This window comes from Mizuhopecten yessoensis, unplaced genomic scaffold, assembly GCF_002113885.1.
Source record: "Mizuhopecten yessoensis strain PY_sf001 unplaced genomic scaffold, ASM211388v2 scaffold8131, whole genome shotgun sequence".
NCBI classification, from domain to species: Eukaryota; Metazoa; Mollusca; class Bivalvia; order Pectinida; family Pectinidae; genus Mizuhopecten; species Mizuhopecten yessoensis.
The window spans coordinates 1,275,542-1,405,596 of record NW_018407394.1 but is presented as its reverse complement, the minus strand read 5'-3'; the positions used below and the strand labels follow the sequence as shown (position 1 = coordinate 1,405,596).

At 35.9% G+C, this 130,055-nt stretch overlaps 5 protein-coding genes across 8 annotated transcripts; 1 reads left to right on the top strand and 4 right to left on the bottom strand.

The window, feature by feature from the left end:
* Positions 1 to 8,857: 8,857 nt before the first annotated feature.
* On the top strand, positions 8,858 to 20,579 carry LOC110455076. 3 transcript variants are annotated; one of them, XM_021505001.1, is made up of 3 exons: positions 8,858 to 9,335; positions 16,386 to 16,475; positions 18,449 to 20,579. In XM_021505001.1, exon 3 carries the CDS (start codon positions 18,458 to 18,460, stop codon positions 20,489 to 20,491), a length of 2,034 nt encoding a protein of 677 aa, XP_021360676.1. In that variant the 5' UTR covers positions 8,858 to 9,335; positions 16,386 to 16,475; positions 18,449 to 18,457; the 3' UTR covers positions 20,492 to 20,579. The 3 variants fall into 3 exon arrangements, with proteins under 3 accessions (XP_021360676.1, XP_021360677.1, XP_021360678.1); XM_021505002.1 differs by having other exon boundaries at positions 16,386 to 16,479; XM_021505003.1 differs by lacking the exon at positions 8,858 to 9,335 and adding an exon at positions 11,528 to 11,683.
* Positions 20,580 to 30,408: 9,829 nt separating this feature from the next.
* Positions 30,409 to 33,398, bottom strand: LOC110455106. The gene is made up of 3 exons (XM_021505050.1): positions 33,196 to 33,398; positions 31,991 to 32,075; positions 30,409 to 31,043 (listed from the first exon to the last, which is right to left on the bottom strand). The coding sequence occupies exons 1-3, from the start codon at positions 33,291 to 33,293 to the stop codon at positions 30,921 to 30,923; spliced, it is 306 nt and encodes a 101-aa protein (XP_021360725.1). The 5' UTR covers positions 33,294 to 33,398; the 3' UTR covers positions 30,409 to 30,920.
* Positions 33,399 to 35,149: 1,751 nt separating this feature from the next.
* LOC110455121 lies at positions 35,150 to 44,848 on the bottom strand. Its single transcript, XM_021505070.1, has 6 exons — positions 44,705 to 44,848; positions 43,352 to 43,435; positions 38,966 to 39,097; positions 37,870 to 38,020; positions 36,384 to 37,327; positions 35,150 to 35,670 (listed from the first exon to the last, which is right to left on the bottom strand). Exons 1-6 carry the CDS (start codon positions 44,795 to 44,797, stop codon positions 35,416 to 35,418), a joined length of 1,659 nt encoding a protein of 552 aa, XP_021360745.1. The 5' UTR covers positions 44,798 to 44,848; the 3' UTR covers positions 35,150 to 35,415.
* A 3,678-nt stretch (positions 44,849 to 48,526) lies between these two features.
* LOC110455116 (globin C, coelomic-like) lies at positions 48,527 to 110,218 on the bottom strand. 2 transcript variants are annotated; one of them, XM_021505064.1, is made up of 3 exons: positions 109,756 to 110,218; positions 59,127 to 59,372; positions 48,527 to 49,728 (listed from the first exon to the last, which is right to left on the bottom strand). In XM_021505064.1, the coding sequence occupies exons 2-3, from the start codon at positions 59,330 to 59,332 to the stop codon at positions 49,359 to 49,361; spliced, it is 576 nt and encodes a 191-aa protein (XP_021360739.1). In that variant the 5' UTR covers positions 59,333 to 59,372; positions 109,756 to 110,218; the 3' UTR covers positions 48,527 to 49,358. The 2 variants fall into 2 exon arrangements, with proteins under 2 accessions (XP_021360739.1, XP_021360740.1); XM_021505065.1 differs by lacking the exon at positions 109,756 to 110,218 and adding an exon at positions 90,645 to 90,726.
* Positions 110,219 to 120,441: 10,223 nt separating this feature from the next.
* Positions 120,442 to 125,077, bottom strand: LOC110455086 (mitochondrial import inner membrane translocase subunit Tim13-B-like). Its single transcript, XM_021505026.1, has 3 exons — positions 124,910 to 125,077; positions 122,790 to 122,858; positions 120,442 to 121,512 (listed from the first exon to the last, which is right to left on the bottom strand). Exons 1-3 carry the CDS (start codon positions 124,988 to 124,990, stop codon positions 121,420 to 121,422), a joined length of 243 nt encoding a protein of 80 aa, XP_021360701.1. The 5' UTR covers positions 124,991 to 125,077; the 3' UTR covers positions 120,442 to 121,419.
* Between the last annotated feature and the right edge of the window lie 4,978 nt (positions 125,078 to 130,055).

The following is a 130,055-nucleotide window of genomic DNA, read 5'->3' as shown; positions in this document are numbered from 1 at the left end:
GTCAAATGTCCGGATAGCGGCTGGCATGTCATATAACTGTCAGTCAAATCTCTGGATAGCGGCTGGCATGTCATATAACTGTCAGTCAAATGTCTGGATAGAGGCTGGCATGTCATATAACTTTCAGTCAAATCTCCGGATAGCGGCTGGCATGTCATATAACTGTCGGTCAAATGTCCTGATAGCGGCTGGCATGTCATATAACTGTCAGTCAAAAGTCCAAATAGAGGCTGAAATGTAATATAACGTCTGGATAGAGGCTGGCATGTCATATAACTGTCAGTCAAATGTTCGGATAGAGGCGTGCATGTCATATAAATGTTGGTCAATTGTCCTGCTCGAGTCTAAAAAAGGCTGGCATGTCATATAACTGTCAGTCAAATGTTCAAATAGAGGCTACAATGTAATATAAGGCTGGCATGTCATATAACTGTCGGTCAAATGTCCTGATAGAGGCTGGCATGTCATATTACTGTCGGTCAAATGTCCTGATAGCGGCTGGCATGTCATATAACTGTCGGTCAAATCTCCGGATAGAGGCTGACATGGCATATAACTGTCAGTCAAATGTCTGGATAGAGGCTGACATGTAATATAACGTCCGGATAAAGGCTGGTATGTCATAAAACTGTCAGTCAAATCTCCGGATAGAGGCTGACATGTCATATAACTGTCAGTCAAATCTCCGGAAAGAGGCTGCCATCTAATATAACTGATGGTCAAATGTCTGGATAGAGGCTGACATGCAATATAACGTCCGGATAGAGGCTGGCATGTCATATAACTGTCAATCAAATCTCCGGATAGAGGCTGGCATGTCATATAACTGTCAGTTAAATCTCCGGATAGAGGCTGCCATGTAATATAACTGTCGGTCAAATGTCTGGATAGAGGCTGGCATGTCATATAACTGTCAGTCAAATGTCCAAATAGAGGCTACAATGTATTATAACGTCTGGATAGAGGCTGGCATGTCATATAACTGTCAGTCAAATGTCCTGATATGGGCTGGCATGTCATATAAATGTCAGTCAAATCTCCGGATAGCGGCTGGCATGTCATATAACTGTCAGTCAAATGTTCGGATAGAGGCTGGCATGTCATATAAATGTTGGTCAATTGTCCTGCTAGAGGCTAAAATGTAACATAACGTCCAGATCGAGGCTTGCAAGTTATATTACTGTCGGTCAAATGTCTGGATAGAGGCTGGCATGTAATATAACTGTCGGTCAAATGTCTGAATAGAGGCTGGCAAGTCATATAACTGTCGGTCAAATGTCCTGATAGAGGCTGACATATCATATAACTGTCAGTCAAATGTCCGGATAAAGGCTGGCATGTCATATAACTGTCAGTCAAATGTCCTGATATGGGCTGGCATGTCATATAAATGTCAGTCAAATCTCCGGATAGCGGCTGGCATGTCATATAACTGTCAGTCAAATGTTCAAATAGAGGCTACCATGTAATATAACGTCCGGATAGAGGCTGGCATGTCATGTAACTGTCAATCAAATCTCCGGATAGAGGCTGGCATGTCATATAACTGTCGGTAAAATGTCCTGATAGAGGCTGGCATGTCATATAACTGTCAGTCAAATGTCCAAATAGAGGCTACAATGTATTATAACGTCTGGATAGAGGCTGGCATGTCATATAACTGTCAGTCAAATCTCCGGATAGAGGCTGCCTTGAAATATAACTGTCGGTCAAATGTCTGGATAGAGGCTGACATGTAATATAACGTCCGGATAAAGGCTGGTATGTCATAAAACTGTCAGTCAAATCTCCGGATGGAGGCTGGCATGTCATATAACTGTCAGTCAAATGTCCAAATAGAGGCTACAATGTAACATAACGTCCGGATAGAGGCTGGCATTTCATATTACTATCAGTCAAATGTCTGGATAGAGGCTGACATGTAATATAACTGTCGGTCAAATGTCTGAATAGAGGCTGGCAAGTCATATAACTGTCGGTCAAATGTCCTGATAGAGGCTACAATGTCATATAACTGTCGGTAAAATGTCCTGATAGAGGCTACAATGTCATATTACTATCAGTCAAATGTCCTGATAGAGGTTGACATGTCATATAACTGTCGGTCAAATGTCCTGATAGAGGCTGTCATGTCATATAACTGTCGGTCAAATGTCCTGATAGAGGCTGGAATGTATAACTGTCAGTCAAATGTCAAAATAGAGGCTACAATGTATTATAACGTCTGGATAGAGGCTGGCATGTTATATAACTGTCTGTCAAATGTACCGATAGAGACTGACATGTAATATAACGTCTGTCGGTCAAATGTCCTGATATGGGCTGGCATGTCATACCTGATAGAGGCTGGCATGTCAAATAACTGTCAGTCAAATGTCGGGATAGAGGCTGGCATGTAAATTAAATGTCAGTCAAATCTCCCGATAGAGGCTGGCATTTAATATAACTGTCAGTAAAATATCCGGATAGAGGCTGGCATGTAATATAACTGTCAGTCAAATCTCCAAATAGAGGTTACAATGAAATATAACAACCAGATAAAAGCTGGCATGTCATATAAATGTCGGTCAAATGTCCTGATATGGGCTGGCATGTCATATAAATGTCGGTCAAATGTCCTGATATGGGCTGGCATGTCATATAAATGTCGGTCAAATGTCCTGATAGAGGCTACAATGTCATATTACTATCAGTCAAATGTCTGGATAGAGTCTGGCATGTCATATAACATTCAGTCAAATCTCCGGATAGCGGCTTTCATGTCATATTGTCCTGATAGAGGCTGTCATGTCATATTACTGTCAGCCAAATGTCTGGATAAGGCTGAAATGTAATATAACGTCCGGATGGAGGCTGGCATGTCATATTACTGTCAGTCAAATGTCCGAATAGAGGCTACAATGTATTATAACGTCTGGATAGAGGCTGGCATGTCATCTAACTGTCAGTCAAATGTTCAAATACAGGCTACAATGAAATATAACGTCCGGATAGAGGCTGTCATGTCATATTACTGTCAGCCAAATGTCTGGATAAGGCTGAAATGTAATATAACGTCCGGATTGAGGCTGGCATGTAATAATACTATCAGTCAAATGTCCTGATAAAAGCTGGCATGTCATATAAGTTTCAGTCAAATATCCGGATAGAGGTTGGCATGTTATATAACTGTCTGGCATGTCATATTACTGTCAGTCAAATGTCCGAATAGAGGCTGAAATGTAATATAATGTCTGGATAGAGGCTGGCATGTCGTATAACTGTCAGTCAAATGTCTGGAGAGAGGCTGGCATGTCATATAATGGTCAGTCAAATGTCTGGATAGAGTCTGACATGGAATATAACTGTCGGTCAAATTTCTGTATAGAGGTTTGCATGTCATATAACTGTCGGTAAAATGTCCTGATAGAGGCTACAATGTCATATAACTGTAGGTAAAATGTCCTGATTGAGGCTGGCATGTCATATTACTATCAGTCAAATGTCCGGCTAGAGGCTGGCATGTCATATACCGGTCAGTCAAATGACGGATAGAGACTGGCATGTCATATAACTGTCGGTAAAATGTCCTGATAGAGGCTACAATGTCATATAACTGTCGGTAAAATGTCCAAATAGAGGCTACATTCATGTCATATAACTGTCAATCAAATGTCCAAATAGAGGCTGAAATATAATATAACGTCCGGATAGAGGCTGGCAGGTCATATAACTGTCAGTCAAATGTGTCATATAACTGTCAGTCAAATCTCCAAATAGAGGTTACAATGTACTCTAACGTCCGGATAGAGGCTGGCAGGTCATATAACTGTCAGTCAAAAGTCCAAATAGAGGCTGAAATGTAATAAAACGATCGGATAGAGGCTGGCAAGTCATATAACTGTCGGTCAAATGTCCGGATAGAGACTGACATGTAATATAACGTCTGGATGGAGACTGGCATGTCATATAACTTTCAGTCCAATCTCCGGATAGCGCCTGGCATGTCATATAACTGTCCGTCAAATGTCCTGATAGAGGCTGACATTTCATATAACTGTCAGTCAAATATCCGGATAGAGGTTGGCATGTTATATAACTGTCTGGCATGTCATATTACTGTCAGTCAAATGTCTGGAGAGAGGCTGGCATGTCATATAATTGTCAGTCAAATGTCCAAATAAAGGCTGAAATTTAATATAACGATTGGATAGAGGCTGGCATGTCATGAAACTGTCAGTCAAATGTCCAAAAAGAGGCTACAATGTAATATAACGTCCGGATTGAGGCTGGCATGTAATAATACTATCAGTCAAATGTCCGGCTAGAGGCTGGCATGTAATATAACTGTCAGGCAAATCTCCGGATAGAGGCTGACATGTAATATATCGTCCGGATAAAGGCTGGTATGTCATAAAACTGTCAGCCAAATCTCCGGATAGAGGCTGCCATGTTATATAGCTGTCGGTCAAATGTCTGGATAGGGGCTGACATGGAAAATTACTGGCGGTAAATGTCTGGATAGAGGCTGGCATGTCATAAACCGGTCAGTCAAATGTCCAAACAGAGGCTGAAATGTAATATAATGTCTGGATAGAGGCTGGCATGTCCTATAACTGTCAGTCAAATGTTCAAATAGAGTCTACAATGTAATATAACGTCCGGGTAGAGGCTGGCATGTCATATTGCCATCAGTCAAATGTCCTGATAAAAGCTGGCATGTCATATAAATGTCGGTCAAAAGTCCTGATAGAGGCTGTCATGTCATATTACTGTCAGCCAAATGTCTAGATAGAGGCTGACATGTAAAATAAAATATTGCTATCAGTCAAATGTCCTGATGGCTTGCATGTCATATAACTGTCAGTTAAATGTCTGGATAGAGGCTGAAATGTAATATAATGTCTGGATAGAGGCTGGCATGTCACATAACTGTCAGTCAAATCTCCAAATAGAGGTTACAATGAAATATAACAACCAGATAAAAGCTGGCATGTCATATAAATGTCGGTCAAATGTCCTGATAGAGGCTACAATGTCATATAACTGTAGGTAAAATGTCCTGATTGAGGCTGGCATGTCATAATACTATCAGTCAAATGTCCGGCTAGAGGCTGGCATGTCATATACCGGTCAGTCAAATGACGGATAGAGACTGGCTTGTCATATAACTATCGGTGAAATGTCCCGATAGAGGCTGACATTTCATATAACTGTCAGTCAAATGTACAAATAGAGGCTGAAATGTAACATAACGATCGGATAGAGGCTGTCATGTCATATTACTGTCAGCCAAATGTCTGGATAGAGGCTGGCATGTTATATAACTGTCTGGCATGTCATATTACTGTCAGCCAAATTTCTGGATAGAGGCTGACATGTCATATTACTGTCAGTCAAATGTCCGAATAGAGGCTGAAATGTAATAAAACGATCGGATAGAGGCTGGCATGGCATATTACTGTCAGCCAAATGTCTGGGTAGGGGGTGGCAGGTAAAATAACTGTCGGTAAATGTCTGGATAGAGGCTAGCATGTCATATAACTGTCGGTTAAATGTCCTGTTAGAGGCTGGCATGTCATATTGCTATCAGTCAAATGTCCTGATAAAAGCTGGCATGTCATATAAGTTCCAGTCAAATATCCGGATAGAGGTTGGCATGTTATATAACTGTCTGTCAAATGTTCCGATAGAGACTCACATGTAATATAACGTGCGGATAGAGGCTGGCATGTCATATTACTGTCAGCCAAATGTCTGGATAGAGGCTGACATGTAAAATAACTGTCGGTAAATGTCTGGATAGAGGCTGGCATGTCATATAACTGTCGGTCAAATGTCCTGATAGAGGCTGACATGTCATATAACTGTCGGTCAAATGTCCTGATAGAGTCTGGCATGTCATATAACGGTCAGTCAAATGTCCGGATAGCGGCTGGCATGTCATATAACTGTCAGTCAAATGTCTGGATAGAGACTGGCATGTCATATAACTTTCAGGCAAATCTCCGGATAGCGGCTGGCATGTCATATAACTGTCGGTCAAATGTCCTGATATGGGCTGGCATGTCATATAAATGTCAGTCAATTCTCCGGATAGCGGCTGGCATGTCCTATAACTGTCAGTCAAATGTCTGGATAGAGGCTGGCATGTCATATAACTGTCAGTCAAAAGTCCAAATAGAGGCTGAAATGTAATATAACGTCTGGATAGCGGCTGGCATGTTATATAACTGTCGGTCAAATGTCCTGATAGCGGCTGGCATGTCATATAACTGTCAGTCAAATGTCTGGATAGAGGCTGGCATGTCATATAACTTTCAGTCTATTCTCCGGATAGCGGCTGGCATGTCATATAACTGTCGGTCAAATGTCCTGATAGAGGCTGGAATGTCATATAACTGTCAGTCAAATGTTCGGATAGAGGCTGGCACGTCATATAAATGTTGGCCAATTGTCCTGCTAGAGGCTAAAATGTAACATAACGTCCAGATCGAGGCTTTCAAGTTATATTACTGTCGGTCAAATGTCTGGATAGAGGCTGGCATATCTTATAACTGTCAGTCAAATGTCCTGATAAAAGCTGGCATGTCATATAAGTTTCAGTCAAATATCCGGATAGAGGTTGGCATGTTATATAACTGTCGGTCAAATGTCCGGATAGAGACTGACATGTAATATAACGTCTGGATGGAGACTGGCATGTCATATAACTATCGGTGAAATGTCCCGATAGAGGCTGACATACCATATACCGGTCAGTCAAATGACGGATAGAGACTGGCATGTCATATAACTATCGGTGAAATGTTCCGATAGAGGCTGGCATACCATATACCGGTCAGTCAAATGTCCTGATAGAAGCTGGCATGTCTTATAGGTTTCAGTCAAATGTCCGGATAGAGGCTGGCATGTTATATAACTGTCAGTCAAATGTCTGGATAGAGGCTGGCATGTTATATAACTGTCTGTCAAATGATCGGATAGAGACTGACATGTAATATAACGTCCGGATAGAGGCTTGCATGTGATACAGTGTATAACTTTTAGTCACATGTTCGGATAGAGGCTGGCATGTTATATAACTGTCTGTCAAATGTTCCGATAGAGACTGACATGTAATATAACGTCCGGATAGGAGCTTGCATGTGATATAAATGTCAGTCAAATGTCCGGATAGAGGCTGACATTTCATATAACTGTCAGTCAAAAGTCCGTTTAGAGGCTGACATTTCATATAACTGTCAGTCAAATGTCCGGATAGAGGCTGGCATGTCATATAACTGTCGATCAAATGTCCCGATAGAGGCTGACATTTCATATAACTGTCGGTCAATGTCCCGATAGAGGCTGGCATGTCATAAAACTCAAATCTCTCGATAGTGGTTGGCCGGTCGTCATACAGCAACTGTATTAGTACAGACGACCGGGCCGTGATTAGTGGACTATTGTGGAATGGTCGAAAATCGAACTTTCTTTGTATGATATGTCCCGAATTCTTATAAATGGACTTTGATGAGGCTAAATTGTATCGTTTTAGTTAATATTTACTTGGTTTTCGAGTCGTGATTTTGCCACGTAACGTATTTAATGGGGTACAATTATTGTAACAATACCTGTGTATTTGTCAGTGTAAACGTTAGTAAATAGCAACGCTTTATTGACCCCTGATAGATAGAATGTTTATCTAACTACTTTGTCCTAAGGATAGGGAATAGATCGCTAATGGTATAGGTTACAATCCGTTAAATCGTGTCGGATTGCCAAGAAGAAGTAGCTGAACACTGTAAAATGCATGAAAATACTTTCATTCGAAATTTTAAGATCGCTGTAAAATTAAATATATTACAACCAAGTCATGTGCTACTATGTTTTTGTTTGTTTAAGTTTGATGTATTTTGTCTTAAGGTCCTTATGACTGAAACTGATGATGGGCCGTAAAATAAAAATACGAACAAATCCCTAATAATAGTGGATACATCAGGTGCATGGTGTTTCAGTGTGCATAAGGTATTTAATTAGTCTACAATAGAAACTTTCATCTTTGTTGAGTGACGGTCTGCTACCTTTTTTCTTTATCATCATGTTTCCTTCATAAAAGAGCTATGTAAGCGATATGAATTAATATTTTAATAACACTTCATCCAAGCCCGTCATCATTTGCCTAAAAAAACTCGAAAGTAAGAAGTTTAATTCATCATTGCAAAATTGAATAGAAGTGAAAAACTTGAGTGTTTTGCGGTTTAAAGAGAAAGGTAAACCTTGCACTAAATGTGTATATGTTAAACTTTTCACGCAGGCATGTTTATAAAAAATCAACACATGATAATAATGCGTTGTATATTCCGGCAAAGTAGGGACAGTACGTTTTAATGTCGGTTTATATTTTGTTTTGATGCCTAGAGTGTCACTTTTTGTTAATAATTGAACATTGTATGTTCAGTGTTACACCTTTGTATTAAAAGAATGTGATGAATACAAAGGACCAGAGGTTTGTGTATTGGATGGGAAGGTTACGTACCGCTAGATAGCTCTCCAACAATATCAAGTTCGAATGGACATGAAAAGGAAACATTGTAGTTTCTAATGGCTTGTCGGCATTTTTGCCAACAATCAATTCTTGCTGTCTTTAAAAATATTTGATCGAATATTAGGGCATTTGTAATCTCAACGGCGTACAAATATTGACCAAGTATATAGACCGGGAGCTTTCGGCATGTACCCTCTAACGAGTAGCCAACACTTCGTAAGCTTATTGGTCCACGGACGGGGAGAAATGCAAACATTCTGGAACAATTACACTTCGATCAGGAGCAGAGCTGACTATAACTAACTGGTTGGTAGTGAGTTGTTTAAGTATGTGATCACGTCTCTGTGAACGTTATACGTATAACGCGCCGTGACTACCACAGAATACACAACCAATTAAAAACATTACATACCAAAGCCCACCGACAGAAGAAGGTTTTTAAATACATTGAAGATCAATGAGCGACATATCATAGTCACACTGGGCCGTGTGTTACCCGTAGTATGTAAACGTTCGCTGTCATGGTGGACGATTTGTAATCAATATGGAACATTAAAGGAATTTAAATGGACTATATCAAGTGAAAAAATTAAAACTACTACTGCTTTAGGGAATAACGGTCACACAAAAGTGTTATCTTAAGGAATAACGGGAAGACATGTGTATGCAAGCTTAACTTATGAGTGTACTAATGTTTCATGCTGTCAAAGCGAAATGCTTTTGTTAAAGAGGAGACCTGACTCGTTTGCAGCTGTCTTACAAAACTAGAGTCTGTCACATCGAGATGACGTAAGGATTACCTCCATTTCTAGCTGTATCTTAGAAAGTAAGTATACTATTTCAAAACGAATACACAGCGTTTCAGTTATAACACATTCAAACGATAAAATCTCATTTTAATTTGACAAGAAGTATATTCTAGCGGTAGTACGCTATGTATTTATCTGTGCCTTTTGTCGTCACACAACCGAGGTATTTCAAATTTATATGTTTTTATCTATGAATCAAGTTTTATGGAAAATAGCATTCAGATTGAGTCGAATTTTTGTTTTCTTTCATGTGTTATTTAAACATTTGAAAAATACGTTTTGTTACCAATTAGTAAGAAAAAATATAGCTTGTTGTTTTGTCTTTGATTAGCAATGTCATATGACATGACATTAACATAGATGTATTTTTGATAATGATAAATACCAAAAGGAATACTTTTTGCTACTGTTCTTCATATTTGCATTTCACATACCAACATAAGTTCACATACGGACAAGAGATAACTTAACCAAAAGCACAGATCCCTGCCCCCTTCTCTAATCTTCATCTGTCTTCAGCCCAGGGGACCAGGGGACATACAATAAACCAAACGTGTTCTGCTGTCCCTAATACAACACTTGGAAGACTTGTTTGTATATATTTGTTTCTTTTCACTTCTCTATTCTCCCTTTTCGGTGTTTTTCTCCTACGCGTTCATTTTCTTTTGTCCTTTACTTTTGCAAGGCTATTAAATTCCAAATTAAAACTTAACAATAGGTTAGTGAGCATGGGTATACGGGGATCCTGATAGACTACACGTCTATAAAGATCGACCTCTATAAGTACCACGTAAGGATACTCAAAAATGTGTTTTCTCTTAAGCCTACCCATGTGTTTGTTTCTCTCCTATAGGCAGCATTTATAGACGATTTTGACTATATCATAGCATGAGTTATCTTTAGATATATAATTACATTATAAACTCGCGAGATTGGAAATAATAACAACATAGACTTTTATGACAAAATATATAAAGTTACTCTTATAACATCCTATAACATATTCTGATTTACACCTACTACCCTCCACTGCACATTAAACATACAAAACTCTATCTCCCCACCAAACATTTATATTTACACCTGCTACCCTCCACTACACATTAAACATACAAACCTATATCTCCCCACCAAACATTTATATGTATACCTACTACCCTCCACTACACATTAAACATACAAACCTATATCTCCCCAAGAAACATTTATATGTACACCTACTACCCTCCACTACACAAATATGTACACACAAAATACCCTCTTCTACACATTTACAGAAACACATCCTTCCCTCAAGTACACGCGTATAAAAACTTTTTTTCTCTCTCCATATTACACAATTATGGATACATTTACTACCCTCTTACATATACATATAGACACACCTATTATATGTACCATCTGGTATACATTTATAGAAACAGATCCTAACCTCAAGTATGCGCAAAACATAAAATTCTCCCCGTCATAGCCTTATAGATACATCTACAACTAACATAAACATATTTCCTACTTTTCTCTAGCATTTTTTTGATCTGATCATTATATCGTGAAAAAAACATCATATGTGCCTTACAAGATAGTTACAGGCATAGCAAATTAATATCTTCACATTAATTCTCCTGTTGATGTGTGTTGGTTAAAATGAAAATGAGCATGACATCATCAAGACTATAACATCGTTTCTGAAATGTGCCAGCATGTGTGCATATGAATTCACCTCACGACAGTAAGACCTTAGCTGTCATGTTACCCCATATACACAAATAAACAAACAAACAACTTATCACAGTCATTACAAACCGAAGGCGTGTGTAACTTCTATAAGGTAATGGTTGATAACATAATATATCTGTTTAAATCTTAAGTTAATTAATACTAATACAAATAAAAATAGGATTACATGATCGATACCATCCGAGTCTAATGTTAATGTTCTACTGTAGAAATTTAAAATGTGATCTAATGATAGCTATTACATGTTTAAATGGTTCCATGACAAATACTCTATATATGTGTCCTTCGTATGGGTCCAATTTCAAGACTTCCTTTTCGTGTAACTGGAGTTAAACACTCAAGGTGTTCTTAGTGATAAAAAATAAGCATATTGCAAATTTAACCCTGCATGATTGGAACATAGATATGATCATTGCTGGCTATATAAGGAAGTTATTGAATCAGTTTAAGTTCAATCGCTGCGTAACAAACGTAATGCTGACTGTTTAAACATAAGGAGCACGCACCTGCATATTACTTTATGAGCGATAGGAATGAACTGAATAATTTTTCAAGCGATATGCATTAAATAGTATTTGGTGAGCTAATTCTAAACACAACCACATTTCACCGGATGAAGCGATATCAGGTACGTAGTACATATATAGCTTCCTACTTGATGCATGTAGAGAAATGAATTTAAAATCTTGTTTTAAATCTATTCCTACTCCGGGCAATTATTTTCGAAGGTGTTCCACTTCATAGAAGTATTGTGTGTAAATATGAATATTGACCCTGGGCAAATTGAACAGGCAATTAAAAAACTCACCATAAAGCTTTTCTTCAGAAACTTTTTGATTATCACCCGTTCAAATAGTCCCAATGAGTTTTTTTACGTTCAACGAAACTCTTCAATAATACTGCGATATAAAAAAAACGATGTTTCAAATTATATACTACCTTGAAATGTGATCAAGGAATCATTTTGATAGGGAGCTGAAGATGGGTTTCCTTACACTAAAGAATAGGAGTATGAATAGTTTGGAATAATTATCAGTTAATTTATAGTAGTTTTCAGATCAAATGTGATCGAAAGATAGATTACATGTTGATGAAAGTGACATCCCAGCATGATCTCGTTAGCAAGTAAAATATACCCAGATGAAATAGACATAGAACAGTCCCATCCAATGCCATAACTAAAAAAATAAAAATAAAAAATTGTATCTTAATAGAATTAAAAAAGGAAGACTGAATGTTTCTATAAAGTTTGAATATTTTGAGTCATGCATAATATGTACTACTGCAGCTTAATTACATACACAGATTTGATGACGTGTATATTTGATCCTTTTCCCAGTCATGATAATTGTATCAATCAGGTAAAATTCATAATGCTCAATAATACGAAACGAACCAATATCAAATATTGAATGTCTCCATTGGAAAGGTTCTACATTGAGTTACTGTAATATATGGGGTTTTCTCTGCATCTAGTACAGACATGACCTACTTCCAGTCGTACCGGGAAGCGAAGTGGTCAAGTTTTTATCTGATTTCATTGTCCCCTTCAACAATACTTTTTACGTTAGGTCAGAATCGCCTTACCCAGTTCAATGAACAAGTATTGATCAAAGATTTGAATAACTATAACAAAAAACTGCGTTTAAGTACGTTTGTGTTTGGGTACTAATGATACCGTATGGGTTATGCTATATCATAACTATATGTAGAGGCCATATTCTGATTTAAGTGTACATGTTTATGCATTGACTCTTTTAAATCATTATAGATGCTTCCATACTTTGCATTCTGGTAGTAACTTTACATCACACAAATGGTGGACAATATGTTTCTGGTAAGCTGCTAACATATAGCTGAAAATTAATGAAGATTGGGGACATTAATAAGATTGATCAGTTTGGAATACATGTAATAGCAAAGTAATATCCAACGCGAAACATACAATTTCGTCACATTTCTGTACAGGTTAACCATAAAAATTGCTTGCAAAGTTATAGCTTGCCAAAGGGACAAGTCGGTTTTGAAACGTTGCCACACATTTAATACGTACATTGTTTGTGTATAAAGCAAAACTTTGATATTATTTTGGCACTGTGTGCGTAAACTATAATTTAACAACGAAATAATCATTCTTAGCCAAAAGTTGTCAATTTGTAATGTTGTAAAGGGATTTATAGTCTCATTCCGCCTTAAGCTGTATTTCTGTGAATATATTTCAGAACACTTGAGACATGAATTTCATACTTTTAATATTTATTACTTACAGATGAGTCCTTAATTGCCTTATGGTGCTGTAAATAATTGGTTAATAAAACATTCTATATTGACTTGTTACACTTTGAAATACTATGTATTCCCAGTGATAATTATCATTGTGATATTTTACCCTATTTTTGTACGTGTAATAGTAAAACATCTTTCAGTCAGTGTTAGTCAGTGTAACATCAACAGTGTTAATCAGGGTAAGATTATACACTCGTTTGATCAATGTTATAGTATACCCTCTGGTCCTCTACGGAGAGGACATGGGGGATTTGTTTAGCTACGTTAAGTTGTCGGCACTGTCTTCCTAGCCACCCGTCCTCATATGACCCTGGTTGTTGTGATGACGTCAAACTACAAACAAACAAACAAAATTCCCCTTTTTCAGCATGAATTACATGTTTATTTTACTCGGTATTACTTACAGTAATAGTATACCCTTTCTTAGTCAGTGGTATATCATACTTTCATTCTCATTCTGAATTGTACAGATGTGAAATGGTGGTTTCAGATTTCAATTCTCTAATACAGTTCAACATTAAATATATATATATATAAATTGTCACAATGCTTCCAGTAGATCATACTAGACAATGGTTTCTATAAAAATATCTCCGTATGTTTTGACACTGTTTTGTTTTTGTTTCCAACAATACTACATACATGATTATATGATATGATTACAGAAATATTTGCAATGCTCGTAAATAGCTATCGTACATCTGCTCATTTCGGACATTGTAGTCGATTTGGTATTTATTTCTCATATTGATTGTGGTTTTGTTTTATGTGTTTATCCCACAATTCTGTCGATACCAATTTTGCTAGAAACAGACTTTTACATTATTCCAATTAAAAGTAGAACATGTGATATGAATGCGAATAGATTTTTCTTAAAGCAAATATCTATTCAAATCGTATTTGTCTTTAGGTCCGCCCTGTTATATATGTGAGAGTAACAAACATGTCAGTATTGAACACGAAATATTAACATGTTTCTAGATTATTTTAACAAACGGAAATGTACTCTTAATTTAGCCATAATACGGCACTATGTAGACGTATTTGTTTTAACCCATTTGCCTTTTAAAATCTATGATGTTTTCTGATGAGATATTGATTACAATAATTGTCATAAAGTAGGCAAATATTCGAAGACAATACATAGCTTCCGGTGTAATGGTCATGATTTGGTCCATTATTGTGATCGACAAAGCTCCGTCTGGAGGGCTTTTGAAAAATAGTATTCCCTGTCACACAGTGTCTGGAGCACAAAAAAACAGACATGGACAGTTTCACGAATGTAATTAGTGCAAAAACGAGTATCATGTCGGATGTCAAAATCATTGCAATATACATGGGTTTCAAATACGTTATTCATATATACAACGATCGCCGACCTTGTTTTATCTTCCATTTCAATTTGGTATTGAGTGTCTATAACAATAACTGAAACTTGGCGGTCAATAAAACAATGGTCAGATCAAAAAGGCAGTCATTTATTACTATAATTTAATTTTAACTATCACTTACATTGCTTTGTTTAACGGTTACATATTAGCTACACGTGGTAACCTCATTATTAATACTACATACACCAGAGAAAATCCTGCTTCAATCTGTATGCAATCCATAGACTATCAATCGAGATAAGCTCATGTAGAGTCCAACTGTAATATGTTTAGCTGTTGTCTTGATATCATAGTATACAGTCGAAAGTCTATGACGCCGAAATCATATGAAACGTAGGAATAAAATGTAATTTGGTCTAACTACATATTCATCTGACGTTTCGAAAATGTATAATCTAAGTTCGAGATTTAATCTGGTTTAACTAAAATTCTTCAGTCCATTTAATTAATTGACATTTACTTGCAAATATGTTTGGACATTACTCGTTACAAAGTGGCTCTACCTAATATAGTATCATACCTGTTGTATGTACTAAGGATTTACCTTAACACAGGTACGCAAACAAATGTACAGGTTTCATAGAGCATTGCTAATGTATCGTCGAAACAGTTCAGGGACATCGACACAACAATAATAGACAGATTCTTCCAACATTTCCAACATAATGTAAGATATTATCACGAAATTAAAGGGGAATTTAAATGTCCTTACTCGGGTCGAGTTAATACTGTCCTTGTATTAATATGCTATACACAGTAAGCTCCTTACTGTGTCCGACTTTTCTTTCTCCTGTAATGGTATTACTCAAAGGATATCCAATGCGTATGAATAGGACATTTAAATGTTTAGAATGACTTGTACTATAACACTTTATCAGATGGTGTAACTAGTTATACATAATTGAATGCAATATATTGTAGGGCAATTCTTTTAAGTTAATAGTGTTTTTGGTTTGATACTCTAGATTTAACGATTTTCGTTTTTCACCTGCACTCAGGTTCTAAAAAGTTATTCACATTTAACTACTTAACTTACTTTTTTATTTATAGATTTATGGATAAAATTGAATATGTGTATGTCGCTTTCAAAGAATCATGGCACTCGGTACACGTTGTAATTGATATCAATGTTATGACGGGCCATGTTTTAACTATAAAACCCATATATATCTCAATTTTTGTATTATAAATGTTTCTTTGGTCTCAGATGGAAAGTTGTCAAAAATCCGTTTAATTATTATCATGTGTAAAACAACAATAATCTCGTCAAGGATCGATGATCAAATTATGCTTACCAAGAATGCATATATTTCCATACTTAAAAAATGGTGGAGGCCAATATTCTCTAAAACAAATTCAGTTTTAATATCGCCCCCACCCCCCCAAAAAATCCCAGACAAACCCAAACAAAGAAAAACAAACATAAAAACTGTACCATGGGAATGAAATGATCACAAATTCAAGTCAAGTTCCACGTAATGTTAAATATATGTACTAGTATATATTTTTTTAGGCTGCAAATACTGATACATTTCTAACTGAGGTCAAATAATCTATTTTCATTTGTATGAAGGCCAGACTATGTATTTTACGAAAAGCAAGGCCATGGTATTCATTTACAAAGTATGACATTCTCTTATTTGTCGCTTCCAGGTGGTCCGGATGTATTGAACGACACCCTTGTTAATTGGGATGGAAATGTGAATTATGACGTATACAACATAGCGACACATCACGTGCTTGGTAGGTGAGGCTTATAACCTACTTCAATAAACCATGATTTGTCAACTTAATGAAGATTGATAAAAAGTGATAGAAAGTTACCATTTGAAAAAAAGTACTCAAACCAGTTTACACGTACAAAATACCATTCAGGTAAAAATCGAAAAATACAAATGACATCAGTTATATAAATGTGTTATATGATGATTATTTAAAATTCTCACTAAGTAATTTAAACAAAAAAGGCTTTCTTCCTGATAGATAACAGGTGAAACATTATCAATTAAATAACTCCTGATGAAGACTTAATCAATTAATTTATGAGCTGTGAAAGAACAGTTCTGTGATAATTCTAAAAATAGGCACACACTTTAGGTGCAATATTGATCACCGACATTAACGGAGTCGTTGTGGTAGTGGGAATACTTAACAATGCAGCTAATCATCCCATTCGGAACGACAACAACAAATGATTAATCAATGTGTGTATGAGCTGTTGAGATAGGATGACGGTTTGGTAAGGAGGTTTATCTCTCTATACCATGCTTTCCTACAGTACAATGAAGGTAGGTGTAAATTTATAAGACAATGGCGTGTTAGTGATATATTGTTTTTCTTGTTTCCTATAATCTGCCTTATTTACCTGAGTTTATACAAAACATTTCTGCATTTAAGGTGGCTCCACACATCGTCATCAGCGTCCATTTTCGTGACTTACTTCCGGAAAAAGTACAGCTCGGACTCAATTATCTTGATCTAAATGTGCATGTGCACCGTGACGTCTTTTCCGTATTGCGTATCGGGCATTCAATATCGTAGTGCAAATTATAGTAACACCTGGCCCTTTTTTTTTTATATATTTTTTTATTTTTGGGGGGTTGGGTTGGATTTGCTCGGAACTGTATTATGCAGGCGCAAGTATATATACTTTATATATAAATTGGCATAAGCAAAATACTGTTTTATCATCCTGAAATGTTATTATCTGAGGGTGAAGTCCGTGGTATGGTTTATTTTGAGAGAACAATACAATAACTAATTCACTGTGTCGACTTTAAATCGCTTCTATTCTAACTATGCAACCATAAGGTATAAAGTATTGGTGTTATTGACGTTCTCTGCTGTTTGTAAAAACAAATCCTGTTTGCCTCGGACAATAGACATGATCAATAATAACAAGCATATAGGGTAATAGCAACAAATGGTTAACCCGTTGTTGGTATAATGTGACCGGGTGGAATGCTGTGCTGGGTGCCTTCGTCATGGTATTTCAGTGAGGTAGCGCTATAAAGTCGGCATCAGATCCGCGTTTTCACAATGAGGCATTTACACATACATAGCATGCCTCCAGCACACGTTCCCATATACACACAGATACAACATACATGGAGTTATGTCCTTAAATGACCTGAGCTGTTTATACTGTCGTAATGTTAAGCATAGTACAGATATCAATGTAATGCAGAGTGGGAAATTAGTGTACAGGTCGATTGAACTGATTCGTTTGTACATAAGTGTCAAATGTGAATGAAGTGTTGAAGTTAACAGTAATTTGGTATTCGAGTGGGGTAACCAACACACATTTTCTATTCTATGAATATATATATTATTTTTCAATTATTTAAAAAACATATACATTATGAATGTAAAAAATCCTTTACTTGATAATTCCTTGCACGGTTGGAGTTCAACCTAGTTTAATATCGACTAGAAAGTAAACATTTAAACTACACTATTACAAAATAATACCCTTCCTATATTTGTGTGTGGCGTGTTTTGTAAAGGCGTGGCTTTTTTTTAAATCTGAAAACTATGATCTGATCTTTTCGATAGTAACGCCATTTTTCAATATCTAATAAGCATCCCAAAAATTACCAGAACAGGAGGGTTTATCGCTGACACGTTTGATAACTCAATTATAATTTGCTTAATTCTTCTTTCGCTGTATCTAGTAAACAAGTTGATACCTCTGAGTTTGAACCTCTTTGTTTTAGATTACAATTATGCCGTCCTCTTCATCCAACGAGAAGCTTTTCTGGGCGGACCGGAAGAACCGGATGGAGAAAAGTCGTTTAGATCTCATACTCAAAAACATGGAAAAGGAACAAATGTACCTAACACATGATATAGACCGTGAAAAAAGAGCCGTTGTCAAGAATTTTACATTGGTGCGTCGAACTTCTGGTGTGAGCGATCAGGGGGTTCCGCCGCGTAACGAAAAGGACACCGATTATCAAAGTGCGCCGAATTACAGGATGGGGCTCCGATTGAGTGAGCGGCGTCTGTTAGAATGGCGCGAAAATGAAAAACAGGTAGAAAAGTTCATGCACCAGTCAGCATGGGAAATGGCTAAAGTCAGTGGAAAATATCGACGTCATTCTTCTCCAGAAGGTATTAGACTTCCCAAAAGAGCACAAAGTGCAAAAAGTTACAACCGATCAACATCATCAGTTGGAGGTTACACAGAGGTCAAAGTCCTTGATGACGACGTATTCACAAACGGTACCGGATTTCCTACAACTTTAACACATCAATCCGACAGTGTGGTTGACCTCAATCCCAAGGAACTAGAAAAACAAATCTTTCAAGACTATAAAGAGTCTATCCACAAAACGCGCATACCATCTACCTCGGACGTATTAAAACTGAAGAAGACGCGACAGGTACGATCTGACAGTGATCTGGGCAGAGACGAAGAGAAACGATTACGGTTTAGGCCGCATACAGCTTCAGTTACGTCGCATACTAAGAGAAAGTCATTGCGGGGATTTCCTGCAAGACCTGCGACTGCCTGGTCTAAAATACAGGATAACGAAAAGAAGGGAAACCTAGTTAAGAATTGTTTCGAAAGAGATGATATTGAGGACAATACTAGAGAAATACTCGTAGATTACTTTATGACAAAACCTTCGGCTGATCAGGAACATTTATCGGACGCTAGCGCATCGACAGTTTCCGAGGAAACAGCTGGAGGAAGGCAAACCGACGAGATATCTGAATGCGGAAGTGACTTTGGAAGCTCTGTTTCGAATCCTAGTCCAAGAACTATATCAGATCGGATGAGAGCTCTAATGCCAGAAGTAGAAGATAAGTTAAAAGAAACCTATATAAATTCGTCCATAACTATCATCTATGGCGAAGGAGATGAGTCGAATAATAATAATGAGGATGTGTCAGAAAATCACGTCGATGATGTCCTACAGGGAACGGATGTTAGCGATAGAGAAACTTGGATGGAACTCCAGGGCAGTACAGAATTGGAAACTATTAAAAATAACGTTGAAGATGAACCAGATTCAATCTCGAATCAAAAACCAAACCGCTTCGATACAGAGGGGGATCAATATGTGACTCCGCTGAATGGAATTATGAAAACTGACAATAGTTCTAAACTAGATTTTGCAAGTAGTCATCCAAAACTAGATGACCAATTGCCTATACAAGCTGACCTTGGTGACATGGTTGACGGTCGATATCCCAGGTCACGACGAAAGGTAAATCGTGTCCTGACAGGAATCGCAGAGGACAAGGTACTTACCATAGTTGATGGAACTTCTCAGGAAGGTAACGATGCAAATCGTAGTCATGGTGATGACATGCTCTCTACAACATCACCTAGTTCCTCGTCGCGTCTGACGTCACGACAACGACGGACAAGCACTACCAGCACCCTGACTCAGTCAGATCGTCTGTCTGGTATGTACAGTAGTATGAGTGACATTTATTCTATCGGGTCGGACGGACAAAGACGTCCGAGTAAATGGCGTCAGTACGTGGCGGCGGATACTGCACCTGTGCCACAGAAAAAAATTGTGACTGTTACAGCTGTTGTTCGAGCTGCGCTTGCATTCTCGAAAATGGCACGAAAACGCGCGCTCAACAAACTTGTGGAGGAACAAAGCACAGATCCTGTAGAACTGATCCGACAAGAACGACTGCGCCGTTTGCATTCAAGGAACAACATACTGCAAACAATTACAAACTCTTGGTCTTTGAACGGGGACAACAGTATCCCCGAGCTACAAGAACAAGTTTGAGATGTACTGGTTGAGAATAATGTACTCAGACCATGTTCTGTCTTCAATAACGCAATACCGATTGTTTCTCCATAACGGAGTAAAAAAACCCAAAAAACCCAGACATTATACAGACATATCGTTTGTACAGAAAAGCCTAAATGAATTCGATTTAGCTTGCTTTACAGTGAAGTGTTGGTGACCAGTAACATCAGACCAGTGACTTCATTTTTGTGTGAATAGTTAATACCACCTTCTTGTTCGAACGTCGATACTGTCTCTCGTGTTGGAGATTCGCTGCATGAATGCGTGCAGAAGATACAATCGGTCACACTGAGAATTGGGGAGGATATTCGAAGGACATCTGTGTTGATTGCATGAAATCACATTTGGATCAACTAGTCTTGTGTATTTTGTTAAGACAATCATGATCAAAACCATTCATACATTTTTACATTGATATAGACGTGGTGTTAATGTCGCAATGTTGTCGATGTATTATGTACTAATGTGTTACACTGAATAGCAATATGCCATATCATTAAATATCATTTGAAAAAGAGTCCTTTTTTCCGGTATATTGTATTTAGGCAGCGATATATATCAACATGTTATTCACTTAGCAAATTGTAATTTATGTCGAGTTTGTAAAGGGATTTCTGAAAGCGCATGATGTTGTGAAGGGGTTTGACTAACTCTTTGATATCGATTCTATCCCACCTACACGTTTTGTTTGTGTTTAAAACTAGTTAACGGTTGTCATATAAAATACACACATGTTGGTGATGAACTACATTAACAGATGTGTTGCCGTTCAAAAGTTATTGATCTTGCAAAATAAAGAGATTATAAACGAAAATAAATGTGAAAATACAAAGGAAATAGCTGCAGAGCAAAACGTGAACTGTACTGCATAAACAATTGCGTTGAAAATACTGAACGTATAAGTATTAAATGTGTTTATGTCCTTACTTTAGGTTCTTCTTGTAAACGCTTTTATCAATCTAATCAATTTAAGTACCATTTAATGTTTAGACATGTTTGATGAATAAATTCTTGGTTACAGAGTCACTAATTATGTACTTCAGCCGAACAGTTTTCCTGGTAAATTTATTTGATTTATAGGTACATGAAAGGCAGATAAAGGCAGTTTACCTGGTCATATTGACCTCGTACGTACTCTGTCAGGGTCAATATTTTATTGCTAAGTATAAATACAATACCCCACACTTCATTCCTAAGATGAAGTACCGTTTGTCGATGTCTGTAGTGACGAATGTGTATTACTTGTACACACCCCTGTATACAGATGTGTTAGCCTAGTAAACCCCAAATATCAATACACTTTGATATTGATCTCCACGGGTCAATATGAGCGCCAAATGTCCGTTCGTTTTGTCAATATATTTGTTTAAGTTCTTAACCCTGAGATAAGCTTTACCTAATATTTTGTTATTTTCCTGATCAATTCAAGCACTCCCCTACTCATATCCACAAAGTGACGTGTCACATAAACGCTGCTGATGATATATACAGACAAACAGTTTAAATGTATTTTATTTCTCTACACAAACAACGAGATGGTCTGGTGACGCTTAAATACCATTGTGACTGACAACTCAAAGAAGGCGAGATGTCTCAAGAATTGAACAAACATGTATCTGTTTGCATTTTGTAGTATAACATGTCTTTTTCAGATGAAGTTGTTCCAATTCTGAAAAACGGTCAATTGTGTAACTCACAAGAGACTCGTCTAAAGTACTTAATGACGCGTATTCTGCGGTGTTTAGTGTTTCATCTACTATAAAAAGGTGGTGACATACCCGAAAGAAAGAGCCTGAGACGAAGCAGGCTTTGGTGACAAAATAGTTTGCGAAAGCTTTGGCTAAACGTCCATTTCATAGAAAGTGTTCTTCTCAATTCAAAGAATAGAACAGTGGAATAAACACAGAAAAAGAAAGCAATAGGGAACAGTCACACCATACAATGGATAATATAAATGACGACAAAACTGGAAATATGTTTATATGCTTAATTTTCCTTTACGCCAAAAACATGTTTTTCTTTTCATAAAAAAGCGGGGATTAATCAAAACTCAAAAAGGAGAATAGTTTTGATGCTATACTAATGTTTAAGTATAATTTTAATTGAAAGTTTATACTTTTTCAATAAATGGTACATTTTTTTTTTTTTTTTTTTAATCATGTGATATCCCGTATTAGGCTGTCAGGAAACGAACGTCTTACACATCCCCTATCAGGATTTATTGTAAAACTCTATGCTGTCATCGTTTCAAATATTTGAAAAGAGGTATTTTGACAAATTGATGTTTATGGAGTTCCTATTGTGCTACAAGGTAACTGTTTATTCTTTTTTTTATGAGACATATTTGATTCGCGAAGGATACTCGTTCAAAATATTGTAATGAATTCAAAATTAAAATTGAAACTTTAGATATACCAGTTTAACTTTCAGTGTGAAGCGGTGACCGAGTACCTTGTCATTCGTTTACGAGATTGTATTCTCCGCCTCAGAGTGAATGGAAAATATAAATCGAAAACATCTAAACCAATGTCGTCTTTAATGTTGATGCTGCCATGGTCTCTTTATGACGTCATTCCGATCGACGTGTTAAAGTTATACATACAATTGTATTTGATAGACATATTAACATGACTCCATCAAGTTATATGAGAAATTCAATATATCGATAGGTCTTTGTACCTACAAACATGTCTATGCTCATTATCATATTTATATAACATGTTTTACATTAATAAAAAAAAATCAATAATAGCCGTTACAGGGATGGGACATACATTGTACACCTATCACCATTCGCACTCAGTAAAAAGCGAATATACTTGCTTATATATATGAGTTTGTTATTACATGTAACAGCTAACTTCTAAACTTGTTGTCAATACGTCATTCAGTGTTATTGATCATTTCAAACTGATACATTCGGTAAGTATACAGTTATGACGTCAATAAACACAAGGTGACAGTGACCCAGTTAGTAGGTTTAATTTCTAGTGTTTTTGTTTGATCGCAACAGTTAATGGATACTTAACATACATTTACAAACATTATAATTTTCAGTTTATAAGAAATTTCACGGTGAAGGTTATCATAATAAAAAAGCCCATTTAAGACACTGCAACTCTACCTTAAATACCACTTAAATATGCAGTATATGACTAGCGAGGACCATGGTATGTTTCGTGAACGTTAGATATAACGTTGATGCTTTTTCAATATTATGGTTTTGAATTATCTGCATATTTAAGGAAACTTTATCATCGCCATGTCAAAAAAATAAAACACCTTTATATCTTGTGTGGCTCAATACCTTTGCTAAACGGAAACAAAATGTGTTTAAATGAACACACAGAGGGAGTTGTTTGCTGAAATCATACCAGGACAACCGTCTTGAAATCCAGAACTTAGTTTAATTTGTGCCACGTGAATCTGTGTGGAATATGATTTAAACAAGCATTAGCCAGTTAATATAGGCATGAAATTCCATATCACGATTTTCTCTCATATATTATTATCATTAAAAAAAAATCCTCAAAAAGGAATAACATAAACCGCTTAGCAGTAATATATAGAGGATCTGACACGAGTGTTCAGGTAATATTGAATTTATTGAACGAGTTTATTAATTGCATATCAAACTAATAAACGAGTTTAATAAATTCAATATTACATGAACACGAGTGTTATATTCTATTTATTATATAATTCGAGAAACACTCTTTTTTCTTGACACGTCTCTTATATAAACTGTACCGATGGCTGACGAAAGGACGCATTACATGCATTTTGTTTGGAGTTCACTGCGCCACAACAAATAGTTTCAGAAACTTTTCCCCGAGAACCTTTTCAATGAAAAACCAATCATTTAGGTTTTCTTCATCAACTAATGTTTTAATAATTATCATAACAACATTAATAATCATTTTTTATACGAAAACCATTCAACGAATTGGCGTTTACGAAAAGAGCAATGACGTCACATATTTGGCACAACGGCGCGTGCACTGTCAAGGTAAAGGTTATCACAATACACACCGAAGTCTGCACTTTTTGAAAGTTTACAGGGACTGGGGTGATTGTCACTCTCTATAACACAAGCGCATTTCTTTGGAGAGGGTTGTTGGTGAATGTGAACCTTGAGGTTTCCGCCTGTCACTGTGAATGAGCCAGAAAATATACTGTGGAATCCGCCATGAAACTGGAACACTGATGAAGTTGACCGGTTACATGTGTTCGCCATTGATTGTGTGCATGTCGGAGAAGTTCAAGTGGAATTTGAACACGTATGTGTTGACTTTGTGTGAAGCTAACACTCGTGTTTATATAATATTGAATTTATTAAACTCGGTCGTTATTTTATTCTCCCAGTGCCCCTTGTCTCTGCTATCAATGCAAACAGTTATTCGGTCAGCCATTTTGTTAACAAACGTAGAAGTTGTAATGCGTAGGAATATGACCTGTTTCCCACGACTCATTTGCATGTTTATTGTACGTGTGCTATATCGTTTTTATTGAACGGTAATATTGCACGGAAAAAGCCCGTATTATATAATAAAACGTTTTATTGATTATAAACAGTGGGGTAGGTAAATTAACAAAATCAGATCGACTGAAAATTGTACACAATTGGCCCTATTGGAGTACAAGTACCACTCATCTGTTGAAATTTTCTGATCTTTGTGTTTAACTAGGCAGGGAGTTAGACATAGGAGACTTCAATCTATGTTGAAAAATAACCATTATAGTCATTATGCCCTCATTGCCTTCACTGTACGATTTCAGTGTCTATTTACTGCTCATGGTTTGTTAAAATGTTGGTGATGTGCATAATGAAAAAGCTTATTTAAGACACTGCAACTCTACCTTAAATACCACTTACATATACAGCTACAGCATACGACTAGCGAGGACCTATGCTATGTTTCGTGAACGTTAGATATAACGTTGATGCTTTTTCAATATTATGGTTTTAAATTATCTGCATATTTAAGGAAACTTTATCATCGCCATGTCAAAAAAATAAAACACCTTTATATCTTGTGTGGCTCAATACCTTTGCTAAACGGAAACAAAATGTGTTTAAATGAACACACAGAGGGAGTTGTTTGCTGAAATCATACCAGGACAACCGTCTTGAAATCCAGAACTTAGTTTAATTTGTGCCACGTGAATCTGTGTGGAATATGATTTAAACAAGCATTAGCCAGTTAATATAGGCATGAAATTCCATATCACGATTTTCTCTCATATATTATTATCATTAACAAAAAACTCCTCAAAAAGGAATAACATAAACCGCTTAGCAGTAATATATAGAGGATCTGACACGAGTGTTCAGGTAATATTGAATTTATTGAACGAGTTTATTAATTTCATATCAAACTAATAAACGAGTTTAATAAATTCAATATTACATGAACACGAGTGTTAGATTCTATTTATTATATAATTCGAGAAAACGCTCTTTTTCTTGACACGTATATAAATTGTACCGATGGCTGACGAAAGGACGCATTACATGCATTTTGTTTGGAGTTCACTGCGCCACAACAAATAGTTTCGGAAACTTTTCCCCGGGAACCTTTTCAATGAACAAACAATCATTTAGGTTTTCTTCATCAACTAATGTTTTAATAATTATCATAACAACATTAATAATCATTTTTTATACGAAAACCATTCAACGAATTGGCGTTTACGAAAAGAGCAATGACGTCACATATTTGGCACAACGGCGCGTGCACTGTCAAGGTAAAGGTTATCACAATACACATCGAAGTCTGCACTTTTTGAAAGTTTACAGGGACTGGGGTGATTGTCACTCTCTATAACACAAGCGCATTTCTTTGGAGAGGGTTGTTGGTGAATGTGAACCTTGAGGTTTCCGCCTGTCACTGTGCATGAGCCAGAAAATATACTGTGGAATCCGCCATGAAACTGGAACACTGATGAAGTTGACCGGTTACATGTGTTCGCCATTGATTGTGTGAATGTCGGAGAAGTTCAAGTGGAATTTAATGAGGCATGTATTGACTTTGTATGAAGCCAATACTCGTGTTTATATAATATTGAATTTATTAAACTCGTTTGTTATTTTATTCTCCTAGTATACAATTTTTGTATGGCTATTTGGGGAACAATCAATGCAAACAGGACGCATTTCAGCCATTTTGTTTACAAACGTAGAAGTTGTAATGCGTAGGAATATGACCTGTTTCCCACGACTCATTTGCATGTTTATTGTACGTGTGCTATATCGTTTTTATTGAACGGTAATATTGCACGGAAATAGCCCGTATTATATAATAAAACGTTTTATTGATTATAAACAGTGGGGTAGGTGAATTAACAAAATCAGATCGACTGAAAATTGTACACAATTGGCCCTATTGGAGTACATGTACCACTCATCTGTTGTAATTTTCTGATCTTTGTGTTTAACTAGGCAGGGAGTTAGACATAGGAGACTTCAATCTATGTTGAAAAATAACCATTATAGTCATTATGCCCTCATTGCCTTCACTGTACGATTTCAGTGTCTATTTTCTGCTCATGGTTTGTTAAAATGTTGGTGATGTGCCGTGATTCTTCTTTATTTAACGGTGGACATCATGATTGAAGCAGAAACGTTCACCCTTAAGGAACACCTGGATTCCCCCCACTTGTATTTGAACTTAAATTCATGTCTGTTTTTGTTGTGTTGTTGACCCCTTTTAAATATCTTAAGGATTCTGTTCGTCGCTGTAGTATTTTTGGGTGATGTGCTTAAAATTATACTAATCTTTCTTACTTTTCTACGCAGCTTTTTTGAGATTTTCACCAGGGACGAAAACGCTTTCAAATAAGCATGATGCACAAGACGTTATTTGCTTAGAGAGTCCAAATTTGACGTGTATCGAGCAGGGTGTTTCGACCTGTTGGCGATGCAAGTGTCCCCAGACATGGCACATGTCCACGCATTAGGGAAAATGGACCGTAGAATCCGGTTAAGGTTGAGATAAACAAGTAGCCACTGAGCTAAACAATAAATTGGACCAGCATATTGCATGTCATTGATGTGTTTTGTACAGATATGGCTGTAAAAGGGAACCTTTACGTGTGGTAGCTTATCAATAGTTATAGTAGGCCGTTACGATTACGGACAATTAGTGGCAATCAAAGTTAGGGGATATTTTTAAATCTTATCAATAATAACGAACGCTGAAGGTATTTATATCATTGATTTTTTTGGTCAAGTCAAAGAACTACTGTGATCGTTACAAGGATTTTAAACTCCATATAATTACACCTAAAGGTGTTTTTTGTTTGTGTTGAATAGTTTGCATTGCATGTCTTCTATTCTAAACAATTTACAAACGTGGCCTGTTTTCCCAAACAGTAAACAAGGTTGTGAATGTTTTATTTTCAATAGTTTCTTAAAATAATCTTAACAGACATAGCCGATCGAGTACTGCAATATTAAAAATGACATCAGCCGGGTTCATCAGTCCATGGACTTGTCTAAAAATGTCTTCATGGTGGCGGGTCAGCAGTGGCAATCAACGAAAATTCCGCTCTCCCTCCGATAACCTTGACATCTTTGCTGTAAACAAAATTTCGTAAGCTTTGTGTACTAGACGCCTTTCTCCCGTTCGCCTGGTCTCACCTCCCTTTCGAATGGAGTGTCAACTCGTTGGCCTAATTTACCAGGATTCGGTAGACTATATGTACACCACCACAGGACATAGCGTTATCTGGACCGCGTCTGGGTACAACTGTGTCTTTTCCAGGTCTATCATCATCTCACATACACACATGCACGAATACATTACACATTGAGGCACGTCCTCACATGACCTTTGCTGGTACCCATTGAGGCACGTCCTCACATGACCTTTGCTGGTACACATTGAGGCACGTCCTCACATGACCTTCGCTGATACACATTGAGGCACGTCCTCACATGACCTTCGCTGGTACACATTGAGGCACGTCCTCATATGACCTTCGCTGGTACACATTAAGGCACGTCCTCAAATGACCTTCGCTGGTGTTAAGACGTTAAAACGCTATAACAAACTAGCTTGGGTGAAGTTGCAAACAATAAAATAAATCTAATCTGCTTCTATTAGAAATTAGAACTTTAACAGTCTCGTTTAAACGTTACTCATCATATTAATTGGATTTTAGTGTCATGGCGTATGATTTTAATTCGGCTATCTGGTCATGTCGGAATAACTGGAAATGATAAAGAGTAGAATACCTACAACCGTAATATATTAAACTGCATGACCCTGAAGTTTGACCTTTTATAGCATTTTTTTAAACGAATGGTCCGACTTCAGAAGCAAACAATACGTTAATTGCAATTCAACCTGATGCGAGTTCATGTACAACACGAAGAGCAGACCGAAGAGAGAAGGTTGTCACACATACATTACATTACACACGCTTACAATTTAAGAGAAGAATGCAAACGTTATTGTCATGCTGTTGCTCAACACATTTACAATCAAACATTTTATGAATAAATGCACTGATTTCAAACAAATGGATGACAAATTTAGATATATGTCGCCAATAAACCTTTGTTTTAACCACTCTCTGTGCCATTAATATAGGATTTTCAAATTCAGTTTATCCTCACAATAAGATCTAACAGCCAAATATTTTGCTGTTCAGGTTTTACCACACCTTTTGACCAATTTTTACAGTGGTTTTTTTTTGTCATTAAATTACTGAAAAAAACCAACAAATAACAAGCAAACCATTATTTGTCATGTCTCAGCGCACTCAACGGTGCGTCAGTCCTACTTTTAGAACTGGAAGGAGGATGGTTTTATGTTTGTGGTTGGGACATTTTCTTACGCCATTCAACATAGAGAGTACAGGTCCTCGAAGCACCTTGTCGCGACTGCAACGGTGTCACTGACAGGATATTGTAGTGAATATCCTATGGCTCTTGGTTACTTACCAAACTGACAGTTTAGATATACGTTTAACGCTGCCCCCAACCCCCTAACTAGTACCAACGGGGTATGCTATGTGTCTAACACAATTATCGCAATAATTAAAGGCATCCGTTTGACGTTCCAACATCGAGATGACAAGCATCGAGTTTAGACTGGTTCAAGTTTTTTGTGATGTTTTGTTGAGGTTTTAATGTCTTCTAAACAGCTGACGTCATACAGAAAAACATGTTATAGGTATACGGTAGCACAGCCAGTGAGAACGAAAACAGTGAGGCAGCGCTAACCTTGTACATATACTGATATAGAAATAAGTCTAAATTATCCAGTCTGTCCCGGGTACGTATATATTATTATAACTTTTTAATGTATTTCACAAAAATACTGCTTTGTATTTGGTGGTGAAAATAATGAAACAAAGGAAATATTAGTAAAATGAGAAACACAGATAAAGATGATGACTTTCTTAAGACATCGCAGAAACAAGAACAGGGAATATTTCATCTGCATCGAACATGCTGTGTCCATCATTTAATTGTCACCTTAGTTATAAGTTATATAATCAAAGCAAATTATGTACAAATAGGTGTTCTGTCGCGACGTCTTCTACAATATACCATAGACGTACACAAAACATTGGTTCAGTTAAAGATGTTTCTTCCATTTAAATTAACAAGGTATTTAAAAATCATAGTAATATTTTCCCTCTCTTATGATATTTTAATGCTTTATCATACACGAAATGCAAAGTTACTGAAACAATTACTTATGATAAAATTATGCTATTGTGATATAGAAGTTACAAAAATCTCTAAACAGATACGAACGCCATAGCAATACCTTTACGATTCTACGAGTAGGCTCCCCTTACAAGTACATTTTTACTACTTTTCATATAACTTTGCTTTACTTGGTTCAATTTCAATAAGAATAAAACCACAAAAAGGATGTGCCTATCATTCGTTTTTAATTGTGCATATTAGTACAAACATTAATATTGTTTATTTAAGACTGATCAAATTGAATCACAAGATATACTAGTTACTTATTTCCCGCCCAACGAATCTACTGGCTTTGCCACTGATCGGAGTTACTTCCCCTACTCCAAGTGTTACGTTGTAAGAAACTACACTATTCACATTGTAAAATAGATATAACTTTAAATTAATTTTTAAGTCAAAAACAATAATAAAAATGGTGAAGGAGACATCGAAGAAGCCAAAATGTATCTGCTGCCCCTTTTTCAACACCTGGGTTCTTTATCTTTCTTTTCTCACTCATCTACTCTTTCCTTACGGCGGTATCTCCTACGTACATGTCTTTACTTGGCCTCAACTGTTGGGAGGTCGTCAAAGCCCTAACACACAAACAGGATTAGAACCAACAACTATGTTTCTGCGACAAATTCTTATATATTTTTTGCTAAAGTTTTTCACACCCAAAGTATCCATGCTTGGTTGTCAGCCCAATGTAGAACTCTTCCTTTTAATTCGTCTTACTGAAGCCTTAAGCCGAGAAATATCTTGTTGAATGGAAGATATTGATTGTTCAAGTCCACTCATTGACATCTCGATGTTCTGAATCTGTAGCAGAAGAAAATCAACTTAAATCAATGGTGAACTTAGTTTCTTAACGAAAGATGTTTCAACGTTTTAAGTATACTTCCTAACGATAAATACAACTACCTTCAAATATTATTTCCTCAATATTGCTCAGAGCTGTGTTTTGGAAACTACTGCATTCACATTCTATAAATATATCGCTAAATATATATATTCATTTGCATTTTGTAGCCTTTGTACCCGTGATTAACTGCCTGAGGTGGGCGTGGGAACTGCGGGTCATAGATGATATCCAGGGATTACACTCACATTTGCTTCCAGCACTCCTGGAAAATGTCATAACAAAACTAAAGGCATGTTGGCTAGCTATTTGATCGATCTCGGGTAAAAATATCTGACCAATTGATGTCCTTTGAAAATTACAGGTGGGTGACAGCCTACTTTAAAGAAAGTCAATTTTACCGTTACGTGACCGCGAGATTATTTTGATGTACATCGAAGGATCAAACTAGCCTTGCCTCATCAACAGGGTGGCGCACACAGAGCCTTCGATTTTGCTATGACACTTTTCAGCGAAACCCCTGGACTAACGAGGATGGCAAAGGTCTGCCGTAAAACAGCTTTATTTCATGATAAACATACACAGTATCACAATATGTCGTTATCTGTTTAAGCGAGGATACAAACGAAATTAATCTTCCTATAATATCACAAGTTAAAGTAAATCGTTATACCAAGTTTATATCACGAGTAAACTTTTTCAATATACTAAGATATTTTATGTCACAAGTCATTTGTTATAACGAGGTATACAATGTCACGCGATAAAAACATCAGTTATAACGACCTACAAATTGCCCTGGTATTGGTTATAACTAAGTATGTGGCCATATATCGAAACAAACAGCTATTATTAGAGGAGTTCAAGATCTGTTTCATTGATTGGTTGACAATGTAAGGAAGTTAACCTGCGTCTTCCTTGGTGTCACCTGCGTCTGTAAAGCGTCCAATCCGGCCTTGACCTCTCCGTACTTGGTCCATATGTCGTTGACCGTGTAAACAATACCGACAATGACAGCACGATGCGTTGAACATTTAAAACATAAATATAATATGGCAAGTCAAATTAATATTCACGAAGGAGCAATAATGTCGATCCTTGGTTAAATAAATTGAAACAATATTCTAATAGAAGATATATATGTATTATATGAGAAATCGTAAATAAAAATATGGAAGATATGTTAATATACATTACATGACATCTTACATGTACATGTTCATAAGAAACATTATTGTTAAATAAACTCTATGAAATATCACAACGTATAATATTATAAATGTAAATAAGGTATATGAGTAATTATACCTCTGATGTATCATTTTCCTTATGACGTATTTTATAAAAGATACCTTTTGAAGTTTGCTTTACCGGTACACTAAAGAAGATATATGATATATGTAATATACTTTATATTATATCATTACATTAGAGAAATAAAATATCTCATAACAACTTCTTTATCATATATATTATTTGTTATAAAAGATATTTTATACATTATATTATAGAATTAGTTATTTTAGATAAATTATAAGATATCTCATATGATCATTTCTGGTTGACAGGGATGGTATTTCAGTGCGCTAGCACTCTGAAGTCGGCATCAGATCCGCGCTATCACAAGGAGGCAAGTACACCAACATACCCTGTCTTTAGCACTCATACAAACATCTACGCATGCATTACACACATGGAGGCACGTCCTTAAATAACACTGGTTGTTTAAAGTACGTTTAACAAAATCAAACAAACCGAAATCTTATTAAGATTTGTATCCGATATAGGATGTATATTAATTCGGCTAACCTCGGTCGATTCCGGTACCCTTCATTTTGATGTAGGTACGGAATCTGCCGAGATGTGACGAGTGGATATATATTATGTACAATTTATCGAATAAGACATCATAAAAAATATCATATCTTTTTACAGCCTGTCTAAATATTTCATATTATGTACATCATAAAGATAATTTCATGAGAAAATAAGATATTCTTTAATACATTATAAGTTGTCTTTGCCATATCATTAAATGACTGAGTGTTGTTCCTCACATATAACAAATAAAATACAGGCGAATTAAGATGTAGGCTAAATATATAACCTACCTCGCTGTGAATGGCGGCCGACTTACTGGACGAAAGAGGGGATACTTTAAGTACGACGACCAACAGACAGATCAGTAACGTCTTGTTGATCATGTTCATATCACCACACGCCAGGAGTTAAGAATCAGTCCTCCTGTTTAACTCATATCACGGAAACAAAATCTTCACCAGTCAAACAGCGACGTAAACAACATATGTTCATCGTCCATGACATTTGAAAATAATTCACAAATTGAAGTGCTGACATTTTGTTGGGAAATGAAATGCTTTCGAGGGGAAATCGTTTTAGTAAAATTAACGTGTTTTTTTTAACAATTTATCATTGTTTACTGACTGACATTTATGGTATTAAGCTTGGTGGTGGAACACTCGGTATTGTAATAATTTCAAAGGCAGGGCTCTATATTAATCTGGGTTGGGACCAAATGAGTATTGTGTAAGTTGCTAATTAGATGTGATAATAGTTTTCATTATTTTTTATCGATGATTTATGACAATTGTAAACTGAAGGTATTTCTCTCGGCTAATAACACATTTCATGACATGGTCGGTTTTTTCCGGGATCTCAGATTTCCTGTCACATTAAGATCCTCGCGCACTAATTTCCGGACCAACAAGAGTGATTAATATAAGTGGTAATGACTAGTTTAATAACTGTTTTTAAATAAATAAAGTTTATATATTTATACAGGAATAGTTTTAAAGGATTTATCCCGATGGTATGAATGCCCTTTTAGTTACCTCAAATCAGAAATCGATTTTGCTTCATTTGCTCTACTGAAATGAAGTAATAAAAGGAGGCGTATGCACGTTTGTGGATATATAACAAGGTATATTTGAAGACAAAAGAGTCCTATGAACAGGAACAAATTGTGACGTCATCAATTCTTCCTTTTTTCAGCTCTTTCCTATGTTCGAAGAACATCCCCTTTCTTAATGTGTTAGTCAATCTAACAGTGTATTGAAGCGAGCATAGGAATCATAAACATAGTACGAGTTACTTCCCTTGACGAAGAAAATAGTAGTTCTACGCTTACCAGCACATGTGATGTATACTGGCCTTTTGATGGTAAATTATTTTCCAGCACTGCCTAAAATGCGGATTATTATCACGATCTGGTGTACTAGAAAGCAAATTCTTAATAAAACCGGAATCATTGAAACTTTCAATGAGGAAAAACATCCTACTAAAAATGTGCAGTCGATTATTTCTAGAAAATATAACCAAACTGCGACATTTTATGATTTAATTTAATATTTTTTCTTCATGATCTCAATATTCGTTTTCTTCACAGGTGGACGTTCTTGCGTTGAGGATAAATCAGATGAACAAGGGATGCTTGTAGTTTTTCCATATCAAGTAGAGTGATTGAGGGCATAGTCATTAATTCAGAATAAAAGCAGTTGGTCATATCGGAGGTTGTTGATGGAACGTATCAATAAACATAAACATTTTGATTTCATATTGGTCACGTGGTTTATAACTACACGTGTATTGTCATGTTTTACTTCCTCCTCAGTCAAGGAAAGGTTTAGATGAAATGTTAGAATACATTGGTGTTCATTGCATGTCGCTGTTGTGATATGCAACAACGACCCCCTGCTTGCAACATTTTATTTATATTCGGTCACATTTTGTCTTACTTGCAGGCAGATTAACACGTAACCATATAACTGCACTCTGAAACGGGAACGAAATATTGTTTCTAAATTAATTCACAATGAGAGGGATCGCAGTTCGGTAGTTTTACTCTAAGGTGTAAAAAGGGAGTGATGTGCTTCGCTGGGTGTGCTAACACTGGTTAGGAAAAATTCAATGAAATACACTGAACATTTATAAATTGCTCTTGGCATCCACAAATATATGTTTAATGGACTTGGAGGCACATACCTCTGTTCAGTCTGCTCGTGAACAATACAATACAATAAAATACAAAATACTACAATGTTATTGCATAACTAATTTGTTTAATTGCTACAGATGTTTCATGAACGTATTAAGTAATACAAGGATCAAATGTGTCAATCTTGTATTCAGCACTGGGCCGTGAAATCGATTCCAGTAAACGTTCAGGATTTGAATACATTGATGGACGGGTAAGAAATAATATTTTCCATTCTAAAATATATGAGATATCTGCTAGCTTCGATAAGATACCACTTCATGTCTGTCAGAGTAACATATGATTCATGGTACATCACAGATTTAAACTGTGGTTAATTACAGATGGATCGGTACAATAATTCTGTCATGTCCATTGACGCTGAAAACCTCGCACACAAATCTGGTTGGCGGAGTGGTAGTTGCCGCCATGTTGACGTTGAAGGTGACGATATATCCGGTTGTCGTTGAAGTCTCGTTGGCCGTATACATAGGACTCTTCCCCCAGATAAAGTCCCCCCAGTCGTCATTCTCTCGACAGCTGACCGAAGGTTTCGGAGGATCTGAACGTTCCACAAAGAGCTGCACAATAACCTGTAAAAACCGAAAAAACAGATCAATATGAAAATGTTTCATACCAAAAAATTAAGGTATACAAGTAAATGTTATAGAAAACGGTATGATCGGTTTAATCCTGTCTTGAATGTTTAGGATTTTGTTAACAGTTCAAGAAATGGCTCGTGAGATATATCATGTTTCTAGTTCCCCGAGACCCTGATGTTTACTAATTAGGTTATAAAACTACTATATTTCTGTGGATATACTTATTAAATGTAAATGCCATGCATGTATATATTTATTTTCCCAATAAAAGACCCTGAAAATAATATCCAAATATGTCTTAATTTATCTCCTTTCAGAAAATATAACAAAGCAAAAATGACAAATATCTATATACATTCACATTCTCATAACAATATCCACAAATTTTATTTTTAAGGATTTTCAAAATATTTTTCTCAACGTGTATCAATCCTACGAACAGCGTGCCAATTTTATAAGCATCGTGTATAGTATACAGTTGTGTGACCGCACTACGAACTAAAAATAGCGTGCATACATGTAGTACACACGCCACCCGCACATCGTGCACACATGGTGCGCACACCGAGAGCACATCATGCGAACACCGTACGTCGTGTAACGTTGTGCTATCCCACAACTGTTACTAAAGCTCGTATCATTTTCAAACAAATATCTAAATCAATTAATGATTTTCGTGATAACTTCCAGCAAAGTAGACTTACATTTTCTTCCAATCCTCGGTAAACCTCATATTTGAGGAATCTTGGCGGAACAACAATTTTCGTCGGTAACGATAATCTGCGTTCTCTTCCATCTGAAGTTGCTGCACATACGAAACTGATGTTTGCTACTTCCGGTACCGTCGGTTTGACCACGAGCATAACGGTTGTGATGTATTTCCTTTTCATCACAACCGACGAATACCCTGTAGTAGTCTCGTGACCGTCTCGCTTCAATTTAAGAATGGCCATTCTTGGTTTTGGATTGCCCATCGCCGAACAGTGTAACAAGCTACTATCTCCAACACCAAGTTTGAATTCTCTTGGAAACAAATCTCTGAGGAAAACCATAGACCCCTCGGGTAATGTAGCAACATCATGTCTCAATGTTTCCGGGTCGTGCATGACGTACTTCACACTTCTGAACACGTCATCAAACCTTGGGATGGTAACAATGTAAGAGAAGATCCCGCCGTTATCATAAACCATCTCAAGAATGTCGAACGTAAACTTGTACGTACCTCGCTCTTTTGAACCATTCGTTATGTTGAGTATCTTTCCTGGTCCCTGTGGTACCCCGTCCGAACCCAACCAACTTCTGGCAGTTACCGACTTGTAAGGAAACTGACTTCCGTTGAGTCCGAAAAAATTCACGGACGGGGTAATTTCTCTGTTTCGAAGTACTTCCGATCGCAATTCAAAGCTACCGGATGTAACATTAGTTTGTGGATGAAGCGGTCCGACTCTGTACGTCAGTGGATAATCATATACACGAACAAAACTGTGTTTAACGCTGTTAAACCGGAAAATTATGCCATCGATTTTATTTTCGATTTCGAGGGAGATTTCTTTTTGTCCGTCCCGGATAGCGGAGGACTGAATACCACGGAGTTCCAAAGTGTGTATATTTTCTCCTGAGAAATCGACACGGGTAAACAAATCATCATCTAGAAGACATAAATGCATGTACATAAATACATTTCTTCTATACACGTGTCATTGCATATGTGACGTGTAACCTTAGATCACGTTTTAGATTTTAGAAAGGGGCAGGTCAAAATAGTCTCACTTAGATATAAAATGTGGTTGAAATATGAAAAATACCATTTTGGTAAATAGGAATGCTTTTCACAAGCTAATAAAAAATGTGTAGACATATTCAAAAGATCCAAGTTACCCTAAATTATTTAAATCCTGAAGTTTCATATAAAAATCGTGATCGATAACTTTCATTTAGGGGAAAAGCCGCTAAATCAAAAATATATTAAACTGAAAATAAATAACGTGTCTACAAACTATATTAATGTATTCTAGCCTTTTGATATGGTCCTATTATTAGCACGATCCAACCGGAGAAAGACCATTTCTTATAGCAAATTATAAAATTATTATATTTTTCATTACATATCTTTGTTTCAAGATAACTGAGTACTATGATGATATCTTAGGATGAGATAAAACACAACGTAAAATAAAAAATGATTATTACCTAGAATAGGAATGTGGTTGTCGTACCAAATATGTGAAAATGGACCGTCGGTTTCTATGTCAACAGTGTGGACGATATAGGACGCGTTCATCTGAACAGAGCCTCGTTTCAATATAAATGAAAAATCTTTCCAGACTGGATTATCTGTATGCTGTAAAATTGAAAACAAATTAAATTAATTTTTAAGAAGACAGTACAGATTCGGAAATCTGTATTAGCGAAACCAGGTTTTAGGGTTTGCTGTATTAACGTATTTGATGCACGAGTAGAGTGTTCCTGCATGCTCTCTGTGTTACAATTTTATATTTCCAAGAAGAGTTAAAATTTGTTCGGCATGACTTAGTGATGGAGTTTCTTGCCTATTGAAAAAAGCAAACAAAAAAGAAAGAGAGGATAAATAAGTATTGTAATTCGCTTTTAACAAAATATCTTGGCCCCACTTCGAAGCAGGGAGCATTATCACTGCGCCATTGTTCGTTATAATTGTTTTAAAACTTTTTCTGCAACATTACTCGGAATGAATTTATCTCCCTAAAATGACTCGCAATCTAAATTAGACTAAATCTAAGTTACGGGTAACACGCGCGTACGGCATCAAATATAATCGCGATAAAGAGTTCCACTTTTTTTATTTTTTTATTTTGACTCGTTTTCTCTCTTCGATAGAGACAAAAGCAAAAAATGATCCCTGGTTAACAACATTGGTTATACAAATGTATTTAGGTTTTGCAGTGAATAGGGCGCGAGCTAAGTCTCTGTATATGTGTAGTCTTCGTTTGCTGTTTTGTTTTCAAATACATACATGTTAAACAACCTCGATTCTGTAATTTCATGGCGAATATTGATGTATATTGACAACATCTTCAAAAAAAAGACAAAATATTTAATGATTTTGACAATGGTAATTGAAATGATATATTTTAACTTAATGGCACGGTACATTAAGCCTTAACAATGTAACATTTTAAGGAATATATACAGTAGTAAAATGTTGTTACACTCTTCTTCAGAATGAGCATATCTGGTGTTTGTGGTTTCCGTAGAAATGGTGAATTATTTCAATATTCGTGAATTCGTTTTTTTTCTAGAAACCTACATTTGTTTCGTCGTCCTGTGCTGTACCCAATGAAAGAATAACCTTTAGATCAGCCGCTATCTGCGTTACCTCCCCTTCAATGTCAGTGATAGTGTCTTGTAGTGCGGTCAGCTGTTGCTGAAAAGACTCGATCTGAAAAACAAAAGACGTTTTCCCCGATATGGCGGAATTATGTGGACATTGTTCCACTCATAAATTTGTCCAAGTTTTTCGAATATCTGCATGAAATTAGTTTGTATTATAACATTTGAAATTTCTAAATTCTTCGTATGATAATATCCGATCATCTTCACAATGTACTTCTGTCTACAGTTTATTTTTTTTACTGTTCAGGGTCTTTTTGGTATATTAAGTTTTGTTGGTGTCCCTTATCATTGTAGGCCCGATTATCTGATATAACTTCACCGTTGTATGGTGTTATACTAACTAAGAATGGGCGGATTGGTGGAGTGGTTAACACTCCGGCCTTCCACGCAGGCGGCCGGGGTTCGATCCCGAAGTCGTCGTACGCATGGGATATTCAGAGAAAGTGTTTTCTCCTGCCCACACCACTCCAACAACCCAGGTGGAGTATACAATGGTCTGGGGTTGGTGTTGCGGTATCTGTGCTGTAGCATTCAAGTGAGGTGGCACTATAAATGATGCCGTTGGAAGCACGGTCCCAATACAAACAGAATACAATACATCTCCTGCACACACGCAGGCATACACACATATGGAGATATTAGCAATGTGGCATATGACTAGTAGTTAGCGCCTGATAAGGCAGCCCATGCGAATTCCTCAAAATTGTATAGATTGATGTTTATGCTAATTATATTGATTGTCTATGTACTGTTAAGCGCTTTAGAGTGGCTTATGTTAGCTAGATAGGGCGTTGTATCAAATGTTGTATGCTAACTAACTAACGATCCCGGACAGGTGTAAGGTCCGACTGCTGTAGTCACAGTAAACTCAGTACAGTAAGGTATGAACTCATTCTCGGTTTTATTCTTAATTAGCATTTGTGATTCATATATATTTATATTTTTATCGTCACATGGACATTTAAAACTATTTATCGCTATCTATATAACTATAAGTTCAAGTTCTTTTCAAGTTCTTTATTAACTTTGAGTCTTGCGACTCATCAGTGTAACACATATACATGATATATATATATATATATATATATATATATACTTTCTCATAACATTGACAAATATCGAAAATACTAATAAATACACAGACGAGACAAAACACTCGGAGAGCATAACTACTTATGTTAATAAAGCTCTTCTTGAATTTGCAGCTTTAATGTATTTGGCCAATTTTGCTAATTCATTTGTGTTTTGTCCGTTAAATAACTGAATTAATTTAAACATGCTCGGTTTTTTACAATAGTACTTTTTTAAAAATTTCTCACGTAAATCAGAATAACAGGGGCATTTAAGAATAAAATGAAATTCATCTTCGACATCATCTATATCACAAGCGGTACAGATTCTTAAAAGTCGCGGAATATTTTGATAACGACCTTTCTCTACATTTAAATTATGGGCTGAAAGCCGAATTTTTGTTATTTCTTTTAAGTAACCTTTCATAAACGATTTTCTTAAATAACCCTGTATACCAACTTCTTTGTTAAGACATGTATAAAAAAATCCTTTTGATGATGTTCTAATTTGTTCTATACAATCTTGTCTATAAATATCTAAAAGTCTTTCTTTAATTATAATCAAACAGCTATTATCAATGTTATCTGTTTGCCATATGTAACCTAGACCTATTCTATATAATTCATTCTTGATATTAATTACCCATTTGTCGTTACGCACTAACATGTCTTCATAACATGATTTTAAAATGCAATTATCGGTATTTATAATCTTTATCCAATACTTAAAAATTCTGAATTTCCTCAGCAGTGATAATGGATATCTACCAAGCTCTAAATAAACCATAGCATTACAAGTATTTTTACGCACACCGAGTAATTTTTTACAAAACATAATATGTATTTTTTCAACATCCGGGGCTTTATGAAAACCCCATATTTCTGAACCGTAACACAAAATACTGTTTACATATGTATCAAATACTGATAGTTGGGTTTCAATATTAAAATAATTATTACGACATACATTCATAACTGAAAATAAAGCTTTCCTTCCTTGATCTGCTATTTTTTGCTGTGTTTTTCTGAAAGTGCCGTTGTAATTTAACAACATACCTAGATAATTAAATTCATTTACGATTTCCAAAGGACATCCGTTATATGTCCAATTTCCATTGTTTCTTAAAATACCACCATTTCTAAAAACCAGCACTTTTGTTTTATCTGTATTGACCGTTAGATCCCACTTTTTTGTAAATGCTTCTAAAGAATTTAACATGTCTTGCAAGCCTTCTGGTGTTTCCGAAAAAATTACCATGTCATCTGCGTACATCAGCAGGAACAGATTTAAAGTTTGAATTTCTATCGATGGACAGTTGTCAATTAAAAATTGCATCTCACAGTCATTTACATATAATGAAAACAATAATGGAGACAAAATTTCCCCTTGAAACAATCCGTTTACACAATTGAAGAAGTCAGATAATGAACCATTATACTTAACACAACATTTTACGTTATTATACAAAGACCTTATTAACACTAATAACTTTCCATCAATTCCTTCCCTTATTAATTTGAACCACATATTTTGTCGATTAATAAAATCAAATGCTTTTGTATAATCAATAAAACAACAATACAATCGTTTCTTATGTTTAAGACTCCGATTAATTATGGCCTGTAATGCAAATATAGCGTCTATAGTTGAAAGATTTTTTCTAAATCCAAATTGAGCGTCAGTTATCTTACTGTATTTCTTATCAAATGACATCAGTCTATTATTAATGATTGACGTAAAAAGTTTTCCCAAACAGCTAACTAGAGTAATACCTCTGTAATTATTAGTATTATTTGCATCTCCCTTCTTAAAGACAGGCACAATATTACCTTTAGACCATGTTTCCGGAAAGTGCCCGGATGTGAGTATATTGTTGAATAGAATAACTAAGCATGGCAATAAAACAGTCTTAAATTTAATCATGTATTCGTTTAAAATGCCATCAGGACCACATGCCTTATTTGTATTTAATTTCTTTATTGCACACAATATCTCAGACTCTGTTATATTAACGTCTAACTCTTCAAATGTAACATTTGGACCGTTAGTGTCATGTTCAAGCAAAAAATCGTTAACGTCATCGTTATTGGTTGGGCTGGATATAGCTAACTTTTGGAAATGATCGAAAAAATCGGTTGCATTCAGTTCACTTTTTACATTCTTTTTTCGATTTTTAAAGTGTTTATAGAATGCCCTAGGATTATGTTTTCTCATATAGTTTAACATGTTACCTTGATGGCATTTGTATTCTTTTTTAAGTTTATATTCCAACTTTTTATACATTTTTTTCTTATTAGTAAGACTAATACGATTTTCATCGTTTTTACAATTATTAAACGTGTAAAGGGCGTTTTTATACTCTCTATATAATCGTTTACAATGTACGTTAAACCATGGTTTATCATCAACTCTGTCTGAGTTTCTCACATTATTACGTATAACATTATTACTACTAGTACAAAAAGGTAAAATAAGATTATTAAAGCCCCCAAACTGGTGATTTTTAACATTTAATTGGCAAAATATGACAGTTCATAGTTCAGTACATAAAGTACAGTGTAACAGGATTTCTGACTGCCGTAAGAAATAGTAAAAGCGTTTTATTCTTTAAGTGAAAAAAACACTACCTTGCGTGAACATTCTACATTCTTAAGAGTGTGTAATTGATCGGTGTTTATCAGAAGGTTTATTTGGAAAATTAGTCCACCATTAAAAATACCCAATCCTGTGCGCTGTTCTTTGATAATAATATATATTTTAAAGGCTAGGAATCCACATTCTAAGAACCGCTAATTAAACAGTCAGCAGCTGGTTCATTTTGAGTTCTGATGTGTATAAAGAAGAGGAAATATTGTAATGATTTTCAAATAGATGTTTTGCAGAAAACTCATTTGCTATTTAATTTGTGACTAATACATGTACTTTCACCGCCACATCATTGCTACTTGTGTGCTTGGGTGCTTCTTATATATTTTCCATTAAGGTGTCGTTTGCCTTTTGCACTTTCAACATATATCTAAACAATTATGTTAATTTTTTGAAGATTATTGCACAATATCTGTTCAGAATTACCGCCTAACTGGACGAAGTTCATGACCGGAAATATAACAAGAATCATTATACATGTAAAATAGAAATCTATAGATAAAAATGTTTAGGATTTCAAAATCATGCTACGCATTTCGCAGTTAAGGTAGAAATATATAGCTACCACTTCGTAAATAAATACCTTGTTCCTATCTAATGATGTTTCGGATTCCAAAATTGCCAATTGACCTCTGACCTCTCCGTATTTGTTCCATAATAAGTCAAGCTGAAAATTAATGTTTATACCACATTACATAAGCTGACCTTTCCAATCTTACTTTCCATCATACTTGACGACAGGGAAATTGTACGGTCGCCTTTATCGTGTTCGTTAAAAAGATATATTTATGATCGAGGATCTAGTGAGATTGTGTAAATTTTCGATAACCATAAAATTGTTGCACACATGCTTTCATTGTTGGTATAAGCCACTTAGTTGGGACAATTTTCAGGTGCAAGTTTAGTGAGCTTCATACAGGGGCGTATCAGAGCTTGTGTTAAAATATCACTGATTTATGTGAACGATTTACGAATCATTATTATTATTATTATGAGAAGTTCGTTTTACACAACCAAGAATTTCTATATGACGTTTCGATATCACTGTCACCTTCATCAGACAAATTACCAGTAAAGCGTATGCACACAAAGGTGTAAAATGTGTAAGAAATGTCCACAAAATCGAATCGATTCGGCTACGCTGTAAGCGTTTGTACAATAGTTGTTAAGTTAAGTGGTTTCGGATATACCCTCTATGTACGGGTGACCTTTGGGTATTTTCTTATCCCTGATTGGCCTTTTCTTGTTCTTCTCCTTACTTTAACACTGCCTTTTTACCCGTTTTAGGGCCCATTTCGGATAAGCACATGTTCTCATTGCCCTGGCGATGTGATTCTGCTCTTGTGTTTTGTCCTGTTGATATGTGACTATTGTATCACATTTGTTTGGGTCTCAAAGACTCTTGCACATCTATGACCAAGTGTGAAACAAAGCGATGCCGAATTGAGTCATTCGGTACATATATAACAACTACTGTACAAACGCTTACAGCGTAGCCGAATCGACTCGATTTTGTGATATAACCCGTACACATTTTACACCTTTGTCTGATGAAGGTGACAGTGTACATATCGTACTAGTCATCGAAACGTCACATAGAAAATCTTATTGGTTGTGTAAAAACTTCTCATAATCCATACTTACCAACCTGCAGAAAATGTTTGGAAAAAAAGATTTACGAATCAATATGACTAACTGGTTTGACAACCTCGGAATTTCTTTTTCGTATATTCTTTAATATTCGTGTTTCTATGCCGCCGCTGATTTCATCTTTATGCAACTTCACAATATTTTAAAGAATTTCAAGATTTCATCTCGGAATTTGGCGCGGAACAATTCTTTTGTGTCTTACACAAAAGCTTAAAGAATATAAAATAATCTAGAGGCAATCCGATAGGTATAAAACGTCATCTTTGAATCTTGAACAAATACTTACTTCTGAGGCTAATGAAGCCTTCCTTGTGAACACCACTTGCACATAAGAAAGATAAGTCGCCATGGAGATCAGATGAAGTATGGCAGCCATCATTATTTGGACATGTATGAAACTGTTTTCGTATGAATAAAATGCCAGCTGTTTAGCCTCGTTTTACGGTGCTGATATAAATCGGTCACAAATAAAATTGTAGCTCGTGACATTTAGCAATAATCATGATGGGGACATTTGCAATTATTATGTGTACTCATCCCATCGAAATAATTTCAACTCAATACTACGAAACCCATGAGGTGACATGTAGAATTTCAGTTTTGACGGCGAGGTAATATGTAACCGCATCTCTTTTGTTATCACATTTCAAATACAAATGTACAATACTTTTGTGAACTTCTCTCTTTTGACGGGAAACAAGTATGATCATATGACCTGATCTTAAACTGTGAATAAAACGTGTATCCTGCAATGCAAAAATAATAATAATGTTTTTCGATTTCTTTAGAAGTAATTGCATTCAATAATATATCAAACGTGCCAAATTAGCCCATGATTAAGTACGTATCTATAAATGAGACAGTTCCAACTTGTTTTTAAGAACCAACTAAGTGTCGGACAGAGTACCGTATTTATGTGTTCTATTTGTACATATGTATCATTGGATGTATGTCCTCCAAAATCGTCTTATAGTGCATTTGTTTTCATGTGACCGCTCTTGATCCGATTCCAGAGTTGTCATAGTCTATTCTAATGATTACATGTTTGCAGTTCTGGTATAGTTAACCATAATCCGAACCTTAAATCATCCATCAATCTCAGGCAAAATACGAACAAATGTAAGTTTTATATGGAGATATATGAAAAAAGGACAGAAGAATAAGACCAGCTGTTCCGGAAGGATAAGCGTCTACTGATTCATCGACGACACCCACCATGTAAATTTCGGTGAAATCCATGCAACGCCACGTCCTTATTGACAACAACATTTCAAAATTAAGTTCGGAAGTTACATCATGTGAGTAACCGTATATGCATACATATAACTAATGTATGCAAACCCTATCCCGCTTTGTTTTTCGTCCGTCTGCAAACCATCTTTGTATTGTTTATGCTGACATATTTCATGTCGACGAAAAAAGGTAACTTCAAATGTACCCCAAACACAGAATCTTCTGATGTAGGAACTTATTACTACCGCAGATGGTTTGGTATGCAGATTTGTTTTGGTTCTTTTTCTTTCGTTGTCATTGTTTTTATAGTCTGGCCTCATCGTTTTTCAATATGTTAAATCGCGATGATATGTATCAGATGTCTGTGTCCTTTCAAGATATGAACATAAAGGTCTGTCTGAAAATAACGAGTCGGCGTGGCCTTTAAAATATTATATATATAACATTATTGTATAACTCACTGATACCACGTACGAAGTTAACCCTATGTAACGAATCTAATGGCGGTTCGTAAGGATACGGTTAGTTTTTATAGTTTGAAACGGTGGACAGATCAGGTCGGTGATGTTATTTTTATTAGGGAAAAAGACTGCATACAATCTTAAACAGTTCCCTAATGTCAATTTCTTCTTCTGTATGGGATACTGGATCCCTATGGATTCGATCTTGTCTTGTCACGTGACTGAGTATAATTAAACGATATCATTGTTTACATTTGGGTTTGCGGATCCGGTGCTCTTCTGTGCTGCAACACTACACTACTTTAAAATAAGGATCTTGAAATGTATAAAATGCGTTATGCTAAAATCGTTATTATCTATGATAATTGAGTAAGTGTGTTATGTTTGGCTTCATTTGTCAATCAGGGTCCGACATAATTGAATATATACTATTGGATATCAGACTAAGTTTTCTTTTAATCTGTACACAACTTTTTATACAAAACACTGCATATTGCCATCGTATCATGATATAAGCGGTTACTTAATAGTTACTTCACTTTCAATGGGGAAGTTGTGAAAATGTACAGCCTGTTATTTACTAATATCAAATAAACTAGCGTAAACTTTGGTGTTCGGGTACTTTTGGGAATAGTGACGATAAGTTATGAACTGTACGATATCTTTGTGAATATTTACTAACACTCGGGACAGTTTGGCATCTCAAAGCACTTACATGTATTTTGTTAATGAAAATCCTGTATTATCAAATAGTTTACGATTGGAACACAATGTAAAATGATATAACTGTAAATACAATATTTTATATTGACGTCACAATGACATGAGAACTCTATTTCTTGTAAAATAAGTCAAGTTTTCATATTTTAACCACGTAACATAAACCGTTGATCAAAATCACTCCCAATATTACCAATACGTTGAAATATCTCTGTAAGTCCCCCCAAAAACAAAAAACAAAAACAAAAACAAAAGTTCTGTCATTAAGAATTTAAGGTTGACTCATGGCCTATGCAAAATTAAATATTACGCAAGCCCACGCTCCGAGTTTTTCACCGCTGTTTAAACTAGTGTATCACATTTTAAATGATAACTTAAATCCTAAAATCGCATTTTATATTAAAGTAAACTTCCCCGAAGACGCCTTCGGTTAAGATTTGAGGATTATATAGTCACGATCTTGTCACTTCGTACATGATTGAAATTCTGTTTTAAATCCTTTTTATACCCGATATACTTGTTTTATACGACATTAAATATTGTTAAGCTAGTTGTGTGTTTCATCTGTAATTTGAAACCTGACAGAAGACTTAAAATGTATTGCTGATTAATATGTTTTGTGAGCCGCTTCGAGACGACCTACGAACCAAGTTGTGATAAAGCGGTATATAAGAACCTCGAATTCTATTATTATTGTTGATACTTTCTCCATTAAAAATGTTCTATGAGGTTTGATTGTCTTAAACATTGCATTTTACTCAAAATCTGCTACTGTATTATCTGAGCATGAAATTATTTGGAAATTTTTAACTTGCTTAAACACTTTTTACGTGTAGACTAAACAATATATATATATAAATATCATCAATGAAAGAGACTTCATACGGTATTCTTTTATTAATTCATAAGCTTATCAAAAGGTTCAAGCCTAATATGACATCAGTTTTGATAAAATACAGGATAACTTTAGTCATATTTGAATAGTAACAGGTAGGAAATTTGAAATTTGTGTCTTGACTGCAAAATTTGATAACAAAATATAGAACTTATTTTAATGAAACATTATGACAATTGTGGTGACTCATATTTTGTAAGCAAAATATGTTAACAACTGGTGGCAATATTGATTGACACCACATGCACATGTTGTCTACTATAACCTCATTTTCAATTTTTTGTCGAACCTTTTGTTTGAGTTAATTTAGAAATAAGACGGCTTGTACCATTTCATTTAAGTTCATACAGGTCAGATCGTTGATGGCGTCAACTTTGTTGAATGAAAAAAACAATATACCAGCATGTGATAATAAAATATAACTAAATATATACCACTTAATATATAAAATAAATATCATGATTATTAATTCATTGATATAGTTGATTAATTTGTTTACAATCCTGTTTATAATAATAGGACTATAACTCTAAACAGAAAACACTTAAATGCTTAAAGATGTTTTTTTATTTTTTATCTCAATGGTTTATTGTCTGAACTAATGCACCCGTTGTCAGTATAATGTGAACAGGCGGAATGGTGTGCTTGGGACCTTCGGCACGCATTTCAGTGAGATAGCACTATAAAGTCGGCTTCAGATCCGCGCTATCACAAGGAGGCAAGAACACCAACATGGCCTGTCTCCTGCATACACACACGCCAGCACGCATACACTACACACATGGAGGCACGTCCTAATATGCCCTTAGCTGTTAATAGGACGTTAAACAAAATTAAACCAAACCTAATTTACTGTCTGTATCACGATATAAAAATGATATCAGGGATGTCACAAAACCTGACAAATACCCGTGACGTCTTTAATCATATATGTGGAAGCTGAAACGCTAATTGACGTTTTTGCAGGTTGATAAAAGTTGTTGTAAATGTTTATGGTGTCATTATGGTCCTATTTGGAAATGTTTCTTTTGTTTGCGCTAACTGGAGATCGATGTTATTGTTATACTGTTCTGTGTGCTTTTGTGGTTTCGATGTTACTAACCAGGTTTTCCCTTGGATGACTTGACAATACACGGAGTTCACATAGACTTACTTTAGCTTCACCGATTACGAGTTCGAATTACAGTTTGGTTTACATGAGTAATATCAATTAATATAGAAAAATCAGAATGAAAAAAACGGATCTAGTTGGTAAAAGAAACTTTATACAATTTCACTACGTACCTGTAAACGAATAGTTCAACACAAATAAATATCATCCAGTCAAAAACCACATTCCTAAATTATGGATATCGATCCATATGCTTAAACCCTGACAACCTCAACGCCAAATTAACACAAATAACTCATCTCGTATATTTTCAAAAATATTAAAATTCAGAATTAAACCTGCATGTACTGGGATTAATAATGCTCGCGCATAGACAGCAGATACAAAAATATTTGTAAATTTTCAGATATTTTCTCAAAAATAATACTTTGAATATCTGTGTTAACGACTCGTTGAGCGAGTCTGGTTTTGAAACATCTCATCGAAGCTTTTTGAAAATTATAACCATAGATATATAGTGTTACGTTACGCTTGAATTGCCATTACACGGTTTATCAAGTTCAGTCTCCAGGATAAAAAGTTCGTAACCTTGACAGAGATATCGGACAATGTACGTAAACACTATATTCCAGCTTTCGCGCACTTCCGGTATAAATTCCTCTCCGATCGCTGTCTCCCAGACGCTCATCAACACTTTTATATACACAGCGAAATGTTCAATGTCAAAACCGTCGAAGGTGGCGTGTTTCGCACCAAGCATCAGCAGAGTATGTTGAATTTCAGTCTTTGGCTTCTCCAAACTATCCACGACCGAATCCACTACCTGCATGAACTTTGTCACGTGATCTATGAATATTTTCGACTGTCTCAAGTTGTTTTCATCTATATACCTGTAATGTATAAAATGAAATACATGGCAATAAAATGTTCGATAAAGACATATGATTATCCCATTCGTCAAAACAAACCGAACTGAAGACTCATACAAATGCTCAGTATCATTGTTTATCACCCAAACTAATTAACATGTTGTCAGTACCGGGTTCGGCATTGTATTTCAGTGAGGTAGCACTTTGAATTCGGCATCAGATCCGTGCTATCGCAAGGAGGAAAATACACTGATATACCGTTGCCAACATACATACACACTTGCACGCATACACTACACACATGGAGGCACGTCCTTAAATGCCCCAGCTGTAAGAGGGACGCTAAAGGAGTCCTTTATAAATGTAAATAGAATGATATCTGTCCTTTAAGAGGGACGAACGCACCCTGTTTTTAAGAAAGATATCAAGTCTGGCAATATCAGTGTATAACACACTGATTGTACATCCCTTTTCCTGTCAGGGCTGATGTGTAATTATCAATGAACCCTAAGTCCCTAGGGGGTTGGGGCATTTTTTCATTCCTTCTGTTACGTGTAGCGATCAAAGAATGTTCCGAAGGTCCCGGAGATCCTAAACAGTTTCACGGTTTCGTTCCAGTTCTCCAAATGGTCCCTATCAGATATCGCATAAATAATGAAAAAAAACAATAATACCTTCCCTAACAGACTTCTTTTGGGTAAGAACTGCATCATTACACGCAATTAAAAAACCGTGGTTAAATGAAGCCTGACTGTCAAATGAGGACAGGTGCTAACACTTACTTTGAACAACACACTTATATGGGTCAAGAATGTTTATTTATTCTTTTATGTCACAACTCTTAGATCATAAGGTTTGATTTGTTTTTCTGAGGTTGTTGATTCACAATCCCGATATGAATAAATTCTGTTTGTGTTTTATAACTCGGTATGTTTGTTTTTCACAACTCTGGGGTTTACTTTTGTTTCACAACTCTTGTTCAATAGATTATTCGCGTTTAACAACACGGGAAATGTTTGATTTGTGCTTCTGAAACGCAAACAATTAGGTTCGCTTATTTTTTACAAATTTGAGTCTTAGTTTTTACTGGTTTTCAAAACTCACGGGGTCCTACGTTTTTTACTTGCGTTTTATATCAATGAGGTAAATTGTATTACAAAATTCTTGAAGTTTTTGGTTTTGTTTGAGTATTAAATTTCACATGAGCATTCCTTCTTGATATAGATTACAGCACATGCAGGTGATGACACGTATGTTTCGTTTCAATATTCAGTTCATGTTTTACTATCCTGTCTTTTCATCGATTGACCACTAGATCGTCAAATTTTCTGTTGCATTTAAAAATCCCACTCCACAGTTAATATATACTGGCTATCCTAAGCAAATAAAACCAGAAAATAATTAGGAAATCTTCCAGGAACTGAAATATACGAAGGCAACGCTCGGGGTCTTAAGAACAATCCAGTTGATAATACTACATTTGTTTCAATCTGTCAGCAGTTTCCAACTTGGCGAAGTGCTGATATGTCTGCATAATGATTTCGGCAAATCCTATCGAATGCATGATACATGCAGACGATACAATCTTGAGTATGAGGAGCATCAAATTTGAAGTTAAATGGGGATTCTTGGTGTCTCAAGGGGAAGAATCAATCTAAATTATGTCGTAGGTTAAATCTGGAAAGTGAGAGGATATTGAAGTCTGACGTGTAAGAGGAGGGGGAGTCTGGAATGTCGAGCGGTGAGTGTTTGAATTGTAAAGGCTTGGATGTATATATGGTATGGGTGTAAAGGATTGGATATTTATATGGTATGGGTGTAAATGCTTGGATATTTTTATGGTAGGGGTGTAAAGGATTAGATATTTATATAGTATGGGTGTAAAGGATTGGATATTTATATGGTATGGGTGTAAAGGCTTGGATATTTATATGGTATGGGTGTAATGGATTGGATATTTATATGGTATGGGTGTAAAAGATTGGATATTTATATTGTATGGGTGTAAAGGCTTGGATATTTATAAGGTATGGGTGTAAAGGATTAGATATTTACACCCATACCATATAAATATCTAATCCTTCACACCCATACCATATAAATATCAAATCCTTTACACCCGTACCATGTAAAGGATTGGATATTTATGTGGTATGGGTGTAAAGGATTAGATATTTATATGGTATGGGTGTAAAGGATTGGATATTTACATGGTACGGGTGTAAAGGATTGGATATTTATATGGTATGGGTGTAAAGGATTAGATATTTATATGGTATGGATGTAAAGGATATGTGTCTGAAGTGCAGAGACTTTAAAGGCATATACGTTTATGGTCACCATCATGGTCAATTAATTTCCTTTTCAATATGAATGTCGACGTTTTAATGAAGCTTGTTAATGGTGTTTGTGCTTTCGTTGTCACTGACCCGGCCCTTGGATTTGACCTAGATATACATTGCGCGTGTTGGCAATCAAGGCGCAGACGCTTACCCAGAACACCTGATCCTATACTCCTTAGTTTTTTTTAAACTTTAAGTGTGATTTCGGTTTTTACGAGAAACAAATTAGCTTGTTTTTTCTTGCAAGTCACCATGGTATAATTTTCCTTGAGATTTTCCTTTATATGCTATAGAAAAAAGCACAGGTGAAGGGTTATGCAATATTGATTCTTTTCTTGTCAGATTTTTAATCATTTTGACAGTTTTTTACTCTCTATTATAGTATGCCTGCTCCACAAAGTATTCTAGTCCTTGCATAATGTTGTATTCTTTTATCGTGTTTCTAATTTTCTACCGGGGTTTTTCTCAAGTTTATTGATGTATCTATTACGTATAGAAAGAAACGTTTCGTGAACCATTTTTACCTAGCAACCTTTCAATCAAACCCCTTCAGTGATTTCTTCTTATCAATTAATAATGAAAATAATAAATAATTCAGTAAGTTGAAACTCCCATCCTTATTGGCTTTGTAAAGGTTCTGAGTAGTCAGTATGTCTACATGTCCCTGTACTGTCATTATATACGGCCGAACACGACACAGTGTTGACCCGCAGGTACAGGTGTCCGACTGCCCATGGAAATTACTTCTTATGATATCAAACTCTCATTCTTGGCATATTAGGTAAGGCAACACTCCAGTTTCAATATCGTATCTATCATAGCACAGATGGAGGGGTGAGCCCAGCGCAAAATTGTCTATATTGAAATCACTATACGTTGCTATAGTATTCGATGCAGCTCTAAATGAGAAGGGCACTACGCACCCTGAAGGATATTCAGTTCACTACACGACTATTTGTCTTGAATGCGCCACAGGGAGTAATTACATTTTTTTTACCTGTGATTGAGCCGGATTGGTATTTTTTAATCAGGGGCTAACAACATAAACACAAACGAGGTGCATTCGAAGGTTTTGATGTCACAGAATATTTGCCCGGGGATGACTGGTAATTGGTATGTTTTTTTCTCTCATCTTATTTGTTGGAAAAATATTAGATTTGATCTTAGTATTCTGTCTAGGACCTCAAATGATTATGATCTCTTCACTCTAAAGCTATGGTTGAAGACATGAACGTAAGAAAGCAGTCCTTGCAATAAAAATAAGGAAAACAAGGCTCGGTTAATAGATTGCATCGTTTATATAGTATCGTGAATATCTAAGCATCAATTCAATCATTTAATGACAAAATATTACATTTTCCTTGCGCGCAGCTGATTTGCTTTACAGCTGATGAATACACCAACGTAAACAATTTGGCGAAAAATTTCACAAAAAAAACCCATTACATTGTAGGACGAAATAAAAAAAAAGAGTTTATTATAGCATGTAGAATATTCCTGCCTGAGGACCAATATTATAAAATTCACCATGAAACCTCAGAGGTATCACACAGTTCGTGTAGCGGTCAACTTTATGATTAATCCCTAAAATACATACATGTACCTTAGGAGATATCGGAGACTAATAAAAATACCTATAATGATTTAGAAAAAAAAAATCGTATAATTAATAACGATGCACTATATCATTGTATTTTTCTGAAATATTTTCTTCTATGAAATCGTCGAATTATTTAAAGATATCATATAAATTCAATTAGAGCTATCTTATCCGTTTTTGCAACCCCTCTTTGGGTATTAAATGTTAAACTGACTTGTAAAAGGGTTCTAATTGTCTGCCTTGAAGTCATTCATTTAACGGGATAAACACTTCTATTTCTAATGTGTCTTTTTTACGGCAATGCGATTTCGTCTACCTTATACATTTTTGTGTAACTGTCACACCTTGTTATTTGGGTTCGTCTATTAAGTGATAAATTTGTACTTTCTCCAAAACATCACACAACCATTCCCTGTTTTAGTAGAAAAAATTGAATATATTGTTAATATGTCTTCTCCGGATATGACGTAGTTATCACTGCGTAGATGTTGCCGATATTGTTACACACTTAGGCAAAAACAAAATTAAAATGGACCTTTTAACAAAGAAGACAACAAATGTCTACATTCATATAAGCTCGTAATCTTGTAGATGATCAATGAACAGGCTATTCCTAGATTACAGGTTATTCTTGTAAACGTTCAATAAAATTAACATATCTATAACAAAGGGTACTCAATATCTCCGAACTTCTACACCAGACTCAAAAGTTGCAATGATATTTTATAAATGCTTGATGCTTTAGCTGCTTTAACCTTTTCTGCTAGCTAAACATTTTGTTCACTGATCTAAGAGGAAATTCAATTCAGCACCGTTGTGAAAAAAATAAAAGATTTCTACTGTATTGTTTTCAAATAATAGTACTCTTATGATGTATATTTCATTATTCATTGTTTTTTGGTTGTTCTGTAAGATATGATACGTACTTTATGCTATTCGTATACTTGTACCTACTTCACCCCTTTCGGGCAATAGTAAAAGTGAGAACTATAACCTGCGCTGGTTAATAACGTGATATACCGACTTTCGGAACATGTACAGCTGTATTTTTCATTGTAACCGTTTGCAAAATATTCTATAAAAATAAAAACTTTTTTTTTTTAAAACAGCACGGCCCAAGCTTGTCGTAGAAAGACGAGTGCACTATCCACTGCACCACACGATTAACCTATTCTATCAAAGGTGTCTTGTATCACGTTGTTGAAAAGGCAAGTAAAAATGCTATGACGTCAATGCTTAAATATTACTTTCTGTGTTCAAGGTGTGGCTGAACATAGCATACTATCAATTAATGATTGGCGTGTCATGGAAGTTTGTCTCCTCGCTCCTTGATATAGAAATGCCTGTCAAAATGGGTGAAATCCCATGTCTAGGGTGTCATATACACTTCTGTTTCTGATTTGTGTTTTTGTGTTTATCGAATAAAAAGCGACTTTTAAGTATACAATATCAGATATATCTCAATCAGCTCAAAAACGACATGACCTAGTCACTAATCACTGGCTGATAGTCGACATTTTCAAGGAAGCTAGGAAAGCCGGATAAGTATATTCAATATATTCTATAAATGTCATGCGGTTGGTATACGTATTGTGCAGTGTTTTAGGTAAATAAGAATGAAACATTATACATAACGATATAGCTCTACAATAATGCTCCCTGTGTCACTGCAAGCAAAACGCTAGAGAACTACACTTAGTTTTTCCTACATACAGTTACCTCCCCTACATTTTTTTTAATTTGATTTAACTGTAGCTCCACTTGTCTGGCACTCGTCCGTTGACAGGTAGCTCAGTTAGTTACGAGTGACAGTACAATGTCGAGGTTGGAATGCTGGTCCGGTCTTGTTGTATTTTGAAATATTGTTTTTTTCAAACTCTCGCATTGTATGTTGTTTTCAAAAATGGTTTGCCAAAGCTATAATCATACCCAAATTTCGAATGAGTAGTTTAATTTTTGCAGTGGTGTGGGGATCTTGTAATACAGGAAGGTGATGATACATGAAGAGAAAATTGATAGCCGTTCATTCGGAAAAATCCGGGGAATTACAAAGAAAAATAAAACCTTAATTATAAGTAAAAATCAAGAGAACAAGGGAAAATGTAAACAAAAGAATCCTTTTATATGGAGTCACTGACAAGCAACAAAATACACTATGACTACAAACTCCACAACCACACATTACAGTAGAATCCAGAAAACAACCTACGATGGGACAAACATATTAACAACATCACAGCCAATGCCATTAAGTCCCTAGGTTTCTAAACCGCACCTTAAAACTAAACTCACCACATATAAAAGAACACGCATACAAAGCATTAGTCAGACCAAACTTTAATACTGCTCTTCCATTTTGGACCACAAAACACAAACCAAATTAAACAAATAGAAAAAACACAACGAAGAGCGGCACACTACGTAAACAACAGATACCACAACACTAGCTCAGTAACAGACATGATCCACAAACTACAATGGCCAACACTACAAACACGGCACTTTCACACAAGAATGATCCTTTTTTTTTTACAAAACTGTACACCAAATCGTAGCTATAAACCCAACATATATACTCACACCCGTAGACCCTCGAACCAGACATGCACACCTTCACGCATACAAACACATATCTGCTACAAAGGACACCTAGACATATTCATTCTTTCCAAACACAATAACAAAATGGAATCTCCTTCCCATAGCAGCAGTACAATGCACAACACTAGAGGTCTTCAAGGCACACATACGCTATGTAGCCATTGAAGCCCTCATCACACGCTAAAACATACGCCAGCTTTTACCTTTTATCTATACCTTGCACAAAAAGTGAGTGATAACTTGGTTTATGACAACAAAAATCACAAGGCACGAAGGCGACACCGTATCTATATATAACAAGAAAAGTGGAATAGTTTTTTAATACAATCATGATGGCTATAGAAAGAAATGGAAAGTTCACAAAAGGAAAGTCCTAATGGGTTCACTTTTACTACCATGTAGTTGTAAGTAAACCTCGAGATAAGTGGCTATGTAGGGGACTATGTAGCTCATTGATGTTTTGTTCAGGAGGTTATATACGATCGACGTGTCCAATGGGTTTCTTGTTAATTAATGAGAACGTATCGTCGATATAAAGTAAAAGTGAAATTCAATATTAACAAGGTGATTGTTACCTTTCCGATCAGCTATTTGACTATAAAATCGACCTCATTTAAAGTGAAACACAGATCGGCTATTAGTTTAGAATGTTTTGCGTACAGGATGTTCAAAATTGAGAAAAAGGTTCGTTTGAATTCTTCAAAATTCACGTTTCATTACTTCCATTACTTCAATATGCAGTATCACCATATCAGTTTTACCATGATTTAATATTGCTAGAAATAAAGGACTTGGTTGCATGGATTATCAGCCAGCAAAGCCAGTGACAAAAAATGTGATTTGTGAATAAAATCTTTAGAAGTTTCGGAATATATTTACAAACAAGACAGTCCGTAACAGAATCATTCAGCGGAATTCAGATATATGATAATACAAACGTAATTTAAGTTTGTGTTTTATGTTTCGAAAGATTTGAAAATACATCAGGGTTCTTGGTCATAGAGCAAGCTTAGCATGTTTTATTAGCAATAAATGCCGACCCAACAGCATGGTTTATGTAGTTCGTTGATTGTGCAAGCATAACAGATTGGTGTTTGGGATTTTTTTAAATTTCAAACTGCTGATGAATTTAGAGAGTGACCCAATTTAACCTGTTCTCGTTTCGGACACTGTTGGACATAGTCTTCCACTGAATCCATTAATATATTTATATACAAATTCCAACTGATAGTAAGAGTCTCTCAGTACGTTGGACTCCTTATGAAAAGCTAGTATTTAAAACTTGAATCGTGCAGTGTATTTATTTTTTGCCAAAATGTACCTTGTGCCAAATGTAATTGTGTGAGTCCTACGTTTGTTTTTGCACTATAGATACTATTTAGAATCCCGGTTATCACATGACTTTTTGGGTGAATGCTTTATGGATATTAAGAACCTGAACATTCTGAATAAGTTGTTTTCAGGTACTTCTGTATTTAAATATATAGGAATCGATGTATTTAAAAGTGACGGAAAGAAACAACATCTAAAACCTTGATGGTAATTGCATCCCTTAAAAATATCCGTGTGACAGGATTAAAGGGCTTTATTTATGTCAAATCATCAATAATGATACGACATTACCAAGCTAGTTTCCAAAGGTCATCAGAAACAGTTTTATTGATTTAAGGAGATAATACTCAGACTGTACAATATGTGGGTAGAGAGGACAAATAGAGGACCGGTAGGACCGATATTGCCATAAAAAATCATAAAAAACAACCTGTAACTGTTCAATACATTACCCGTGCCTGTGTTATAGGCGACTTCTCTATTAGAAGGTCACTTTTAAGACAGCAACAGGTAGGTTAAAACTGTCTGGAAAAATGCTTCTTAATGCTTTGCCTTCTTTTAAGATACTATACCAATTTTCGATGAAGAAAGTTTGTACTTTGTTATGAAAATATCTCTTTCACTACCAGAAGACATTGTAGAAAAAGATTAAAAGGCCAATCCAATATCACGTAGATATCCTCGTATCATCTTTTATGTTTGGCTGGTTTATACGTGTTTAACAGCATTAAAATGGCTTAACGCACAGCGGTAGGGCTACTCTGGTAGTTTCAAACGGGGAACCATGGTTGGTTGAATGTTTGAGTATACACACATCTACGCTCATTCTGAGTATAAACACATCTATGTTCAATTTGAGCATGAACTGGTCCACATTGAGGTTCAGTTTGAGTATTAACCGTTCCACATTTGCGTTAAGTCTAAGTATGAAAATGCATATTTTCAACGTAAGCATATCTATGTTTAGACATAATATGGACATGCCTTGCGTTATTATCAGTAGAATTATAGCTGTATTACAGCATATGACCAGAGGACATGTTGACATGGACCTAGCAGTTCCCCTTGTGAATTGTTCTTATCATCCGGTTTGGAGTAGCAATATTTCATTTTTAATTGTTTGCAGTTTTTGTGTTATTACTTCTCGAAGTATATATACTTTTCATACTTGCCAACCACCAATCCCAACTGGGTTTTTTCTTTTGTAGTGAACAATGGATCCATCACTGACTTGTTTCATTTATTTTCTGAATGAACTAGACAAAAACGTGAAATGATTCCCACACTTTGATATCATGGTGGTCATCTTAGATGTTTAAACATTAACTAGTGGAGTTGAGATATAAGCAAAAATGGATCCGTTTGTCTGAGAACATTGTAGAACATTAAATGAAAAGGGTCCAATAAGAGAACATGCGGCGATCATTGATAATGAACTTGTCCAAAAATAAACCAAACATACAGTTTTAAAAATCAAATGGGATGCTTCAATTAGGACATTGCATGTACATTCGGTTAATGGATAGAGCACATTTTCTACTTACGAGAAGTTTTTAAAAACTGTTTTGATCTTCGGTTCTTCAAGAAATATCCGGAAGAAAACCTTTTCTCCGATGCCAACCATGTCACGTGATAGGATTGGCCAAGTACTCCGGATGGTGTCGATTTGGTTGTCGGAGAAATCGGCCGCCTCGTCTTCAGCTATATTGACGTCATTGACTTCAACACTTTTGCTGACGTCACATCCCATAATGCAGCCACGATTGGCTAAAACTCATCATACGTCTTTGCTGAAAAGATGAAAAGGCCAACTTTAGTATTATGGATTCCTTTAATAGTAAAATAAATACAAGTGTTTGAATAAGTAATGTCCACTCCATCCCACCTACAGGAAAATGGGAAATACGGTCCAGCTTGGTACACCCGTATTGTTATTTATTAGTGGTTTGACTTATTGGGATCGACGTGTCTCCGTCTATGTGATGTATTCATGTATGCATTTTGTTCGTGTATCAGCCTACTTGCAATGTCGCAAATCTGAGGCCGATTTTTGAGTGCTACCTCCCTGACATACTATGCCGAATCTAATCTTGTTTGAATAACTATTAGTTCAAATACATTTGTATACCAGAGTTCAGAGGCACATATGGCACTATACTATATATAAAGCTTACCATTGTTTTATCATCGATATTCCGTGTCATAACCGCACACAGGGATGCCTGGGCGACAGATCAATACTATATACCATTGTTATAATTAACATGTCATTAAAACCATTATCCATGTCAGTATTGACCCGGTAACTAGAAATCATTACCATGGCGAGACATTCACTAGTTTTCTAATCTAAAGCCACAGTGGTCAAATGTGGTTATTACGTTTGTATGATCCATGCCTGGAAATCGCGATCCGATGTATATCATACCTACTTAACTAGCTTCTATTAAGAGCCTCAGCTTAACGTAAGGCGGTCCTGCATCTCGATAATTCTGCTACAAATAGAAAAATTATCTAAAACCCTGCTCACTAATGTTTCCTGGTTGACTGCTATTTCGGGCTCTATTTTATCGTCGAATTACATTTATGTATCACTGCTTTCCATACTGATCCGGCATTAATGGTAATTAACTGAGGTCAATACGTCATTGAAGGTCATATCGATTTAGCACTTCCAAATGGGGAAATGAAGAATCTTATAACCCGTTTACGTGTTCAGTATTACAAGAAGGACTAAGAAATTTGCATATTCTTGAAATAATGAATAAGTCATTAGACGTACAAACATTAAAGTTAAAATATTTCATTTCTGTGTCAAACAACGTCTTGCATCAAATATATATATATCGATATTTTCAGGGGTTGTAGGAATTAGCCAGCCCTAGTGTGTTGGGCTATGAAACGTATGTGAAAATGAAGAAAAACAATTTGCATGATTTGTGCTCTGTTTAGGATTTTACTCGTGGGGCAAGGTACCAATTCGACTAATAAAGGAATTTCATCGACTATTACTAATTTATCACCGCCAACTCCTATACTTCACACTCTTTACTAACTACTTAATTTGGAAGTGTTTAGTACTCCACTAATCTCTTAAAATTGATAAAGTTTGGGTTAGTAGTATACACGATTTGCCTTTCCAAAATGTTTGCCCAGAGCTCCACCGATTATTACAAGGAGGAGGAAACAGTTGTATAATGCAGCGTAACACATTTTTGGCAAGTTTTATCTTTTACCGAATTTTAACAGTGCAATAATCGATGTGTGTGTTATATTAACCTTTTTATGTTTTATACCTATACCCGGCATGTACAACTTTATATATGTATATATTGCCATATATTATTATGGGTCAAAGAAGTAATATAGACGGTAAAATCCCATATAACACTGGATCCTAATAGAGGTATGTCCGTAGGATACGAATTACTTAAAATAGTATATGGGGCAAAGAATGTACAGATACATCATATTACAAGAAGATAGAACAGATATACTATAATTGAAAATATAGCTATTATATAAAACCAATAGTCCCTCGGCTAAAGACAGCCGAAGGCAGCAATTAAGCCGAGAGCATCGCGGACAAGGAACGCTGATAGTCTAAATTATTAGTTATACAGGTTTGAAACAGTTAACATTGACGTATATTACCCATCTGAAACTCAGAAAGGTAACTTAAGCTAATATTAGCTTTTTTATCCTTATTCACGAATTAACTTATTTGCAACAAAAAATCCAACTGATTTCATTGGTCAATAACGCGGCTGTAATATTCTCGAAAGGTTCGGTGACTCCAGCTGTTGATGATACTCTGTAATTAATGCCTGTGCCTAAATATTCAAAGTTTGATATGATCAACGACAGGTTAATGCAAACCTTCCATGTACTATTTAATTCCAAACATATCCAAATACAACTTAATTCAGGGATCCAGAACGATGGTTCATAGACAAGAGGTACACAAATATTTGTTATTCTTTTCAGATTTCGCCAAAAAGGTATTTTGAAAAAAATGCATTGACGTCTTATAGGTGGTAATCAGGCTTTGAATTAATCATATCTCAACGGAACATAGTTTTGTGTTGCTCAACGTAAGCGACTTTGTACTCTTCATCATGTTATGTGCCGGCAAGGTTATCAGATACGCTTCCATCAGATAGCTGCCAAATGTAACGGCTCATTCGTGTACGCCGTTACATCTATTGTTGTGAGAGGAAGTCTGTGAGATAAAATGTTCAGAGTTTTGCGTCCTTGCGACATACAACTGTTTTGGTCATTTAAAGATGTTGTCAAAACTTGATTAATCCACTCAGATGTCATTTTAGAGTGTCATTTCACTTAAATGCCATAACCTGAACACGGCAATATGATACTGAACACAATCACATAAGAATATAAACGGGCTAACCGGGGGTGTCTAGGTAGACACCGCAAAATGATAGAGAAGTTATGAGAAAAGGAAAATAAGGTCACTGATATTGCAACGAAGGCATCAAATCAATTTTAGTTATCTTATAACCTTAAAGCAAAAGTCATAGAAAAAATCTCCGACACTGCAGGAGCGTTCATATAAGATGCATCCTACGTAAATTTAGAGGAATAGATTGGATTTGTCCTTTTCCAGAACCTGCAAAGGATTATTGAGCGATAAAGAACTTCCATGAAAAACATAACTTCGAAATTATTTTAGAAATTTTATTTATTTCCTGTTTCGGATCTATGAGTTAACCTACGATCATACATTTAGTACAATCGAATATCTGAAGCTCATTGGAGTAATGTTTAAACGACTCATTCGCTTAAAAAATAGGGTAAACATCAAGATCCTGAAGAATATGCTTGTAATCAATATTGGTTTCATAACATCATACATGCTAGGAATATGCATATCAATCCAAACCTTAAGTGGTTTATTTCAGTTCATGATAATTTTAAAAAGCTCTTTACCACATTAATGCGGAACCAGCCATTTTAGGAGCAACAAGGGCATCTTTTCAATCATTATGATTGACATCAAGCGACAAAAATCAATCCAAAACCATTCGGGTGTTTCCGTCAATGCTTTAATGTGTCGTCACGGTATGATTGGTCCCCAATAAATCGCACAGTAACGCAGAACCGACCGAACAGTTTCGTGTTAAAAACATTGACGTGTCACAAGTGGTACTGATACACGTATACACTAATTTGATCTTAAATGCTTATATCAGCATAGTTATAGCATCTAAAGGAATTTGGAATGTCAAAAACACTGATTGTAATCAAGCAATGAATGTTTTAGCAAATGTTGTTATGGTCCTATAACACACATTAATATTGATGACAAATATGATAAAGCCCATTAGGGCTTTATGTAAGTTTGTCAGCAATAGGAATGTGTTATAGGACCATAACAATATTGTCTAAAATATTCATTCCTTATATTTACATTTTGATAGAGTAGATTTGCTTTATTTGGTTTTTTCGAACATATCTTGAACAGCAAATTAAGTGTTGATAACAATAAAATCGATGACGTCACAATAGATATAGATGACGTCACTATAGCAAATGTTGTTATAGTCTCATAATAACATTTGCCTTTTCATTGCATTGCAATGGAAGGATGCAGATCAAATGTAAATATTCGGTTTTGGGACTTGTATAAATGTAATGCATTCACGCAACACCTGTATCTGTGTATACACGTTGATGCAAAAATCATGAGAAAGATTTGGTCAGCGATTTTGCACTATAATTAGTTATAATGTTAGGCCGACTCCCACGTATCACTGCACGCCTTGGGCCAGGGCCATAAACCTCCGTCCCCCCACTTCTCCATGGTACCTGTAATTGTCGTTGTAATCCAAACCGGTCTTGCTATACATGGCAGACGAGAATAATCATTGGTCACATTAAAGTATTATGTATTATATGCACCTGTATGCTAGGGAAGTTTTCAACACCGGACACAGCCTTTAATCATATGTCCGGTGTCTACTCATGTATACACTGTCACAAAGGCAACATAATTGATAACATGCTTCAATACACAGATTCCTTTGCACGGAATAGGAAGTATATAATTGATGACATTTGCGTGTGTTTGTTTCAATTCAAAGATCTCGGCAATTGAATAGGCTTCAATGTGTGATTTGCGATGACGAAACGAAGCATGCATGCTGCAGGATTGCATTACGCACCTGAAACTGGCACATGCAAGTACATGTATCGTGATTATAATTAAAGTAACTAATGTAACAGTAGAGCCGAACTTTGTTAAAATCCAGTTAGATGGCGACGATAACATCGCCATGCACTTTATTTAGCTGAAAGTGCTCATGGTCTTTGTATGTTGGCGACGAAGGAGAATTCCCCCAGGTACAGACGGCAGTGTAGCCAGATATTATCCCGAGAACTGAGAGCAGTATCTATCGACCCAGTATTAACACTGGTAACTTTGAATTTAATTAAACAGGATAACGATATGATTGAAACAAAGTTAATGAGGTTAAATTGTGTAAGCGAAGTACATTGCATTTTCAGTATTTTCACAAAAATTGGTTGTTCTCTTTGGTTATCTAATTAACACGTCTCATTGCCAAGTATTTTTTTTTCTTATTGAACATTTTCACAATTATCACAGTTATCACAATTAGCAGAATCGTACTCATTCATCAACACATTCCTGTGGACTTTTTCAAGTGAACACCGGGGATTTGGTGGTTGTGAATAGCAAGATTTTAATACCGTTATAGACTAGACACGTGGGAATAGTCAGTTTATTGTCCTTGAATGGCGTACATTTTCTTCGACAAATGTAGGCCGACAGTTATAGTTTGTCTATAAGGGACAATACAATTACTATTTCGCACGTGTTCAATTTGGAACTATTGTGTTACACAAATGCAAATAAAATCCATCTTTTACTTGCATTAATTTGGGTGTCGTCTTAACGGTTTTATTTCAATCGCCCACCTTGAAAACAAAACAAAACCGAAGGGAACTAGAAATATTCTAAAAGCTTTATCACGAAATCACATGATCTAACTGCTTTAATTTACCAATACGAATCGCACAAATATTTCAAAAGCAAATATTCAAGGCCGTATTTTTCAAACACCTTTCGAGAGCAGCATCTACTCATCGTTTGTAGAGAGAAGGGTCAAGGTACAATACTTGCTCCTCAAAACCCAAATCCGATTTGCTCGGTCCACAGGCTGTAATGACATACCAGTAAGTGTACCATTTATAAGGTTCTATCAGCATACTGTCTTGATTGGCTTTTTGAAATAGCTCAGTAAAAGGAGCTATATCACCGGAACATAACATCTATCCGTGCAACTAGGACAATATCATTTCTAGTGCTATTGCTAATATGCAGGAATTAGTACGCAAATTTATAATACATATTTCTACACTTACACAGTCTCCACATTGTATCTGTCGGGATCCATTTATCCCGAATCTTATTTCACTGAACAACTGTTATCTCTCTAGATCCTGATTTTATATTGCTGACCACATTGATTAGCTTTGTAAGCATTAACCAATGTCACAAGCAGCGTAATCTATCAGCTTTTATAAACCACATGGTTTCCGGTCCGATTCCTTTTTGTGTCGGCATTTTATTATATATAGAACGCTGCTTCCGCCTTGTAGATATTATCGATATCTAGTTAAAGTACCGTGAATCCATTCATCAGTAAACATGCGCATTCATACGCATGTGATAACAAACCCTTTGTTTTCGTTTGTAAATTTTGTCAAACGACAAATTTTAAAAGGTCAAAAGGAAGAAAAGTCAGTCACAAAGTAATTTTCATGTTGATGCTCTTCCCGCTGGCTTCAACCAATTGGTATGTGTGACAGGAAAACGCGATCTGTTGTATGATATATGACCTTCAGTCGTCTCACCTCCGCAAAAAGTCAATACTATGTTTTACATTAATCTCGCTGTGTCCCCGTGGACACCCGCCTCTCGTGACATCCTGCTATGTGGGTCAATATGTCTTTGAGGCAAGGTAAGCTTACATACCTAATTGTTCTATATCACGTTTCTCCACCTACGTCTTCTTTCATTTGTCGTCGCACTCTTTATGTGAAGAACCCGATGGTAAATAAAACTACAAATATGTCAGAATGACATGAAAGTCACCCCATCATTCTGTATGATCATTTTCCGAAAAATCATTGACCAAGCTACAACGGATATATTTCCACCTGTCAATCAAAACGGTTAACAATTGCCAGGTGTACATACATACATGCTGTTCAGGTAGCCATGCCAATACATGGAATTAATAGGAAAGCATGTCGCAAATATAACGTTAGCGTTGACCGACACCTCGAATACGGAGAGATCTGCGCGCTGACACGGTCACCTGGCATGGTCAGAACAGGTAATTGGAATATAACGATGTTGTTTTCACAACAATAAGTTTCAGAAAAGATTCAATCTTATATACGGATAAATCTTCTACTAATTTTTATTATGAAATACACTTTTCCAAGTAGTTTTCTGGTCGTCTGCAAATCCGACTAAATCGGTCATCGATATCGGCAGAATGTGTACGCCTAAAGGCAGTCACTGCGACGAGGACCGCCAACAGCCGAAATCGCAAGACATAAAGAACACCAAACAATTGTGATATCAGCATTTCACTTCGAAAAGAAAAGATCGGAATGTATTTGGCTGTTTCGAACCCGTAGATATTAAATTTTCAAACTCAAACTTTTATCGTTATCGGTTCAATTCTCATGGATGTCACCTTGTAAAATACTGCCGGTTAGAAGTATCACGCAACTTCGACTCTTTGCGGTAAACAAACTTGCTAACTTCGCCACTTTACCCATGTCGTTTTGACACATTCCTACGGACAAGATCTTCAGTTCTTCAGTTCAGCAAGATTTTACCCAAGAACGACATTTTAACCACAGAGTGATAAATGCGATGCAAATTCTTCGTTATGTTTCCCGGTACGTGGTATTTATCAATTCACAACGTAACGTCCTGAAAAGTTAAGCCTACTTTACTCGAGTTTATTTATCCGATTCCATAGTATTAATGACTTAAACTTGCAACTTTTCGTAATCGTTAAATTGGCAATGCAATCAGGGATTATTCAACGAAATTTAGCAGTTTTATTGCTGCGAGCATATTTCAAAACATTTCCGAAAATCTTCGAAAAATTTACGAGAAATGGTCGCGACCAAGGACTGGTTTTGGATTGTTCTTGAGTATCGTGTAGACCCTTTCTTGACACTTCATTTCCCCCTTAAAAAAGTGCGCACTATACGCAAATATTAACGGTAGTCGTTGGTCAGACATAAAATATCTAAATCAGTCAATAGTTATTTATAATACGACAGTTTACCCCTTCGGGAACCTCAAAGGTGCCTGATTCATACTCGGAACATCTTTAGGTTATATGTAATTCCCGTGTGAAATTTGGAACGCCTTTAGATTTTATGCTATTCCTGTTAAAAAAGGAAATCGATATCTGAGTTATCCAATAGCTTGTAATTAGCGCCTGGTATATTCCGACAGAAGCAAGACACTCGATGCACTCAACAGCCCCCTTAACAGAGGTCAAAATCTGGGACTGAAACCAAAACTAATAGTCCCCATTGGGGTTCCCCCAGTGGTGACTTAAAATGAGTTTAGATGCATAGTTGTAACAGATTTAATTTTGTTCATGTAGTTCGTTTCGTTAGTTCTTCGTTTACCTTTACCTTGTTAATTACACACGTGGGCTTCATGCATACATGTAGGTCATTGACGTGTTCGATTTTATTGCTGATCAATAAATACGAATATAGTATCACAGCCTATATCAGATAACTAGCGAATGCGTAAAAATCAAAAGATAATTTGTCAATAAAATGCTATTGCCTAATGCACATGCTGTTAGTCTGAGATCTCACACAGGTAAATAATACATTAAAATACAAAGGCATCAATAGATATATTAATTTCCTAGGTTCACAGAGCGCCATATCAATGGGTTTTGATAAACTTTCTATTACAAAATGTAACACTTTTTATTAGATTTACTTGGAGATATAAAGAACCAGTTTTAGATAACATTTAAATAACTTGTGTATCCCGTATGACAGTGTGAAAATCTGAAACAAACATACTTTTAAATCTGAAAATTAGCTCGAGTTAAAATTATGTCCATGAATTAATCATTTTCAGAATATCGGTTTCACGAGAGTGTTTCTCTGTGAAGCCTGACCGAGTTAAAACGATACATGTAAGATAATTCATGTTTAAAAATGATACAGTTCTGTAAATGTTCAGTGTTAGTGTCTTTCTAGTAGTTTTGCCAATATAGTCGACACAGAAACAGTTACTTATCTGTATCTACTTACATCAACTGTGCTTCCAGTTTTGAAAATGGTTGTAACCTTTGCTGCTACATATTCAAAATTTAGTTTTCTAAAGCGAAAAATGCCCAATATCACATCAACTCTAACCATACTGATACCAATTCGGTACAGCCAACCTCTAACTAACGTCAAACAAGTGACACATGCTATTTTATTCCGGTTTATAAAAGTTGTATCGATCACAGATTTTCACCCGTTAAAATCCGGAAAATCATCTATCCAGGGGTAGTTCTAGCACGGAAGCTAACGAGAGAAAACATGATATTATTTCAAGTGGCATTAACCGACTCCCTTGCTGGAGGGGACACGAGATAATACAACAAAGCCCTGTCAAAGATTTGTAAAGCTTCATTATGATGAATTGATGTGTTGTTCAGTTCAGCAAAAAGCTACTTAATGCTTTAAACAATGACAGTCAATACATTACTTTCAAATTGTACTCATTACCAAATCTCGGATGAATTTGAATTCATCTCTCTATCACCTTTCTGGTTGCTGACGAGCCCTATGATGTGTTGTAGGAAAAATTTGATCGATCGATCATCTTGGTATCCATGTATCTTTGGTGTATCATAATGTTAATTAATTTGATTGAAACTCCTATCAATTTTTTGTTTTTGTTTTTATTATTTTCTCTCTTTTACGTTTTGTTTTTTATTATGATTATCCATTTTTTATGTTAGCGAGTAAGAGAGAACTTCACTATCTATGTTAGAGTGAGTGGTTATATAGAAATATATAGGGCCGGCAACGCATTTCTGAACCTGACCCACTAATATAGTCCTTCTACAAACGTGTTCATCATCATAGTGCTAGTTCTATAAAGAAAACAGTGTTTTAACTCTTCCCTAATAAATCATTAAAGTGCTAGACTGGATTGCGTCTCTACAATTTTGCATTTAAAACAAAAGGTACAGTTCAGCTAGTAGCAGAATGCAGCTAACCAAAACGTTACAAAAACGTAGGGGCTAGTACCCTGTCTATACTAGTGCAGAACAGAATTGATCAGACTCTCTTCCTATGATATGCAATGTAAAGGCTAATACTTAAACACGAGAGATATAAGAAAAAGGAAATTTAAAAACCGATATTTTGGGGTATTGTTTTGCAATCTTACATCCAACCAACTCCAAAGCAGTTTTTTATCAGCCAACATTTAATGTTGTTTGTAAAGGATTACCACATTCGCAACATATTCTTTAACGTCTATTTCTTTGTAAGTTAGACATCAATAGACAAAAGGGTTGGAGAAAAGCCATGAAGGGTTAAGTTGGCTTCGGAACACATACTCTATTCCTGGAAATATCATACATATATATAGCTCGCCGAAATGTCAATCTAACACTACATTTATAGCATCCATTATTCAAGGTTCCATCAAAATTTGTTGATTCAATAACAACAATCTGGAAGGTTCTAAAGCCCCATATCGATCTTTGTGAGTGACCGAGATGCAATGTGCTTGCGTTCTGTATTTAAAATCAAATGTACTACATTGTATATTTAATTATTCGAAGTTGGTGTCGATATCTTTGACAACATAACATAATGATTTTTCACTACGGTTTCATAACAAAGTATAACGTCTCTATCTAATAACATAGTGAATGAAAAACCGGAAAATAATGTTTTGAATAACCTCGTCAAGTGCAAACTCATAAAGTTGTCACAAAGCAAACGGTGATGGCGTGGCTTTGACTGGTACTAGTGCAGTTGAACTTATTACTATAGACTGTTGGAGTGCAAAAGGTAAACACCCATTTTTAACACATTATTTTGTAAATTTTTCTAAGAATTAGTATTTAAATGCAATTAAATCAAAGAAATCAATTTTGAACAAAGACAATTTTGTACAGATATTTGTATTCAACATTATGATAGGAGAAATCCTTATTAAGCAATTAGTATATGTATATATTATAGAAGGGAGCCGTAAGTGGGATCCCGGATGGTACGCTGAAAATGTTTCACATGGATGTTGTGGACAATATTTAAGGCATTCAAAGAAGATGAAGATGATTATTTTCATTATGAGAATCCATTCTTAAAAAGTCACTAGTGTACTGGGTAACACCTCTTTAAGATGTGTAAAATGATTTTATAAATGATATAAGCAATATAACGTTATACGTGCAGGTGGATTAGGCCTGGTGAACTGGGGCAGGTCATTAAAATATAATAACCATGTATGCGATAGGGGTATTTATAGCACTGGTCGACATTAGATGCAGGTCTATTAGGCAAAAATATTTCATCAGACAGAGCTTGTGTCCATTTGTTTAAGTTAGGAAAATAAAAAGACGGCGGCCATGGATGCGGGTGTGTTTACACATGACCATAACTATTTTACAAACATGAACGACAAGATGTTTTGAATTTAACAATGGGATATTTGTTGTATGGTTTATATTGAATAGCCATTATTGTTTAAGAATATCTAAGTACACCAGAGTCTACCCTTCTGATTTTGCAATTTGAACTGACATTGTGACGAAATCAAGACTACAGAAAACTTCATGAAATGTTGTATTTTTCAAACGCTATCTATAAAAACCTCATTGGAAAACCAATTAATGTGTTGTTAGTTTTTTTCTGATAATACAATACTCATTACTTTGTTCTTGTCAAAGTAAATATTTGTGTTCTTGCCTCAACACGTCCCACTCAAAAGACTTTTTACGGGTCCGCTTTTAATCGAAACAAGTGGCATAGAAGCTCCTGTTGATGGTACCCTGACTACATGTAGCTTCGCTTTAAGAAATTAAATCCGAATCAATACAGATGAACTGAAAACTGTTTCATGGGAAAGCTTAATCAAATAGTACTATCCTGACAGGGAACATATTGGTTTAATTTGTTTGTCGCACATTTCGAGAATTTAAGAAAAGAGTATTATTACGAAAAATAAGCCAATCAAGAGAACGTTAAAACATTCAAAGACGGTGTCCTTGGCAGGATGTGAAAATTGATTTAAAAATGAAAGAAAAACAGCTACCTTCAAAGTTCTACCGCTGCCATAGATAATGGTAGAATGGCGTCGGTGGTTTCCCTTCAGAAGGTTCTATGAAGGTCGAAAACAAACCGACCGTCCTGTTTCAAAGCTTTGGTAGACTACAAACATCATATAGGGTTATTTGTCGATGGTACCGTATTTTTTTCATTTCGGAATCTTCTTTTGAATGCATATTTGTCTACATTTTTTAAGCACATTTAATACCAATATATCCTTGAGTGGTTTTTTTTCTCTCTCTCGACAAATGAGGAAACGATTAATAATTCACCCAGTCATTAATGTCAAAATGTATTTCTCCTACATATATCAATAAAAATCAATTTCCAAAGTCGGAACAGTGCCGTCACCTAGAAGAATACAATAAGTGGTTTTCCCTTTGAGGGTAAGAACAATGCTATCACCTTGGAAGGTACATTAAGTGGTGCCCCTTGGAGGGCAAAATTGACATACAGTCACGGTCTAATAAAGCGGAGCTGTTCCGCAATGATGAACGGAGCAGCTCTGCAATGATGAACGTAATTATAATATCTGTGTCTGTGTCATTTATATATAATAACAGTGTAGCTAGGTAAAAGTTAATTCATTTACACTCTTTAATCTAATCTTTGTGGTACTCACACACAGAACGATCATGACATCTTTTGTGTGTATACGGTATACAACCAAATCGTTCATTAGGTCCAGGGACCTTGTTTTTGAAAACTGAGCCATGTCATCCTAAAATTACTAGTGTTAAGAATCCAGGTTATCTGAATACGAGCTAATTTATTCATTTGGTTTACTGGACCATATCGACCTGTGTAATTACCTATGATGACATGATAATCTTAATCAAAGATAAATAACCATCATATAAGGATTTGTTTATTAGTGACCAAATAGAAAGTATCATGTATTAAAGAATGTATTAGCTGTTCTTTTATATCAACATTAAAATTAAATTCCAAAGGACAAAATAGAACAAAACCACAGTCCAGTGTCTTTACAATGAATGAACCAAAGCATCAGGTTGTGAATGATGAACGGACGGGACTAAAACATAGCACCCACGCTTCGCGTCGCGTGTGATTGATCATACGAAGACGGGTGCTTAGGGAGAAAGCACCGAAAAGACAGATTTAGGAAGTAAAACAAGAAACGTTATAGATCCCAAGTGTTGTAATGAGGGCAGCATATCCTTTTTAGCGTCTTCTGTGTTTCTAAGAGGAAACCGAATAAAACCCCTAATGCTGCAGGAGGGGGCCACGTTAGTTGCCTCTAAGAGATATGCAGTGGAATGTAGCATGCCTATCCTTTTCCCGAACCTACAGGAGCGTTAACGTGAATATAATGAGTCAAATGTCTTTACCATTACCGAGTGTTGTGTCCTTATAACTAAGGAATCAAATCCTTGTCCTCAACAACGATGACTGGAATGTCAGTATCATCAATGTGTAAAGTGTTTTAAGATTAGCAATTTAACTTTAACCATTCAGCCTTTATGAGTCAAATATATCTGCCGTGTCTACTCTCCTTGCCATCAACGAGACAGCTTAAATCATAGTCAAATAATCAAATTGCATTATCAGCAAACAGTTTCTTTGCCATCAACGAGTCAAACATTCTGTTGTTGTATTTCCTTTCTTTAATGAAGGATACAGCTTTCGAGGTCAACCTAACATGAAGTAAATAGAGCCTTTGTACTGCCTTAAGTAAATACTGTACTTGTTTACCATGTAAGCAGTATTGACGGATTTGCAAAGAATTATCGGCACTTGACAATATATAAAAGAACTTAAAAAAGGAGAAAAAGGCCACCACATCAATACTCAAGGACATCTCGAAACTCAAAATCGTTGCGAACTGAGACCAAAAGACAGAACAAGGCAGAAATCAAGTCCTTGGGAGGCCAGGTAATGCATGATCAAAGGTATCCCGTTAACATATTTGTATTTCACCCATATTCCTGGACATCAGAAAGAACTTTTGAAATTGGGTTTTTAATAGCTTATAAGGCTTTCTATCATAAACAATGCTCAGGTAAGCAGACCCATAGGAATATAAATGACTTGTTTGATGTAATCTAGTAACATGAGCTGCTGTAGTGTCTGTTCATCGTTAAATATTTTACAGCCTTATGCAATACGTGTTATTCATTGGGTGATGGATTGAGTTGGTCTTGAAACAAATTTAATGAACTGCGAAGCAGTTCATGTTGAATTTGTTTCAAGACCAACTCATTTCATCACCCCATGAAATCGACAAAAGCAATATTCAATCCTTACATTTCGATCAACGTGTTTTTTCTCAATAATTGTAACTTGCGAGTCCATTCTGATCGTTTGTCCCAGGTTCTGGAGCTTATGCAAGTCTACGTATTGCCGAAATGTAAAAAAGTATAGTCTGTCATTGAAGGGCTATCATACAACATATTTTAATACAGCTAAATTATTTAGAAACAAAACACAAAACCATATTTTAAATATCATCGTCATCGCGGAGGAATATTGTCTAGACGCGGGTGCGCAGGCTCCGCTTCGAGTCTACGGCAGCCATCTTTTTTTACAAGCTCGAAGTGGAAAGCCGCGAAATTTCGAGGTTTTACATCTTCTGGAATGTGAAGCTGCCAAAATTGAATGATGCATTAGACAGGAAATCAGTCGTGACTTGAAAGGATGAAACAATTTGATATGGCATTTCGCTGTTCGACTGCATTTCATATAAGACGGGACCAAATGGATCTACGTTGTTTTCGATTTGTACTGTAAGCCTTCTACGGTACTGATGGTCCTAATGACGCCAATGACGTCTGGAGGGAGAATTTCTAGGGCAGTACATGACTTGTCACTACCGCTAGCAACCTTGAGCTGATCACAATTTGCCGATTTACCGTTTTTGGTTGTTGGAACAATTTCTTGTGTAGCTTCAATAAAAATGTAAAATCTCATCAAGTGGTATCTTCTTTATTCAAACATGTCAACAGTTATCTCCCTTCGCAAAATCATACGCACTGGCAATCTGGTCAAATTCATCGGCAAATGAAACAGGTTACATGGTTGAATCAAGAAGGAATATTCATTTCATCTCTCCTTGTTCCTCAATTCTATACATTTTTTGCTTTTCTACCTACGTAACTCATAAATAAGTTGTTTCAAATATGTTTTGAATCTGGTATTGGAAATGGAGATATTTGAGATGAACAACAAGCACCCGTTTGTTTGAGCAAGTTTCAATAATAACAATAAGGATTTTAACAGCATTAGTTAAGCCAACAGACGTCATTAAATACTCACAATTCATATATTGCATACTCCGCACTTCACAAAGACCGTTAAAATAATGTAGCTCAATATGTAAACAATACTGCATGCCCCCCTAGTTTGTAGCATTGCTCATTGACTGGAACTCTGCATTTTGAGCATTAAATTGTACAATACGAGGGAGCCTTGACGTCATTGCACCGTTCGATGATTGAATCTGGAGGTATTTTAGGTCTATTGTGTATTTTGCCAGTATCGTAAAATCGCAATCCCAGACAAAGATTTTTCAAGAAGCAAACCTAAAAAGTATTTTTTTAACAAATGCTAGTCTATATATAAATATCCCTCTGCTGACATGTAGAGTCGTTATTGATTCGTTAGATATAATTTTGGTTAAACAGGACGAAACGACCAGAGCAGAATTTGAACCCGAAACCACGAGAGCACAAAACGGACTTTCTAACCACCTCAACAACCTAGTCACCGTAGATCTATCAAGTACCATTATACATTCTTCCATCTTTTTCCTCTCTTAACATCGATGACACACAACCCTGTTCCGCATTTCTTTAGTGTCAAGATGTCAAAAGAGATCGAAAATGCAACAGCCTGACCGGTATTTGAACCCGAGACCTCTCCCTTATAGACTGATTCCTTAAATAACCATCAGAGCACCTGGTCACCAGCTATCGACCCAGTCCAGTTCCGTTACACTCGCACGGGTTTGATGACATCAGACTTAGGTAGGTAATCAATTTAGTTTCCTAGCTACATACTGTGTCACCTCAATGGGTACTTGCATTATAAGAGACTGTTAATCGACATCTATTGAACACGCACTTGAATATAACACCCATGGAAAAAGGACCAGTAGAACACATGCATCACATGAAAAGGTTTAACGTGGAACTAATCATATTGAATAAAAGCTTCATTACAACACAGCACGCAAACACATTCTCAATCAATTTAGTAGTTTTATGTACAAGCAATTATGCTGACTCATATGTCAAATATGGCAAGTTATCTCTCTGATAAATTCTGCAGTCAGACAAATATTTTTTTATTTTTTTACAAATGAAGACCACTTACAAAACGTATCACGATCTCTTTAACATACCTTGATTCCAAAACAAGTCGGAGAAGGCCGTGATCAAGAAGTGAGTAAGGAGCTTACAAAGTAGGGCTGTATGAGGTAGACTCTGTAATTATAGCGACCTTGAGATTGTATTGAACACTTTACTATCAATCTCTAATTGACCAAGGAATCCTGAGACATATCTAATTCCGAAAATAAAGACGATCGGTGGAGACAAAAATCCCGATACAGTTTACATGCAGCGGCGGATCTGGGGGAGTGGCGGACCCACGCGGCTAAATATTAGGTATTCAGAGAAAATTATGGACCCTTGCCTTTCGAAATATCAGTAACAGTCAATGATGTGTCAAAGACGATCAGATTACATCCTATTTATTGTAGATTATAATAAGTTGAATGAAAAAAGTTAACAGACTCTTACGAACTGTTTGCATTAAGCACTATCCAACGGGATATCAGCAAGATTTAGATTACACATTGCGTTTTTTCTTATAAAACACATGAAGAGGAAATGAAATGCGTTGTTAGATCATTTATTGTGATAGTTTAGACATGAACAACATGTACATATAATATCAGAGCAAATTAATCTTTGAATATCAGGTTCAACGTAGCTAAACAACAGTTGTTTTTGTTCCATAAAACACGCAGACTGCTCGTTAAACCAACAGCTAGATCAACCGAAGACGTTTAGCTTAGCATTACCGTCACGAACTTTATCGTTTTAGTTCCACTTCTGTAATTCAGCAAGACAATGAAAAGCACGAGAACGAGAATTAATTAAAGTATAGGTGTGTGTGGTGGGATTCTGACCTTAATACATTTGTTATGTCATTACTGTGATGTGTGACACTACACTTTTGCTTCTTGAGAACTGCTGTACCTATCTGTTCATATCTTGGAAATGATGGAATATTTATCAAATGCTTGATGAGACTAATATCCCTTCATTAGCAATGCAACAGCGAAGTTATCATCCAATCTTTACGTAAGGTGTTTTGCAGCCTTTAATGTTAAGGTTCTTTTTCCAAATCAATAAAACGAAAATAATCATTTCGTCCTTTAGTATCCACTTGTGACAAAGCCATACACAGACAAACTGACTCGTGTCAAGGTCACACATAGCCCCGCTGGCGCGTGTTATTGTCAAAGACAATCTGGAAATGTGACCTTTTAGTACTCTCTGGCAGATGTCAAGGTCGAACAAAGACCCCAGTGGCACGTGTCCAGGTCGAACACGGACCCAGCGACACGTGTTGCAGTCGTACAGATTGAGCATGTTTTCATCATATAATTGTTTCCAACTTATAAAGTAATTTAAGCATTGTTTCATGTCAATAACTAGGGTTTTAAGACCAGCTTGTAATTAGTCTTCGTTTAGTATTCTTGTGAAATCTTTAATTAGGTTTACAATCACGTGTAACCATGAATCCTAGACGCCTCTTATCTCGTGTCTATATAGAGGAGCTTATCATGCCTGTATTGCTCCGTGGTGTGGGGGAATTCAAAGGCGCTCTCAGGAAACGGCGACAACGATAATGAACCAAGGACATCAATTGGAGATTTTAATCCAGATGGTATACTAAATATTCACAGCAGGGCAATATACAGCGTCAACACACAGGACTTATATATACCACAAGACTAATTCATACCACAGCGTCAACACAAATGTCTTACATATACCATATCGTCCATATCGTAAAGAAACTAGGGCAAAATATAACCACAGCGTCAACACACATGGCTTACATAAACCATAGCGTCAACACACAGGGCTAATATATATCACATCGTCAACACACAAGACTCAAATAAACCACAGCGTCAACAAACATGGCTTACGTAAACCATAGTGTAAACACACATCACTTACATATATCATAGCGTTAAAAAAAACTATGGCGAAATATACCACAGCGTCAACACACATGGCTAATATATACCACAGCGTCAACACACATGGCTTACATATACCTTAGCGTCAAGAAACTAGGGCGAACTATACCACAGCGTCAACACACATGGCTAATATATACCATAGTGTCAAGAAATTAGGATAAAATATACCACAGCGTCAACTCACATGGCTATTATAGACCACAGCGTCAACACACATGGCTAATATATACCATAGCGTCAACACACATGGCTAATATATACCACAGCGTCAATACACATGGCTAACATATATCATAGCGTCAAGAAACTAGGGCGAAATATACCACAGCGTCAACACCCATAGCTAATATATACCACAGCGTCAACACACATGGCTAATATATACCACAGCGTCAACACACATGGCTTACATATACCTTAGCGTCAAGAAACTAGGGCGAACTATACCACAGCGTCAACACACATGGCTAATATATACCATAGCGTCAAGAAACCAGGACGAAATATACCACATTCTTTCTGAATATTCAATTCCTATTTTATTTTGGAAAGAGTAATCTTTTGCAACTTCCATCGTAAATAAGACGTCACTTCACTAGGTCTGCTTTTAATGTTTGCAATCAATTGCTATTCCTAGAATGAAAATCAGTTTAAACATTTTCTTAACGTGTTTGTTTTTAAAGATTTCAGTTGAAATTATTAATAAGCAATGTTGGCTTGTGCCTTATGATCTCGCGACACGCGAGAGTCATTTTGTCACATTAAACGAAAGGAACTAAAAGGTTAAAATCGGTTAAATTTTAACATTAGTTCAGCACGAGTAGTGTAAACACTATATTCTATTTTAGGGATTTTCTCTTGTATGAACATGATAAAAGTTGTCACGTGGACTTCAATAGTTCTTTTTATGTTTTGTACATTGAATTAGACCAATAATAGTTCTTTTAAAATTTGTTTTCATTCAGGTATGAAAAAAATGATATCCAAATGCTTAAATATTAAAAAGGTAAAATTTAGTTAAATTGATTGTTTTTTGTGAGATATGCTACAAGTCTTGTAGTGTAAATACACGGACAAATGATCCGATCTAGTAAACAACACATCTATTCTAATAAACACGGTGACAATATCTCCACGTGAACTGTGACATTTACTTCTGGCCTGGAAAGTCCAGCTGAGGTACACGCTCTATACAGTCGGCAGGTTCTGGCAGACAAAAATCGACTTTAAATGTTCCGGACTGTTTTGTTGGTTTCCTGAATATTTTATTGCAGCTAAAAGCCGTTCGAATCAGCCGAGTGTTAACTATCATATTTCAGTAGAGTCATACCAGTATGTTATGATATCTAGTATTTATGTGTATTAGACCAAAACGCCATTATTGATTTCGTGTATAAGGTGAAATTGAACACACTTCCACACGTGCATTTATAGCGATGTGACAACATAACCTGTTAAAGTGCCAGTTTTTGGTTTAAGTTAAATGGTTGCATAGGAATATTAGGCATTAAGGAAAACTCTTGCTTTCTCTTGAAGATCGAAGGTTCGCAAAGCCTGGCAACTGTCTTTGTATAAATGACTCGAATAGTACACCCCATCCAATCCAGTGAGGGGGGGGGATGGACCTAGTAAACGCTTTGCCATTGCATCTGTCCGTGTGTACATGCGTAAGTCGGTCCGTAATAACAAAATGTTTACAAGATATCTCATGAAACCCTTACTCATTTAGTACATTTTTGTACCAAAGTACGGTAACATTGAGTTCTAAACCTGGTTAAGTTCTGGTTGTATTCAGACAAAGTAAAAGGGTCAAAAGTCACGGTCAAATATTACATTTCACAACTTTTCAAGTAAAAAGCTGGCGCACAGAATATCTTAAACAATACCTCAACAAATTTAGTTTATGGTAATATTGAGTTATACACCTAATTTAATTTTGGCAGTCAATTATATTTCAAGGGTCAAGGGTCAAAGATCACCACTTCTGACGTAAGAACATTTTGTACACGATATCTCATTAACCGCTCAAGTAATTAAGTTGATATTTTCACCATAGTATAACAACATTAATTTCTACATCTGATAAAACATTGGTTGTCATCAGTCATGTTTAAAGTTACAAAGTCAAGGGCAAAGATCATGATGAACCGCTAATGAAGTAAACTCGGGTGTAAAAGATATTTTACAAATTTAGTTCATTTTTTTTTATTATAGCAGGGTAACATTTCATTCTAAATCTGGTTAGACTTTGGTTTCATACTGGTTAGAATTTCTGGAAGGAAGGACCCTACATTATCTGTACTCCAACAAGTACACAAGTCTCTTTCAAGTAGAGATTGTTAATCCTATTCATTCGTTATAGTGGATATAAAATAAATGTACTCAAGGTGAGTCATTATTGTTAATATACTTTATAAAATTGACGTGTTTAAATAAAGTAAAGTGGGATTGGGAATCATTATAACAAACAAAGTGTATCCAAACTCGTTTGACAAAGTGAATTGTGTTTTAACTCGTATTGATAAAGTACACCCGAGAATACTGCCATTGGCTACATACTCAACATTTAATTCAATGATTAATTGACTAACCAAAAACTGATATACTTTTCTATTTCAGATATTTGTATAAGTAATGAGTTGGGCTGTCTGCTTGCTTTATCCTTTGATGTCTGACAGCCTCTTACACGTGTTTCCTATAACACCCTGTGGACTCGGCTATACAACACCCCGCAATGCTCGGTTCACGTCAAATATAGATCGCTGATTTAATTAATTTTCTGATTCGCGTTAACTACTCTACCGTAATCCCACATAGCTTAATTATGCCGTATGAACTGTAAGCAATGTCTGACGGGTTTGTCAGAGATCTAGAGCATCCGATATAACAAGGCTTAAAATATGTATATAAGATGCTTAGCATAATTAACCTGTTAAGCAGAGCTCTAACGAAATTGAATGGGAATTAGCAGTTTATGTGAATCAATGGCATACATGAAACATTGTATTATCACAAATTTGCATTTTGGATGAATACAAGCATTATTGCATAAATAATCATCGTAGGAGTTAAAAAGTATTATATACATTTTAAGGACAGCATTAGTAACTGCAGGTGTTTGTTGGCAATCCTTGTTTTAACCCATTCCTCGACATTTAATGGTCTGCTTACTTGTATAGCGCATGATGTATTGACCGAAATAAATCAAGATATCTGAAGAGAAAGTTTTTGTATCGTTTCAGAATTTAGAATAACAATGCAGAGTGTACATGGATATCAAATATTGCATCGACGAGGACAGGGAATATTTGGATGCCGAATCATAGTGCTTAAATGTTTTGTTAGCCTCCACGCCAAAAACTGGCAAGTACATACATAGCATCAAGTAGGTTTCCGAACGCAACACTGACATAGAAAGAAAAAACGCAATACAAAAATGAAATATAAATTTGGCACTAAAATCTCGCCGTTAACATAACGGATTACATCACACAGTAGATAATATTCACTATGCATATTATATCTGTATCTATGTTTTCTATATGTCATTGTGAAATATGTGCTTCTTACATGCCCACTTCAGCTTAAGAAACCATAGTCTTGTATGAAACCAAGCAAGTAAGATGGGTTGATCACGAAATTCCCTAATGAATAGCCAGTTTTCTAGGTCAAATGCTACATTCATAGCTTGCTAATGAGGAAACACACTGTGCTGCTGTTGTTGGAAAGTGATAGATTTGTTGGTTAATAAGTGCAAAGTCCAGAACATATTAGTTCGAGCAGTTCTATTTTAGAAAACGACGGGCCCCTTTAGACAGAATGAATTATTATTAGTGTTTCAATGCTAAACGCAATCAGAGAGAATAACCTGTCATGGGCGTTCAATTATGAACAATTTGGTTTTCAAAGAAAATGTTGTGATCCATTTAAGGACCCGTGTACCACCGCCATAAGCTTGAACTAATAACTTGATACTATTTAGGGTACGATTATATATAGATTTGATAAATTTTTGAAACAAAACCGATAACGTAAGAATATTTCGTGAAAAAAAATACAACTAAAAAAGCAACAGTGATCTGAGAATAAAAACGAAAGTGATACAAAACTATAAAGAAACGAAAGAAATTAAAGGGAGGTTGTTATAATGCAAATGTTACGAAATAACCGAGTAAGGAAAAATATCCAGCCGATCTTTTGTGTTTTTATAATTTAAATCATATTCTGTTGTTTTGTGTAGTTCTACTCATGACGTAATAATTAACATAATATTGATGTCCTCATAGCACTATTTATTAACCTCACAATAACCATGAGGCAGACAGTAAGTCATATTATTTAATTTTGGTTTTCAACGTTCTTGCATTTGTAAATACTTGTTTTTCTTTTTACCTACATTGTCTCCAGTCAAAGGCTATAAATAATGTTACAAGAAATATCCCCTTAGCCTGATTAGTATCTCTTCTTTATTATCGCCTATTTTTTTCTCTTTCTTTAATGTTCAAAGATAAGTTATGGTATACGATGTAGTATATGTGAGCACATATACACAAGTTCGTGCCTTTCAGCATAGGCTAGTATCGTTCGTTCATATAATGGCGAAGGATCTCTCTTTTACTCGCCCACGTTCGTCTTATTGCCACATCATAACTACTATTCTACGTAATAATATGTATTGATTCAATGCTTACTTTCGTTGTCAAGGCCAGGAAAAACTCATTTGACACTGACAGTCGGCTTTCAGTGTAAGAGAATAATCTAACGTTTGCCCCGTTGGCGCTGTCAAGCTAATATGCTACATATTGCCAATTTTTCTAATACGTTTTCGAAGTTAAATAACTGGAATTGTTTTTACGTAAGGTGGCAGAAAGCTTCAAGCTTATTATTGACACTGCTAATGTTATGGCCTGTATTGCTTTCTTTCTTTTTCTTTCTGCTAAACAACACCCCCATCCTGAGAAAAGAATACACCTGCTGTCACCCACTGCATAATGTAAGAGGCAACGAATGCGGGAACCCCTGCATAATGGGGAATATGGTTTTTTTGTCCTTTTCTTTTGGACACAAAAGCGAGAAGGTAAATTTAAAACATATTATCTCTTTTTTTTCTAGACAACTTTTTCTTTCCTGGTACATTGTTTGGCATTATTTCACCTTTTGCCAAAGTGCTGAATAGTCGCCCAAGTATAGAGGGCAATCAGTTCTGTCTCCGGTCAGGGACCCACCAAAGTCCTGAAAAATGGTAGTTGTTATTCTCTGCTTAACGTTCAACATTTATGGAAATTAAAGCGACTGGTCTACCCGTTGTCAGTTTAATGCGACATGGTGAAATACTACGCTGGGTGCCTTCGCCACGCATTCATTGCACCATAGATACACACGTCCTTCGATTACCTTACCTGTGTACAGGTCGATAAACCCTATAAAACCGAACTAATTTAGATTGATTGGTTCTGCCGTTTTATTGTAGGTTCTTGACACATGTTAGTCTGATTTGTGCTGGCATCAAATTCTTGTTAAGAATTATGTTGTCTTGAAAGCCAGCTAGCAGATTGGTTTGAAGATTCGAAAAGTTTGTCAACAGTGTCGCAATCACTGAGGAGCTGTTCATTATGCTTGTGTAGGTAATATTGCTCAAGATATTGCGCGATAACCAAATGTCTAGCAATTGATGCACTGCATTCGTGAACAAGTTCTTTAATCTCCTTTTGTGTTTGAAGCTAATGAGTGTCTCTAATGAAGATATAAGTAGTTTTCCGTTGTTAATCAAGTATTTGCTTTATTGACAAAGCTCTCACCAACAACCTAGGACAAGTTGCGTAATATCATCATGACCTCGCAATCGAAGTCATGTGAGATTGATCCACTGCCTACAGACCTATTAAAGCAATGTCTTGAAGCACTGCTTCCTTTGATTAACTCAATCATTGGCTGAGCCAAAGGTTCCATGGTGTTTCAAGAAGGCACATGTTAGACCATTGTTAAAGAAGCCTGGAATGGACAAGGAGGAGTTGATCTTGGAGAAATTTGTGTCTCGACGTTTAGAGGTTCATCTCCATTCAAACAGTCTACATGACACCCTGCAATCGGCCTACCGCATGGAACACTCTACTGAGACGACCCTCCTACGTGTACATAATGACATAGCTTCTGCATTGGATAACAAGAGCAGATCGGTGCTTGTCATGCTATATTTGACAGCTCCATTTGACGTCATCGACCATGGCATACTTTATAAACGTATGGAGTGACTCATACCACACTACGCTGGATACAGTCTTATCTGAGTGAACGACGACAGTGTGTTACCATCGGATCTACCACTTCACATGAAAAAGTACTAGATTTCGGGTTTCCTCAAGGGTCGATGGTAGGACCACGAAAATATTGCCTGTACTCCAAACCGATTGGTGAGATTTGTCGTCGCCATAGCCTTCGCTATCATTGCTATGGTGATGACACACTAATTGACATGGTCATCAAACCAAAGAACAGTTGAAATATAATTTCACAAAATCTTGAAGCTTGTCTGACAGATATCAGTGCCTGGATGAACGCCATCATGCTAAAGCTTAATCAGGAAAAGACGGAACCAATCGTCTTTTTCCAAAAGTGTCAGCAAACAATGGCTCTCCAGCTCAAGTTCGGTGCCAGAACTATTGAGACTGTCCCAGCTGTTAAAAACCTAGGGGGATACTTTGATAGTTCACTGAACATGGAGAAACACGTTAACGCTATCGCCAAATCCTGTTACTACCAGATCAGGAACATCGGCTGTATCCGGCCGTTTATAAAGATTTTTGTGCATTCAGTTGTTACTCCTCAGTTGGATTATGGTAACGCCCTACTCTGTGGTATATCTGCCAAACTAACTTGTCTTCTGCAGAGGGTCCAGAGCACTGCAGCACGGCTGGTTACTCGTACTCGAAAGAGAGGGCACATCACACCGGTGTTATATTCATTGCACTAGTTACCTGTACGATACAGGTCGTAGTAAAAAAAAAATGGTGTACACAAACACGGCACTGAATTGAACAGCTCTCCAGTACCTACAGGTGCTTGTTACCCTGTATCACCGCGGTTGGTGTCAGAATCATTTTTGTGTGTCCCAAAATATCGTACTGCGACCTATGGAAACTGGTGCTTTGGGAGGGTTTCGGCCAAGTTGTGGAATAGCTTACCATCTGTTATTAGAAAGTCAAATACCCTGGCCAAATTAAAGAAGGACATACAAACTCACCTGTTCACGTTTGCATTTTAGGCATATTGCAAAGTCGTCATGTAAATACCACCCTTTATTTATTCATTTATGTGCACATTGCGATGAGTATCTACTTGCTTTATGTATAAAAGTGATTGTAAGCCTTTGTTTTTGTTTCACAATTATAACTAATACTATTATCCATATGTTGTAAATCGCTTTAGAGTAATTCTACGAATTATATAGGGCGCTATTTAAATGTTGTATATTATTATTATTTATTATTACATATATAATGATGTTATATACAGAAAACATGACAAGCTTGAAAGGTTAATTAAGATTATGTAACATAATTTATTGCAGGATTGGAGAAAAGGAGTTTGTCAGATGAATCCGGACAGAGCCAAATTTATTTAAATAAACGATGACGTTAACGCATTATATATCATTTGAAAACGTTATACACCTTATTGCAGTATGTGCCAATTTTTTGTCTTAAGCAAAGATATTTAATTTGCTAATATACTGTTATCTCCTGTGTTTAGTTACAGATGTACTTAAATGAAACTTTGGCATTTAAGAGATCATTCTATGTTATGTTCATACCGTCTCAGGCGCTGATCGGCAGCTCAGAATAAATGTTTCACAGATTCGTGCTAAATTAAATTAAAATTCTATATTTCTACAAGTCATGAAGAACTCTCTGACCTCTGACCTTTCTGAGTATGAGATAATAATAAACCCTGCGAGCAGATCTCATTGAAAGATAAATATGTCTCTCTTCAGATATTTTGTCTTTTTACATGCACCGAATATTTTAACAAGCCAACAAACATAGAAATGCTCAGAGGAATGATTTTCTTTTGAACTCAATACATTTCAAATTGTTTCCGTCTTCCGATTTAGTGATATTGAAAAAAAAATCATGTTTGTTAATACCTAATGTATTCGTGCAAGTTTTGAGGAGCAGGTCGCTGTGACAATCAATTTGTCCACATAATCGTCTATCACTAAAGTTGACTAGCGCATTAATATTCATTTACATATATCAATACTAGACCAAACAATTCCAGATTAGTTACCCTCTTGAGACAACAAACCATTTATTTAAAAGTAATATTTTGCTTTTCTGTATATGCGACATCCTCAAGGGAAAAAACTGGATAACCGAACTTTGCAGTTTCCTTTGAAAACAATTTGTTTAAACCAATTGTAGGTTCTTATGAAGCGACTACTGTAAGATGGTCTTTACTTCATATTTAGTGTATGGAACAGGCTTGCTCAAGATGCACCTTAAAACATAATGTGTTCGAGTAGTTCCATCTTAACGGTCAATATATAATTGCAAAATCCAAGGAAAATGTTTTTCGTTGACAATAAGTCTAGGTCCTCACATTAGTACAAACATAAAACTGATAATTATCATAGCAGATAACAATGTGACAAAATACAAAAATGACTTTATCAAATCACGAACGAACATTGAATAGAGAATCAGAAAAGGATCTCATCATAATATAAACACAAAACTGAGAATGCCAGCAAGTTTGGATTCGTTCGATCAGAGTTGTTGTGACCAGCCCATATGTCTCGGAATTTTCTCGAATTTTATTCTTTTAATACAAGGGTTTTTTATAACAATTTCAAATATAACACAGTGTTCGGTCGGTGTTGCTTATCGACCAATCACCTTGTGTGAGAAATTCAAAGACATGCGTTCGTTATCCAATATGTTTTGAGTATACATTTTCATTGAATAAGCCGTTTACTTTTAAATTGAGTAAAGTTTTAAATGACTTTTGTATGAAGTACTGAATTCAGACATAGTATGAATCTACCTCCACTTTGAAATTCACCAACGCAAGGAATCGATCGATCTATATATTGTCTGGGTTAATCGGGGAGATTCTCATTAGTTTATCAATTTTAAATTATTCAATAAATCGTCTTGTATATATTCTGGCGATATCAGGAAGCTACACGGCTTTGATTAATCATAATTGATTGGGGAGACAATTAAACACACAAAAGACCTAATATAATACCTCATCGATTCCTAGTAAAATACATCGGGACAAGGATAGGTAAAAATAGTTTGTCTGTAACCAAGGAAACACTATTGATTGATGATAGTAATTATTGATGTCAACTCCGAAGTAGAATGAAGCACTTTATGAAAAAGGAATTTAATATTTACATTAAGGCAGTTCAATATGTGTTTAAACTTAACCATCAAATTGTATAAATGTCTATGTATGGTGTTTGTCATCTCATAACATTTAGATGATATCGCTCTGCACACAGTACAAGGCAGATAATGCAGATTAAGTTACTGGGTGAAACCTATACACACAATGGCTGTGTACATATCCTCGTCATGAGTAAATGGATTAATAAAATTCATACCCAATATCAGTTATAGGTCAGGTCAATCAATGCTTAGTGATACAATTCTGAGCAGAAACCCCATAGCTCGCCGATGTTTTCTGCTAAATAGTTTTTTTCTGTGACTCTGTTTCTTTCATATCCTCTGAAAAGTTTTGAAATCACCTGTTCTATTGCATTGAATTGGTAAACTGTATTATGTTTGGACTTTTCGAAAAAGTGATTCCGCTCAATGCACTCCAAGATAGTTCCATAATCAGGAGCAAAATTTCAAAACTAACAGCTCTTCTTCTTTCGCAATTTGCAATTGGATAAACGTCATTTGATATTTTAAGGTGTACGTCCTTATTGGAGTGTATCTCTGAGAGCAGAACAAATGTAACATAGCCAGGGTTACTTTCTTTGACAGAACAAGTACTTCCGCGCTAGTCGGCGCTTGCAAGAGATCCAGATTTGGGAGAATAAACATTTCTAGCACTGCCAGAAATGCGAATAGTTCGGCCTTATATATAAGAACTTTTCAACAAGACGACGTAACACCAAGCGCCAGACACATTAGCAGGACATGGCGAATCAATGAGCAAAAGTTTTTCTGCAATGTTTCAGATCCTGATCTATCATCCAATAAACAGTTTGGGATGTGTAAGGGAAATGAATTTGAAGACACTAAATTTAGTCAGATAACTTATAATTACAAGAACTCTATCGAGCATTCATGCAGGAGTCGGACAACATTTATGCGAATTTCTTTTGACATGACACACGCTCTATACAGCAGTGCAGCAATGCATTGACACAGGTTACTCAGCACACCCCAGTTTTTTCCGTTCATTATTGTTTTTAATAGTTACCCCACCAGTCATTAAAGACCTGTAAAAGCACTCAAGTTTGACGATTATTTTCAACTTATATATTTCAATCTAGTAATGCCCTACTTTTTAATAATATATTAAATATATATTACAATTTCAAATACATTCATAAAATTATATTCAAAGAGAAAACATATAATGTTTCTTATTTGTACATATAATGATTTATGCTTATTTCAAAGAAAAAATCTATCATCTTTAATTGACTATGGATGTCCATAGGTATCTATCTAATTTGATTATCCGATAAGTTGATGTATGTTTCCATTTACTGAATGCAATATTTATATAATTCTACTGTTGACATAATACTCCAATTGCACTTTGTCCCTAATTGCGTACTTCGGTATTCAAAGGGCTTATTAAAACATGGCGTAACTGTGAAAATATTGACAGCCGCTGTATCTGAATGTATCTATCAAATCATCTGTCACGGCAGTAATGTAGCATTGACGTTCTATTTCTATATTAATTATTTATTCATATAATCCGTTATCATTATTGACAGAGCATTAGCACTTAGCGTATTACTCGGGCTGATGGAGTGCCCGAAACTGCATGTATCAACGACGACAAATGTGATGACATATTTATGAAAATTGAGCTGTAATTTTCATTGAATGGAGCAACTTGTGCATTCGTGAAGTACTGTTGACTACAGTTATCAATAAAGCATAACGATTTCTCAAAACAAAAGCCATAACCAGCAGAATGTAAAAAGTCTGGTTGGATTCTACATTTTTTTTTGTAAAGTTAAGTACACTCGTTGTCTTCCTTACATTCTTCCAGGACCCATTTGATTACAAATGTACAGTAAATCATTTAAATCTGTTTTGGAAAAGGTATATCATGTTTTCAGCTAAGACTTCAAAAAAGTATAATAATTGCAGATTAGTTGTTGTCCCTTCTCCCTGATAGAATTGGCACCCTTCGGAAAGGTTTGAACGCCATGAAAATTATATTCAGCTTAGAACTACTTTTGTTTAGAATATATATATCACAGTGTATGATATAAATCTACTGATCTGTCTTGTATCAACGTGTGAAATGCATGTTATCGATGGCACCAATAGTATGCTACTCAACGGTTATTCAAGTTGAATCGTCTACTGAAAATGAGCACGTGCCGACAACTGTATTTTAAACATGGAAACACCACAACATACAGCCAGGATAATGTGTAGATCACGTCTGTTCTACATAGTACACGCTCAGTACATCAGGCGTTGCCATTGATTTTGTCATGTTGAAACCAATACTTCTAGTATTACGTATTTTGTTTTGTTATGATATAACAGTCAATACCAGAAATACGAACTGAGGAAAACGTCCATACAGAAAGTCTAACATAGGGCAACATTCTGCACCACATGGCGATTACATCTATTTAGAACTCGGTGATACTAACGGTCAAAAGGATAACAAAAAACTCTACGTCTGAAGTGTTTTAAATCACACGAAGTAATACATTAAATGCATTAAGGTGCCTATAAAACGCTTTATGATGTTACAAATGCAACTTTTAGCTTTAAAAGCTATTAATTTTAGCTCGTTATGACGTAAATCGTGCAAGATTAAATCAGAGTAACCATCGGGACGGACAGTAAATATATTTTTCAATTCGTTGTTCTAACGTTGTTTTGTGGTTGTCTTTAATTTCAAAATATCAAACATACTTTACATTGGCTTCTCTTATTCCACATAAAGGTCAAATCTAGTTGAGAGGCGATCTGTATTGAAAGTACACGTAAGAATTAAGGATATATACCATATAGGATAAAATGCATTAGCGAAGGTTGAAGTCCACCTATAGTTACAATACAATGGTCTTCAACTGAATACTTAATGTTGAAAGTCAAACTTCCGAAAATCGTGATGAAGATCTCAACTGGTGCAATTGGTGCTGTTAATAACCAAGGTTGAAAAATATTCTCAATAATGATATCGACTATCCATTATTCATCAATTCGATGGATAAAATGTTAAGATAGAGTGAACACTTTAACAGTTCAAGTAATGGATAGTTATCCTAGAATACATAAATCGCTTCGGTTCATAATCTCTTTACTTCTTGCCCGTTTAACCAGTTCATCAATATGGCCTTCACATGTAAGCAAATTTTGGCCGATTACACCAAATAAGCAATAAAACACGTAAATAACCGTTTGACGGAAGCTATAACGGGAAAGGGACGGTATGCGCATGCTTTCTTTGCAAGTTCTGATTTGTTACAATGACACCATATACACGTTACGCCACTACATGTCTTTATTCACATTGTATGCCTATGAACGGAGACCGAGACATCCAACATCAGTTCCTTTTTAGTTATGTTGAGTCCAAGTTCAGTAGCAGTTCAAATAGTACCTTTGAATATTGCCTTATTTAGTTGCATTGCGTGATCTTACACACTGATTTTAACCATATATAATTTCAATGTTGTCTAATATCTATTTAAATAAGCTTAAAGTACATTGTTATGTTTTCTTTCTACATACGGGTTTAGTTTTTATTTCATGAAAAGCCTACCTTCTTATGTCTGAATTGTCATTCTAATCGCGGAGTAAACATTTTGTTTGATGCATGTCTGCGTACATGACATTGAATGACATATGACTGGTATATCAAAATCTAAAACAAAGTACTAAACTGCCCCCAAACAGATGATAATGTACTCTAGTTCTTAATATTTGATAATGACATCTTGTACGACATTCAACGATTTGAAAATATCTTCTTACAAAGCATTTAATGCCTATCTTGACCATAAAAGCATGTTCATCTTACAAAGCATTAATCATTTTGATATGTTGACCACAGTCATACTTTTCAGAGACATTATGAACTTGTTAATGGTCAAAAAAACATTTTACATGAAATATATCAAGTTGGCTCCGGGCCAATAACATCAAAGAAATTCAAATATTTGGCTCCAACAAAAATTATATGTAACAAGATTTAACAGGCTCACCTTTCTGTCCTTGTGATAATATTTCCCAGGAGATTTAATTGGATTAGGTTAAAATCGTCCGGGCCACAATAAAACTAAGATGAGATGAAACAAATTGGCTCCCACCGCAAAACTGCATCACAAGGGTTGAACAAATTTTAACTGGCTGTGACCAAAATATAACTCAAAGCTAATTGAACCAGCTTAATCTGGGTCCTGTCTGCCACGCCACCCAGTTGGTACCTCACTGTCAGCAACTAACATCACCGAAGATGAATGATTTGAAACGAACCAGAAAGTAGGTAATATGGGTCCCATGGGAGACGCCCTATCGATTATCACTGCCAGTAGGTGATTCTGTCGCCGAGATACCAAAACAGATGCATGCACGGGACGTCGTGAGTACAGTGACCCTTGATTAATTATTGGACACATTAACAAATGATGTGATTATCATAGAAGAGTGCAATACATTTTTTTTCTCCTCGTGATGATTTTGAAGTGATATGCACGAATTGAGAGGTCATGTTACAAACCTTTCTATCTTATAATATTACTTGTTCCATTAGGTATGCAAACAATAACTACGTATTCTACCTTATCACATATTTATCAAACAGAAATGTCATTGATGGGATTCATTTGTGACAGAAGAGGAAACTTTCTAGGTCATACTAGAAACCGGGGCCTCCGAACTTGCAAATTAAACCAATTGAGCTACCTCAAGTTCCGCTACAATCCTTTCTATTTGAGAAGGCTTTGCCCCTGAAAACAACACCATTTACAACCCAGGTTCGAGTAGCCCATTGCATACAAGTATTTGAAACAAAAATTAATCGCAGGCATCGCTGTAAAGGACAGGCAAATGAACTGTCAGACCAAACTCGAACCCGGGACCTCCTAAATCTAAACGGATGCTATAACCAATTGAGCTGCCTGGTCGCCGGCAATCAACTCAGTTTAGCTCTACAATACAGTAACCGCATCAAAGTTAAATGCTAAATCTTCAAAATGTAAAATCGGAGACATCATTTTGATATTTTGCTCTGACAGCAGTTTGCAACAATAAATGGAAAGCGCTGTCCAAAAATTAGTTCACTATTGAAAGTATCTGTTTCATCAACCATGACTAATAAGCCAGAGAAATACCCCGTAATATGATTTCTGACTAGGCTTAACTAAAGCATCATTTATACACTAAAATGAACAGTCAAGATTAAATCCTTAATAGCTTGTCTTTTGTTCTCAGGGAAAACCCTGAGATCACTTTCTGACTGACTAAATATGACGTTTTATGAATAATGAATGTTTTACGCAATCATGACTTAGCAAAAGACACAAAGACACCAGTCATGTGAACGCCCTTGAAAACAGCTCCCACTGAACTCTTCATGTGAATGCTGCGGTATTGAAGCGAATCGAGAAAGCCCGGAAACAATTGTAGTAAAGGACTATTTCTCGAGGTAAACAATATTGTTTTTGTATATTCTCGAGGTAACCATTATTGTATTTGTATATTTAAGAGGTAACCAATATCTTATATGTATTTTCTCGAGGTAACCAATATAATATTTTTATGTTCTCGTGGAAACCAATATTATAGATTTATATTTTAACGTGATCGACTTAGCCATTACTGTATTTGTATGTTAATATTTTTAATTCATCAGATGATCAATGTAAAATATCAAAATAGGAGAGTATGACATGTTATTTTTCCGCCAAGTACATGTATTAAGTTGTTTTCATTAGTCACAGGTACTGATATGACATTAGTCACAGGTACTTGTATGACATTAGTCACAGGTACTGATATGACATAAGTCACAGGTACTTGTATAACATTAGTCACAGGTATTGATATGACATAAGTCACAGGTACTTGTATGACATTAGTCACAGGTACTGATATGACATAAGTCACAGGTACTTGTATGACATTAGTCACAGGTACTTGTATGACATTAGTCACAGGTACTTGTATTACATTAGTCACAGGAATTGGTATGACATTAGTCAACGTTACTGGTATGACATAGTCACAGGTACTGGTATAACATTAGTCACAGGTACTGGTATGACATTAGTCACACGTACTGGTATGACATTAGTCACAGGTACTTGTATGACATTAGTCACGGGCACTTGTATAACATTAGTCACAGGTATTTGTACAACATTAGTCACATGTACTTGTATAACATTAGTCACAGGTACTGACATGGCATCAGTATGACATTAGTCACAGGTACTGGTATGACATTAGGCACAGGTACTGGTATGACATTATTCACAGGTACTGGTATGACATTAGTCACAGGTATTGGTATGACATCAGTATGACATTAGTCACAGGTACCTGTATAACATTATGCACAGGTACTTGCATGACATTAATCACAGGTATTGGTATGACATTAATCACAGGTATTGGTATGACATTAGTCACAGGTACTGATATGAAATTAGTCACAGGTACATGTATGACATTAGTCACAGGTACTTGTATGACATTAGTTACAGGTACTGGTATAACATTAGTCACAGGTACTTGTATAACATTAGTCACAGGTACTTGTATGACATTAGTCACAGGTATTGGTATGACATTAGTCACAGGTATTGGTATGACATTAGTCACATGTACTTGTATGACATTAGTCACATGTACTTGTATGACTTTAGTCACAGGTACTGGTATGACATTAGTCACAGGTACTTCTATAACATTAGTCCCAGGTATCGGCTTGTTTTAATGAGTCAACTTATGACATGGGATCAATTGCAGCCGTCTGATTTGTCTTTCGCTACTACGGCCATCAAAACAGTCAATATATGGATTGTGTGCCATCAGCTACTGCTCCTGCAAGTGGGTATAGAAAAATATTAAACCTGCTGTTAAACACTGCATGTTTTCAGAGAGAGCCCCTACGGAATTGGGGCTTTTCATACCCGCTATTTGTCGACACAAATGTAACAAAAATTAATCTGCTGAATCCACTTCACCATTGATAATATTCTCTCTGCTTCCAGACAGCCTTTAAAATTACCTAGCGCCATGCAAGGCACTACCTCACGTTTAGGCTAAGTGAGGAAGGCAAAAGGTTCTTTCTTATACAAGGATGTACCAAAGTCATTAAAATGGTATTTGTTATTTCCTGTTAAACGTCCAGCATTGGGGGTTATCAGTATAATGTGACTGGGTTGAATACTGTGCTTGGTGCCTTCAACATATTTCAGATAGGTTCCGCTTTAAACTCGGGATTAGGGTACGTTTTCATGAAACCATTCTCATGTTCAAATTGTAATGTTGTGCTTATGCCCAGTTTCTTGTTCCTGTGCTAAAGTAATTAATATTTGCATTTTGTCAATTATTTGGAGGATTTTTGAAGATATCTATTGCTGAATATTGTTTTCAATATCTAGACTCGGCTTGTTGACAGTATCATAAGATTTATGCAAGGCACAAGAATGTAAGTTCGAGCACATAATCTATTCTTACGGTTTCATGAATACGGACCCAGATCCGCTCAAACGAAACGAATACAGCAACATACCGCCTTATGCAGTTTTACTCACGTACCCGCATAATACACAAATGGAGGTGTGTCCTAAATAACCATAGCTATTATTAACGGCACGCTTACCCCAAAAACACCAAACAAAAACGCATCAAAGCATCAACCACTCTCTATATGTTAATGGTGGTACATTCAGAGGTCAAATCAAAGGTCAATATAATGATCATTGCTAATCTTCGTGGTTTACTATTTTGCATACATATATTTCAACTTTGGTAACATTTGAACACATTTCAAAATTTAATGTGACAATAAATGGTGAGCAGTTGGTCCAGTTACTTCAATAAACAATCAAATTGATTAAATAGTACAACCATATCCTTTACTAAACGGTTCAGCCTTTAAATGTATCAACTCTTTTAACTAACTCCAGCCTTTACTGGCGACCAATGAACATGAGTATTCAACTACAATTTCAATTTGTGTTTGACCTTCAAGGTTTCTATTATGACCCTGATAACTGCACGGTACATGGGTATTACTATTCAACATGATAAAAAATTTCACTATGAATTCTCTAAAAATATGTACAACGTTCATTAAAAATGTTGTATAAACTGCTATTCGAGTAATTTATTTCAGTGAGTGCATTTTGCAAGGAATAATGCAATGTTCAATTTATAATCTGAACGATTTTTAAAGGACAATGTTTGTTATAGTTCGAAATTTCTAGATCGAATACTGACTGTATATAGGTATCCTATTTTGCGTTCTCAATACGACATTAAATACACATGTGCAGACACATGTCGCTAATAATTTTATCACTATCAGTAGTAACTGATCCATGTAACTCCTTTACAGGACGTAAACAACTGTCGGCCTGGGATGGTGCCCGTTGTTACCATATATGGTCATAATGACGTTTAATTGTGTGTTCCATCATCCATACAAACTAATTACAGTGTTGTTAAGTGTGAAACTTGATACTTCAACAGATGTAATTGTAGTTTCTCTAACGAACTTTCTATTTTTAGAGAAATGTTATTCATCCACACCGTCAGCGCTTTTCAACACACAGCTGAATGTTCCACAACGTTTTACCAGTATTTAACACCATTCGATGCTCCATAAAACTACCCCTAACAATCCCTTGTGTTAGTGCGGTGTTGATTAGTTTGTCAAGGTTAGTGATGTATGTGACCATTTTGTATGTGTTGGAGTAAACCAATAGCGTTATTCCCTAGCGAAACAAGTCTAGTCATCCTCCATTTCAATAGTCTTAAGGATGCCAGTTCCACTGCTAACAGTCCACTCTATTTTTGACATATACAGTAACGAACCCTAAATGTCTTTAGTGTTGTGGAACTGGAACTGGGGGATTCCAATCCATAGTTAACGTTCATGGCAGTGATAAGGGGGTCCTGAACATCTCACATAATCGCTTACTGGTTATGTGCCTTACCCTGCGATGTTGAACAGGGTCAAGGGAAAGTTTGTACGGACGGTGTTATTGATGAGTTCACACTCAGTTTTCACTACCTGGAAGAACCCCAGATTGGTTGTGAATGTGAAATGGAGGCATTGTAACAACTGGAGAGGGACAGTGATTAATACCGCAGGAAATGTAAGAAAAACAGATAACATCTCTTCACTATCACTGCTAGCCTATCATCCTTTCTTGCATGGCACCAGCAGAATAGCAGCTCTTTTAATGAAACATTGATTCGCAGACACAGAAAAATGAAGGCAACAATAGCTAGTTTTATGATTTGAAAAGGAAACTTGTACATTTAACTTGGAGAATGTGTTATCGCTCTAACGCACTTGTGAATAATTGATATTACCGAAAGATATACGAGCCTGTAGCTGGGGACGTATCGACTTCGCTTTCCCTAGTCTCAGAAAAAAAATTATACGTTTTTTAACTACCAGTGGCTGAGTCAATGACCGAACATAGTCCAAAACATTTTTACTGCACACTTTTGTTTAATCATTACTTGTGTTAATTTCTTGTTAATGGTCTGTCAAACTATGGTTCTTAATGTTTCTGTGATTTTGTGTTTACTACTTATTCTGTTGTTATAACTCCAGATCGAATACATAGAGATGGTGTTGACAAACACAAGGAATTTGAGATAGGAAACAAATTGTCAACAAAATCTGACATAACAAATAAAAAATACTGCCTTTTAATGATAAGTCTTTGATGGCAAAATATGTAAACCAGTTTCACTGGTACCAAGGGATGTAGGTTAGTAGTCCGTCATAACACAAGGACTTCACGAGGTGACAGTTATAACAAAATATGTTCACGTTGGGTAAATGTAAGCAAAATGTCTATAAAAAATGTGTCGATAAGAACAAAATGTCCACACAATGTGTCGATTATAGCATGACGTCCACCTACATGCCAATTATAACAAAATTTCCACAAAATGTGTCAATTAAGCATGACGTCCACCTACATGCCAATTATAATAAAATGTCCACACAATGTGTCAATTATAGCATGACGTCCACCTACATGCCAATTATAACAAAATGTCCACACAATGTGTCAATTATAGCATGACGTCCACCTACTGCCAATTATAACAAAATGTCCACACAATGTGTCAATTATAGCATCACGTCCACCTACATGCCAATTATAACAAAAAATGTCTACACAATGTGTCAATTAAGCATGATGTCCACCTACATGCCAATTATAACAAAATGTCAACACAATGTGTCAGTTAAGCATGACGTCCACCTACATGCCAATTATGACAAAATGTCCACACAATGTGTCAATTAAGCATGACGTCCACCTACTGCCAATTATAACAAAATGTCCACACAATGTGTCAATTATAGCATCACGTCCACCTACATGCCAATTATAACAAAATGTCTACACAATGTGTCAATTAAGCATGATGTCCACCTACATGCCAATTATAACAAAATGTCAACACAATGTGTCAGTTAAGCATGACGTCCACCTACATGCCAATTATGACAAAATGTCCACACAATGTGTCAATTAAGCATGACGTCCACCTACTGCCAATTATAACAAAATGTCCACACAATGTGTCAATTATAGCATCACGTCCACCTACATGCCAATTATAACAAAATGTCTACACAATGTGTCAATTAAGCATGATGTCCACCTACATGCCAATTATAACAAAATGTCAACACAATGTGTCAGTTAAGCATGACGTCCACCTACATGCCAATTATGACAAAATGTCCACACAATGTGTCAATTAAGCATGACGTCCACCAACATGCATATTTAAACAAAATGTCCACACAATGTGTCAATTAAGCATGACGTCCACCAACATGCATATTTAAACAAAATGTCCGCACAAAGTGACAATATAAACAAAATGAACACACAAGGTGCCAATTATAATAAAATGTCCACACAAGGTGTCATTCATAAAAAAATGTTCTCACAATATGTCATTAAAATTATCTAAGATGATGATACCAAACATAGTGTACATTGTGTTGTGTGTTGACTCAGTGAAATATTTTATTTCTAATACGCCTGGTTATTTTGTAAGAACGTGATGATATATTGTTTTTCTAATTAAGATCAATCTATCATGCTGTGAGAGTTGAAATGTCACAATTTTATCAAAAAAAGTCTGGTTGCTAAGATAAAATTTCACCTACCAGTCTTAAACTATTGTCTGACTGGGAATGGATTTATATTGATTTGTGTAATGATTGATTGCATAATCGTTGTATATTGTGGTAAAGGTGACTGTTAATTGGCCTGATTAGGACTAACACAAGTCCCAATATAGCAGAATGCGTGAATGAAAAGATACGGATGCGTTTTTTACGTGTTAACTTTGTAAGTACAGCCTGTACAGCTCGTTCATTCAGAAGGGCACCACATGTGGTGCATCCGGTTATAGTTACAATAAGTCTTTATTGATTGTTGTTTCTGTAGTTTTAATTGTCAAATATTCCTCGCCTTTTACCACGACTTAATACAGATATTGATGGCATATTTTATCAAATAAGAATACATTTTTTCTTCGCTTCGTGATCATCACTATTTAAAAATTCAGGTCAGCTGTGAAATTTAACAGCAAGTTCATACGCCATAAAGATGTGATCAGTCTAGCAGTGCGTGACTTGCAAATTTCATCGAATGCTGAAGGAAATAAACAAAGCACCGCTCATCAAACTGATTCCTAGCGGACCGAACGGAAAGTCCAATACGGTAATGTACAGTGTTACCATATGTATACACAACCCCGTGATTTATTAATTCGTTATGGACGTTTTATACATTCATTGTAGTAGCGATGGCTTTATTGATTTAGTATTGATGAGTATTAATCAGTTATCGATGAATATATTTTGGAAAAAAGCAATGGATTTTTGCAATTAGCGGTTATGAAATGTAATATCTTAATTTGCTACGCTCGACTAGGTTTATAGTATTAACGTTTTTTTTATTAATGTAGTATTGATAGATAATGATTTTTAATTGATAAATGTAGAAGAAATTAAAACATTGAAAAGCAAATAATACAGGGCAACAGAGTCGTGCAGTTAGCGAATATGAACGGTTGTGTGCAGCTCTGTATACAAATATTGTGCAGAAATTCCTTCAACATCGCACGAAATGTTGCTGTGGTGGCTCTGTATGAAATGTTGTACGGGTGGCTCTGTATGAAATGTTGCTGTGGTGGCTCTGTATAAAATGTTTTCGGGCTGTGTATGAAATGTTGTACGGGTGGCTCTGTATGAAATATTGCTGTGGTGGCTCTGTATGAAATGTTGCTGTGGTGGCTCTGTATGAAATGTTGGACAGGTTGTGTATAAAATGTTGTACGGGTGGCTCTGTATGAAATATTGCTGTGGTGGCTCTGTATGAAATGTTGTACAGGTTGTGTATGAAATGTTGTACGGGTAGCTCTGTATGAAATATTGCTGTGGTGGCTCTATATGAAATGTTGCTGTGGTGGCTCTGTACAAAATGTTTTCGGGCTGTGTATGAAATGTTGTACGGGTGGCTCTGTATGATATGTTGTACGGGTGGCTCTGTATGAAATATTGCTGTGGTGGCTCTGTAGAAAATGTTGTACAGGTTGTGCATGAAATGTTTTACGGGCTGTGTATGAAATGTTGTACGGGTGGCTCTGTATAAAATGTTGTACGGGTGGCTATGTATGAAATGTTGTACAGGTTGTGTATGAAATGTTTTACGGGCGATGTATGAACTGTTGTACGGGTGGCTATGTATGAAATGTTTTATGGATGGCGATGTATGAAATGTTGTACGGGTGGCTATGTATGAAGTGTTTTACAGGTGGCTATGTATGAAATGGTGTACGGGTGGCTATGTATGAAATGTTTTACGAGTGGCGAAGTATGAAATGTTGTATGGGTGACTATGTATAAAAATGTGTATTGTAGCCCTGTATTTACAAGCATTATAGACCAAACCCAAATATTCAAAATTGATATAAATATTGTCAACCTTATGTAAACGTAATGTTTAGTCATCTCCGTGTCAAGACAACATTATCTACTACATGTCAGATTAAACTAGTTAGACACATACTAGTAATAATATTGTTTCTAATCGATTTTAAAACTTTTTCCGCATTTGCACGTGAATTCGAAATCCATCTCTCCGTCACCCAGGATATTTTGTGATTTATTAAATTCATTTTTTTCTTTTCAGGAAATCACTGCTGAAGCTGCACGACAGAATAACAGACGGAAATTAACAGGCGATAAACACTGCTGAAGACCTATGTTCTACGGCTTCGGAATCCATATCACGTCGACTGGTCTGTTATTTACTGTACCTCCACTCACTTCCGGTATTTTTATATCGGGTTGCATTCACGTTGTTTATCCATTAACTGGAGATTTGAGTATGGAACCAATATGAATAACAGCAGGAGAGAACAAACCGTGTGTTAAAGTTGAAAGATGAGCTAATCAACCTGGTGTAAGGATTGTACAGGCCGTGTCATACCGTGGTCATTGAGAGGTCATTAATATCAACATAGCCATTTTTGTGCAATCAACTTGTTGTATAAATCGTAAATGTTACATTTACACGATATTGATATGTGTTTAATATCAGCTGTCCTTACCACCAATGCGAATACTGGACTACTATATAGCTAACCATAACCACTTTTAATACTTAAACTGACATTTGTCTTTTTCATTCTCGCTTGTTTGAGGTGATTTCCTTTAACATGTTTGTATCGACCATTTATTGGCCCTAATGACCTCTCCTGTGTTGATGGGCCGTTAAGAATGTAATAACAATAATATCTTCAGTCCTGCCTGGAGAAAGATTGTGTGTTGATGTGACACTTTTAATACAATATCAAAAATATCTTCTTCTTCTTTAGGATGCAGGGGCTCCATCAATAGTGATGATTATGCCCTCGGGGGTCCTATTACAGAGGCGTGAAAAAAGGGGTTATTTACAGTGATTAGTTGGTGGTTTTTTTGTTATTTTTGTCCACGGTATAGATAAAAGATAAAAGCTGGCGTATGTTTTAGTGTGTGATGAGGGCTTCAAGGTCTGCATAGGGTATGTGTGCCTTGAAGTCCTCCAGTGTTGTGCATTGAACTGCTGCTATTGGAAGGAGATTCCATTGTGTTATTATGTGTGGAAAGAATGAATATTTGTAGGGGTTCTTTGTAGCAGATATGTTTTGTATGCGTGAGGGTGTGTATGTCTGGTTCGAGGGTCTACGGGCGTGAGTATATATGTTGGGTTTATAGCTACGATTTGGTGTACAATTTTCTTATAAAGTATCATTCTTGTGTGACAGCGCCGTGATTGTAGTGTTGGCCATTGTAGTTTGTGGATCATTTCTGTTACTGAGCTAGTGTTATGGTATCTGTTGTTTACGTAGCGTGCTGCTCTTCGTTGTGTTTTTTTCTATTTGTTTAATTTGGTTTGTGTTGTGTGGATCCCAAATGGAAGAGCAGTATTAAAGTGACGAATGCTTTGTATGCGTGTTCTTTTATATGTGGTGAGTTTAGTTTTAAGTTGCGTAAGAAAACCTAGGGACCTATTAGCATTGGCTGTGATGTTGTTAATATGTTTGTCCCATCGTAGGTTATTTTGTAATGTTAAGTATTTGCTGGATTCTACTTGGTGTAATGTGTGGTTGTGGAGTTTGTAGTCATGGTGTATTCTGTTGCGTTTCGGTGTAATGTTGAGTATGTTGCATTTATCAGGGTGAAATTCCATTAGCCAGTCCGTCTCCCATTGTCCTGTTGCGTCAAGGTCATGTTGTAGTTTAAGTGTGTCATCTTTGTTGTTTATCGTCTTGTATATGTTGCTGTCGTCTGCAAATAGTCTAAGTGTACTGCATTTCATGTATTCGTGGAAGTAATTGATGTAGATGAGGAAGAGGATGGGGCCCAAACAGGTTCGTTGCGGACCCCAGAGGTTACTTGTATTTTGTCTGATTGTTTGCCTTCAAGTACTACTGTTTGTGTGCGGAATGAGAGAAAGTCTGTAATCCATGCGTGTGTGTTCCCTGTTATCACGTAATATTGAAGTTTGTACTGTTTGTGTCGGACTTTGTTGAAAGCTTTGTCAAAGTCCATATTGATGATGTCTGTCTGTTTGTTGATGTTGTTGTTTGATGCGAGATCATGTATGAATGTGGTGAGTTGTGTTTCACAGGATCTGGAAGATCTAAACCCGTGTTGTAGGTCATATAATATGTTGTTGTTCTCAAGATGTGTCATTGTGGCACTTGTTATGATGTGTTCCATGAGTTTACATGTGATGCAGGTTAGTGAAATTGGTCTGTAATTAACTATCAACTTCAAATACAGATATAAAGAGTAAATATAGTTTTTCTTTATATCGGTATCATTGCATGTTCCAAACGCTTTAATCAGTGGCATATTGCGTTCGTATTTTTCAGGCTTGCGGCGACAAGTGCTTACGTTGATCCTGGTATGATCTTCTTACATAGATATCCGTGACATTGCTGAAAGGTCATGTCGGGGTCAATCACTGCTTCCGGATTCTAATTAAACAAACTACTGCAATGTCATCATCTGACCGGTTAAGAAATAGTTCCAACTGCAAGTTATCCTTATAGGCAATAAGTACCGGTCTGTCCGGTAGAAAAGCTTTCCCCTTTTGTTTTCTACTGAAGAAAAACTGAAATCATTGCAGCACTTACAATGCAAGTGTAGGACCTTTGTCTTTTCTCTTCTACCTGCACGCCACTCCACCTTTTTCGACATTGTATCCCTACGCACCCGTCTTTCGCAAATCTACGACCTTATCCGTTGCTATGATGTTACAAAGGATAATCACTGAAATGTCTCGCAAAAATCAAGGACAGAATAAAAACGAACAATTAAGCCTTAGTAGCTATATTGATTGTAGACGGTAACGTTTGTGTTTGTGCAGAACTATGTTCGGGCACCTGTACTGTTAATCTAATCAGTATCAGATTATTGATCACAATTTATCAGGAATGTACATGTTTGAAGATATAGGCAATTCGATATTTAATAACCTCTGACGATTTTTATATGAAAAAATGCCTTGCCCATTTCGATACTGCATGTCACTGTTTAATATGTCTGTGTATATACTCTATAAACTGAAAGAATTTGCCGTTTCACAGGCTCGTACAGTGTAGCCGTGCAGACCACTAAACTAACCTCTATATACAAACATATATTGACATGAATATGGGAGGTGCTCTTTCAAATTAAGGATTGGTTTTAACCGGCCGACGTGCATTCTTATCTAATACGCCCAGTTTTGTCATAACTGTCAAAATCCTCGATTTCTAAAGTCATAATTGCATCTAAATCCCGTGTTTTGTCTTTCTTTTTGCAAAAAATCAATTTTGAATTAACGCCTGTTTGACTAGGATTATAGGGAGAAATAGGGAAACACTTCGATGCTTCTGTAAAAGCAATTAACACAATACTCATCGTTGTTTCAAATCCAACACAAGAACAAAACATGCTGAAATCTATCAGCTTAAACATGGAAACAGTATACAGACCAAGACCGCGTGTAATACACGTAGATGCATAAACACCAAAAATTCAAAAGGAAGGTTCAGATATACTTATTTAGAACACAAGAAAAGCCAAAAAAACACTAATCGAGAACACAATGAAGGCTTAGAGACACAGAGAATATTGAGGCCTAACAGTCACTAACAATGCCAAGGAAACAAGGAATGCTCACAGTCATGAACAACGCCAAGAAAACAAGGAAGGCGTACATACACTAGCAATGCCATGAACACAAGTAGGGCTTACAGACAATAACAATGCCAAGGAAAAAAGGAAGGCTTACAGACAAGAACAATGCCAAGAAAACAAGGAGGGCTAAAAGACATGAACAATGCCAAGAAAGCAAGGAAGGCTAACAGACATGAACAATGCCAAGAAAACAAGGAGGGCTTACAGACATGAACAATGTCAAGAAAGCAAGGAGGGCTTACAGACATGAACAATGCCACGAAAACAAGGAGGGCTTACAGACATGAACAATATCAAGGAAACAAGGAGGGCTTACAGACATGAATAAATGCCAAGAAAACAAGAAGGGCTAACAGACATATTATTAACAATGCTAAGAAAACAAGGAGGGCTAACAGACATGAACAATGTCAAGAAAGCAAGGAGGGCTTACAGACATGAATAAATGCCAAGAAAACAAGGAGGGCTAACAGACATATTATTAACAATGCTTAGAAAACAAGGAGGGCTAACAGACATGAACAATGTCAAGAAAACAAGGAGGGCTAACAGACATATTATTAACAATGCTAAGAAAACGAGGAGGGCTAACAGACATGAACAATGCCGCGAAAGCAAGGATGACTTTCAGACATGAACAATGCCACGAAAGCAAGGATGGCTTTCAGACATGAACAATGCCAAGAAAACAAGGAAGGCTTACAGACACTAACAATGCCAAGAAAACAAGGAGGGCTTACAGACATGAACAATGTCAAGGAAACAAGGAGGGCTTACAGACATGAACAACGCCATGAAAACAAGGAGGGTTTACAAAAATTTAAAACGACAAACAAATGTGCTTAGATATTAGGCAAGTTTTTCAACTGACACTAAAAACACTAATCAAGATCAAAAAAGAGCTCACAAACACTGATCAAGAACACAAGGATGGTTCAGAGACATAAAAGTACACAGAAGGCTCAGATACAATACAATAATCCAAAGCTCAAGATTTAGTCACATGTATCAGCAAGTTCGAGAATCAATTATAAGTGACGTATACAAGCAGAAGAGAAAATGAAAAATAAAAATATTGTGTCACGGCAGTGCTGTCCTTGTATTAGGAATGAACAGTCCACTACTTGGTTGCTTGTAATTAGGAAAAACAGCAACAACACAGTCTCAAATATTTATGCATTCTGACACATTTGGGCAGTTAATAGTCAGCTGCTAATAACATTACAACGAGCGAGTAACAAGGGGTTTTAAATAATTATTTCATGTGAGAATGCCTGAAATTGTAAGGAAACAAATGTTGTTTTGGACATATTGAATATTCATACTAGGTGTGTTTTGTGATTGGCGGAAGCGTTTTAATGTCCGCCTTTGCAATTACAAACATTTTGTACGTCATCAAAACGTTCAACAGACCAGATAATATATCGTAAAAATGGGCATACAGAAAGTGCATTAACTCTTTTCAGGTACATCGTCAGTCACACATTATCGGTATGTGATTAGGCACTGAAAGTGTCTAAGGTTATTTTAGAGTTATGTACCCCTGTCTTTGATTTCAGACATGTAGATTTATATCATTAGGATAGTGAAGTAGGAGCAGGGTTGTTGTGTAATGTTCCATTTGTTGGTTTGTAATTATTCCAACCGTTATCATTTAACCTTTCTTTAACACTGTTATGGTGTTATCTGTGTGTTGTGTGTCTAACAGTTTGTTTAAATGTCACTACCGGTCGATGTTACGTGACGGTCCGTTGTTTTGTGACTTCCATTCCGTTGCTACGTGATTACTCGTCCGTTGTTATGTGAGTTCCAGTCCGGCTTTACGTGCATTCCAGTCCGTTTTATATGACTTCCGTTTGTTGTCATGTGACTTCCAATTCATCGTTATGTGACTCCCAGTCCGTTACAACGTAATAACCCGTCCCTTTTTATGTGACTGCTTTTCTGTTGTTATGTGACTTCACGTCCGTTGCTATGTAATAACCCGTCTGTTGTTGTATGATTACACGCGTCTGCCTTTAACGATTGTTCACCGGACGTTATGTGACTTCCAGTCCGTTGTTTCGTGACAATCTGTCCGTTGTTACGTGACTTCCGGTCTGTGGTATGTTAGTCGATAAAAATCTGACATTTGGCCGGTAATTGATCTGTTTGTATAAACATTAGAATCAACAGTGCACACATGGGATAATTAGGCTATATATCCGCATTATAGCCTTATGTACGCAAAATCTGGTGACGTCGCTGGAATGGTTAGTCTTCATTTTGTTCTAAAATCCGGATCGATCACGGACCGGTAATTGAAATAAATTGATGTGAATTTTGTATAACACTGGTAAAACAAACTGCTTCTGTGACAGTATAGACTTTCTCGGCCGTGGTAATGGTTAGTGTCTCAACATCAGACCCAGGTCGAAAGGGTTAATATCTGCTGCAACGAGATAATTATTTTCTTTCTGGCGGTAAAGTATTACCAGAATGAAACAAGAAATATTTAGCCAAGATCCTAGGATACCAGTTCAACCTTTACACATTATTTTCAATATTTAAAATAATCGAACATTGGCGCCAACAATTATGTTAGTTTGGAATATATAAATAAGGAAAGAACATTTTTATGACACGACCTAGCGATACACAGAATGCACACATCAATCTGTCTTTGATCTCTGTCTGTCTATAGTTCTCTATTGTCAGAAGAGAATAATAAGCAAAACGTATCAAATATCTTTAGGTGCTTCCTGAAACTGAATTACATTTATAAAATGTTTCTCACTTTATTCGCACACAAAATCACCTTATCTCCATTTAAAAGTGTTACTAAACAACCCATACCAGAACTATCTCTATAATTCTCAACTGAAGGTTTCCTTGCTTATGCAAAGGAACCAAAAAAGATTTTTACACGGATATGGATATATTGTAATATTAATAATCGCATTTATAAATCTGGTGCTGAACAGTATTATCACTATACTACATATACTATAATTTGGTAATTGTATTGGTCAGTACATTATGGGTTATATGCTTTCCTGTTTCAAAGTTTCGAACTGCAAAATTGTCCTTTTGATTGTAATTGGTTTAACCATCTGTTGTAATAACCGTAAGTAAGGATGTTAGTAATGTAAGTGCAGCATTTCAATTGTATTTACAAACATATTGTTAATACCAATAGTACAAAAGCTTTTAACAAAACCAGTCAAATTACCTGGATCCTTCATGTGGGAATCCAGATTATTCATACTCCATGATTATACCATAATCTTGATTGGGTATATTTTCCAGTTTATACGACACATGCGTTCCTCCCCCAAACGACAAAATAACATTGTCTGTCAGGACATATTTTTCTCTCTTCCAGGAGATTATTTTTATACAATTTCATCCAGTGTTCAAGGTGATTTTCATGTATCTGATTTAGCTTTTCCATTATCAAATCTACATCTTTTTTGAACGCTTGGTATATAAAATGTCAAGCTGCAGTACATTGTACCTGAGGAGGGTATGTCATAATTTGTCTCCTGAAAGATCATTCAAAACTATATGCGTTTAACAAGACCACTGAGTGGTTAAATAATAACTGGTTCCTCATAGGAACAAGGTAATGGAGTTATTTTTCAACATGATCAAAGAGATAATTCGATTCCTCAACAATTAAATATTGAATCTAAGATGTTCTACCCCATCAACTATTGCATAACGAGCCGAACTAGAACCTGACTGGAACATGCAAAGTTGTCGAACTTACCCAGATATCTTCCGTTCAGTATTCTTAGATTCATGGAAAAGCATGTTCGTAGATTTAATTAATACTTTTCTGCAGATTAACAGTCCTATGAACTTTTGTCGTACAAGAACGATCATTTTGGTAGTACATTGTAACAAATTCAATATGATGCCACCTAGTATTATTTGTTGAAATAATGACATGCATGTATTCTGACGTCACCATCATCATCAGCATTTCCCTTTTGAGATATCAAGGTTGCTTGAGATTCTAAGTTTGTACCGTCATTACCATAATGAGGCGAGGCTAGTGGCACACAGATGATACAAAGGTATAATTACATTGCATATAGCTGCTTCGTCCAAAAGGAAGATTTGTCTTACTTGAACAATAGTCTGTTAATTTACACTTTGTGTAATAGAAGTTTAGAAATACATTATGATACCACTTATTCCGTGCTTTTTTCATAAAATTTTCTCCATTTTCATATGTATCATATCCCCGGAACAATATTTTATTTATAGGTGATTTTCAGTCGAGGTTTCAGTAGGATAATTAATCATGGCTTACTACACTTCGACATGAGTTATAAATGTTTTCTTGCTATATTTCATATTTTGCGGAACCTATTAACATATTCTGTCAATCTAGAATAAGTCGAACACAAGAATGACTTGAAGCATAAATAATTTCCTTTTCTAAGTTCACAACTACCGCTTTATATGGAGAAGTACAAGTCACAGTGAAATACACATGGGCAATCAATATACCTGGATCGGAACATTGACATCACTGTGTGTTTCACATCCCGGTGAACGGGTCTGTAGCTGCCGTGTTTGATTATGTCGAGTTTTTCTGTCACACAACAGACGACAACACGTGTCATTAAATGTTTAGAAATTATCGGGAAAGTTGTCCTACTTTTGATATATGATGAATCATGTTATCTGAGAATATGCAATATATGCCTTTATTCTATATTTGCGCGCTGTCTTGGCCCTCTCTCCGGTCATTCATTTATGTTCCGCGTATGCATAGCATGCAAAGTAGAAATGTTGAAAAGTATTTCTGCATCCGATTTCAAAATAATAAAAATATTACATGACAATGGGCTCTCGATCTTAGTTTGAAAACGAAGTCAGAAAAGATAATTTCTAAAATCTTTGCACGGTTGCGAAAGATTGCTAGAGATGCAATTAAAAATAACCATAATGTGATTGTGAATAGCAACTAGAACGTTCACCAAATGTATCACATATATTTTGCAATATGACAAGTACGGGAGTCATTTCAGAAAATCAATTACAGGACGAATGAGGACAGCAATCTCAAATTGTCAAGTGGCCGTTGGCTTGATATTTCTAACCCATTTCAACAATCGGCATAAACAACATCATATCACGTGCAAAGAGAGTTACGTAAAAAGGGTTGACGCAATCATTTAAAAGAACGTCCTGAATATTTACAATTCTTCTCTAGTAAGGAACCAAACCAAACATGCTCATCTCCAGCTTTCTAAATGCACAATGTAAACACATCAATTGTCGATTACCCAAACCATGGCTTTTGTCGGTGATCTTTTGGGAACAGGACAGAAACGCCATAACCTTTCTATCGTTTTATCATGATTTCCGTATAATCTACTAGGTACTGCTGACAGCGGCACGTGCAGCATTGCTTGGTTCCGGTCCTAATTTGTTTCCACCGGGGGTTGGGCCAAGGCAATGACACTTGGCTCACAGTTACGGTGAAACAGCGTGGTGTCTATTGTCGTATATTGATAATATACTGCAACTTTACATGAACGCGTTAAGTAATAGACGGAAACTTGTTTTTTTGAAATCATCGTTTCGGTTTATCAACGTCACTTAACATTTCATTTTGAAGTAAATCGTAAATTTAGCACTTGATCCCATATATCAAGTATATGTGCAATCAGAATTTAAAAAAAAATGTGAAATGGAAAAAAATGAAGGATTGGTTTGTATTCATTGGTTTGAACTTCCTTTAAACAGCAAATGTCATTTGAAGACGTTCATCTATGCCGAGTGCTACCTAACTGAAATGCCATGCCGAATCCTCCCAGCATAGTTCGTGTATCACACCTAGTCACATTAAACTGACAACGGGTTGACAAGCTGTTAAGGACTTTGGCATGTTCTGGACTAGGTACAGAGCCCATTTGCCTTCCTCGCTTGGACGAACGTTCAACACTGAGGCCAAAGGTGACGTAGTGCCAAGGAAGGCTAGGCATTTTTCGTATTCTTCAATTAAGAACTTGTTGATCCAATCAATAGTAACTGAGAAAAGACTTAATTTGAAACGTCCTATCAGGCTCCTCTTTTATCAGAATAATGTGATAACGATCGTGTTGGAAATACAAGGCAACAAAAGTCATAATTTTATGAGTCATTTGCATCATCTGATAAGTTTAAAATTGGGTTTCTGTCAAACAATTGGTTTGAAATAATTGCGAAATGTAGAAAAGCAATATGGCAGTACCTTAATTGTAAAACTGAAACTTACAATGCGTAGTAATATGTGCAACAAGACAACAGATTATTAAAATGACAATCTGAAGAACTATCAAATTCAATTGTGAAATACTAGTCGTAAAAATTCTTACCTCACTTAGGAATGGGTTCCCAATCGACGTGCTGGTCGAACAAACTTTCAGAACAAAATGCTAGTGAGCTGTGGCGACCACCGAGACACAGTGACTCCTGCACGCTCCAAGGAACGAAAGGACATGGCGTTCGACGGATGTTGTATTTGTTGTTAGCCTTGTGTGTGTATTGTTATTCCGTTTCCCCTCAGTCACGGTCAACATTGGCTGGTCTCCAGCACAGAAATCTTTATGTTCCTTACCTAAAGTCCCATGTTATTCGTTCAGGCAAAAGCAAACACATTGACGTTTTTCTCACTGTGTTCAGCAACAGCAGCAGCAGCAGTAGCGGCAGCGACAGCACCAGTACTAGTACTATTACAGCTGGCTCGCTACTACCTGTACAGCACTGTCGATACGGACTCTTACTGTGTAAACTGGCTCAGCTATAGGTAACACGTGTCGTATATCCACACCCACGCGCCTAGATATATAGCCACATTCACAAGCGTGTCAAGTCTAGGACAAATACCATAAAATATAGATCAGAAAAGGGATCCGGACGAACGTCAATATCACCGAAATAACCTCAAACACCTGCCTGATGGTGACGATCACACTGTTGTAATGATAGTTATAGATAGAGCAGCACATGTGTTACAGTAGAGGAACTTATGTCGGCTTATAACCATAAAACAACCGTTGCCAATTAATATAAATATATAGATGGAGCGATCCTCCATGATATAGAAACATGACATATGAGATTCTTGTAGCGTACCATTTTCTGTAGATATATCGCACCTCACACAAATCTGAAAGGATACGCTACATACCTCAAACTCCTGCCAGTGATCTCTGTGCGTTGAAAGTTATATATGTGATGCAGTGATTTTCTAGAATAATCAATACTGTATAATTAAATGCATGTATTAGTATGTGTGAAAAAAATTAGCATAGCGATTAAGAATGGTTTTAATGTGAATTGCATCATTGAATGTGAACAACGTCCTGATTGATTATGCATATTCAGAACATGTAGTTTTGCCTAACTGCGTCAAATATCTTTGATCAAAGTGTTCGTGCTACCATTATCAGTTAATATGTCGATCCCCCTATAGATGACATCAATAAGTAGTTCAAACAAGCCTAGCTGAATCTGAATTTGAAATCAAAATTCTAATAGAACATTTCAAAACTAAACGTATTTAATTCGTATGAAGCAATTACATTTATACCTTTTTATCCTATCCGTAAAATTGGCGTAGTTGTCGTTTGTACGCATAAGGTTCACGATAGTCTCCATGATTCTCTCTGATCGTAACACATTGTAAAAAAATACTTCCCTTGTCATACAATAGCCATTATTTTTCTCCCACCTTTTGTCTTTTGAATTGTCTTCAGTTTAACATTTTCAAGATTTCACCCTCAGACTAAGATTTCTCTGTCACCCCTTAGATTAAGATTGCTCTGTCATCCCTCAGACTAAGATTTCTCTGTCACCCCTCAGATTAAGATTGCTCTGTCACCCCTCAGATTAAGATTGCTCTGTCACCCCTCAGATTAAAATTTCTCTGTCATCCCTCAGATTTAGATTGCTCTGTCATTCCTCAGATTAAAATTTCTCCGTCATCCCTCAGATTAAGATTGCTCTGTCATCCCTCAGATTAAAATTTCTCTGTCATCCCTCAGATTGAGATTGCTCTGTCATCCCTCAGATTAAAATTTCTCTGTCATCCCTCAGATTGAGATTGCTCTGTCATCCCTCAGATTAAAATTTCTCTGTCATCCCTCAGATTGAGATTGCTCTGTCATCCCTCAGATTAAAATTTCTCTGTCATCCCTCAGATTGAGATTGCTCTGTCATCCCTCAGATTAAAATTTCTCTGTCATCCCTCAGATTGAGATTGCTCTGTCATCCCTCAGATTAAAATTTCTCTGTCATCCCTCAGATTGAGATTGCTCTGTCACCCCTTAGATTGAGATTTCTCTGTCACCCCTTAGATTAAGATTGCTCTGTCATCCCTCAGATTAAGATTGCTCTGTCATCCCTCAGATTAAGATTTCTCTGTCACCCCTTAGATTAAGATTGCTCTGTCATCCCTTAGATTAAGATTGCTCTGTCATCCCTCAGATTAAGATTTCTCTGTCACCCCTTAGATTAAGATTTCTCTGTCATCCCTCAGATTAAGATTTCTCTGTCACCCCTTAGATTAAGATTGCTCTGTCATCCCTCAGATTGAGATTTCTCTGTCACCCCTTAGATTAAAATTGCTCTGTCCCCCCTACAGAAAGATTTCTCTGTCATCTCCTAGGGCATTTTTTCTCTGTTAGCCTGTAGGATATGATAGATGGCACGTAGAAAGAAATAATACGATGACGACAGGAGAACAATGAATTATGACGTCACAATCAGCTTGAGACGGGAGAGGTCGATAGCAAATCAAACATACCAGGCTACCGTCGATGGAGTAGTGACTGAAATGATAGGATGGAAGAAAACATATCACTCCCTACATTGAGGATGTAACATGGACATTTCTATCCCTCTTGGTGATAATTTGGTCGTCTGTCCTTCGGCAGAGCCTCGGACTAGACAACCAATCAAAGTTATCCCTTTGGTTTAGGATTTGTCTGTTATTTTTTCAAAAGGAGTTTTTGTGATGCCGAAAAAGGATAAAAAAAAGTCTTTAATACTGAAAGCTGAGAGTTATAAGTTACGGATACATCTGTGTCTGGAGATAGATACCAGGAGTGGACGGAATACATCCAAGTTTCTTTAAAAGAGCTGGCAGGTTCAGCCGCAGAACCATGCGTTAACCATGTTCAGCTATTAAAACAGGACGAGGCAACCAAAAAGGTTTGATTTAAAAGAAAGGAACTTAATCTCTCGCCAGAAACTACAGATCGGTCGATTTAACATCGGCTGTATTTTAACTTCGAGGAACAAGGTAGCGAGCATGTAAAAACCATAACATCGATACGCCCTCTAGTAAAGGTACGAACTGATTTCGGGCAGATCTAGGTGTTTCAACTGCTTACAGTTCAATGCTATAGACAAAGGGTGTCATATCGATTGTGTTGATACTGTTCTCCGCAAGAGGCTGATTACTAAGTTGAAGAAATATTGATTACACAAATTATTTATCGACTTGATTAATTATATTTTCAAAGGAATAGAGGACCAGGAACTGCGGTAAATGGATGTTTTCTATGATTAGGAAACTGCAGCATCAGCACGCATTAGGGTTCATTATTCGAGAAATACACCACAAAATACATCAAAATGAAAAAAGTGTTTCCAAAGCCTTAAAATTTAATAAGAGCTCCTAATATGCTAGACTTTCTTCAATCAACTGCCTAGTTCGATGTAATCAGATGTATCATTATTCGCTAATGATACAAAAAATATACAAAGCAATTTTCCAATAATCCAATTAGGAACAGCTACAAGAACGATTTAAAGTATGGAACATTGTTGAAGACATGGAAAAAAGCGATTGAGGCTTCATGCACAAGCTCTGAGAAACAAAACAGTATAATAACACAAAGGAGTTAAAGAGGGTAAGAGCCTAGAATTCGGAAACATTTTTGCGAAAAAGTAACACGCAAATTCAATGACAGCAATTATTTAAAGAGCATTTCAACATTGAAAATTAAACACGTTTTCTTTATCATAAAGGCTCTTGTTAAACTCATTTAGACTTTTCTAAATCCGTCTCGTTCAGTCTGGTTACCATATAGGACGAAATACATAGTTTAGGACGTAGTGCTTATATATAGGAGCTACGCAAGTCACTTCAGAATAGACACCACGAAACTTCGATACAAACGAAAAACGTCATTAAATAGAAGACAACGATATAGGATTTGATAATATATAATAATTAATACTCTTTACTATAAGGTTGTCACTGGCTTTATGAAACTATTTAATGTCGTCACCCAAAGAACTGGCATCGGTGGCCCTTCGTGGAACAAACGTTTCTGTGGTATAGAATATGATGGAAAGGGATAAACAACTAGAAAAGTATGCCCATTTGCTGAAACAGAACCGGCTTAACAAACACCGGGAGAATCAAGACTTTAATTTTAGGCAAAAATGGAAATGTATGAACATTTACTGACGTCGTTATGTACGTAAACACTTGTAATTATATTGTATCGGTAAATGAAAGCCCTGTCTAGATGAGTTGTATATTGCACCATAAACATGTCATTTAACGTTCACTACATTGTGTAGTGATGCTATGCCCATATAGAACGTTAATGAAAATGTTGATTCTGTTTTATTATTTATGTAGCGTGTACGTAAATTGTCAGCCATGTAGATCATGCTCTGCATAGCTGAAGACTAGTGACATTTTAAGGTCCTATAGTCCAAGGTCCCATATTTGGGAAATGAATCTGTTGGAAAGTTTTCGTTTACTTCATTTTGTTTATAAACATGTTAACTCAATTATGTATCTGTAAACTGCACACTATGGTTTTTTTGTACGCGAATGTGCTTAAATTTATCATTTTATAAGAGTGGGCTTTGTTTCCATTTTTTTCTATATAGCATTTTAATACCTCTGAAAAATAAAAATAAAAAGATGAGTTCATAATTATCAAATATGAAATTATTGTTATTAAGAGTAATCGTTATGTACTCCTACAAGGAAATCAGAAGAATTTAATAACGATTGTTATGATTATTTACATGCAATGATGTATCAGGTCTACATTAAGTGACAGTCAAATCTCGTTAAACAGTATATTACTGACTGTTCTATAGCTTGTTTAGATTGTACTGACAGTCAAACCTTTGTTATATTGTACTCTACTGACAATCAAACCTTGTTTACATTGTACTATACTGACAGTGGTACCTTGTTTACATTGTACTATACTGACAGTCAAACCTTTGTTATATTGTACTTTACTGACAGTCGTACTTTGTTTACATTGTACTCTACTGACAGTTGTACTTGGTTACATTGTACTCTTCTGACAGTCAAACCTTGGTTACATTGTACTCTACTGACAGTCGTACCTTGGTTTACATTGTACTCTACTGACAGTCGTACTTTGTTTACATTGTACTATACTGACAGTTAAACCTTGGTTACATTGTACTCTACTGACAGTTGTACTTGGTTACATTATGCTCTACTGACAGTCAAACCTTGGTTTACATTGTACTCTACTGACAGTCGTACCTTGTTTACATTGTACTATACTGACAGTTAAACATTGGTTACATTGTACTCTACTGACATTTATACCTTGTTTACATTGTACTCTACTGACATTTATACCTTGTTAACATTGTACTGTTCTGACAGTCGTACCTTGTTTACATTGTACTCTACTGATAGTTGTACTTTGTTTACATTGTACTCTACTGACAGTCGTACCTTGTTAACATTGTACTCTACTGACATTTATACCTTGTTTACATTGTACTGTACTGACAGTCGTACCTTGTTTACATTGTACTCTACTGACAGTCGTACATTGTTTACATTGTACTCTACTGACATTTATACCTTGTTAACATTGTACTGTACTGACAGTCGTACCTTGTTTACATTGTACTCTACTGACATTTATACCTTGTTTACATTGTACTGTACTGACAGTCGTACCTTGTTTACACTGTACTCTACTGACAGTCATACCTTGTTTACATTGTACTCTACTGACAGTCGTACCTTGTTTACATTGTACTCTACAGACAGTCGTACCTTGTTTACATTGTACTCTACTGACAGTCGTATTTTGGTTACAGTGTACTCTACTGACATTTATACCTTGTTTACATTGTACTCTACTGACAGTCGTACCTTGTTTACATTGTACTCTACTGACAGTCGTACCTTGTTTACATTGTACTCTACTGACAGTCGTACCTTGGTTACATTGTACGCTTCAGACAGTTGTACCTTGTTAGATTGTACTATACTGACAGTCGTACCTTGTTTACATTGTACTCTACTGACAGTCGTACCGTGTTTACATTGTTCTCTACAGACAGCCGTACCTTGGTTACAGTGTACTCTACTGACAGTTGTACTTTAGTTACATTGTACTCTACAGACAGTCGTACATTTTTTACAATGTCCTCTCCTGACAGTTGTACCCTGTTTACAGTGTACTCTACAGACAGCCGTACCTTGGTTACAGTGTACTCTACTGACAGTTGTACCTTGTTTACAGTGTACTCTACTGACAGTTGTACCTTGTTTACATTGTACTCTACTGACGGTCGTACCTTGTTTACATTGTACTCTACAGACAGTCGTACCTTGTTTACAATGTACTCTACTGACAGTCGTACCTTGTTTACATTGTACTCTACAGACAGTCGAACCTTGTTTACATTGTACTCTACAGACAGTCGTACTTTGTTTACAATGTACTCTACTGACAGTCGTACCTTGTTTACAATGTACTCTACTGACAGTGGTACCTTGTTTACATTGTACTCTACTGATAGTCGTACTTTGTTTACAGTGTACTCTACTGACAGTCGTACCTTGTTTACAGTGTACTCTACAGACAGTCGTACCTTGTTTACATTGTACTCTACTGACAGTCGTACCTTGTTTACAATGTACTCTACTGACGGTCGTACCTTGTTTACAATGTACTCTACTGACAGTGGTACCTTGTTTACATTGTACTCTACTGATAGTCGTACTTTGTTTACAGTGTACTCTACTGACAGTCGTACCTTGTTTACATTGTACTCTACAGACAGTGGTACCTTGTTTACATTGTACTCTACAGACAGTCGTACCTTGTTTACATTGTACTCTACTGACAGTCGTATCTTGGTTACATTGTACTCTACAGACAGTCGTATTTTGTTTAATCTGTGGTTTATGGAGACATGCGTACATTGATTACATTTGACTAAGGCATTTTCCGCAGGCTATGACTACAAACTATGACCCATACACAAACGTATTTTGTAAGACTCCTCACTCACTCGGTATATTATTTATCTTGTCTGGTATCGACCGCCATACTATTCGGCCTGGAATAGAAGCTAGACACTTAGGAAAGCCTAATACAGATTAATGACATCTCCTTCCAAAACAAGATGGATGTACGACAGGAGCAATTCACTTGTTTGCTTGTACGAAATACTGTAGGACCACTTTTCATAGGCCCTTTAACAAATAATTAGGCGATAATATCTGACTTCAGTAAAGAAAAGAAAAAGTAACAAGTCACATTATTTTATTTTTTTAATCTGATTTCAATGATTGCAATTCAGAATTAATCATCATATCACATCTCGTTGATTTGTATACCAATACAAATCCTTTCAAATATCCTTCTTAAACTATCCCTGGCTGAATTAAACTAAGAGTGTTAGGGCATCAACTGCTCATCTTGTTTTGTTATATTTTATTTTCAGTCGATTTTTGTCTCAATATATATAACACTCTCCACCCCTAAAGACTTTATGGAATATTTCACAATTCCAGGGACGATATACCTTGAAAATGGGTCATGATCATCATTTATTAAACGATTTTGTCAAGGTGACTTATTATTCGAAGAAAGTCTTATCGACAGCCCGTCACTCAAACAAGTTAAACATAGATATATTGAGTATTTTCATATTATTTCTTTAGAACAAGCCGTTTGAAGTTTTTAACACATTCAACTACAAGTGTATAACCTTCAAAGAAGACCTATATAATTTATTTGAACAAACTTAGTATCCCTCTTTCCAAAAGAAAGTGGCAAATATCGTGATGTTTTGCCTTCGTAGCTGTAAACTCGTTAAAATCCCTAACAGATATAATCAAGTGATCTTAAAAAGAGGATCAATTTAAAACGTTTTAACAAACTTGATTGATCTTCACCATAACAAGCTACAGGACCAACATCTTTACTCTAGACATCACTGTCCTGTAGACGGTATCGTAGGCTTTTATCATATGCAACCTATGTGACCTTGCAAGTAAGACAATGTCATTTATTTGAATTACAAGTCACACCAGCGATAGCAATTACTTCGTAACTAGACAAGCACAAATAACAGATGAAGTGTTATATTGATTTTTTGTCAGAGAAAAGAATTAACACATTTCTGTACTAATTAATGATACGAAATGCTCATAAGTATGCAAATTGGTGGCCACTATGACAGAAATACCATTAACTCCAATAACATTGTACCTGGACAATCAACCTTTACAAACATTGTGACTTAATATATGCCGTGAGGTCCATTTGTTCTCCAATAACTCTCACTAAACAAGCTATCATTACACAAAGTGTGACCCTCATCGGTCGAGTCATGTGATCAGTTTTAAACCAGATGTTTGAAATGCAATTTACCTAGCTGTCATTGGATATTCATTACACTTCTTAATGCTCATACACTTCTGATGTGGCAAACATTCTCACTCACAAAAGTTTCATTTCCAATCTGATATGAAATTTACTATTTTTCAGTCAGCTCCAGATTGCTGTTCATCGTTAACCGGATGTGCGACATTTGCAATGTCGCGTCCTTCAAAGCTTCTGGAATGCAGACGAAATGATTTCAAGACGTCTTTCGGGGATCGAACTCACCGACGTTAGCATGGTTTGTAGTCCTGAAGTACCATGTTACCATACCATGTGTACAGACGCAGGAAGTTCAGGTACGAAACAGTGAAGCTATTGATTAATAGTATACACGGATCGAATGGAAGGGGAGAGCTTAACTCATTCGGGACATTACTTATGATTTCCCAATTATAGAGAGCAGTATGAATATATATCTATCTATATCTTGCTGTATCAACTGTGTCTGTTTTGTGTACAGCATACATCCTGTATTCTGGTGCTCTTTGAATCAAGACGTTTCGTTTGGACATTTTTATGTTATTTGACAAGACGAGGTGTCGCATCCGGTAAATACATAAACATAGTTTACATATCTGTTGCTGAACCTACCTGCTTTACCCCCCGCATTACATAATCAGGGGTGATTAATGTGGGGCTTTCTGCAGAATCGGGGTATTTGTGTGTATTCTGCTTAAAGAATATCGAAAGAAAACAAGATTGATCTTCTGACCCTTTCTTCTTGGCACCTCTCTTTTCTGTTCTGTCCTATTTATGGCTCTCTTTTCGCTGATGTCACAATAGGCATAGACCCGTCTCCGAAGCTGTTGTGCGGACGCTAGTTTGCTTATTTATTTTGTTACTGTTTTAAGTCCTTGTGACAGCAAAGGTCATATCAGGTCTGTGGCAACGAAAGTTGAACCACCACAGTCGAAAAGATGTGACTTGACACGGTAACGCGAGATACCCTGCACAGGCATCTTCTTCTGTCAAATTACTGACCAGTCCCTCCTGGCACCCATGCATTTGAGTGTCAAGCAGAGAGCAGTAAATACCAGATGTTCACGACTTGTGGTTTTCAAGGTCATGGTAGAGAAACCGAAAAATGTAATAAGCAAGAAGGAAAAAATAAAGCAAAAAGAGAATTTTGCAATACTTTCTATAAATAAAATGGAAATGAAGACATGTTTACACAGACGTGCTTGGAAACGCATAAGGAGAGTAAGATATGGTGGTATGGACTTGGAATGTGTTTGGCATGTCTTCATTGTATATGAGGTCGTGTCATTCGAACCGAATGACACGACCTCATATACAATGAAGACATGCCAAACACACCGCTAAATCGTACTCATGTCGGTAAAAAGAAATATTGAAATTACTGATGACTGTCATTAAAAATGTGTTCAGTCTACTAACAAGAAACTAGCATCTGAAACCTGTATCTATTTTTTAAATACGAACAAACTTTTTTCAACAAATATGTCAAATGTTTCGGCGCGGCAACGTTTATTTATGTTTCAAAGAAAGACAACTCGTATACACTAAAAGAAATCCTTTATGGTATCATCTAAAGTATGTTATTTTATTGTCAAATAAATTATGAACACATTTTTTTTTACTGATTTTTCAATATTTCGACATTAAATTACATTTAATTAATATAATGTAAGCAATCAACATGTATTTATGTTTGTGTAGTCTTCTATACATGTAGGTTTTGTATGACTTTTGTTCAGGTATGGGTTCCCTTTGAGCAAAATAAAAAACATATTAACAAAAAAATGCACATTGATGTATGTTTCTGAATGAATTCCTGCGTTTTCCATGTGTGAAGTGTGAATAATAGAATCTTCCCCTATACCTTGGGGGTGTTATAAGGGAAATCTCTAATCTGAGGGGTGATTAATTTGGTTGTCTAACCGGAGAGTTAGCTATATATAGACAACCAAAAGAATCACCCTGAAGTTTGGACGTTCATAGCTGATCTTCAAATATTTATGTATGAAGGCTAAAGACATTTGGACTGTATATAAAATTTCATTTTTTTTCAACATATTTAACCCATGTGACCTGTAAAGTAGGCCAAGGTAATTTATTTGAGAAAACTTACCGGTATAAATTCATTGGACTCAATTTGAGAAAACTTAAAAATATAACACTACAAAGCAGCTACCAGGATATGAGTCAGGGTAGATTTGGGACAATAAAAGGTCATTTATTTTAACAAATTTGTTTAAAGCAGTCAAAGATGTTGGACATTTTCAACAAATGTACTTTATGGAATAGAAAAGTATGGGAAGACATTTGAGTTCTTAACTTTACAAAGTCAAATCAAATCACCATTTGAAAGAGAATTAACAAAAACACTGCTAAGAATGACTTTTTTAATTTATTTATAAATCAAAATCAAACAAACTTATATGAAAACATATGACAGAATGATTTGTACACAGAGCTCTTCGTCATTTGACAGACTGCATCGTATACAGAAAGGATACTGTGTACTTTGTTTTATCATAGACGTTTGGTAGTTGTAAATATAACATGGAATATTTATAAAGATTGATTTTCAATGGTTTCCTCCACATGTCATCTTTACAAACATGTAAAACTCATTGCTCGTAAATCTTACTGGTCCGTTAATGGTTAAAATAATCATTAGAGGTGTCTTAGCAAATTATGTGTTGACTCCCTTGGCCTATTGCAAAATAAATATGGTAACAGAAGGAGGTAATGATTCCTCTTCATAAGATGTTAATTGGAAAAAAATGTCTTAATGAACAGACAATAAACCGTACACCATGCTGATATGTTAAAATAATACAGGCCTGGCCAAAGTTTCACATATGGTAGGTTCGGTATCTTAAATTTTCCATAGAAAAGCACTACTTCACTTAAGAAAATAAAAAGTCAGAAAATTTTGTGAAACTGGAGTCTGGCTATGAAATTTACCAGTATAGTAATCAATAATATCTCATCATATTTTCAGATTTTAACATATTACATAATATCTATGTAACAGTGTTGTCATAAATACAGTTTTCTGTCAAAATTTTTGATAATTAAAACATAGTGATTTTTATAAGAACTCGGACACATCCTGTGTTTTTAATATACAGGATCATACAAAATGTGACAATGACATGTCTCTATGTTGTCGTAGTCTGTTTACACATTAAATGTTTACATGTGTACTGTGTACAACACATGTTGTTGATGACGTTCTGGGCGATATTCATCAGACACCAAATATTCATCCTATGTCTACCGTCCCACCTGCAGTGTACCTCCTGTTCTTATTTTCAGCCCACTCTTTGTTTATACAGTTCTCTAATACCACATTATTTTCTATGACATTTCTCGTTGTAGTCTACTGGCGTAGGTTTTGGCTGTTAAATCCCAGGCATCCATATATCTGTCCATGCACATTGCTACACATTTCTGGAAAAAAACAAAAAACAAAGGTGAGCTAAAACTTGTACATGTATATATATGGTATGTGTGTAGTTTTTGAGAAACTGAGATAATCGTATAAAGCCAAACTTTTATACATTATCAAACCTCCATAAAAAGGCTATTACAAATAGCAAATGTGACTGATTTAAATTACGAAATGCTAATATTTAATAACATACTTTGTATTTACATTAACGGTCCAATGGGGGTGGGGGTGGGGGGAACAAATATAGTTGAATATAGTTTGTTCTAGTCTAGGAAATGATCTAGCTATATATATACAGTATGTCACATAGAGAAATGAACAAGCTATATATATACAGTATGTCACATAGAGAAATGAACAAAGTCGATATATAAATCTGCCAGATAGATGAATGGTATAATTTTCTGCAATGAATTCATTAAAGTCTCCAAAATGAAAACTTAATACTTTAACAGAGCTAGTTAGTTTCAATTTCATTCATGATGATGCATAAATGACACATATACCTCAATAAAATGTCAAGCGACCACTCTTTGTAAGGACATGGACAACAATGTACATTTGTATACATGGATACAGAACAGTCACCTTGGCCTATGAACTTGAACTCATATTGATGTGGATATAGAGGCAGCAATGCCTGCATCCACTAATATCCTATTAGATCCTATTTATAAACTATGTTTCTGCCTTATAAATGTTTCTCAGTCTCCACCACTCATCAACTTATTCAATATTCATCAAATGTTACATTAAGTTGACTAAAAGGAAAACAATAAACCCAGACAACATTTCATAAATCAGCTACCTACATTACTGATGTTCTACGAAAACATCACAAACACTTTCAATTAATACAATTATACGAGATGCCTGCAGGCCTTTTAATAATCACTAAATGTGGTTCCTTTCTCTAATATACAATTCAAATGAGGAAGTTTTTCAGTTCAAAAGCACACCAAGCCCATACCAAATAACGAATAACAATCAAACAAGGAGATATGGCTGTGATGCATATGCAGTTATGTATTTTTTTTGAAAATATAAAACAAATCAGTTTATGAGTTTATACTATTTGTGTGTCAACATATAAGTAGCCAATCTGATCATGGTAGTTAAGGCAAGGTTTTGGCAAGTGTTTCAATCTTCTCTTTCTATATTATATATATATTACAATAAAATATATGTCATTATTTTTATAAAGATTTGAATAATACTGTTAATGTTCTTGTCTTAAATGTACATCTAAAGTATTTAAAATTATACACTTATTTACCTGTTCTGAATTGTCCAAAGAGGTCCCTGGCTTGTACACACATTTTCTAAAACATTTATCAGCGACAGTCTGGAAATAAAAACAAAAAACAATACAATAAGAGGAGCAATTTTCTATTTTCTTTTTTTAGCAGAGGTAATTATTTTTCAATGCCTCTGCCAGGAGTTGAAACACCTCTGGCTTTCTAGTCTTAAACTCTACTGAATGAGCTGAAGAGAAATTCTCCCTAGCCGAGTCAGTAGTAAGAGGCTAGTATATTACTAGAGTGACATACCCCCCTCCAGGAAAGAACTTGTTTCAAATTTTCCAGGGGTCATAGCTATTCCCTTTCAAGCATTGCTAGTATTTTGTCTCTATGTTGGGACCAATGTAACAGAGGTCACTACTTTTTTCAATACCTCCGCCAGGAGTCCAGCCCTAGACCCTCAGGCTTAATAGCCTTATGCTCTAACAAATGAGCAAGTTGTAGGTAAAACGTTAATTATTATTTCTTTTGAGGTTTTTGTACAAGATACAAGGTTAACATCGCATACAGGTAAACAAGGAACATTAGCTCCTGTATGCGACGTTAAATAAAGTTTCTTGTATCATGTACAAAAACCTCAAAAGAAATACACAAACAAGGCTTTGTTGTTTATTTTAATATCAACAATCCTCTATGATGACTCTACCAATTCTATTTCAATTGTACATCTTGTTTCTATAGATGACAGTAGCTATCAAAATAAACATTAAAGTAAAATAAAAGTTTGAATATGTGTGTGTACCATAGATCGGTAGTGTTTAACAGCTGGAGTTTATGTGTATGTGCATGCCATAGATCAATAGTGTGATTATACATTAAAAATATTTTTTCCAATACTTTCATTGTAGATTTTCAGTTTTACCACCAGTTTTAACATATCATTTGATAGGGTTAAAATGGGGCGATAGAACAGTTGGGATGATAAAATTATTGGGCGATATATATATATCTTTTGTGGCAAAAAAAGAAATCTCGGGGCAATATGGTTGTCAAACATGGGGTTGAATGGACTGTAAATTTAACTTGGGCGATGCAAACAAAAAGTTGAGGCGAAATGGTTTAGGGCATACCGGTTTTGGGACGAATCGTCTGTAACATTATTCAATTACTACACATACTCATTTCCAGGTCCCAGTGATGGAATTTTGCATGTGCCTTTAACTAATTTAAATATACAGTTTTATTAAAACTTTTGAATGCTTACAACTTCATTTTTTTTAATACCAGTGAAATATGCACATGGGCATAAGAAGAAAATGCAATAAACAGTTAAAAGGGGTAATATTTTTGTGACGATCTGACACTTTAATTAACTAAGGTTTTACTACTTGTCCACAATTGTTGTTCTTCTACTTCTTAATGGTAATGACCAACTTCAACAAGCTGAAGATATATACAGATATAATGTCACCAGTTATATCTGTCCTGTGGACAGTATGCTGGCGTTTTGAGGGGCTGGTATATATAGGCCTACTGAGGATCATTCACTCTAACTTCAAATCAATGACCCTCAAAGCCGCCCCCTCAAAACACCAGTGGAAGTATAACACCAAGGTTTAACCAGGTCCAGTACACTCTGCCGATTGAGCTATATAGCTGTTATATAAAGACCTATAGTAGCTCTATTGACCTATCTGGAATAGGTCTTTTGAGCTATTTTTTGAGTAATTTTCGTTTTTAAGGAAAAAAAGCCAAAGTCGCTTTTACATTGTACTCTACAGACAAGGTTGATAACAAAAGACATTAAACATAAGGATTCTTTTTAAAAAATAATGATGTAAAAAAATCGGAAATTTTACATTTATGAAAAATGAAAATAAACATCTAACTGTATGCTTTTTGTAGTCAACATTACCATAAGCCTTATTGTTTTATGCGACTTTGCTTTAATTTAATGAAAATTGAAGTCTGAGAAAATATAGCTCAATACAGCTATAATGTATAGGTGTATATAGCTATATAGGTCTTTATAGCTATATAGCTCAATCGGCAGAGTGTACTGGACCTGATAACATAGAATACAAGCGCACGTGTCTCATATATATCTGACGCAAGTCTCATGAAATCTAAACATTAATTGCAATTTACTAATTACCTGCAGCAACATCTGTGCATTTGCTAACGCAATTTCTTGTCTTGCTTGATTTAATATGTCGTCTCTTTTTGATGGGTCCATTGTATATCAAGTTGTATCGCTAACTTAAATGTGATCATATATAACCTTCGAAACGCGTGTTAGCTAGGGCGCTACTTGATTATCATGCCGTCGCACGCCGGCTCAACTTTTAGAACTGACGAGTAAAACCTGATGCAACAAGGGCCGTGCAACAAAGCTACGTGATCTTTGTCAATTTTGCCTATCGATTGTTATTACATTATACAGATCGATTAACATGATTTTAGACAATATTCTATTTGTGTAGGCCTATATATAGGCCCTATATTTTTGTATTTCATTAACTCCGTAAAACAGAAAAAACTTCCTGCATATTTTTATAAAAACAACTTTTTTTTAATCTGTAATATTTGTTTATACATTTGATGCTCTTATTTTTGTTTTCGTTCTATATCCAATAATCCGAAACGATCTGTAGAACTTGTTCAAAACACTTCTTTTTACTCGAATGGGTGTCTTTTTTATCGGCGCTCGCGATCGACGCAGTGTAACAAATCAAGTTACCCTGTGAGGCACTACCGATATGGGGTAAAAGCCAGATAAATCCTGCGGATAAATTGCGGAATTATCATGCACGGGTTCCGTGAACATGTAATTCAAGGTAAAGAGTACCACTGCATCAGTTATAATAACTCAGAAGAGTGCCTCTCTAAAGCTGTCTTTTCGACCTGAAGTTTTCTTCCTTCTATATAGATAATGAAAACAACCAAAGAAAGAAGTTTTAATCATCTGTTATTTTGATACTTTACATATAGAATCCATGGATAGCAAAAATAAATGCAAACATTATTTATTTTGATGTAAGCGCGAGGGGGGTCTTAGCGTAGGAGGAAACCGGAGTACCCTGAGAAAACCCACGTGAGCCGTCAGGTGACTCAATACTTTTCACGTCCGATCGGGGAATCGAACCCCCGCCGCCTTGGTGAAAGGCAATTAAGTGAGCTATCCACTGCACCATCCGACCACTCTGAAATAAAGGAAATATGAACTTAAAGTCATAAATGGATGCTGCTAAATATCTATATAGCAATAGGGCTAAATCAGATTTTACAGCAAAGTTCCAAGAAGTATACAGAACGAACGGGTTGATAAAATATAATATGCATTTAATCACACGTAACGGAGATCTGGAAACGGCATATTATGCAGTTATTTAGAAATCAAGGAGTGAAGTTTTATATTATACAATAACCAAAGTTGTAAATTGAAACTTGACGCAGTTATTTTTTTCATGAAACTTTTATCTTCTATCTATCTAAATTCTTTAAAAATAGTGATTGGTGTGATTGAATGGCCACATTGGGGGACAAGAACCTTAAACTGCATATGATGGTTGGTGGGAGCTATGCAATATTTGTTGTAATTTTGTATATAAAATTTCAAACGAATATGTAATTTATAATTGGTTGAGTGTATATAAGAAATTGCGCTGAGAGAACACGAACTGAGCAATAACCAAGCTAATGTGAACGCTCCGTCCACAAGACTAATTTGACTGTATATATACCAGTTCTAAGGAGGGATAAAATATGCATTGGTCCGTGTAGAATGACCAACAACGGATTAAATCCACATTTTAAGGTAATACTAATCTTCATTTTTGTTTTGTCAGATAGCATTTGTTAATTTTGGCCACGATTTTCCATAATATTAATTTTGTATTTATTATCATGTGATGCAATAATACGTGTAGTCACCGATACCCTGTCTCTCTCGGTACTCAGATGATGGACAGGCCAGGTGACGGTCCGTCTTTAGAACGTGGTACAAGGCCGCGTGATGTGTGACGTCATAGTGGAACCTTGTGCGATATCTTGTTCATCATGTGCGCCTATTCTGACACGCTCTTTACATATTATCTGCATACCAGTGTAAGCAATGACATCAAACAACATAATTATAATGTATGGGTAAAATCAGCAATCGACAAATAAAGACATCAGTCGACTCATAATCTTATCCGAAAGACAAGTTATCCATGCGAGCCTGCATCACTTAAATAATACATTCAATGTATCACGTCAAGCTAAAAGACAGTAGTACACGGTTTACATACCTAAATATTATACCTGTGAATTGAACAGATTGCTAATTACCTGATTGATAGATTGATTGATAGGTTTTACGTCCGCTTCACTACCGAGTAGTTCGGTTATCCAGCAGACGAAGAAAAGACGGGAAATGGGTAGAAGGGATAAATTATGGAGTGAAGTGATAGAAGAGGGAGACAGGGAAGAGAAGGAGCCGTCCCTACTGTATAAGTCTATTTTTTATAAGACGGCTACTATGCCTAATATATGCATTAACCTAACCCTAGTCGTATGGCAGCACCAAGTCTGGACCGGAAGTGAGGTAAAGAACCGGCAACATCCACACCAGCTCCTGACTATTCTATATATATATATTAGAAGTTCTTCTAAATGTCTTAATAAAGAGAACCTAGTTGTAAACCCCATCCTCAGTGCCTTTTCGAGAGAAAAAAACATCGCGAGATTGGACAGTTCTAACACGGGTCACCATTTATAGTCAAACCCGACGGACTGTGTGTTAGTGGTTAGAGTCATGCAGGTGCTGTTTGCTTTTGTTGTCCGTTCATGTAATCCGCTCTTCGTCATTCTTAACTATAAATAATGCTTACTGTACTTTACCAATGTCCTCTTTCTTATAAACCTCATCACGTCTTTCACTTGGTTCTATTCATCGTTTTATAGAATTTATTAGATTATTTTGATTCATTGTATATTATTAATATTACCCCTATTAGCTGTGTCAGATAAACAGATATTGGTTATTAAATCAAGATTCGTTTATCTCATTATTCCTACCTAATAGGTCCATATAGCACTGTCGGCTTCCCTCCTTTAACCACGCTAACCTTGTAGGGTTTTACGCCGAATGAGCGAAAGTACCTATTTTATTGGTCGTATTATACAGTTTATAGTGGTAATAATAATAAAGGTCTGTCTTAAATTTGTATCCATCGTTTAAGCATTGTACAGTCTAAAAACGATGTACCGCTCCAGATTGTACGTTAATTACCTGTATATCTTACCACTTAATAACATAGCCAAAGGGAATTTAGATTCAAGATTCAAGATTTTTTATTACGCTCTGACACACAAAGTGTGTAACAAGAGGTCAAACAAAATAACATCAATCAAATCAAACATGACAGAGAGAGTAGACTATACATGGACAGATTCAGCATCAGTTCATGAACAGATTCAGCATTAATTCATGGACAGATTAAGCATTAATTCATGGACACATTAAGCATTAATTCATGGACAGATTCAGCAATATTTCATGGACAGATTCAGCAATATTTCATAGATAGATTCAGCATTATTTCATCGTTAGATTCAGCATTATTTCTTAAGTATGATAAAGCAAGATTACACTCAGATAGCATCATCATCGTCATCATCAATCATCATCATCAGCAGCAGCATCAATCACCAAAGTATCATGATGAATCATCATCATCATCATCATCATCATCAAAGCAAAAAGAATTTATGTACATACGTATCAGATGTATTGTTACAAAGTATCATTATAACCAACACATGAACAGATTCAGCATTATTTTTTTACATGTGAAACAGTAAGATTATACATCATTATTTCATACATGTGAAACAGTAACATTATACATGAACGGATTAATCAGCATCATTCATATACATGTATGTATTGAATACACAATTTTCACAGTAAATTATCTTCAGATTTGCCATAATGCAAAGTATAGTATTTTTGACATACTGATTTATTTCAATTGTTATTTTTTATAATTATTTGCAGTTTTACAAGAAATGTACTAACCCTTAATCGTTTGTTACATATTGTAAATATTCCTTTCATTTTATCGACATTTGGGTTCATGTAATAATATTTTGGAATATATTTTTCCCTAATCTGCCGTATGGATTCTTGTTGACATTTAAGCAAATAATGAAATTCATCTCCTGTTTCATTTCTATTACACAAAGTACAATCTCTTTCCTCTCGAGGAATTCCCATCCAACGGCCAGTTTCAAGGGGCAGCGGGAAGTTTGACGAGCGAAATTGCAAAACACTTTTTGGGATGTCAAGATATATGTCAACCCTAGATCATTTAGTGTAAGTTTTGATAAAATTATTTCAGATGTATCGTTTCCAGGAGGGTAATATTTTCGAATCCCCATATCTCTGACGCGTATAACAGTATAGGCAATATTAATGTATCAAAAAGTTCAAATTGTAGGTCTACTGGTAAATTGATATTCCCGATTTTCTGTTACGTAAGTTTATATGACGATAGACGGCTCCAGTGATACTTTTTAATGATTTTTTTTACGAATATTAACATGGAATGGACAAATCAGAACAAAATGGAACTCGTCCTCTACCTGGTTTTGATTACAATAACGACATAATCTATTCGCCCTCGGAATACTACGATACCGACCTTCTTCTACATATAACTGATGCGATGAAAGTCGTAATTTCGAAACAAGTTTAAGATACGCATCTGGAATAGACTTTGTTAGATAAAATTGTAACGTAAAGCTGTTTACATGTATCAGGAGTTTATACAAATACCATTTGGATGATCTTTCAACAAAATCATTCCTTGTTTGAATAAAAACATCTGTCAAACGCTGCTTGAAACAATGTAAAAATACCCTTTCATTATCAACATAATGAGTTAACCAGATATTACCAAAACCAGAAGACAATACTAATTTCTAAATTGCCAACGCCAATTACAGTTTCTGTGATTACATTCATTCATATCTTCATAAACTGACTTTTGAAATAACAAATAGAAATGATATGCAAAGGCTACTTTGTCCGCAACATGAAAACCCCATGTTTCCCAACCGTAATTAAGGATGGAGGAAACATAGACATCAAAAACATTGTTTAGATTCTACATTGAGGGACAAATTGTTACAAATTCTTTACGCATTATACATACATTTACGACCTAGTTCAGCAATAGTAACTTGAGTTTTTGTAAACTTACCATTAAAGCTGAGCAGTACGCCAAGGTAATTAAATCTATCAACAATTTCTA

What these genes read in the sequence shown, in the direction of transcription:
- LOC110455076 (XM_021505001.1), top strand. Translation starts at nt 18,458, where the DNA reads ATGCCGTCCTCTTCATCCAACGAGAAGCTTTTCTGGGCGGACCGGAAG.
- LOC110455106 (XM_021505050.1), bottom strand. Translation starts at nt 33,293, where the DNA reads ATGAACATGATCAACAAGACGTTACTGATCTGTCTGTTGGTCGTCGTA. An exon ending in TCGGCCGCCATTCACAGCGA is followed by an intron (nt 32,076 to 33,195) that starts GGTAGGTTATAT and finishes TATTGTTTACAC; the next exon opens with GGTCAACGACATATGGACCA. An exon ending in TGACACCAAGGAAGACGCAG is followed by an intron (nt 31,044 to 31,990) that starts GTTAACTTCCTT and finishes CTTCTGCTACAG; the next exon opens with ATTCAGAACATCGAGATGTC.
- LOC110455121 (XM_021505070.1), bottom strand. Translation starts at nt 44,797, where the DNA reads ATGATGGCTGCCATACTTCATCTGATCTCCATGGCGACTTATCTTTCT. An exon ending in CACAGGACGACGAAACAAAT is followed by an intron (nt 38,021 to 38,965) that starts GTAGGTTTCTAG and finishes TCAATTTTACAG; the next exon opens with CATACAGATAATCCAGTCTG. An exon ending in ACCGAGGATTGGAAGAAAAT is followed by an intron (nt 35,671 to 36,383) that starts GTAAGTCTACTT and finishes CGGTTTTTACAG; the next exon opens with GTTATTGTGCAGCTCTTTGT.
- LOC110455116 (XM_021505064.1), bottom strand. Translation starts at nt 59,332, where the DNA reads ATGGGATGTGACGTCAGCAAAAGTGTTGAAGTCAATGACGTCAATATA. An exon ending in ACAGTTTTTAAAAACTTCTC is followed by an intron (nt 49,729 to 59,126) that starts GTAAGTAGAAAA and finishes TATACATTACAG; the next exon opens with GTATATAGATGAAAACAACT.
- LOC110455086 (XM_021505026.1), bottom strand. Translation starts at nt 124,990, where the DNA reads ATGGACCCATCAAAAAGAGACGACATATTAAATCAAGCAAGACAAGAA. An exon ending in ATGCACAGATGTTGCTGCAG is followed by an intron (nt 122,859 to 124,909) that starts GTAATTAGTAAA and finishes TTTTATTTCCAG; the next exon opens with ACTGTCGCTGATAAATGTTT. An exon ending in CTTTGGACAATTCAGAACAG is followed by an intron (nt 121,513 to 122,789) that starts GTAAATAAGTGT and finishes GTTTTTTTCCAG; the next exon opens with AAATGTGTAGCAATGTGCAT.